General features: G+C 43.1%; 3 protein-coding genes and 1 pseudogene across 7 annotated transcripts; all 4 read left to right on the forward strand.

The window, feature by feature from the left end:
* The first annotated feature begins 2,028 nt into the window (after positions 1-2,028).
* LOC123790957 (butyrophilin subfamily 1 member A1-like) lies at positions 2,029-16,279 on the forward strand. The gene is made up of 11 exons (XM_045795567.2): positions 2,029-2,153; positions 2,676-2,807; positions 3,515-3,609; positions 4,982-5,329; positions 8,446-8,727; positions 8,839-9,039; positions 9,290-9,310; positions 9,402-9,428; positions 10,462-10,488; positions 13,980-14,006; positions 14,408-16,279. Exons 3-11 carry the CDS (start codon positions 3,525-3,527, stop codon positions 15,070-15,072), a joined length of 1,683 nt encoding a protein of 560 aa, XP_045651523.2. The 5' UTR covers positions 2,029-2,153; positions 2,676-2,807; positions 3,515-3,524; the 3' UTR covers positions 15,073-16,279.
* LOC123790956 (butyrophilin subfamily 1 member A1-like) lies at positions 2,119-109,875 on the forward strand. 5 transcript variants are annotated; one of them, XM_087857942.1, is made up of 11 exons: positions 2,119-2,153; positions 94,498-94,793; positions 95,343-95,437; positions 97,231-97,578; positions 99,488-99,769; positions 99,884-100,084; positions 100,331-100,351; positions 100,442-100,468; positions 102,029-102,055; positions 104,979-105,005; positions 105,416-109,875. In XM_087857942.1, the coding sequence occupies exons 2-11, from the start codon at positions 94,759-94,761 to the stop codon at positions 106,084-106,086; spliced, it is 1,734 nt and encodes a 577-aa protein (XP_087714068.1). In that variant the 5' UTR covers positions 2,119-2,153; positions 94,498-94,758; the 3' UTR covers positions 106,087-109,875. The 5 variants fall into 5 exon arrangements, with proteins under 5 accessions (XP_087714068.1, XP_045651520.2, XP_087714069.1 ...); XM_045795564.2 differs by lacking the exon at positions 2,119-2,153 and adding an exon at positions 93,910-94,227; XM_087857943.1 differs by lacking the exon at positions 2,119-2,153 and adding an exon at positions 93,910-94,227 and having other exon boundaries at positions 94,498-94,777.
* On the forward strand, positions 24,459-26,354 carry LOC123791061 (large ribosomal subunit protein eL22 pseudogene; annotated as a pseudogene).
* Positions 52,144-66,495, forward strand: LOC123791060 (butyrophilin-like protein 1). Its single transcript, XM_045795732.2, has 9 exons — positions 52,144-52,247; positions 54,019-54,366; positions 58,066-58,347; positions 58,462-58,662; positions 58,908-58,928; positions 59,019-59,045; positions 59,906-59,932; positions 63,106-63,132; positions 63,553-66,495. The coding sequence occupies exons 1-9, from the start codon at positions 52,163-52,165 to the stop codon at positions 64,221-64,223; spliced, it is 1,689 nt and encodes a 562-aa protein (XP_045651688.1). The 5' UTR covers positions 52,144-52,162; the 3' UTR covers positions 64,224-66,495.
* Positions 109,876-132,592: the final 22,717 nt, after the last annotated feature.

Below are 132,592 nucleotides of genomic sequence, written 5' to 3' on the forward strand. Positions count from 1 at the left end.
ATCGGTGGGTCCGTCAGTCCTTGCTTCATGAACATAATAGCGGATCTTTCAGAATAATCCAGAGTGAACACAGGCTGGGAGAGGCTTTGTTGGGTGTATGGTTGTGGAACTCAGAGACTGGTTTTCTCACTTGTGGAATGAAGACAATATGACAACAGCCTGACGGAAGTGTGGCCAGGGAGGGTGTAGCCCGAGCTGGTGTCTTAACACCCGTCACTTCACACGTGGACACCCGAGCCCTGGGCAGGCTCGAGGGAGCAAACGAAGGTGGTCGATCTGATGTTTCTATTCCAGTGATGTGTCCGGGATGCATGTGGGTTTGGGGTTTGAAGAAAGAAAGAGCCGAGAAGACGTGGAGTTGTATCCACGCAGGAGCTGACTTGTGTAGGTCAGAGTTAAGAGTCGTTGCGGTTCTCACTGGACTGAAGTGTCTTCCGAGTTCGGACAGGGCTGAGTAGCCGATGAGCTGCTGAGGTGACTGCTCCACCCACGAGCTCAAGCAGAGTTTCCTGAGTGTTACTTAGCGCTGGACACGTGCACAGGGCACACAGTGGCTCCCTCTGTGGACACCAAGGACATTCCACAGAAGATCGGACGTCAGGGCTGTGGAGGTGAGCAGGGTGCCAGTAAAACCCCAGCAAGCACGTGTATGGGGCCCATGTGGGGATGAGCAGGTTGGCGAAGGCCCCTCTGAGGAAGGTCACTTTAGGTGAGACTGGAATGGTGACCAGTTTGAGGGACGAGAGACAGAGCAGGAACACCCAGGCCTTGTGAGAGGGCCCGAGGCTGGGAAAGCTCCATGAACTGGAGGAACTCACTCAGGCCAGTGAGGGAGCAACAGGGAGCAATGGAATGAGGTCAGAGAGGAAGCCAGGGCCTGGGAGGCACAGAAAGAGGTTTAGCGGGGGGATCCCTGGGAGGGATGAGGAGAGCTGACATAAGCTGGCTTGGATGGAAAATGAACTTGAGGAGGCGAGGCTGCAGGTGGGCAGGGGACACGCATGGGGGACACTGTGCCTGGGAGAGGGGATAATGCGGCTGGCGTGGAGCTGGAAACTGGCCATGGATATGGATTAGAGAAAAGTCTTAAACTTCCTGGAGCATTGGAAGTAGATGGGTGGGAACGTGAGTGTGTAGTACAATGTCCCTCCAGTTTCTGGCGGACATACGGGGTGACCCAGGTGACCTTTACTGAGACGGGGAACTGCAGGAAGGGAGGGGCTGGAAAGGAAGGCCTAGTGCTCCGTGGTTTTCCTTTGGAGACCACAGAATCCACCTTTCCTGGTGCAGACTGCGGCCTGGCAGGGAGGGGGCTGAATGGTGTACCCAGGCCCTGTGTGAGAGTCAAGTACTAACAAGCCCCAGGGTGCTGACCATTCAGCTGGGGCAGGGCCAGAGTCCTGGAGCTGGTGCTGGAAGATCCTGTTGCCCAGTGTTCACCCCTCTGTTGCCAGGTTGTGGGAGCACCTGCGTGGTCTCCTGGTGAAGAAAGCAAAGCAGCTATACCGGGGGCTTCTCAAGGCCCTTACCGGGTAGGATTCAGAAGCCGACACAGCATAGTCTTGGTAGCGACAGCCAGCGCAGGTAGCCTCGTGCAGGAGGCTTTCATTAGTCTTGGCTGTGCCACACACACTCCCTGCTTCTGTCTGGAGGCTAGCCCACCTGGGGACTAGCAGGTGTTCAGGAAAGGATTGCTGAGTCTGCGTCTCTGTGGTTCCCCCTGCAGGGTGATCGGGGTATCTGCACCTGTCCTGTGTCTGTGGCTCTGGTCTCCCTGTTTCTTTCCTGATCACAAGGGTGCACCGTCCAGAGGGCAGGGCAGAGTCTTCTGGGACTTCTTGTTGTCAGCTTTCACTTTCAAATGGTGGAAGGAGTCAGAGCAGGTGGGTTCTTCTGTCTGGGAGTGCTTAGTGCCCCAGGTCCCTGTTTTGATAGAGACCCCTGCAGCCTGTGCCAGGCTCTGCTTCTCTACTCTCCTGGGAACCACCGCCTATCAGACAACAGGAGCCCGTGGTACCCTGCTGGATCTGGAAGCGGGGTGTGGGGCCCGAGCAGCGAACTACAGATGCAATCTCTGAGAGCAGATTTGGGGTCAGCTGAGATCTTGCACTCCTGAGTTAGAGATGCTTATGAAGTCCCAGGTTTTCAAGCAGGTGAGTGGGTTCTGAAAACATCTTTTGCCAAGAAAAAGAAAGCTGGGAGCGGCTGGCTGTGAGGAAAAGGCTGAGATCGTGGTGGGGCTTGGAGTGGTGGTGCCAGATAATAGTGAGGCTCTGAGAAGACCCAGGACAACTACAGTGAGGGCTGCACTTTATTAATTTACTTAAAGACATATCTGTGGCGTTCCAAGGACCAGGTACTGTTCTAATGACATGTACTGACTCTCCATACATAAATTCAAAGGATTCTTCTTCTTCTTCTTTTTTTTTAAAGATTTTATTTATTTATTTGACAGAGATAGAGACAGCGAGTGAGAGAGGGAACACAAGCAGGGGGAGTGAGAGAGGAAGAAGCAGGCTCCCAGCAGAAGAGCCTGATGTGGGGCTCAATCCCATAACGCCGGGATTACGCCCTGAGCCGAAGGCAGACGCTTAACCACTGTGCCACCCAGGTGCCCCTCAAAGGATTCTTCTTATACCTTGGGGTGAGATCCCGTTACTCTTCCCATTTTGCAGATGAGGAACTGAGGCAGAGCCGGTCAAGAATCTCGACTAAGAAAGTCACACAGCAAGTGGCTGAGAGTGGAGGAGACATTAGCAGTCAGCCCCACAATCTGTCCTTCCCAGGACCATCGGCTGCCCCCACCAGTAAGTAGTTTGAAGCCCTTCTTTCTGCCCAGGGCTCATTTTATCCTTTGTGCTGCCCCTGCTCTCCTGGAATCCTTTATCCTGAGGCAGAAACTCCTCAAAGACAGAGAAGATGGGGATTATTAAGCCATCATGGATAATTGGGCACACAGTGTGTGGAAGGCCAGGTCCTTGGTCCTGAGCAGCCAAGTGCTGGGGGAGAGGGGTCTGAAATTCAGGTGAACTCAACAAAGGACCCCAGGACAGGGTACATGTGCTGGGAGGCACGGGGTCCTTGGGGATAACACAGTCTGACTCTTATGCTGCTCAGTGATTCCCTGTCATAATTCTGGGGCAGCAGAGGAACAGCACAAGGGAGCTGGCATGTCCTTCATGGGGAGGGACCTGAGTCTGGGCCCTGTGTCCCTGGGCGTGTGGCCTGTGACTCATGCAGACATGGAGGAGGTCCCTGAGCTGAGGCGGGAAGGGTCTGGTGCTGTGCACAGAGCAGGCTGGAAAGTTTCCGAAGGGCTGGGAGGGCTTTCTTGGTATCAGGGTAGTGGCCCCACCTCCCCCATCAGCATAATGAGCAGTAGGAAAGGCTGTGCTCCTGCTGGGGACTGTGGCCAGCCCTGAGCCCTGCTGTCTGCTCTGGGGCCCAGAGCTGTGGGCTGGCCCTGCCTCCTCTCTGTAGGTGTTCACCTGCCTCCTGCCCTGTGTCTCCCCAGCTCTGAGAAAATGGAGGATTGCTGCAGGGGCTCTTTGCTCTCCCTTCTCCCCTCCCTGTTTCTCCTCCTCCAGCTGCCTGCTGGGGGGTCTGCAGGTGAGTGTGTCCCCTCCCCCTTCCTGTGTCTCTGTGGGGTGGGGGAGAGCCCCCGGGAACTAGGCTGGTGTCTCCATCAGGACGGATGGCTATTGGTGGAGGCCCTGGCTCTAGAGAGATTCTGGTGATCCCCTAAACCTAATTGTAGTTAAATTTTTAAGAAGAGTTCCTAAACTATAAAATAAGGACAAGGGGCCGTGACAGTTATTCTAATGAGGACTTCTTGTCTTATAAAATAAAAAATGTGAATTTCACTATGAAACGTGTAAAAATAAATTTCCCCTCATTTTTTATTTCCTGGCTGTATCGGTATCAAATATATTAATTCCACAAATATTTACAGGGTATTGAGTATGTGTTAGGTGGCACTCTGTGTACAAAGCAAGCAGAGTCTCTATCTTCACAGAGCTGACATTTGGTGGGAGATAGCAGGTACTAAATACCACAACCACATACAGTCTACGTCTGTTGAGGAGTGGAGAGCATGGGACAAGGAAGTAGAGCAGGGTGAGGAAGTGAGATATGCAGGAGGGCAAGTGGGCAGGCAGCAGTGCTCCATAAGGTGACCAAGGTAGGCAGTGAGATGGGAGCAAAGATGTGAAGGAGGTGGGTACCATCCTGTCTGGATCCCATGGAAAGAGTTTCCCCACAGTGGGGAGCAGCCAGACAAAGCTGATAGGTGTCTGGCTGTTCAAGGAGCAGAGAAGGCAAATGTTTGCTGAAGCAGAGTGAGCCAAGGGAGAGTTGCAGGAGGTGGGCGTCAGAGAACACCGGAAGGTCATCCCTACTGGGCTCGTGGGTCACTTGGTCAACTGCAGAAGCACTGAAGGGCTTTGATAGTGGAGGGACAGGGTTTTGCTCATAGGTTTAAAGGGTCACAGACATTGACTGGGGGGAGGATGTCACAGGGAGGACTAGTCATTGTTATCCCTCAGGTGATAACAGAGGGAGGAGGAGAAAGATTAGAGGTGTGGTTCTCAGAGTGTGGTCCCTGGAACATTAGTGACAGAATCCCCACCACCTCCTTAGAAATGCACATTCTTGGATGACCCCAGACCTACTGAACCAGAATCTTTGGGGTGGGGCCCAGCAATCTGTGCTTCACAGGCCTTCCTGGTGATGGTGATGCCTGTGGAAGATTAGAACCACTGAGGTAGAGAGTCCTTCATGGAAGGGCCTGGAGTTGGGAGCACAGGCTGCTGAGGGAGTCTCTGACATCATTGCTGGGTTTCAGAGTTGTTATATGACAAACATATCCCATTCAGAGTGGTCACAGCTGAGTCCCTCAGTCAGGGCCTCCCACCTGACAGTGTGTTCCCTGCCCCTGTCCAGCATCTCTCCAGCTTTCTCACTCCTATGTCTGTGTCCACAGAGGAGTTTGTGGTGATTGGCCCCTCAGACCCCATTGTGGCCATGCTGGGTGGGGACATCACGCTGCCATGTCGTGTATCCCCGGCCATGAATGTGGAGAACATGGAGCTGCGGTGGTTCCGCTCCAAGTTCTCGGAAGCGGTGTTCATCTATCAAAACCAGCAGGAGCAGAGAGAGGAGCAGTTGGCCCAGTACACAGGGCGGACCTCACTGGTGAAGGACTTCCTCATCCAGGGAGAGGCTGCCGTGCGCATCCACAATGTCCAGGCTTTCGACAACGGGCTGTATACCTGCTTCTTCAGAAAGGGAAGCTTCTATGAAGAGGCCAGTTTGGAACTGAGGGTGGCAGGTCGGTGGTTGATCTATATTTAGAGTCCTGCGTGGTGGAGTTGGGAGCAACCTCAGGGAACAGGAAGTCAGCCCCTTATTTATGGATGAGGGAGACGAGGGTCTTTCTCTCATTCATTTATTCAGTACAAACATATGGAGCCCCTAGTACATGCGAGCTACTGTTCTGGGCGGCTGGATACATCAGTGTGACAAATAAAGACCCCTGCCCTGCAGAGATTATATTCTAGAGACAATAAATAAAAAAATAGATAGGCCATAGACATGTTAGATGGTAGAGATTTAGCCACATAAATACCTAGGTGTCAGGGTTCCTAGCAGAGGAACACCCACGTGAAACACCCGAGGTGGGAGTGTGGCTGGTGAGTCTGGGCACACAGGGAGGCCACGTGGTTGGTGATGGAGGTGAGTGGGAGAGTGGTGAGAGGAGACTATCCGGAATAAAGAGGTGTTCCTGGTTCATGGCACAGAGAAGCGATTGATCAGGAAAAGTCCATGAGCAGGTATTTGAATGAAGCAGACAGTGCCTGAAAAGGTCTTCTGATTGCTGGATCTGTGTGGGGCATGGACCGCCTGGTGATTGTGGTTCTGAGCAGTTAACCAAATAGTCTTGGGGCTGGAGTGTCTCCCTGATGGGTACGGATGGTGGAATTGGGGAGGAAGCGGACATCTGTCTGGGGCAGTGGCGATGCCAGACCACCGAAGGCTTTGCGTGCTGTGTTATGGAGTTTGGATGCAGAGCTGAGGAAAAATTTTTTCAAGATTTTATTTATTTATTTGAGAGAGGGAGTTAGTGAGAGAGAGAGGGAAGGAGCAGGGGAAGGGCAGAAGCAGACTCCCTGCTGATCACCGAGCCAGAAGCAGGCCTTGATCCCAGTACTCCAGGATCGTGATGAGAGCCAAAGTCAGACGCTTAACCAACTGAGCCACCTAGGCGCCTCAGAACCTAGGAATTTTTAAACAGAGCAGTGGAGGGAGGTGTGTGTGTGTGTGTGTGTGTGTGTGTGTGTGTAGTTTGCTTTGGCAGCTGTAGTGGAAGCTACATGGAAGGTGAGCAAGACTGGAGGCCTGGATGTAGTTATGGGGTGGAGAGGACGGCCACCTGAATTCGTGTAGGGGCAGTGGGCTGGGAAAGGAGCACTCGGGCATCAGAGACGTTTGGAAAGTTCACCCAACCGAGTGGGTAGATTTAGGGACACAGAGAGTTTGGAACAGTGCAGAGAGGGAGCTGCTGAGACTGACGGGGTTGTTGTTGTTGTTTTGTCGTTTTGTTGTTTAGCAGTAGAAATATTGATATAATGCGTTAGCTGCTGATTCCTGTCACAATGCAGTGTAACAGAGACTTAGAAATCTCAGTGCCATAAAGCAACAAGCATGTATTTAATCTGGGCATGCAGGGAGCTCAGCTCATCTGGGCTGTATTTGGCTAATCTTAACAAGGCTTACTAGTACATCTTTGGTCATGTAGGGGAAATATAATTAAAGACCTAATCTCCCAACCCAAAAATCCTCCTCACAAAGATAGTAGGAAATCATGTGTATTATTAAATGTCACGCAGACAACCCATTCCATACAAGTTCTCAGGTTCAACAGTTATGAGCCCTCAAGTGCGTGGACTTGCCAGCACCATTTGTCCTAGACGGTGCACCCTATATTTACTTGGAAATTGGGGTGGCCATCTATGTTAGCTAATTGGCTATATCCCCAGGAGAATAAAATTCTCCTATATTAAAAATAAAAAAAAAATTCCAGTGTAGTTAACATAAGTGTTATATTCATTTCAGGTGTGCAATATAGTGATTGAACATTTCCAAATATTACTCAGTGAAATTTTCAATAGAAACTTTTAGGACCAGCGGAGGTGGTGTGATATATTCAAAGTGCTGAAAGAAAAAAAAAATCTGTAGCCAAGAATACTCAATCCAGCAAGGGGATCATTCAGAATAGAAGGAGAGATGAAGAGTTTCTCAGACAAAAGTTAAAGCAGTTTATTTTTACAAATTCTCCCATCTTTATGACGGGGTGGCTTCACACATGGATCCTGGTGCCCACTGAGGTTAGGCTCCTACCCTGGCACAGGAAGGGGGAGAGAGGGGTGCTGTCTTCCTTGGTGTGAACAGTTCAAAGGGAGGGTTCCCAGGTCCTTGAGAAAGACATCCCTGGGTCACAAAGCTGACAAAAGGCCAATCTGTGTTTTTCAAAGGACTCATATACATTTCAAAGAGAGGAGAAAGCACCCACGGTCACAAGTTTCCTAAAGTAAATGCTATAAGAAAAAGGATGGGAAGGGACTCTCTTTCCTTATGTCAACAGGGACAGTAAGCCTCCTATTTCTAATATAATTTGTCCTTATAGTGACCCTGGCTGGGTTTTCTCACACACGTGTTGTCCAGCTGGCTGTTGGCTGATGTTGGACATCTTCACCTGGAGAGGCTGTGCTAGCCTGAGTGTCCCTCCTGTGGCAGAGGGCAAGGCAGTGGCACAAGCAGTGTCCAGCCTCTGCTAGACTCACATTCCCTGAACTCTCAGTGGCCCAGTCAAGTCACAGAGTGTGAAGGCACTAACAGTATGTGTCAGAGCTGGGGGTAAAGAAGGCTGAAGGACTGGAAATACTTTCATCATCAGCCTATTGCAGATGGGGCCAAATATCAATCAGTTCAGGATTTGAGTTTGAAACATCTGTGAGGAATCCAGGTGGAACTAACCCCCAGGGATGTGGATATTAGGGAGGGAGCTAAGAACCCGACCAACAGGTTTATTAGTGGTAGAGGTGATTTATCAAGTGGCAGTGGGTGTGGACGTAGATAACCTGGAGAGTATGTGTGGTGAGAAGAGTGGAGAAGGATAGAACCTGGCACCAGATTCCTCTTTCTCTTACCCTGAGCGAAGGACTTCCCACCCTCATGGTTGGAGAAGAGGGCCCTGCCTGCTGCAGGTCCCCATGCTCCTTCCTTCTGTTCTTTGTGCCTGGGCCCCTTCTTTTAATCCTTGCAGGGACCACTCTCCAGGGAGAGCCTAGAATTCAATGCTGGCCTTGGAGTTGTGCACAGGAAGGCTGTGCTGGCATCCTGGGGTTCTGGGTGGCCTCCTTCTTCTCTCCAGCTTCTCTCTTGCAGGTGTGGGCTCTGGCCCTCAAGTGCACATCCAAGGGCCAGAGGAGGACGGGGTCCGAGTTGTGTGCATGGCCTCGGGATGGTTCCCGAAGCCCCAGGTGCAGTGGAGAGCTCTCAGTGGGGAAAAGTTCTTGACATTTTCTGAGACCCACGCCCAAGATCCTGAAGGGCTATTCAGTGTGGAGGCCGCTCTGGTGGTGAGGGACAGCTCTTCAGGGAATGTGACCTGCTCGGTCCTCAACCCCATCCTGGGCCAGAAGAAGGGGATGGCCATTTTCATCCCAGGTCAGCACTACTGCCCACTCCCAGCAGGGTGGGATGGTGTGGCCGGGGGTGTTGTTGTGCTTGGTTGGGCTGTCCTGTGCCATGCTCCTGATGGTGTGTTTCTTGGCACAGAACCCTTCTTCCCCCAGACTTCTCCTTGGAAGCCAGCTTTCCTGGTGATCCTGACTGTGCTGACACTCCTACTCCTTGGGGCTGCCTTTTACATCAAGAGAGAACATACTACAAAGTGCCGGGAGATGCAGGAATGGGAGAAACTGCACAGGGAAAAGGAGGAGGATCAGCAGACAAAGAAAGAGGCACTGAAGGGCAGAGGTAAGGCAGGACAGAGGCCAAGGCAGGCAAGAGTGGCAGCTGGTGCAGAGGACAAATTGACAGCAGGACCCTTGGCCTGAAGCAAGTAGCCGAAGAGGACCAGAGAGGACAGCTGGGGCTATGGAGAATTGGTGGGTCTGGAGTTAATTCTTCCTCTAGGACACAGAGAGGTCCTTTTCTGGGGTCACCAGGTGCAATCTTTGGTATTCTTAGGGATGGGAGTTCATACTTATTTTTCACTTTCTTTCAGATGAACTCCAAGCAGATCTTGGTAAGTAGTGTCCTTTTACAGAACTTTCTGTGTCCCCTTTGTAGGAGACATTCTGGTTCTTAGCTCACCTGTTTCCTGTGTTGCCTTTCAGACTGGAGGAAATCTGTTTACCTGGCTGGTGAGTGACTGTCCAGATGTCCTGAGTCTCCCGTGGCACCTAAGCCCAGGTGTCCCCTGTCCTTGTTTCAGGCAGAGACATGTGGACCCTTGCCTGGGGCAGAAGTGGAGGCTGGTGCGAGGCAGACCCTGCTCCCTGGTTTTTCCCCATCTGGGCTGTTGTTCCCATCCAGTGCTTAGAAACCTGGGGTGATGGGGATCCCTGGAGTCTATTTTGCATCTTGGATTTATTCTACTGCTGATGTACTCGCCACATTTCTGGCTTTTTAGCCTTCAATGCAGCTAGTTCTCAGCCATCCTGGATGCTCTGAGATTTTGTTAAAGAAGTCATAAATAAATGGGGTCATTAAGTTTAGCAGTGTGATCCCTCCACATAACACCATCCAGGGAGAGTCTTTTCTCTCATTCCTGGAGGTGCCAATCACAAAATGGTGGGCAGACGAGTGGGCAGACTGTGGGTGGGAATGTGGTGGCATGAGCTGTCAATGGTCCAAATTAGTGATGTGTTTTCTGAGAACGTTTGGCCACTTTTAAGCCAGAGCTCAACTAACATCCTTGTCCTTAATTCATCTCCCCTTTTGTATTATTTCCCAAATATCTCTTTCCTAGAAAACGTTGTAATAATAGTTTCTTACATTTATGGGATAATGTATATTTTATTCCCTAACATATTTTCATCCATTGTGTAATTTTTGACCTATTGCAGCAAAATTGAAAGCAGATAGAATAAAAAGTTTTTTTTTTTTAATTTTGAGGTTTTTAAGTCACAGGACAATAAATGACTTGGCAAAGGTCGCACAGCAGCAGCAAGCAGGAGTGGAACTCAGCCTGCAATGCAGACTTCCTGACCTGTGGTCCAAGGAATTTCCCATGACACCCTGCTGTCAGCATGTGACAGGAGGTCATCTCCTCTCTAGTCTCCCCCTCCTCTGTTGGTAGTGTCACCTGGAGCACAGAGGGGAGGCAAGGGACAGTAAATCAGGCTGAGCTGACTTGTTCTGGCTCATGTCTTACCAGGGTGTTTTCCCTTTCAGCCTGGAGGAAGGCACAGCTGTATGCTGGTAAGTGACTCAGTTTCCTGTGGCCTTACCTCTGCAGCCTCAACTCTGCCCCCTTCTCTGTCAGTGGACCCCACACCAGGATGGGGTTGGTGTCCCTGTAGTCCTTGTCATGTTTTCTGTCTCCTTCCAAGGACTGCAGGGAATATCTTTGGGAACACAGATCTGCCTCCATTCTGACCCATCCTCTACAGTAGGTCACTGTTAGGGTTAGCAACACCCTCTGAACACAGCTGTTCAGCTGATAGTTTTGTTGGTGCAGTGACAACAGGCTGGTCATTTATAAGGACAGGTGGAACATGGCAATGACTGTGTACGTTAGAAATTGCTGTCTCTATAAGATTTCAGAAATCATGGTTGCCTGCTTAGAACTCAGATCTTCCCAAGGGGAATGCTTTTGAATGCATTTTACCCTGCTATTCCTACCGTTTTTGGATGTAGTTTTGGTTTTCCTGTTTTTTTGCTGTTTCTCTGGAATGGTGGTCTTCATCTTGCTTCCTCGTGCTCTGATTCCTTGTCCAAGTTGGGTTTCTTCCTCTAAACCTCTGTGATTGCTATAGAAGTAGTTTCTTTAGGTCAGCTGTTCTGAATCTGAGATCCAGAGCTGCCACAATGTTTATGGACCCTTGGTGGTGGGTTTGTCAGATTCCTAAAATTATATACAAAATCCTATGTATGTATTTGTGTAACAGAGGCAAGAACTTAATTTTTTTTAAGGACAGTAACTTATAGTTGTTCACAACCATTGTCTCTCTTTTTAGGAGAATTCTGATTTACCTGATGGGTTGATAGTGGTTGGGTTTATTAGCGGCAATGTGTGAGGATTGCGATGGAGGAAACTCAGAGGGGTGAAAATTGTTTACCAGAGAAAAGTTGGGAGCAAATAAGGGAAGGAAAAAATGGTTGGGGAAGAGAGAAGGAGATGAGAAAGAAAGAGGTTCCATGATTCCTCTGGAAAGATTTTGGGTGCCTCAGAGTAGTGGAAGAGAGACCACAAATCACAGCCATGGTGGTTCAAGCGGGAGGTACATAGAGGATGTGCAAGTTATTTGGGTGCATGGAAAGTAATAAACTCCTTGATACCTGTTTGAGAGGTTTCTGAAAAGACTTACATCTATTTTAAGGTGTTTTTTTTAAAAGATTTTATTTATTTATTTGACAGAGATAGAGACAGCCAGTGAGAGAGGGAACACAAGCAGGGGGAGTGGGAGAGGAAGAAGCAGGCTTCCAGCGGAAGAGCCCGATGCGGGGCTCGATCCCAGAACTCCGGAATCACGCCCTGAGCCGAAGGCAGATGCTTAATGACTGAGCCACCCAGGCACCCCTATTTTAAGGTGTTTTGAAGTAATTTTCTAACTGAGTTTGCTTCTGATACTGAGACCATCACAACCTTCCAGTAGTAGTTGGGATGGGAATGTGATCCACGGGGATCCTAACTCAATGGAAGGTTATCCAGAGCGCCCTTTAGCACTGGGGTGGGTTAAGAATTTGGGCTCTTGAACCTGTGTAACATGTGTTTTTCTGTTCTGGCTGTTTCTATTTATGATCAGGGATATAGACTGTGAGAGCAGAGAAGGGGGCGCCAGGGGTGCAAGACCCTATGGGACCAGATGCGTGAGGAAAACTCCTTAGAGAGCCTCACTGATTTTTGGGATTTATTCATTAAAAATGAGGATCAAATAGTCTTCTTTTAGCTTCTCCTGTTCTCTGATAGATTGAAATGCTTGTGTTTTAATGTATGCCTTTTATACCTTCTTTTCATTTTCTAAGGACAGACACCCTTATAGTAGAATCAACATGTTCACATTGATAGGCTCATAGTGTGAGGTGAACAAATGTCTGATCTCATCTTATTCATGAAATAGGAGGAATAACTTATAATAACTTATAATAGGAGGAATAACTTATAATTAAAGACTTGCTGTGGAAATGAGGTGAAGAATGCACTTGAACCACTGGAGTGCATAGCATAGCTCTGGATACATTGTAGAGTCTCAGAATGCAATGCCAACTCCCTTTCTCCTCTTCCTTCTCCTCCTCCTGATTCCTCTTCTTCTTTGCTAATATGTGTCAGTTGTCGCATAGAAATCTATAGCTGGGTGTCAACTAATGTCTTGGTGAAGAAGGAGTAACGTTTCCTTTTCTCAAAATGTGACATGGGTCAGCCTATTTCATGTGATCTGTTTCTATAAGCAAATCAACAGAGCTGGACATACCATTTTATCTGAATAAACACGAGTAAGTGAGAATAGTAGTCACATGTTTTCACAAAATATTCAAGAAAATGTCCTGTTCTTATTTTTATAAGTGCTCTAATCTTGTTCTGGAGTCTCTATCTTATTGGAGGTAACAGCATTCTCAGTGCAGACTTTTCAGGGTTTTATGACATATGTAAGTTTTGCTTTGATCAGTTAACTTCCCTTCTTCTTCCTAAAAGGGAGTATGAAGGTCAGAGGAGTTTATGTCTTGTGTCACTGGGGGAAAGGTTCCCTGTGTTTTCCTCTTGTTCATTTCAGGACCTCACCCTGTAGAAGGTGGCTTGATATGGTCCTTAGGATAATTGGGTTTGGGGTTCCATCTAGGTGTTTGGGGGCATTGTTGTTCCCCATTCTGCCCAAATCCTCTCTCCAGTTCCTTAATCTTAATCACAACTGTAAAGTTCTCTCTGCCAAAACATATTCACATTTTTTGGGGCATAGGACATGGCCATATTTGGGGGCTGACCACATGGGGTGTTTCCTGGTGCTTTTGATCTCTCTGGGTGCTTATAGGGAGAAGCAGATGACTAGACCCAATAGTTCTGGGTTTCCCCTAACATATAGGGATATTTTCCCTCCCATTACCCCATGAAATGGGGAAGCAAATTCATTACTTTCCGTCCTCTCACCGAATATATGTCTTTCCTGTTTTGAACTTCTCTCTCTCCCCTTCCTTGAAACCTCTCCATTACCTCTTGACCGGGTAAGCTTTCTCTGGTGCCTTATCCTGAGTTCTCCTCACCAATGGCTGATAGTCATCCTCCAAGTGCAGCTCTGCCAGGTTGAATTGTCTCTACCATGGCTTCGAGTCATCCTACAAGTTCAGTTCAGTTGGTTCTTCATAAGTAAATGGAGGCTTCAGAAATTTTGATCTCTCCAATTCTTTCTCAAGAAAACCTAGCTTTCAGGATGGATGTGTGGCTAGATATTGAAGAAGCATAATTTGATAGTGAAATCAGTGCAAAGACCCTTCTTTTTAGGTCAGTATTCAGTCTCACAGTGATGTTAAGCTTTATGGCTTGGCTTTCCTAGGAAGGTTGTAGCAGAATGCCTCTCTCTCTCTCTCTGTGTGTGTGTGTGTGAAAAATAAGTTCATCAGGTGAATGTTTCCAAAACATTTTTCCCTATAACTCTTGCATCAGTATATTTCAGAGGATAGATACCAACACTGGTATGTACAGTCTCCTCAAATCTCTGATTTATTGTTCACATTTGTGAAATGTGGTTTTCTTGTAGATTGGCGGAAGGAGAAGTTCCAGGCCAGTGAGTTACTTCACTTCTTTCTGGGTGTTCCTACTGCTGCCCCCATGGCTGCTGACATCTCCTTCAACTTGCTGTGATGATACAGATGCTGGCCCCATCAATGGTGGAGGGGTGGGATGGGGCAGTGAAAGTCACATAGCTGGGATTGGTGGGTGTGACTGATATTGGATATAATTGGATATCCTTCCATCCTTGGAGTCCAGTCTGGCCTTCAAGTGCCCTATGACAGGTCTAACCCTCAGATCAGTCTTATGCTTGCTTCTTCTTGGAGGGCTGTGTACTTGAACCAGAAGGCCTTAGCCCTCCCTGCATGCAGCTAGGTGTCTGGGAGTGGGGTGGTGGTTGTGTGCCTTGTTATGGGGCAGGGAAAGGCCTTGCATCATTGGCAACTCTCTCTGCAGTGTCTGTCACTCTGGATCCAGAGTCTGCACATCCCAGGCTTGCTGTCTATGTTGAAAACACTAGTGTGACCTGGAAGGATATGACCGAGGGCATGGAAGAGGAAACCTGTAGTGTTTTGGGTCATGATGGCATCACATCAGGGTGCTGTTACTGGGAGGTAGAGATCAGGAATGGAGGCAAAAGCGATTGGGTTCTGGGGGTCTGTAGGGGAGATGTGGAGAGGAAGGGCTGGTATGTGGAGCTCCCAAAAAAGGGGTTCTGGGTTGTGGGGAAATATGATGATAAATTCTGTGCCCTTCTTGAGACTGAAGTATCCCTTGGGAAAGTTCCCCACAGGGTAGGGGTTTTCCTGGACCTCAAGGAAGGGGATGTCTCCTTTTACAACATGGCTGATGGCTCCCACATGTTCTCCTTCTCTCTAGCTTCCTCCTCTGGGACTCTGTTTCCATACTTCAGGTTGAAGCCAGGAGATGTGTCCCTGACCATCTGCTCTGTGTTAGGAGGACCTGTAGAGACCCCTGTGCCCCTTAACAATTCTCCTTCTTTGGAGGAGCTGGTGAGCCTCTCAGGGCAGGGATTCAGCTCAGGCTCTGGTGTTGATGCTGCTCTCCCAGGGGCTGAAGCTCCATTACTCCTCTGCAGCCCTGAGGCTCTGTCCCCATAGAGCCCCAACACTGTCCCAGACTCCTCATGGTGGCTCTTCCTGAAGCTGCAGACTCCCTGGGGCAATAGCCTCTGGGTTTAGTCCTGGGTGACCTGGTGTCTCGCCCTCCTCTTTTGGGAGCAGACTGCTGGGGTGTGTTTATGAGAATAGTCAGTTCATGCCTTATGCTCAGGTATTAGAAGATAAATGTTGACTGTTTGAGCTGATATGGGGTAAGCTGAATTTTGCTATTGGAGGTCATTTTTCTTTTGATCATGAAAATTATTTCATGGAGTCCTTGTATTTTTTGATATGAAACGTGATGAAGTCTGAATTACTCTGCAGAATTAAATGTTATTGTTTTTTTTATACAGTTTGAGTTGTGCAGATGAACCCAGGGGCTATGGGCGGGTCACAGCTCTATTTTGGGAAATGTGCACTCTGACCAGAGATGTTGGTCATCCTAAAATTTCTGAAGAAATGGATGGCTGATGGACTTTTAAGAGGAGTGGACAGTAATATTCTATTGTATATACTTCCTATTCTGGGATGGATGAAATATTCTTATCTTATAAAACCTTAGTAAATATCTGTTATTTGTGAAATACTAGTGCTGCGTTATTTCAGGGAATTAAGGACAAAGATCTGATTTCCCCTTGTGAGTCAACAGCAGTTGGAGAGAACAGATCTCCTACCAGAATAAAGATGTGAGTGAAGAAGAGTGTTTTCAGACCCCGGGTTAATTGCAGAAAGCTTTGATCATGAGCACAGTTCCAGGATCTATGTACTGCTTCTCAATACTTTCAAGTCCAATTGTAAAGGTGGATAGAAACTACAGGAAACAAAAGGAAGCCAGACTGTTGAGGACTCAGACCTTCAGGAATGAAGGTTTGTTCACTGCTGAAGTAAAGAACTCTGACCTGCTGTGATTCTGGGAGAAATGAAAAGACACAGAATTGGAAGTGGAAAAAGGAAGTCACAGATCTCAGTTCCTGCCTGTGACCAAACATAGGAAAAGGACTGTAGTAGCTTTGCATATTTTCTCTTTCTTGTCATGTAGATGTGTCCTTTGTATTAATTATCTATTTTCTCTCTCTCTTCTTCTTACCCATGGGATTTTATTCAGGTGCTAGTGGTGATATTTAAAATACTGTCTCTAAGAAACAGAATAGTCAAAAGGATTGTGACTGAACTTGAGGAATAAATAATATAACAGTGTCGAAGTCAATGCCTGGGACTGCTTACTTGTTCCATTTTGGGGAAAGAGTGAGAACTTCTTCACTTGAAAGTGTAGCCCTGTAGATGGGTAAAAATGTGAAGTTGTTGTGTTGGAATTTCCAGTGTGGGTAAAATGGTCTATATGGGAGTTGAGAAACTAAAGGTGTGAACTGTGTCCATTATCAATTTATTGCCTTTGGGTTCATATGTACCCTGTATTTTCCGTATTTGTTGATACTGGAGCTGGATCCCGTAAAGTTTTCACTTTTCCAAGTGGCACACTGTTAGCCTTTGTCAGTACAGTGCACCAGAGGGAACACAGCAAGACATAGTAGGGGGAAAAGCTTTCTTCTTCTTTTGGTGCTTTTTTCCTTGATCCTACAATGCTACTGCCAGCAGCCTGGAGAAGACCTAGCTTCTCTCACCTTTGGGTGAATTCGTATGGCATTGCAGCAGGCTCTGTTCTAGAGGGCTGCTTCCCAGGGATCTTGCCAGTTCTCTAGTGGGAGTTTTCCTGCCCAGCAGGCTTGGCCTGTGGCTGGTTGGAGAACTTTTTTCCCTTCCTGGGGACCCAGGTCCCACCTTCTCCAATAAACGTAATGTCAGTCTTGTTTTCTCAAATATCTTCCTTTTTTGAGGGCTCTACCTCAGCCCTAGAGGTAATGTCTGCTTCCTGTATCTCCTACTTTTGGTTTCTTTAGAACTTTCTTTTACCTCTTTCATAGTTAAACACATTTTGCTTAATAATTCTTTATATCACATTTCCCCTGTTAAAATGAATGATGTGGTTTCTGCCTCCTCACTGGGCAATGACTGAAAGGAACATCTAAACTGAACTATATTTTGGAGGAAGGCACTGCACTGTTCACAGTCTGTGGGAAAGGGTAGTGGAGGAATTTTAAAATGTATTAAAATGTTCACCCCAACAATAAAGTCATAAATATCCTTTTGGGATCTTTATATATATTTTAATACTCTATGTTAATATATTATCTGACATGTTCATCTCCCCCTTCCCTATGGCTTGTGGATTTATGACACTGGATTACTTTCAGATGGGCTATGAGCATATTTCCTTTGAAATGGAGAGGAAAGGAAGGTATGGGTATGATATGAATTATCCACACAAATAAGAGGAACCTTCTGAAACAAGTGGACCGCTGCCCATGTAATTCCAGAAAGAATGATTAAAACCATCACTATTGGGAGGAGTGAGGTCAGCTTCATGGCAGAATGAGTCCTTCTATTTGTCTCCTCCTTTCTGTTTACAACTAGTTGGACATCCAAAACCCAACAAAGGAGCCTCTGCACAGCACAGGGAGATGCCAAAGAGAGCCACCTATGTTCACATCTGAAGGGGTGTGGATGGGGTCTCACGGAGCCCAGAGCCCAGGCAGCAGCGGTAGGGCCTGTTACCCGAGCTTCTACAGTGGTGGTAATGCTCGCTCCTGACTCCTCTGGCAGAGAGAGTGGGGTGGAAAGGGGTGAGTGAAAGGCTACCTGGCCCTGTGGGCTGCAGCTGGTGGACCCCATAGTTTTTAAGCCACAGATCAGTGTTCTCTGAGGCAATGCATCTGTGACTTCTGGGGATGGAGGGCGGAAGGGAATGGCAAGGGAAGGAGACAGACAAGAAGAAACATTTTATGCACTGTCTGCCCTGAGATTTCAGCAAGAGAACACCCAGCACCACTGGGACTCCCGAACTTTAGGATCCTATTCTTGTGTGTGTGGCACACCCCAAGCCCAAGGGCTTAGTGCGTACTGCCCCTCCTTGGTTGCCAGCCTCTCACTTTTTTTTTTTTTTCCGGATCCTGGTCTAAACAGCCACCAAGACTGCGCTGGTAAGAGAAACAAAAACTTGTGCTATTCTGCCACCTGCTGGAATACAAAAGAAGGGCCTCTAACTGCCCACCTATGAACTGTTAGAATTAGTTAACAAATCTTTACCAACATGCAAAAGGTGTTGGCTACTTCAAATGATCTTGCTGAGGAAGATCTCATTATAGAGCATGGAAAATCATGACGACATGGTTTTGCTAAAAGAAAATGACCATTCTCCAACAACTAAACCTAAAGCTACAGAAGACTGTGATGTAATTAATAGAGAATTCAAAATAGCTGTCATGACAGAATTCAACAAGATACAAGAAAATCAGGCAATTCAGGAACTAAGAAATAGAATTAATGGATAGAAGGAATATTTTACCAAAGAGGCTGAAATTCTAAAAAAGAACCACAATGGAACCTCCAAGAAATCTGGAGCTGAAGAACTCAGTAAATGAGATGAGGAACACATTAGAAACATTGGAAATAGAGCAGATCAGGTGGAAGGGACAATACGTGATCTGAAGGATAGAATCTAGAAATGATTCAGGTGGAAGTGGAGAAAACTAAGATTTTTAAATTTTTTTATGGGACAAAGTAAAAAGTTATATTCTATTAATTAGAAGGAAGACGTCAATACTAATGTTAACTATTAACTTCAGTTAGCTGTTATTTCCTAAGAAACAAACACATATGTTATTCAGTAGTCTATTTTTTTTTAAAGACTTTTTTTAAAAGCTTATTTGTCAGAGAGAGAAATAGCACAAGCAGGGGCAGGCTGCAGGAAGAGGGAGAAGCAGGCTTCCTGCTGAGCAAGGATCCCAATATGGGACTGGATCCCAGGACTTGGGGATCATTAGTTGAGCTGAAGGCAGATGCTTAACCACCTGAGCCACCCAGTCATCCCTTCAGTACTGTATTTTAAAATAGAACGGGTTTCAAGTCTTGGAACTGGTCAAAATGGGAAAAATAAAAGATTGTAGCTTAAAATTTCTTTCCCCTTCAGCTTTAAATACATAAGCTTTTTTCCCCTCCTTTTTAAATTTTTATTTTCTTTTTATTTCTTTTTTTAAAATTTAAATTCAATTAATTAACATATAATGTATTTTTGGTTTCAGAGGTCAGTGATTCATCAGTCTTATATAATACTCAGTGCTCATTACATCAGTTGTCCTCTTTAATGTCCATCCGGCAGTTACCCCATCCCTTCACCCCCTCCCCTACAGCAACCCTCAGTTTTGTTTCCTATGATTAAGAGTTTCTTATGGTTTGTCTCCCTCTCTGGTTTTGTCTTGTTTTGTTTTTTCCTCTCTTCCCTGATGATCCTCTGCCTTGTTTCTTAAATTCCACACATCAGTGAGATCATATGATAATTGTCTTTCTCTGATTGACTTATTTCACTTAGCATAATACCTTCTAGTTCCACTCACATCACTGCAAACGGAAAGATTTCATTTTTTTGATGTCTGGTGAGGGGTTTATCGATTTTATTAATTCTTTCAAAGAACCAGCTCCTAGTTTGTTGATCTGTTCTATTGTTCTTTTGGTTTCTAGTTTATTGATTTCTGCTCTAATCTTTATTATTTCTCTTCTGTTGGGTTTAGGCTTTATTTGCTGTTCTTTCTCCAGCTCCTTTAGGTGTAAGTTTAGGTTGTGTATTTGAGAACTTTCTTGTTTCTTGAGAAAGGCTTGTATTGCTATATACTTCCCTCTTAGGACTGCCTTTGCTGCATCCCAAAGATTTTGAACAGTTGTGTTTTTATTCTCATTAGTTTTCATGAATTTTTAAAATTCTTCTTTAATTTCCTGGTTGACCTATTCATTCTTTAGTAGGATGCTCTTTATCCTCCAAGTATTTGAGTTCCTTCCAAATTTCCTCTTGTGATTGAGTTCCAGCTTCAAAGCACTGTGGTCCGAGAATATGCAGGGAATGATCCCAATATTTTGGTACCAGTTGAGACCTGATTTGTGACCCAGGATGTGATCTATTCTGGAGAATGTTCCATGTGTGCTCAAGAGGAATGTGTATTCTGTTGCTTTTGGATGAAAGGTTCTGAACATATCTGTGAAGCCCATCTGGTCCAGTGTGTGATTCAAACCCCTTGTTTCCTTGTTGATCTTCTGCTTAGATGATCTGTCCATTGCAGTAAGTAGAGTGTTAAAGTCCCCTACAATTATTGTACTGTTATTGATGTGTTTCTTTGATTTTGTTATCAATTGGCTTATATAATTGGCAGCTCCCATGTTAGGGTGTAAATATTTACAATTGTTAGATCTTCTTATTGGACAGACCCTTTAAGTATGATGCAGTGCCCTTCCTCATCTCTTATTATAGTCTTTGATTTAAAATCTAATTTGTCTGATATAAGGATTTCTGCCAGCTTTCTTTTGTTGTCCTTTAGCATGATAAATGGTTTTCCAGCTCCTCACTTTAAATCTGGAGGCATCTTTGGGTCTAAAATGAGTCTCTTATGACCGCATATTGATGGGTCTTGCTTTTTTACCCAATCTGATACTTTGTGTTTTTTTGATTGGGGCATTTAGTCCATTTACATTTAGAGTAACTATTGAAAGATAGGAATTTAGTGCCATTGTATTGCCTGTAAGGTGACTGTTACTGTATATTGTCTCTGTCCCTTTCTGGTCTGTGTTACTTTTGGGCTCTCTCTTTGCGTAGAGGATCCCTTTTAATATTTCTTGTAGGGTTGGTTTGGTGATCACAAATTCTTTTAGTTCCTGTGTGTCCTGGAAGGTTTTTTTTTTTTTATGTTCAGTTAGCCAGCATATAGTACATCATTTGTTTTTGATGTAGTGTTCAACAATTTATTAGTTGCATATATCACCCAGTGCTCATCACCACATGTGCCTTCCTTAATACCCATCATCTAGCTACCCTTTCCCTCTCCCCCTGCCTTTCCGTAACCCTCAGTTTGTTTCCCAGAGTCCAGAGTCTCTCATGGTTTGTCTCCCCCTCTGATTTCTTCCCATTCAGTTTTCCCTCCCTTTCCCTGTGGTCTTCTGCTCTATTCCTTATGTTCCACATATGAGTGAAACCATATAATAATTGTCTTTCTCTGCCTGACTTATTTCACTTAGCATAATCCCCTCCAGTTCCATACATGTCGATACAAATGGTGGGTATTAATCCTTTCTGATGACTGAATAATATTCCATTGTATATATGGACCACATCTTCTTTATCCATTCATCTGTTGAAGGGCATCTCAGCTCCTTCCACAGTTTGGCTATTGTGGACATTGCTGCTATGAACACTGGGGTGCATGTGTTCCTTCTTTTCACTACATCTGTATCTTTGGGGTAAATACCCAGTAGTGAAATTGCTGGGTCATAGGATAGCTCTATTTTTAATGTCTATCAAACTCAACACCCAAAAAACGAATCCATCCAGTCAATAAATGGGCAGAAGACACGAACAGACACTTCTCCAAAAAAGACATACAAATGGCTAACAGACACAGGAAAAAATATTCAATATCACTAGCCATCAGGGAAATACAAATCAAAACTACAATGAGATACCACCTTATATCAGCTAGAAAGGCAAAAATTAACAGGACAGGAAACAACAAGTGTTGGTGAAGATGTGGAGAAAGGAAAACCCTCCTACACTGATGGTGGGAATGCAAGCTGGTACAGTCACTCTGGAAAACAGTATAGAGGTTCCTCAAGACGTTAAAAATAGACCTGTCCTTCTGTTTTGAATGACATGCTAGCTGGATAAAGTATTCTTGGCTGCATATTCTTCTCATTCAGCACCCTGAGTATATCATGCCCATCCTTTCTGGCCTGCCGGGTCTCTGTGGATAGGTCTGCTGCCAATCTAATGTTTCTACCCTTGTAGGTTATGACCTATTGTCCCAAGCTGCTTTCAGGACTTTCTCTTTGTCTCTGAGATTTGCAAGTTTTGCTATTATATGTTCGGGTGTTGACCTATTTTTAATGAGTTTGAGGGGTGTTTCTCTGTGCCTCCTGGACTTTGATATCTGTTTCCTTCCCCACATTAGGGAAGTTCTCTGCTATAGTTGCTCCAATATACCTTCTGCCCCTCTTTCTCTTTCCTCTTCTTCTGGGATCCCAATTATTCAAATATTGTTTCACTTTATGGTATCACATCTTTTGTATTCTCCTCTCATGATCCAGTAGTTGTTTATCTCTCTTTTTTCTCAGCTTCTATATTTTCCATTGTTTTGTCTTCTATATCACTAATTCTTTCTTCTGCCTCATTTATCCCAGCAGTTAGAGCCTCCATGTTTGCTTGCATTTCGTTAATAGCCTTTTTGATTTTGACTTGGTTAGAAAAGACTTTAGTTCTTTTATTTCTCCAGAAAGGGATTCTCTAGTGTCTTTTATGCTTTTTTTCAAGCCCAGCTAGTATCTTTATAATCATTATTCTGAACTCTAGTTCCAACTTCTTACTTATATCCGTACTGATTAGGTCCCTGGCAGTCAGTACTGCCTCTTTTTCTCTTTTTTTGAGGTGAGTTTTTCTGTCTTGTCATTCTGTCCAGAGAAGAATAGATGAACGAGAGAACAAAATACTAAAATACTAAAATGGCAACAATGATCCCAGAGAAATACACACTAAACAAATCAGAAGAGACCCAAAACCAGAAAAGAAAAGAAAAAAAAAAAGAATATAAACAGACAGGTGAACAGAATAGAACAACACACTGGATTCTGTGTGTAGTTTGGTCTGTTTTTTTAGAAAACTAGATCCCAAAATTTTAAAGAAAGAGAAACGTATATGTATAAAAATAAAGTTAAATACAATGAAAGGATAGACTGTAACTGTAAAAGTGGAAATTAAAAGACAAGAAAAAACCAGAGGGAAAAAAAAAACAACAACCACAAAAAAGGAAGATATAAACAGAGAAGTGATCACAACAGAAGTACACTATCTCTTGAGTGTATTTTGCTCAGTTTTTTAGAAGAAACTACATCTCAAAATTGTAAGGAAAGAAAAACTTATATATACAAAAATAAAAGTAAATACAGAAAGGATAGAATGTAACTGTAAAGATGAAAATTTAAAAAGACTTTAACAAAATAAAAACAAACAAAAATCGACACACACACACACACACAAAAGGAAGAAGTAAAAGAAAAAAAGAAGAAAGAAAAACAACAACAACAAAAAAGAGAATATGATCAGACAGGTGAATAGAACAGAGCCATACACTAGATTTTGGGTGTATTTTGGTCTGTTAGAAGAAACGGCATCCCAAAATTATAAAAAAAAAAAAAGGGAGAAACTTACATATATAGAAAAATAAGATTAAATACAATGAATGGAGTGTAACTGTAAAAATGAAAATTAAAGATTTTAAAAATGAGTTGATAAAACAAGAAATCGGTTGCAAAAGGAAAGAAAAAATCAATAAAAATTAAAGGTGAAAAACTAAGGAATCATGGGGAAAAAAGCCATGAATTCTCTGTGCTGTCTTCCCCTAGAGCTGGAGTTTTGCAGTCCTCATCGAAAGGTAAGTTTGTCTTGGCTGGATGTTCTTGCTGAACTTGGTGGGGAGGGGCCTGTTGCATTGATTCTCAAGTGTTTTTGCCTCAGGTGGAATTGTACTGCCCTTCCCAGGGGCCAAGCTACGTAATCTGCTCCAGTTTGCTCCTTGTGGGTTTTGTTCCCTGAAGGCTTTTCTCAGAGTTTTAGGGAATGAGAATGAAAATGGAGGCCTCCTAATCTCTGCCTTGGGCTGAAAGCTCAGGTCCCCACTCCTCAGTGTGCCCTCAGAGAAAAGCAGACAACCACTCCTGTCTCCCTGGTCTCCAGCTGCACTCAGGGCTCACCAGGCCTGTGACTGAGCATTTCTATCTCAGGCACATGGCCCTTTTCGAGTCTCCAAACCTTGCAGACTCTTGTCTGCCACTCCTGTGCCACTCCTACCAGAGTAGGAAGGGTGGGGTCTGGCTGGTTCGGCCACTTGTTGGGCCCCTGCTCTGAGAGCAGCGGTTGGATCATCCCGTTGTTCGTAGTTTATGGCAACACCGAGCCGAGAGCCCACTCCTGGGCTCACTGGGCGCAGTCAGCTTCCCTGCTCGATGCCTGGGAGCTCTGCCTGGGACACCTGTCGGTCAATCTGAAGTGAGTGGTTTAGGTCCAAGAGGGTGCTCTTTGCTCCTTGAGAGTGACGGGAGGAGGTGCAGGAGCCGATGATGGGAGGGGTACCCAGGATGGTGTAGAAGCCGGTTGTACAAGCTGCACCCACGGTGTGCACAAACAGGAGGAGGGGAAGAGGGAGGAAGACGAGCTGGGGTGCTGCCAGCAAGGCTGGAGGTGAATAAGAGCTCAGGCAGAAGAGACCTTCCTTGCTGCCTCTGCTGCTACCTTGGCCCCCATGGAAAAGCTTGTGATGAAGGGGGACAAACAAACAAACAAAAGAGGCAAGTCCTGAAGTTTACCCTTGAAAGCACCCACCCGGTAGAAGATGGAATCGTGGCTGCTGTCAATCTTAAGTGGTTTCTTCAAGAGAGAATCAAACTGAATGGAAAAGCTGGGAGTCTGGGTGGAGGGGTTGTAACCATTGAAAGGAGCAAGAGCAAGTTTACTGTAACTTTTGAGGTGCCTTTTCCCGTTAAGATATTTGAAATATCTCACCAAAAAATAGTTGAAGAAGGACAATATGGTTTGCATGAAGTTGCTAAGTGCAAAGAGAGTTACTAATCGTATTACTTCCAGATTAACCAGGATGAGAAAGGAGAGGAAGAAGGAGAATTAAAATTAATTTATCTGGAATATTTTGTAAGAGTTCTTGAATAAAATGGTGGTTTTCCTTGTATCTCTGCAGTGTGGATTGACCAGAAAATTGGAAATCATAATAAAAGAACTTTACGTAGGCTGCCATTCTCTTCTTTGTAATTAGACTTATTTTTCCTGCTTGAAAACTTTAGATATTGTGGTAATAATACCAAAATAGAAGTAAGGTCCTCTCAAGGAATTGCCAGCGATTTGACCTTGAGCAGGCGCATAAGGGTGTGGAGCCGTGTGCACTTTAGTCACTCTTTTACTTTAAAAAGTGTGAGAGTTTTGATGAGGAAACAGAAGGCAAGCTGAGGACAAAGCAGAAACTGACGCCCTGCAAACCCCCCCCCCCATGGGATGTATGTGACCTTCCTCAGGCACTCCTGGCTGCCCTCAAGGACAAAGAAATAGTTAACCTATAGATACCACGATCCCTCAGTTTACAAATGTCTTCGCAGTCTACAAGAACAAAGCATCTCTGTCGGTAACCTAGCTTCCAGAAGGGAATATAGATACAATTGAATGTCCTTGTAGTCTGCAGCCTCCAGGAAGTTCCTGACTATCTTCATGTTAATGCCTCACCAGAGGCATTGACTTGACAATGGCAAGGCCTCGGGTATCTTGTGAATCTTCTTTAACATATGAAAGTATTTTCTCAACCTCCCTTTTTCCTTTCCTCCCCCAACCCCATGGTATATAATCAGCCACCCCTCACAACCCGGGGCAGCAGCTCTTTCTGCCCATGGGTCCTGTCCCCGTGCTTTAATAAACCACCAATTTTGCACCAAAGATGCCTCAAGAATTCTTTCTTGGTTGTCGGCTCCGGACTCCACCCCACTGAACCTCACCTGTCCCTTATCGGTTTCATCTGGTGCTTTTCTTAGAGATTCATTTATACAAAGATGGGGACTTCTAATTCACTGAAAGCAAAACCAGTGACTTCTTTGAGGTTCTCTTCTTGCAGTGTTGATAAAAATTCAGGGTTCTAGGGCATTTACTTCAATTTTTTATTACTATTTATTCGATGCACACAATTATTATGTACGCTAATCCTTTTTCTTCCTGTAGAAATAAAATGTCGTTTTGTCCTGCTGCATATTCTACTACCTTCCAGAAAACAGTTTGGAGAGCAGTCGTAGAAGTCCCAGGTGCTGGGCTGGCGGCTCAGGTGATGAGATAATTCACCCAAGCAGGACACAGGAGATAGAAGTTTACGGAATACACTGCAAGGGAGCAGCGGGCAGGACAGCTCTGTCTGCCAGGAGGCGGTGGTGGGGGCTACAGTTAAGTGGGGGAGTGAGGAGGTATGGGAACCTATGGAATTTTCCGTTTTTGGTACCTGTGCCCAGTCTTAGTAACCCATTGGTCAGTGAGGGCTTTTGGCTGTTTCAAGGTGGGTCCCCCGATGGGCCTGTTTGCACTCAGCCTGGTGGCCGATCTGGGACTTTCTTCCTTACTCAGGGTTCCAGGGCTCAAGCCTGCAGCCTGAAAGCGCCCTCTACACCAGGTTTTAAATTAAGTAAAAGTGCACAAAAATGAATTTGTAAATAATCACTGCTTCTGCAACTCTGCAACAAACTGTTGCTTTGGCCCCGAGCAGGGAGAGCTGGAGATGAGCAATAGGAGAGCTTCCAGCGTTGACGCGTGCGCATCTCCTGGGGATCGGAGACATTCATGGGGATGGGATGCGAAGGAGAAGCAATGGAGAGACACTTCATGCTGAGGAGATGGGAAAAAATTGTGGACATGCCCAGGGAATAGTAACTTCTGTGTCTTTTAGGCCATGGATGAATTTAATGTCAGGTCGTTCTACAAACTGACATTAAGCTGGACCAGACAGAAAGTGGTATTTTGTTGCCCAGTGTGCAGAGGCTAGAGATCTGGGAAAGATATTAAGTTGTAAAGATGTCATTGTTGCCAACCAAAAACCAAGAGTATTGAAAGTGACTTTGAAAAGACACCCTCATGCTTTATTACACCCCTCCAAAATCTAAACAGTTTTGCAGAAATGTCTGCATTGTATTAAAATTACAGAGTATATTAAGGAGCGCATGTGTTGTGATGAGCACTGGGTGTTATACACAACTATCGAATCGTTGAACACTACGCCAAAAACTTATGATGTACTATATGCTGGCGAACTGAACATAATAAACAAACAAACATAAAATAAAATGGAAGAGTATAAACTCATGTTTTTAGAGTTTGCCTACAGCTCATTTCCACACCTGAAATTCTTGGGCTCTGCTAGGTGCAGAGCTGGAAATTAAATGTTTGAGTCCTACCTTTGCTTCATTTTAATATTTAGTGCTCCTTAGATTGAATTTAAGGTGTTGAATCTTTGCAATTTCATTTGTGGTAAAGGCTCTGGTATTTTCTATTTTTGTGCAAATTTCTTTCTTTCTTTCTTTTTTTTTTTGCAACAAAATAGCCAAAGTTTATTCAGGACTTACAAAATGCCAGACGATGTTCTAAGATCATTATGTGTTTTAAATCATTTAATCTCTTAGGGCGGGAATAAATTCTTACTATTAGAATGGAAGAATTAATTAATCAGTTATTCAATTATTCATTCTATGGCAATAACAGTGATTCTAGAAATCATTATCTTTTTTAGAAGATACAAAGATCAAATGATCCCAAGAGCAGATGACTATTGTGCATTTATTATGTGCTTTACCACAAAACATCTCATTTAATTTCAAAAATAACTTAAAATGTGCAAATTTCTTGAAGCAGAATTGTTTGCATGTTTTTCTGCCTTCAGAGAAGGCGAGGTTTCTTTCTGGTTTAACTGAGGCATCAGCTTGTCTTCGGCACTGTCCGTTACCACGATTGTTAGTAAGTTTATGACCTGGATTTGCAAATTGTACTGTTTGTTGCATTGATGTTCGCCTGTAGTGATTCTTTGTAAAATATTAACCCTGGGCTGAAATTAGGATATAAGTTTTTTTCGAACTAGTCCCAGATTTTAAAACTTGTAATAAAATTGAAACTCATTGGGTTTTTCTACGTCTTTTTGAACTCTCATAATTGAGTTTTGGTCACATTTTATAGTAAAGTGGCTAACACATGGTTACAAAAAAAAAAAAAATGCCCAGACAGAAGAAAGAGGACTTCCATTCTGAAAGCTCATCAGCTCAGACAGATGAGCAGATGCATGTTTTTTTTTTTTTTGTTTTCCACCAACATAAAGTGAAATTAGGGAGTCCATTTTGGGCCAGAATAGACAGGGAATGTCCTTGAAACAAAAGGAGTTTCGGCACCTGCCTGGGAATATTCCTTAAAGACCCTGTCCCGTGGTAGACTAACCGGACAATTGGCTCCAATTATCATAACCAAGGAAATGAATGAGGGAGAAGTCCCCACATAGAATAAGAATAACCTGGGTTTATTAAGAGGAGGAACAATTGAGAGAGTGAGTGTCCCCTTCTTTAGGGATGGCCTGTGATTCCTCTGGAAAGCTGCATTTATTAGGAGGAGGAGGCCTATTTAGACAATCATCAACTAATATGTCGGGAGGGGGATTATTAGCCTTGTTAGTGGCCAAACATATTCTGCAGAGGTCAGGATCTGGATTTAGAGCCATGAAGGCCTGGACATAGGGTACCCCCATCCATTTGGCCCGTTGCCTACAGAAGAGATCAAAATGATAGATCGTATTGAAGCTTAGTGTCTCATTAATTGGCCATTTTAACTCATCTCCTAATGAGTACTGAGGCCATGAAGTGTTACAGAGAAGATCAGTCTTGTCTTTCTTAAATCTTGCAATCTGAATTGATTCCAGGGGGTGAAGAGGCATCCCAAGGGAGAGTCCTTGGGGGACTGAAGAAGATCCCATGTTCCTAGAAAAGCAGAGAAGGTCCATTAACAAGAAAATCCCCCATATTCCCTGGTGACGTCCCATGCAGGATATGTCTGAGGTTCCCAGTGTCAAAGTGACTGGAGGCGTCCATAGAACAAAGTAGCTGTGAACACTGCCAGACTTATAGGAGGGATGTAGGAGGGATGCTGGTGTTTCCCCCACCTCCTCATTGCATTCTAGACTACAAATTAATGCTGGCGAATGGACTGAAATACTGTGACATGCCATGAATAACCTGCTGTTTTTAACCCATGGGAAACAGTAGAAAAATTTTACGAGGAGAAATTACCCAACGTTGTGATTCAAGTAGTGATTAGAGGACAGTGATGAAAAATTGTAGAGACAGAAATCCATCATGGTGGGCACCTGGGTGGCTCAGCTGTTAAGCGTCTGCCTTTGGCTCAGGTCATGATCCCAAGGTCCAGGGATTGAGTCCCGCATCGGGCTCCCTGCTTGGCGGGAAGCCTGCTTTGCCCTCTCACTCTCCCCTTGCTTGTGTCCCCTCTCTCACTGTCTCTCTCTGTCAAATAAACAAATAAAATCTTAAGAAAAAAAAAAAAAGAAATCCATCATGGTCTAAGTGACATTCCAGCACATGTAGTCTTTACAGCCAACTTCCTTAGGAAGCAGACACCTGTTGGGTTTTAATTCAGTTTGGTTGACTCTCAGTAGAGGTCTTGTGGCCAGAAATGGCTAGAACAGGGATGTGGAAGAGACCACATTGGACCAATGAGGAGGAAACCTCACAGTAGAGTCTTAAGATGGGCTGCCATCCTAGTGACTTAGGTGGCTGTCCTGTGCCCAAGAAAGAGAGCTTTGTATAAGGATAGGAATAAAAAGAAGGCATCAAGTTTCTGGGTCTTATTACCATTTCAGCCAGGGGACTAGCTTCCAGTCAAAATATGGGCTTTCATTCCTCCCCTTAGAGCAGCCATGGGCTAGAGGATTGCAGCCTGAGCAATTGACATGAAAGTGTCCCGATAAGACTGTACTCCTTGCATAGCCCCTGAAATGAAAGTAAAGGAAGAGAAGTTTGCACTGAGGCTTGAAGTCCAGATAAGAAGAAAGTCCCCACGTTGGGCACCAAAATGATGTGGGACTGGTGAGCAAATGGTCAAGATATAATTTTTGAGAGTTTTCCATGTAAAAGGTGGTTTTATTATAGCACAGGGACAGGACCATGGGCAGAAAGAGCTGCACAGGGATCGTGAGCTGCGAGTGATCCTATACTTTATAGTTAGTGGAGGTTAGGGATAGTGTAAGTCTCAAAGGAATTTGGAAGCAAGGCTTCCAGGACCTTGAGGGCCAGCTGCTATTAAGATAAGTTTAATTACTACTGTCTAGTAATACATTAGTCCTGAGACCCTTCAGATGTATATCAGTGGACCGATGTTTGTAAGGTGATTGCTATCATATATTTTGGGTGGGGCTGTTTATTGTTATCACAGGGAGGTAACACTAACAAGAATAAAGCTATAGTGGTCAAACATGAAAGGAAGTCCTTGGGGGAGCTGTAGGAGTGTTATAATCTATAAGCCTGGAGGCTATGAGCCACAGCAAGTTCCAGGTTTTGTTCTGTCTTCTCTCATCAGGTAATCACCCAAAGATAATGAAAATACACATTTGATAAGGCATAAACACCGCCATGTTTATTGTATCATTATTTATAATAGCTAAGATTTGGAAGCAACCTACAAGTCCATTGACAGATGAATGGACAAGGGGGAGGTCGTATATATACACAATGGAATATTATGCATCCAGAAAAAAGGATAAGATCGTGCTATTTGCGACAACATGGATGGACCTAGAGGGTATTATGCTAAGTGAAAGAAATCAGACTGGGAAAGACAAACACTGCATGATTTTACTCATATGTGGAATCCAAACAAACCAAATGAATAAGCAAAAAACTAAAGCAGAATCAGACCTGTAAACACAGAGCACAAACCCATGGTTGCCAGAAGGAAGGTGGATTGGGGGTTGGGCCAAAATGGGTGAAGATAGTGGGAGATAGGCTCCCAGGTAGATAGATGGTAGGTACACCTGTGGAGAGCATAGAATATTTAACTTGCTGGATCAGTATGTTGTCACCTAAAAATAATGTAACATTGTCTATCAATTATAGTCAGATAAAAATGATTCATAAAAAAATTAAAATAAATTGAGCTTTACTTTATCACAGGTTTTTAAAAAGTGGGTGTATATTATTTTATTTATTTTTTAAAGATTTTTATTTATTTGACAGAGATAGAGACAGCCAGAGAGAGAGGGAACACAAGCAGGGGGAGTGGGAGAGGAAGAAGCAGGCTTCCAGTGGAGGAGCCTGATGTGGGGCTCGATCCCAGAACCCCAGGATCACGCCCTGAGCTGAAGGCAGATGCTTAACTACTGAGCCACCCAGGCGCCTCTAAAAGGTGGGTTTAATACTTTCCACCAACTGGCACATTACAAAATTCACAATTCTTTTTACCTTAGCCATTGTTTTACAGCATAAATGTTTGTCTGGAAGTGTTTCAAAAGCACTTAAAGCAACTAAAGATAAGAGGTATTATATGGGTATGAAAGTAGAAAGTACAATCTTAACACCCCACTATATAATTTATATTTTGAGCAAGAAAAAATCATTCATGCCAGTGAATAGTGTTTGTTGATAAACAGCTGGACCATGAGTTTGATGAGCTGGGGGAGGGCAGTGAAGTTCGCTGTTCGGTGTCCCTCCTGCAGTGTCTCCAGGTGTCCTTTCAGTGTCCTTCAGGAAAATCTTCCCTTTGCTTGGTCATTCCTCTCCCTCCCCTCCCATCATGGGATCCAAAGGTTGCCATTCGGGAGAGATAAGCTTTCTGGCCATATCACCCTGGGCCATTGCTGAGTCCAAGGTCCCCTTCCTGCTCCTCTTTCACCCTGAGTTGTGAGGAGCTGGGGGCTGGGCTGGGCTTGAGGACTGGGGTGTGCAGGGGTGTTGGGGCAGTGTCCCTGCAGCTCCAGCCCTCCCTCCTCTGGGAACTTCCTGGATGAAATATTACTAGATGGCAGGGCTCATGTCTTCCTTCATCTCTGCATGTGAGAATGAAGTGTCATAAATACAACTTGTGTAGCCCAGGTCCCGGCACTTAGTAGGTACCCATCAAATTTGTTTTTTTTCCTTCTGTTTTTGCATAAAATAACCCTAATATCTCTCAGGCCTTGAGGAGTTTCCCCATTGGGCAGGGAAAAGTGGTGGCAGTGGGGAGTGGAACTAGAAGCTAATATTGGTCCTTGTTCATTCATTATTTTTTAATTAAGATGGATTTTCCCAATATTCCTGACTCTAAGTGGATATTAGCAGAAATGGACCTTTGGGGACGACAGCATGGATGCACTCAGGTAGATCCAGAAGTCCTGGGTTTGTCCAGAGTTTTAATACATCCATCCAGACATCTGGGCAGAAACCAATCACTCCCATGCATCAATGGGTCAGTCCTTGTTCCATTAAAACAAACAGCAGATCAATCAGAAAAATCAACAGTGAACACAGGCTGAGAGAAGCTTTGCTGGGAGCAAGGCCAGGTCCTTGGTCTTGAGCAGCAAAGGGCTGGGGAACAGCAGGACAGTGTGCATTAGCTGAGAGCCACAGTGTCCTTGAGGAGGAAAAAGTCTGACTCTCATGCTTCTCAGTGATTCCCTGGTCATAATTCTGGGGCAGAAGAGGAACAGCACACGGGAGCTGGCATGTCCTTCATGGGGAGGGACTTGAGTCTGGGCCCTGTGTCCCTGGGCATCTGCGGTGTCCTGTGACTCTTGCCCCTGTGCTGAGGCAGGAAGGATCTGGTCCTGTGGGCAGAGCAGGCTGGGAAAGTTTCCGAAGGGCTGGGAGGGCTTTCTTGGTATCAGGGTTGTGGGGCCCCCACCCCCCCATCAGCCTAATGAACAGTAGGAAAGGCTGTGCTCCTGCTGGGGACTGTGGCCAGCCCTAAGCCCTGCTGTCTGCTCTGGGGCCCAGAGCTGTGGGCTGGCCCTGCCTCCTCTCTGTAGGTATTCACCTGCCTCCTGCCCTGTGTCTCCCCAGCTCTGAGGAAATGGAGGATTGCTGCAGGGGCTCTTTGCTCTCCCTTCTCCCCTCCCTGCTTCTCCTCCTCCAGCTGCCTGCTGGGGGGTCTGCAGGTGAGTGTGCCCCTCCCCCTTCCTGTGTCTCCCTTGGGTGGGTGAGAGCCACCAGGAGCTCTGTTGGTGTCTCCATCAGGATGGATGGCTATTGGTGGAGGCCCTCACCTAGAAAGGTTCTGGAGATCCTCTAACCACTAGTAGCATCTAAACTTTTAAGGAGAGTCCCAAAACAGTAAACAAGGGCAGAGGACCATGACAGTTGTCTAATGAGGAGTTTATGTCTTATAAAATTAAAAATGTGAATTTCACCATGAAAAGTGTGAAAATAAATTTGCCCCCATTTCTTGTTTCTTTGCTTTATTGGTATCTAAGCAGTTATTCTCTAATTCAATGCACCCACAGCTATTTACAGGGTATGGAGTATGTGTTAGGTGTTACTCTATGTAGAAAGCAGACAGAATCCCTATCTTCACAGAGCTTACATTCTGGCAGGAGACAGCAAATCACAATGCCATATAATCTGTCTGTTAGAGGAGTGGAGATCATGGGACAAGGAAGTAGAGCAGGTGGGGCAGTCGGGGGTGCAGGAGTTGCTGTGGACAAGCAGCAGTGCTCCACAAGGTGGCCAAATAGGCAGTGAGTTGGGAATGAAAATGTGGAGGAGGTGGGGAACCAGCCTGTGAAGATCCCCACAGAAAGAACATTTCCACAGGGGTGACCAGCCAGAGCAAAGCTGGTAGTGTGCTTGATCAAACACAGAGGAGACAATTATTGGCTGGAGCAGAGTGAGGAAGATGGAGAGAAGCAGGAGTTGAGTGTCAGAGAACTCTGGGAAGTCTTCCCCTTGGGATTTTGGGCTACGTGGGGAACTGGGGAGCCATTGCAGGACTTTGAGCCAAATAAGGACATGGTTCTGCTTACAGGTTAAAAGGGTCACACACATGGGGCTGGGGAGAGGATAGTCACAGGAGACTAGTCACTGTTATCCCCCAAGTGAGACAGATTGTGACTCAGCCAAATTTGAGTAGCACAGGAGGTGATAAGTTGCTCTTCAGAGGTCCAACAGGGCTAGTCCTACCGAAGAATTGTTTTGTGGCTTGTCCACCAGTCCTCAGAAGGCCAAGGGCTGTCAGGGGTTGTTGGTGGGGTGAACCTTCTTTTGTAACTGGTACTGATTTTGTGCCTGTGACCTACGGAATAGGGACAGATTTTACTGGAAGTAGCTGTGGGCTTTAGTTTTTTGTGCACATGGAATTCAGGAGAGGAGAAACATATGTACAGAAATAATAAACTTAGAAGCAGGTGTGGGGAAGTTCCCAGGTGTGGATCAATGAGCAGAGAGTTCCCACCTAGGACACAAGTATGCTCTTTGGTGAGTTTTCAGTCCTGTCCTAAGAGGAGGCAGGTTAGAGCTGTGGATCTCAGAGTGTGGTCCCTGGAACATCAGTATCAGCATCCCCACTACCTCCTTAGAAATGCACATTTTTGGACCCATCCCAGACCTATTGAACCAGGAGCTCTGGGGGTGGAGCCGAAAAGTCTGTGTTTCACAAGCCTTCCTGGTGATTGTGATGCCCATGGAAGGTTAGAACCACTGAGTTAGAGTCCTTCATGGAAGGGCCTGGAGCCAGGAGCACAGGCTGCTGAGGGAGTCTCTTTGACACCATTTCTGGGTGTCAAAGTTGTGGTAAGATGATCTTGCCCTGATTCAGAGTGGTTACCTCTGGGTCCTTCAGGTCAGGGCCTCCCACCTGACACTTACCTCCTCCTTCCTGGGCCTCCCACCTGACAGTGTGTTCCCTGCCCCTGCCCTTTCTCACTCCTACGTCTGTGTCAACAGAGGAATTCATCTCATCACTCGTGAAGACCTTCCTCACCTTGGGGGGAGGCCATCCTGCACATCCACAAGATCCAGGCTTTCGACAATGGGCTGTATACCTGCGTCTTCAGAAAAGGAAGCTTCTGTGAATCTGCCTGTTTGGAGGTGAAGGTGGCAGGTGGGTGGTTGACCTACATTAAATTCTGCAGTATTAGAGTTGGGAACAACCTCAGAGCCAAGGAAAGCCAAGCCCCTTATTTTTCAGATGAGGGAAAGGAGGTCTTTCACTTACACAGTTGTTCAATACCAATATATAGAACCCCTACTAAGTACCAGGTCCCCTTTTGAATACCTGGACACATCAGTGAAGCAAAGAAAGATCCCTTCACTGCATAGTTTATATTCTAGAGGCAATAAACAGACAGGTGGGGGATAGATGATGTTAGATGATAGTGAGTAAGCATTTAGACAAGTGGATATCTGAGGGTGAGAGTTCCAAGCAGAGGAACACCCATGTGAAACACTTGAGGAAGGAGTGTGGCTGGTGAGTCTGGGCACACAGGGAGTCCACATGGTTGGTAAGAGAGGTGAATGGAAGGGTGATGAGAAGTGACAATCCTGGAATAAAGAGATGTTCTTGGACCAGGTGCACAGAGAAGGGACTGATCATGAAAAGTTCATGAGGAGCACACACTTGAACAGGTACTTGAGTGAAGCACATAGTGTTCCAAATAGTCCTGCTGGTTGTTGGACTGGACCATGAGGGGCACAGAGAGCATGGTTACTGCGGTTATGACAGTTAACCAAATAGCCCAGAGGCTGGAATGTGTGTGCCCTGTGGGGCATAGGTATGGAATTTGGGGAGGAAGTTGACAGGGATTTTGTGGGGTGCAGTGGCAGATGTCAGTGTAGAGAAGTCTTTGTGTGCTGTGTAATGGGGTTAGGATGCAGACCTAAGGAAATTTTAAACAGAACCGTGCGGGGTTTAGGGTTTGCTTTAACAGCATGAGGGACGTGGTTGGAAGGAGAAGAGACGGGAGGCATGGGTGTAGTTACACAGAGGAAAGTTTGCTATCTGACTTCACGTAGGGGCAGTTGGGTGGAAGAGGAGGCATCTGGCTTCAGAGAGATTTGGAAAGTAGACTCAACTGAGTCTGTAGATTTGGGAACAGAGTTTAGAGGTGGAAGAGGGGACTACAGAGAGTCTCAGGGTTTCTCTTTGGCCATTTGTTTAACAGTAGTAGAAATATTGATAATTATGTGTTATTTGCCAGTTGTTGTCATATTGCTGTGTAATACACAACTACAGAAATCTTAGTGGCATATAGCCATTTATTTAATTTAGGTATTTAGGGAGTTCAGCTCATCTAGGCTGTATTTCACTTTTTTTTTTTTTTTGCTGGTGGGATTGGAGTGTAAATTTTTTAAAATTTATTTTTAATTTTTTTATTATGATATGTTAGTCACCATACAGAACATCGTTAGTTTTTGATGTAGTGTTCCATGATTCATTGTTTGAGTAGAACACCCAGTGCTCCATGCGATAGGTGCCCTCCTTAATACCCATCACCGGGCTCACCCATCCCCCACACCCGCCCCTCTAAAACCTTCAATTTGTTTCCCGGAGTCCATAGACTCTCATGGTTCATCTCCCACTCTGATTACCCCCCCCCTTAATTTTTGATTTCCTCCCTGTAATGTCCTCCATGCTATTCCTTATGTTCCACATATGATAACTGTCTTTCCCTGTTTGACTTATTTCACTTAGCATAAGCCCCTCCAGTTCCATCCATGTTGATGCAAATGTTAGGTAATCATTCTTTCTGACGGCTGAGTAATATATCATTGTATATATAGACCACATCTTCTTTATCCATTCGTCTGTTGAAGGGCATCTCGGCTCCTTCCACAGTTTAGCTATTGTGGACAATGCTGCCATGAATGTATTTCGCTAATCTGGCCTGGGCGTACTCCTACATCTTTGGTCATTTTGGGGAAATATCATTAAATGCAAAATCTCCCAAATCAGAAATCTTCTCCACAAAGATAATAGGGAAAAATAATTTTTATTATTTATTAGCATTAACTACAATGTGATGTGCATCACAGAGATTCTATCAAGAGATGCAAAAACAAATAAATCTCACCCTTTTTCATAGCCATGCAGACACAACTCATTACATACATGTTCTCAGGATAGACAGTTACAAACTCTCAAGCAGGCAGACTTGACAGCACCATTTGTCACAAATAGTTCACCCTATGTTTACTTGGCAATCAGGGTGACCATTATGTTAGCTAATTGGTTTTACCTGGAAGAAAACCAAATTCTCCCATCTTTATGACAGGAGGTGATTTTACACTTGGATCCTGGTGCCCACTGACATTAGGCTCCTACCCTGGCACAGGGAGGGGTGCTGTCTTTCTTGGTGTTAACAGTTCAAAGAGAGGGTTTCCAGGTCCTTGAGAAAGACATTCCTGGGTCACAAAGCTGGCAAAAGGCCAATCTAGTTTTTACGTTTCAGAAAGGGCAGAAAGCACCCACAATCACAAGTTTCCTCACGTAAATGCTGTAAGAAAAGGAAGGAAAGGAACTCTCTTCCCTTATTTTCAATAGAGAAATGAATTCTTACCTTGAATTTTTATTTGTTCTTACAGTGGATCTTGGCTGGATTTGCTCACATGGGTTTTGTTCAGCTGCCTGTTGGTTGATGTTGGACAGCTTCAGCTGGAAAGGCTGCGCTAACCTGGGCATATCCCTTATGGTTTTTGGTGCTATTATAAATGGAATCCATTCTCTAATTTCTCTTTCTACAGTTACGTTGTGTGTATAGAAAAGCAACTGATTTCTGCGCATTGATTTTGTATCCAGCCACGTTACTGAATTGCTGTATGATTTCTAGTAATTTGGGGATGGAGTCTCTTGGGTTTTCCACATAAAGTATCATGTCATCTGCAAAGGGAGAGAGTTTGACTTCTTCTTTGCCAATTAGAATACCTTTTATTTCTTTCCGTTGTCTGATCGCTGATGCTAAGACTTCCAGTACTGTGTTGAACAATAGCGGCGAGAGTGGGCATCCTTGTCATGATCCTGATCTTAAGAGAAAGGCTCTCACAGTTTTTCCCCATTAAGAATGATATTCACTGTGGGCTTTTCACATATGGTTTTTATGAAATTGAGGAATGTTCCCTCTATCCCTACACTGTAGATAGTTTGAATCAACAAACTGAGGGCTTTAGAAGGGAGGGGGGTAGGGGATTGGGATAGGCCGGTGATGGGTATTAAGGAGGGCACGTATTGCATGGTGCACTGGGTGTTATATGCAAGTAACGAATCATGGAACTTTACATAAAAAACTAGGGACGTACTGTATGGTTACAACATAACATAATAAAAAATTATTATAAAAAAATTAAAAAAATAAAATGGTTAATTTTATAGTATGTGAATTCTACCTCAATAAATAAACCCACCAACCTCAAAAAAAAAAAAAAAAAAAAGGAAAGGATGCTGTATTTTGTTGAATGCTTTTTCTGCATCATTTGAGAGGAACATATGGTTCTGGTCTTTTCTTTTATTAATGTGCTGTGTCACACTGATTGATTTGCAAATGTTGAGCCACCCTTGCATCCCAGGAATATATCCCACCTGGTCATGATGGATAATTCTTGTAATGTACTGTTGGATCTTATTGGCTAGGATCTTGGTGAGTATTTTGGCATCCATATTCATCAGGGATATCGGTCTGTAATTCTCCTTTTTTGATAAGTCTTTGCCTGATTTTGGGGTCAGGGTAATTCTGGCCTCATGGCAGGAGTTTGGAAGTTTTCCTTCTGTTTCTATTTTTTATTTTTCATTTTTCTTTCTTTCTTTTTTTTATTATAATAATATTTTTTAAATATATTATGTTAGTCACCATACAGTACATCCCAGGTTTTTGATATAAAGTTCCATGATTCATTACTTGCGTATAACACCCAGTGCACCATGCAATATGTGCTCTCCTTAATACCCATCACCAGTCTATCCCATTCCCCTACCCCCCTCCCCTCTGAAGCCCTCAGTTTGTTGCCCAGAGTCTACAGCCATACCACCCTGAACGCGCCCGATCTCGTCTGATCTCGGAAGCTAAGCAGGGTCGGGCCTGGTTAGTACTTGGATGGGAGTTTTGAATGTTCTTGACCACTAATTGCAATCCATAACATCCAAGATCCAAGATCTACAAAGAATTTCTCAAACTCAATACACAAGAAACAAATAAACAAATCATAAAATGGGCAGAAGATATGAACAGACACTTTTTCAATGAAGACATACAAATGGCTAACAGACACATGAAAAAATGTTCAAAATCATTAGCCATCAGGGAAATTCAAATCAAAACCATACTAAGATACCACCTTACGCCAGTTAGAATGGCAAAAATTGACAAGGCAAGAAACAACAATTGCTGGAGAGGATGTGGAGAAAGGGGATCCCTCCTACATTGTTGGTGGGAATGCAAGTTGGTACAGCCACTCTGGAAAACAGTGTGGAGGTCCCTTGAAAAGTTAAAAATTGAGCTACCCTATGATCCAGTAATTGCACTACTGGGTATTTACCCCAAAGATACAGATGTAGTGAAGAGAAGGGCCATATGCACCCCAATGTTTATAGCAGCATTGTCCACAAGAGCTAAATCGTGGAAGGAGCTGAGATGCCCTTCAACAGATGACTGGATTAAGAGTTGTGGTCCATATATACAATGGAATATTACTCAGCTATCAAAAAGAATGATTTCTCAACATTTGCAGCAACATGGACGGCACTGGAGGAGATAATGCTAAGTGAAATAAGTCAAGCAGAGAAAGACAATTATCATATGGTTTCACTCATCTATGGAACATAAGAACTAGGAAGATCGGTAGGAGAAGAAAGGGATAAAGAAAGGGGGAGGGGTAATCAGAAGGGGGAATGAAGCATGAGAGACTATGGACTCTGGGAAACAAACTGAGGGCTTCAGAGGGGAGGGGAGTAGGGGAGTGGGGTAGGATGGTGATGGGTATTAAGGAGGGCACGTATTGCATGGTGCACTGGGTGTTATACGCAAATAATGAATCATGGATCACTATATCAAAAACTAAGGATGTTGTATGGTGACTAACATAACATAATAAAAAATGATTATAAAAAAGTAGGAGTCTCTTATGGTTTGTCACCCTCTCTGATATTGTCTTATTTTATTTTTCCTTCTCCTCCCCTATATTCATCTGTTTTGATTCTTAAATTACACATATGAGTGAAATCATAAGGTATATGTCTTTCTCTGAGTTATTTCACTTAGCATAATACCCTCTAGATTCCTCCATGTCATTGCAAATGGCAAGATTTCATTTCTTTTGATGGCTGAGTAATATTCTATTCTATATCTATACCACCTCTTCTTTATCCATTTATCCGTTGATGGACATCTGGGCTCTTTCCATAGTTTGGCTATTGTGGACATTGCTGCTATAAACATTGGGGTGCATGTGTCCCTTCGAATCACTATGTTTGTATACTTTGGATAAATAGCTAGTAGTACAACTTCTGGGCCATGCGGTAGCTATATTTTTAACTTTTTTTCCACACTGTTTTCCAGAGTCGCTGTACTAATTTGCATTGCCACCAACAGTGTAGGAGGATTCCCCTTTCTCTGCATCCTCACCAACATCTGTTGTTTCCTAAGTTGTTAATTGTAGCCATTTGGCTGGTGTGAGGTGGTATCTCGTGATTTTGATTTGTATTTCCCTGATGTCGAATGACGTTGAGCATTTTTTCATGTGTCTGTTGGCCCTTTGCATGTATTCTTTGGAGAAATGTCTGTTCATGTATTCTGCCCATTTCTGGACTGGATTTTTTGTTTTTGGGGTGTTGAGCTTGATAAGTTCTTAAAGGATTTTGGTTACTAGCCCTTTATCTGATAAGACATTTGCAAATATCTTCTCCCATTCTGTAGGCTGTATTTTAGTTTTCTCAACTGTTTCCTTTGCTGTGCAAAAGCTTTTTGTCTTGATGAAGTCCCAATAGTTTATTTTTGCTTTGTTTCCCTTGCCTTTGAAGATGTGTCTAGCAAGTCATTGCTGTGGTTGAGGTTAAAGAGGATCTTGCCTCTAGGATTTTTATGAAATACTGTCTTACATTTAGCACTGTTATCCATTTTGAGTTTATTTTTGTGTATGGTGTAAGAAAATGGTCCAGTTTCATTGTTCCACATGTGGTGGTCCAATTTTCCTAGCACCACTTATTGAAGAGAGTATCCCTTTTCCATTGGATATTCCTTCCTGCTTTGTTGAAGATTAGTTGACCATAGAGTTGAGGATCAATTTCTAGATTCTCTATTCTGTTCCATTGGTCTATGTGTCTGTTTTTGTGTCAGTACCGCACTGTCTTGATGATTACAACTTTGTAACACAGCTTGAAGTATGGAATTGTGATGGATGTCACCAGCTCTGGTTTTCTTTTTCAGCATTCCTTTGGCTATTCGGGTTCTTTTCTGGTTTCATAAAAGTTTTAGTGTTATTTATTGCAGTCCTGTGAAAAATGTTGATGGTATTTTTTTTTAAAGATTTTATTTATTTATTTGACAGAGATAGAGACAGCCAGCGAGAGAGGGAACACAAGCAGGGGGAGTGGGAGAGGAAGAAGCAGGCCCATAGCAGAGAAGCCTGGTGTGGGGCTCGATCCCATAACACCGGGATCACGCCCTGAGCCGAAGGCAGACGCTTAACCGCTGTGCCACCCAGGCGCCCCTTGTTGATGGTATTTTTGATAGGGATTGCATTGAATATGTAGATTGCTTTGGGTATAGCATAGACATATTAACAATATTTGTTCTCCCAATCCATGGACATGCAATGTTTTTCCATTTTTTTGTTTCATTCTCAATTTCTTTCATAAGAGTTCTATCATTTTCAGAGTACAGATTCTTTACCACTTTGGTTAGGTTAATTCCTAGGTAACATGGTTTTTGGTGTGATTGTAGATGGGATGATTCCTTGATTTCTCTTTCTTATTTCTCATTGTTAGTGTATAGAAATGCAACTGACTTCTGTGCATTGATTTTATATCCTGCCACATTGCTGAATTGCTGTACGAGTTGTATCAATTTTGGGGTGGAGCCCTTTGGGTTTTCCACATAGTGTATCATGTCATCTGCAAAGAATGAGAGTTTGACTTCTACTTTGCTGATTTGGATTCCTTTTATTTCTTTTTCTTGTCAGATTGCTGATGCTAGGACGTCCAGTACTATTTTGAACAACAGTAGTGAGAGTGGACATCTGTGTCATATTCCTGACCTTAAGGGGGAAGTTCTCAGTTTTTCACTATGAGAATATTTGCTGTCGGTTTTTCACAGATGGCTTTTAAGATATTGAGGTATGTTCCCTCTATCCCTACACTGTGGAGAGTTTTAATCACGAAATGTTGCTGTATTTTGTCAAATGCTTTTTCTGCATCAATTGAGAGGATCATATGGTTCTTGTCCTTTCTTTTATTAATGTGGTGTATGACATTGATTGATTTGCAGATGTTGGACAACCTTGTACCCCAGGAATAAAGCCTACCAGGTCGTGATGAATAATTCTTTTAATGTACTGTTGGATCCTATTGGCTAGTATCTTGGTGAAAATTTTTGTATCATGTTCATCAGGGATATTGGTCTGTAATTCTCCTTTTTGGTGGGGTCTTTGTCTGCTTTGGGGATCAAGGTAATTCTGGCCTCATAGAATGATTTTGGAAAATTTCTTTCCATTTCTATTTTTTAAAAACAGTTTCAGTTAATATTTTTTTCAAGTCTACACATCATCTTGACCATCGTTACTCTGAACTCCATTTCTGATAATTTGGTTGTATCCATGTCCATCAGTTCTGTGGCAGAGGCCACAGACTCATTACGTTTTCTTTGCTGGGGGAGATTTCTCCTTCTCGTCATTCTGATGAGGAGAGGTTGCGGGGTTGCCTAGAGCCCAAATTACTGACCAGGACCCAGGCAGTGTGCACTCATTTTATAGGGACCTTAGGGGTGTGGACTTCTTGATTTTTCAGCCTGCCTTCTGGGGGAGGGGCCTGCTGCACTGATACTCAGGCAACCCTGTTTGGGTAGAATTGCCCAGTCCCCTGCGAGGGGGGATGGGGACTGGCACAATGTGAACTGGTATTTCCAGGCTTTTGTTCTCTGGTGGCTTTCCCTGGCAGTTTTCTGTGGCTTTTCTGAGAGTCAGAGCAGCAGTGGCCGAATCCTAGCCTCTGTCTCAGAACAGAGAGATCACAGTCTGCTCTCCACTAAGCTGTCTTGGCCTCCTTAACTCTGTTTCTGTTGGTGCTGCTAAAAACCCTGCAGCGTCCCTGGTTGTGTGCCCCACAGCCGGTGTCCCAGCCCTCATTTCCAGGGTCCGCAGGTCTCTGTCCTTTGTGTTTCTTTTTTTTTTTTCCTTTGTGTTTCTAACACCACCAGCCGCCCCCAGTTCCCGCGTGCGCTCCCGAGCTCCCTGTTTCAGTCTAGTTTGAGTGTGCGCTCTGGAGCTCTGGTTGTCAGTCTGGATGCATGCCTGCTCTGAGCTCCCTCCCGGTTTCAGTCTAGTTCCAGTGAGCATACCAGAGCTCCGGTTTTCAGTCTGGTCACACGCACGTTCCCAGGCTCACAGTCTCGGTCTCAGTCTGTTCCCTCACTGGTGCCAGTGGGAGAGTCCGCTGCTCCCGAGTGCAGGTGGCTACCGCTTCCCGGCGCCCGAGCGGGGAGGCTCCCTCCCCCTTCCATGTATCTTCCGAGATCTGTGCGGGGATTCACGGCTCCCCACTTCCTACCTCAATACTCAGCGCTGGAGATGTTCATTTGTAGAGATCCAGATGTATCTTCCTGCGTCTCAGGTTGATTCCGTGGGTTTTCCGGATGGTCTGGTACCTATCCAGCTCGGCTCAGGGGAACAGCTGAAAAAGGGGACTCCTACTCCTCCGCCATCTTAACTCCGAGATTTTCTTCCTCCAACACGATAAATTTCATCCACAAAATGAAGGAAAACTTTGTATGATCATGTCAATTGATGTAGGAAAAAACTCATTTGACAAAATTCAACATCCATTTATTCTGTTATTTTTTAAAAGATTTTATTTATTTATTTGACAGAGAGTGAGAGAGTACAAGCAGGGAGCGTGGGAGAGGGAGAAGCAGATTCCCCACTGAGAAGGGAGCCCAATGCGGGGCTTGGTCCCAGGCATCTGGGATCATGACCTGAGCCAAAGGCGGACACTTAACCAACTGAGCTACCCAGGTGCCCCTCAAAATCCATTTATGATAAAAGCCCTCAACAAAGTGGGTTTAGAGGGATTGTACCTCAATGAAACAAAGACCATCTATGAGAAACCCACGAATGACATCTTTATGGAGAAAAACTGAGAGGTTTTCCTCCCAGATCAGGAATAAGACAAAGATGATCACTCTCTCCACTTTCATTCAACAGAATACTGAAAGTCCTGTTACAGCAATTACAAAAGAACAAGAAATTAGATGCATCCATATTGGTAATGAAGAAGTTAAACTGCCACTATTTGCAATTGACATGGTAGTATGCATAGAAAACTCTAACAACTCCACCAAAAAAACTACTAGAAATAATAAATGAATTCAGTAAAGTTTCAGGATACAAAATTAATGCCCACAATTCAGTAGTGTTTCTGTTACACTAATAACAAGTAGCAGAAAGAGAAATTAAGAAAACAATCCCATTTACAATTGCACCAAAAATACTAAAATACCTAGGAATAAACTTAACCAAAGGGGTGAAAGACCTGTACTCTGAAAACTACAATATACTGATGAAAGGAATCTAATATGACAGAAACCAATGGAAAGATATGCCATGCTTATGGATTAAAAGCATTAATATTGTTAAAATGTCTATACCTATTGCCCAAAGCAGTCTACAGATTCAAGGAAATCCCTATAAAAATACCACTAGCATTTTTCTCAAAACTAGAACAAATAATACTAAAATTTTTATGGAACACAGAAGACCCTGAATAGCCAAAGCATTCTTGAAAAAGAAGAACAAAGCTGGAGGTATCACAATTTCAGATCTCAAGATATACTACAAAGTTGTAGTAATGAAAACAAAACAGTGCTTTCAAAAACATAGACACATAGGCTAATGGAAGAGAATAGAAAGCACAGAAATAAACTCACAAATCTGTGGTAAGTGAATCTATGAAAAACAGGCAAGAACATACAATGGGGAAAAGACAGTCTCGTCTAAAAAAGATGCTGGGAAAAGTGGGCAGCTACATATAAATGAATGAAACTGGATTACTTTTGTAGCATTGTACACAAGAATAAAATCAAAGTGGATTAAAGACCTAAATGTGAGACCTGAAACCATAAAACTCCTAGAAGAATATATAGTGGGGAGCCTGGGTGGCATATATTGTTAAGCATCTCCCTTTGGCTCAGGTCATGATCTCAGGTTCCTGGGATCAAGCCCTGCATCAGGCTCTCTGCCCAGGGGGAGTCTGCTTCTTCCTCTCCCTCAGCCCTTCCTCCTCCACTTGTGCTTTCTCTCTCTCTCAAGTAAATAAATAAAATCCTTTAAAAAAAGAAAACAGAGAGAATAATTTCTCTGACATCAGCCATAGAAACACTTTTCTAGATATGTCTCCTCAGATAAGGGATAGGGTAAGAAATACAAACTATTGGGAATACATGAAAATAAAATGCTTTTGCATAGCAAAGGAAACCATCAACAAAACAAAAGGTAACCTAGTGAATGGGAGAAGATATTTGGAAATGATATATCCCATAATGTGTTAATATCCATGATATATAGAGAACCTATACAAGCCAACCCCCCAAACCCCTGTCAATCCAATTAACCAATGGGCAGAGAACCAAAATAGATATTTACCAAAGAAGGCATAAAGATCACCAGTAGTCACATGAAAAGATGCTCAACATCACTCATCATCAGGGAAATACAAATCAAAACCACAATGAGATATCACCTCATACCTGTTAGAATGGCAAAAACCAACATGACTGGAAATAAGAAGTGTTGGTGATGATGAGGAGAAAAAGGAACCATTGTACAATGGTGGTGGGAATGTCAATTAGTACAACCAGTGTGGAAAACAGTATGGAGGTTTCTCAAAAAATTAATAGAAAGACCATGTGATCCAACAATATCACTATGAATATTGATGTGGGGCCAGTGAGAAAACAGCCAAGGCATAATTCTTGAGATATTTTTGGTGCAGAAAGATGCTTTTATTTTAGCACAGGGACAGGACCCATGGGCAGGAAGAGCTGCACGAGTATTGTGAGGTGCAACTGATATATATTTTTTACTTAGTGGGGATTAGGATTAGTGTTAAGTCTCTAAGAAATTTGGAAACAAGTCTTCCAGGACCTTGAGAGGCTAGATGCTGTTAAGATAAAGTTATTTACGGGGCGCCTGGGTGGCACAGTGGTTAAGCATCTGCCTTCGGCTCAGGGCGTGATCCCAGCGTTATGGGATCAAGCCCCACATCAGGCTCCTCCACTATGAGCCTGCTTCTTCCTCTCCTGCTCCCCCTGCTTATGTTCCCTCTCTCGCTGGCTGTCTCTATCTCTGTCAAATAAATAAAATCTTAAAAAAAAAGATAAAGTTATTTACTACTGTCTAGTAAAACATTAGTCCTGAGACCCTTCAGATATGTATCAGTGGGCCATCTGTTCGAAGGATGATTGCTAACGTCTATCTTGGGGGTGTTTATGGTTATCACAGGGAAGTAACACTAAGAAGAACAAAGCTATAATGGTAAAACATGAAAGGAAGTCCTTGAGGGAGCTGTAGGAGTGTTACAATCTCTAATCCTGGAGACCAGGAGCCACAGCAAAGTCCAGCCTTTGTTCTGTTTTCTCTCATCAGGTATTTACCCAAAGGAAATGATAACACTAATTCAAAGAGACACATGCATCCCTATGTTTACTGCAGCATTATTATTTTTTTAAAGATTTTATTTATTTATTCGACAGGATAGAGACAGCCAGAGAGAGAGGGAACACAAGCAGGGGGAGTGGGAGAGAAAGAAGCAGGCTCATAGTGGAGGAGCCTGATGTGGGGCTCGATCCCAGACCGCTGGGATCATGCCCTGAGCCGAAGGCAGACGCTTAACCGCTGTGCCACCCAGGCGCCCCCTACTGCAGCGTTATTTACAATAACCAAGATGTGGAAGCAACGTAGGAGTCCACTGATAGATGAATGGATAAGGAGGAGTAGGTATATACACAATGGAATATTATGTATGCAGCCAGGAAAAAGGATGAGATCTTGCTGTTTGTGACAACATGGATGGACCTAGAGGGTATTATGCTAAGTGAAAGAAGTCAGACTGGTGAAGACAAATATCATATGATTTTACTCATATGTGGAATCTAAAACACCAAACAAATGAATAAACAACAAACAAAAAGCGGAATCAGACCTATAAACACAGAGCAAACCCATGGTTGCCAGAAGGGAAGTGGGGTGGGAGGTGGGCCAAAATGGATGAAGAGAGTGGCAGATAGAATCCCAGTTAGATGGTAGGTATACTCATGGTGAGCATAGCATAATGTTTAACTTGTGAAATCACTATGTTGCACACCTGAAACTAATGTATCATTGTCAACTATACTCAAAAAAAAATCATAAAAATTTAAAATAAATTAAGCTTTATTTTATTACATCTTTTGAATAAGTGGGTTTAATCCTTTCCACCAACTGGCACATTATAAAATCACAATTCATTTTATGTTAGCCCGTGTTTTATGGTTTAGGTATTTCTCTGGAACTGCTTCAAAAGCACTTGAAGCAACTAAACATCAGAGAGGGGGACAAAGCATAAGAGATAAAGGGAACCAAACGGAGGGTTGCTGGAGGGGAGGAGAATTGGGGGGAAGAGGTAACAGGGTGATGGGCATTAGGGTAGCACTTGACATAATGAGCACTGGGTGTTATATGCAATTGATGAATCACTATACTCCACCTCTGAAATTAATAATATGCTATATGTCAATAATTGAATTAAAATAAATAAAGAGGTATTATATGGCTGTTAAAGTACCGAGTATATTAACTCGATTAGTATCAGAATAATTTATATTTTGAGCAAGAAAAGTCATTCATGGCCAGGGAACAGTGTTTGTAGATAAAGCAGCGGGGCCATGAGCCTAATGAGCTGGGGGAGGGCAGTGAAGTTCTTCCTGCAGTGTCTCCAGGTGTCCTTTCAGTGTCCTTCGGGGAAAATCTTCCCCGTGCTTTGTCATTCCTTCCCCCCCCCCCTTCTCAACATGGGATCCAAGAGCTGTTATTCAGGGGAGATAAGCTTTCTGGCCATATCACCCTGGGCCATTTCTGAGTCCAAGGTCCCCTTCCTGCTCCTCTTTCACTCTGAGTTATGTGGAGCTGGGGGCTGGGCTGGGCTTGAGGACTGGGGTGTGCAGGGGTGTTGGGGGCAGTGTCCCTGCAGCTCCAGCCCTCCCTCCTCTAGGAAGTTCCTGGATGAAAGATTACTGGATGGCAGGGCTCATGTCTTCCTTCATCTCTGTTTGCCTGAGTGAGAATCGTGCTTCATGAATACAACTTGTGCAGCTCAGTTCCTGGCATTTAGGAGGTACTCAATAAAATTTGACTTTCTTCCCTGTGTCTTTTTTTTTAATAGGAGAATTTTTTAATAATAATTTTTATTATGTTAGTCACCATAGTGAATCAAGTTCCATGATTCATTACTTGCATATAACACCCAGTGCACCATGCAATACGTGTCCTCCTTAATACCTATCACCGGCCTTAATAAGAGAATTTTTAAAAAAAATTTTTTCAGATTTATTTGACACACAGAGAGAGAACAAGTAGGCAGAGAGGCAGGCAGAGGGAGTGGGAGAGGGAGAAGCAGGCGCCCCACTGAGCAGGGAGCCTGATGTCAGACTGGATCCCAGAACCCTGGGATCACGACCTGAGCTGAAGGCAGTTGCTTAACCAACTGAGCCACCCAGGTGCCCATTCCCAGTGTCTTTTAATAATATTCTCCTAATGTCTCTCAGACCTTGAGGAGTCTCCCTGTTGGGCAGGATGTGGTGGGGGCACTGGGGGATGGACCTGGAAGCAAATATTGGTTCTTGTTCATTCTATATTTTTCAATTAAGAAGGATTTCCCCAATATTCCTGAGTCTAAGTGGATATTAGCAGAATGGATGTTTGGGGATGACAACATGGGATGTGTTCAGATATATCCAGATGTCTTGGGTTTGCCCATATTTGTAATATCTCAGACAAGACATCTGAGCAGAAACCAATCACTCCCAGGCATCAATGGGTCAGTCAGTCCTTGCTTCATGAAAACAAACACAGTGGATCATTCAGAACAACTGAGAGTGAGCACAGGCCGGGAGAGGTTTTGCTGGCTGTGTGGTGTTGGAACTCTGAGAGATTTGGTTTCCTCCCTGTAGAATGAAGACAGTAATAACAGGAAGCTGGCAGAAGTGTGGCCACGAAGTGTTAGCCCAAGCTAGTGTCTTAATACCAGTCAATTAACACATGAACACCTGAGCACTGGGTGGGCTTGAGAGAGCAAACATGGGTAGGGTGGTTAAATCTGAGTTTCTTTCCTGGTGGTGCTTCAGTGTTGCATATATGTTTGGGGTAGGAAGAAAAAAAGAGCAGAGAAGATGGTGGAGTTGTATCCACCCAGGGGCTGACTTGTTTAGGTCAGAGTTAAGAGTCTTCCTGTTTCTTAGTGGAGTGAAGTGTTTTCCAAATTTGGACAGCAGCTGCTGAAGTGACTGCTCCACCCATGAGCTCAAGCAGAGTTTCCTGAGTGTTTACTGTGTGCTGGACACGTGCACAGGGCACACAGTGGCTCCCTTTGGGATGCCACAGACATTCCACAGAAGATCGCACGTCAGGGCTGTGGAGGTGAGCAGGGTGCCACTAAAACCCCAGCAAGCACGTGTATGGGGCCCATGTGGGGATGAGCAGGTTGGTGAAGGCCCCTCTGAGGAAGGTCACTTTAGGTGAGACTGGAATGGTGACCAGTTTGAGGGAGGAGAGAGAGAGTGGCTTGTGAGAAGACCCAAGGCTGGGAAGGCTCTGTGAACTGGAGTAACTCTCCCAGGCTAGTGAGCGACCCACTGGGTAAGTGATGGATAACATCAGAGACAAAGATAGAGCCTGAGAGCTCTAGATGAGAGGTTTAACAGGGACATCCCTGAAGGCATGAAGCAGAGCTGACATGAGCTACCTTGAGAGGATCACGACCTTGGAGGGAAAATGAACTTGAGGAGGTGAGGCTGGAGGTGGCAAGGGACACTCATGGGGAAGTATTGTAGCTGGGTGCTGGCAGTGAATATGGGTTTGAGAAACTCTTGAACTTCCTAGCACATTGGAAGTAGACTAAGAATATAGAGTGTCAGGAATGTGCTTCCAGTTTCTGGCAGACATACTGGGTGAACCAGGTGCCCAGGTGCCCTTTACTGAGATGGGGAACTGCAGGAAGGTAGGGGCTGGAGAGGAAGCCCTAGTGCTCCATGGTTTTCCTTCAGAATCTGCCTTTCCTGGTACAGACTGCAGCCTGGCAGGGAGGGGTCAATGGTGCACCCCGGCCATGTGTGATAGTAAGGTATAAGAAGCCACACAGCACTGTGCATTTCCTTCTGCAGGGACAGGCTCCTGGAGCTGGTCCTGAAAGACCCTGATGCCCAGTATTAGCCTGTCTGTTGCCAGGTTGTGGGATGATGTATTTGGTCTCCCAGTAAAGCAAAGCAAAGCAAAGCAGCTACACTGGTGACTCCATGGAGGCTCTTGCACCTGAGATACACCCACAGACATGGTATCATCTTAGTAGTGAACAGTTAGGCGACCAGGAGAGTGGCAGGTGTTCAAGATAGGATTGCTGAGTCTGTGTCTCTGTGGTCCCCCTGCAGCGTGATTGGGGTACCTGCACCTGCCCTGTGTCTCTGGCTCTGGTCTCCCCGTTTCCTTCCTGATCACGAGGGTGCACCGTCCAGAGGGCACGGCAGAGTCTGCTGGGATTTCTTGTCAGCTTTCACTTTCAAATGGTGGAAGGAGTCAGAGCAGGGTGGGTTCTTCTGTCTGGGAGTGCTTAGTGCCCCAGGTCCCTTTTTCGGGAGAGACCCCTGCAGCCTGTGCCAGGCTCTGTTTCTCCACTCTCCTGGGAACCACCTGCCTTTCAGAGAAGAGGAGCCTGTGGCACTAGTGTTGGATCTGGAAGCGGGGTTTCCGAGCAGCCAACTGCAGGTGCAATTTCTGAGAGCAGATTTGGGGTCAGCAGAGATCTCACACTACTAAGGTAGAGATGCTCCAAAAATTCCAGGTTTTTAAGCAGGTGAGTGGGTTCTGAAGACATCTGTGGCAAGAAGAGTAAAGCTGGGAGCGGCTGGCTGTGAGGAGAAGGCTGAGTTGGTGGGGCTGAGGATAGTGGTGCTGGATAATAATGAGGCTCTGAGAAGACCCAGGACAACTACAGTGGGGGCTGCACTTTACTCACTTATTTAATGACATTTCTGTGGCATTTCTAGGAACAGGTACTGTTCTAATGACATGTACTGACTCTCCATACATGAATTCAAAGGTTTTTTCTTATACCCTGGGGTATACCTTATACTGTTACTCTCCCCATTTTGCAGATGAGGAGCTGAGGCAGAGCCGGTCAAGAACCTTGACTAAGAAAGTAACACAGCAAATGGCTGAGAGTAGAGGAGACATTAGCAGTCAGCCCCATTATCTGTCCTTCCCAGGACCATCGGCTGGCCCCCCCGCAGTAAGTGGTGTGAAGACCTTCTTTCTGCCTAGAGCTCATTTTATCCTCTCTGCTGCCCCTGCTCTCCTGGAATCCTTTATCCTGAGGCAGAAACTCCTCAAAGATAGAGAAGATGGGGATTATTAAGCCATCATGGATAATTGGGCACAAAGTGTGTGAAAGGCCAGGTCCTTGGTCCAGAGCAGCAAAGTACTGGGGGGGGGGAGGGGCCTGAAATTCAGGTGAACTCAACAAAGGACCCCAGGACAGGGTGCATGTGCTGGGAGGCACGGGTTCCTTGGAGAGGGCGCAGTCTGACTCTCATGCTGCTCAGTGATTCCCTGGTCATAATTCGGCGGGAGCAGAGGAACAGCATAAGGGAGCTGGCATGTCCTTCATGGGGAGGGATCTGAGTCTGGGCCCTGTGTCCCTGGGCGTGTGGCCTGTGACTCATGCAGACATGGACGAGGTCCCTGTGCTGAGGCAGGAAGGGTCTGGTTGTGTGAGCAGAGCAGGTTGGGAAAGTTTCCAAAGGGCTGGGAGGGCTTTCTTGGCATCAGGGTTGTGCCCCGCCCCCCCATCAGCCTAATGAGCAGTAGGAAAGGCTGTGCTCCTGCTGGGGACTGTGGCCAGCCCTGAGCCCTGCTGTCTGCTCTGGGGCCCAGAGCTGTGGGCTGGTCCTGCCTCCTCTCTGTAGGTATTCAGCTGCCTCCTGCCCTGTGTCTCCCCAGCTCTGAGGAAATGGAGGATTGCTGCAGGGGCTCTTTGCTCTCCCTTCTCCCCTCCCTGCTTCTCCTCCTCCAGCTGCCTGCTGGGGGGTCTGCAGGTGAGTGTGCCCCTCCCCCTCCCGGTGTCTCTGTGGGGTGGGTGAGAGCCCCTGGGAGCTCTGCTGGTGTCTCCAGCAGGACGTATGGCTACTGGGGGAGACCCTGGCTCTAGAGGGATTCTGGTGATCCCCCAACTGCTAGTTGTAATTAAAGATTTATGAAGAATCCCAGAACTGTAAATAAGGGCAGGGGATCATGACCGTTGTCTAATGAGGACTTCATGTCTTATAAATTAATATTGTGAATTTCACTATGAAAAGTGTGAAAACGAATTTCCCCTCATTTCTTGTTTCCTGACTCTATTGGTATCTAACCACTTATTCTGTGATTAATTCACTACACCCACATACTGACAGGGTGTCCAGTGTGTGTTAGGTGCTACTCTATGTACAAAATGACAGCGTATCTGTCTTCACAGAGCTCCTTCTGGCAGGAGACAGAGAGTACTAAATACCACAACCCCATACAATCTACGTCTGTTAGAGGAGTGCAGAGCATGGGACAAGGAAGTAGAGCAGGGTGTGGAAGTGAGATGTGCAGGAGGGCAGGCAGCAGTGCTCCATAAGGTGGCCAGGGTAGGCAGTGAGATGCAAATGAAACTTGGTGGAGGTGGTGTGTCATCGTGTGAGGATGCCCCTGGATTGAGGGTTTCTGTCATGTGGAACAGCCAGGGCAAAACTGGCAGTGTGCCTGTGTGTTCAAGGAGCAAGGAGGTAAGTGTTGCCTGGAGCTGAGTGAGGGAGAGGGAGGAAAGCAAGTGTTGGTGGTCAGAGAGCAGTGGGGGGCTCATCCCTATAGAGCCTGTGGGCCATGTGGGGAACTGTGGAGCCACTGCTGGGTTTTGAGCAGAGGAGGGACATGGTATTGCTTACAGGTTGAAGAGTCACATACGTGGGTTGGAGATGGCATAGTCACAGGGAGCCTAGTCACTGTCATCCTGCAGGTGAGACATATAGTGACTCAGCTAAAGTTGAGTAGCACAGGAGGTGAGAAGGGGTCTTTCTGCAGAAGTGTCCTATAGCAACATGTCCATCAGTTCTCAGAAGACCGAAGCCTATGAGGGGTGGTAGCAGTGAAGTGAACCTTCCGTTGTCAGAAGTAGTGATTTGGGTCTTGTGAGAGGGGGCAGGTTTTAACAGAAATAACTGTGGACTCTAGATGTAGTGCACATGTAATTCAGCAGAGTACTAAAATATGGGGACAAATATTTAACTTAGGAGCATGTGTGGGTAAGTTCGTAAGTGTGGCTGAAGGAGCAGAGAGGTTCCACCTAGGCCACAGGGGCTTTTGGGTCATTTTTCAGTCCTGTCCTAAGAGGAGGCAGGTTGGAACTGTGGATCTCAGAGTGTGGTCCCTGTACTATTATAACAGAATCCCTGCTACCTCTTTAGAAATGCACATTCCTGGACCCACCCCAGACCAACTGAACCAGGAGCTCTGGGGGTGGAGCCCAGCAGTCTGTGTTTCACAGGCCTTCCTGGTGTTTGTGATGCCTGTGGAAGGTTAGAACCACTGAGTTAGAGTCCTTCATGGAAGGGCCTGGAGCCAGGAGCACAGGCTGCCGAGGGAATCTCTTTGACGTCATTGCTGGGTCTCAAAGTTCTTAAAAAGCAAACTTTCCCTGATTTAGAGTGGTCACAGCTGAGTATCTCAGATCAGGGCCTCTCATCTGACACTTATTGTCACCGACCTGGGCCTCCACCTGACAGTGTGTTCCCTGCCCTGTCCTTCATCTCTCCAGCTTTCTCACTGCTATGTCTGTGTCCACAGAGGACTTTGTGGTGATTGGCTCCTCGGAACCCATTGTGGCCATGCTGGGTGGGGACATCATGCTACCGTGTCGTGTATTCCCGGCCATGAATGTGGAGAACATGGAGCTGCGGTGGTTCCGCTCCAAGTTCTCGGAAGCGGTGTTCATCTATCAAAACCAGCAGGAGCAGAGAGAGGAGCAGTTGGCCCAGTACACAGGGCGGACCTCACTGGTGAAGGAATTCCTCACCTGGGGTGAGGCCATCCTGCACATCCAAAAGGTCCAGGCCTTCGACAATGGGGTATATAACTGCTTCTTCAGAAAGGGAAGCTTCTATGAATCTGCCAGTTTGGAACTGAAGGTGGCAGGTAGGTTGTTGATCTATATTTCGGGTGCTGTAGCATTGGAGTTGGATACAAACTCAAGGCCAAGAAAATCAACCCCTCATTTTACATATGAAGGAATGGAGGGTCTTCACTTATTCATTAATTCAGTGTAACTATATAAAATCCCTATGAAGTGTTGGCTCTCCTTCTGGGCACCTGGAGGCATCACTGAACCAAACAAAGTTCCCTGCCCTGCAGAGTTTATTTTCTAAAAGCAATAAAAATGTAAACAGATGGGTTATAGAGGATGTTAGATGGTGGTGAGTGGGCATTTAGAGAAGTTGATATCTGGGGGTGAGAGTTTCAAGCAGAAGAGCACCTATGTGAAACACCCAAGTTAGGAGTGTGGCAGGTGTGTTTGGGCACACAGGGAGGCCTCATGGTTGGTGAGAGAGGTGAATAGTAGGGTGGTGAGAGATGAGAATCCTGGAATAAAGAGGTGTTCCTGGACCAGGTGCACAGCGACGAGATTGATTAGGAAGAGTCCATGAGGAGCACACACTTGAGCAGTTATTTGGGATCACCAGACTCTTCCAAAGGGCCTTTCCGGCTTGTGGTCTGGTCTATGAAGGGTACAGAGAGCATGGTGATTGTGGTTATGAACAGTTATCCAAATAGTCCTGAGGCTGAAGTGTGTGTACCCAGAGGGATGCAGGAGTGGAGATAGGGGAGAAATGGACAGCTGTTTTGTGGGGGAGAGAAAGATGCGAGAGTATAGAAGGATTTTGTGCTGTGTAACTTAGTTTGGATGTAGAGGTGAGGAAATTTTAAACAGAAGAGTGTAGGGTGGGGGGTTTGCTTTGCCAGCATGAGGGAGGACGGATGGAAGGAGAGGAGACTGATGGCATGAATGTAGTTACACAGAGGAAGGTTGGCTGACTTCATGTGGGGGCTGACGGGTGGGAGACGTTTGGCTTCAGAGAGGTTTGGAAGCTAGACACAAATGAGTCAGTAGATTTTGGGGACAGTGTGAAGGGGGAAGAAGGAACTCTGGTGAGTCCCATGGTTTCTCTTTGCCATTTGTTTAATAGTAGTAGAAATATTGATAATTACATGTTATTTCCCAGTTGTCATGATGCTGTGTAACACACAGTACAGAAATCTCAGTGGCATATAGCTGTTTATTTAATTTGGGCATTAAGTGAATTTAGCTAATCTACGCTGTATTTGGCAACTCTTCTTTTTTCTTCTTTTTTCCAGTTTTTTTTTTAATTTAAATTCGTTTAGCCAACATCATTAGTTGCAGATGTAGAGTTCAATAATTCATTAGTTGCATATAACACCCAGTGCTCATGTATTTAGCCACTCTTTTTAAAAAAGTTATATTATGTTAGTCACCATACAGTACATCATTAGTTTTGATGCAGTGTTCAGTGATTCATTACTTGCATGTAACACCCAGTGCTCATCACAACACATGCCCTCCTTATTACCCATCACCGGGCTAACCCTTCCCCCCAACCCCCTCCCCTTGAAACCCTCAGATTGTTTCCCAGAATCCATAGTTTCTCATGGTTCATCTCCCCCTTTGATGTCCCCCCTTCAGTTTTCCCTTCCTTCCCGTAACGTCCTCCATGCTATTCCTTATGTTCCACATATGAGTGAAACTGTATGATAACCGTCTTTCCCTGCTTGACTTATTTCACTTAGCATAAGCCCCTCCAGTTCCATCCATGTCGATGCAAATGGTGGGTATTCATCCTTTCTGATGGCTGAGTAATATTCCATTGTATATATGGACCACATCTTCTTTATCCATTCATCTGTTGAAGGGCATCTTGACTCCTTCCACAGTTTGGCTATTGTGGACATTGTTGCTATGAACATTGGGGTGTATGTGCCCCTTATTTTCACCACATCTGTACCTTTGGGTAAATACCCAGTAATGCAATTGCTGGGTTATAGGGTAGCTTTTTTTTTTTTTTTAACCTTTTGAGGAACCTCCACAGTGTTTTCCAAAGTTGCCGTACCAACTTGCATTCCCACAACAGTGTAAGAGGGTTCCCCTTTCTCCACATCCTCTTCAACATTGTTGAGTTCTGCCTTGTTAATTTTAGCCATTCTAACTGGTGTAGGTGGTATTTCATTGCGGTTTTGATTTGAATTTCCCTGATGGTTAATGATGTTGAACATTTTTTCATGTGTCTGTTAGCCATTTGTAGCAGTATTTGGCTACTCTTAACTGGGTTTGCTCATACATCTTTGGTCATGTTGGGGAAATATAATTAAAAGGAAAATTCTGAGAAATCTTCTTCATGAAGATAATAGGAAAGAAAACCCTTTAATATAGAATTAGATTTATCAAAATATGATGTGTATCATAGACAATCTTTGAAGAGATGCAAAGACAAAGAAAATCACCCTTTTCCATAGCTATGCAGGCACAACTCATTATACCCATGTTCTCAGGATAGATGCTTACTAGTTGTCAAGTAAGTGGACATGACAGCACCATCTGTCACAAACAGATCACTCTAGATTTACGTGGTAATAGGGTAACCATCTATGTTAGCTGGTTGGCTTCATCCAGAAGAAAAACAAATTCTCCCATCTGTATAACAGGAAGTGGTTTTAATGTGGATCCTGGTGCCCACTGAGGTTAGGCTCCTACCCTGGCACAGGAAGGGGGAGAGAGGGGTGTTGTCTTTCTTTGTGTAAACACTTCAAAGAGAGGGTTCCCAGGTCCTTGAGAAAGACATTCCTGGATCACAAAGCTGGCAAAAAGCCAATCTGTGTTTTTCAATGGACTTATATATATTTCAAGAGGGGAGAAAGCACCCACAGGCACAAGTTTCCTCAAATAAATGCTGAAAAAAAAGTTAGGCCTCTCTTCCCTATTTTCAACAGGGACAATTAAGCCTCTTATCCTTAATTTTTATTTGTCTTGACAGTGGACCTTGGCTGGGTTTGCTCACATAGTGTTGTTTAGCTGGCTGTTGACTGGTCTAGGACAGTTTCAGCTGGAAAGGCAGTGCTAGTCTGAGCATGTCCCTCCCATGGCAGAGGGCAAGGCAATGGCACAAGCAGCTTCCAACCTCTGCTAGAGTCACATTCCCTGAACTCTCAGTGGCCCAGTCAAGTCACGGCATGGAGCCCAGAAGCAGAGTGTGAAGGCCCTAAATATATGTGGCAGAAGGCCAGCTGGATATAGGGAAGGCTGAAGGATTGGGATATTTTCATCATCAGACTATCACGGATGGGGCCCAGTATGAACCAGTTCAGGGTTTGAGTTTGAAGCATCTGTGAGGAATCCCGGCAGAGCTAACCCCAGGGATGTGAATACTGGGGAGGGAGCTCAGGAGGTAGGTAGGGTTGTTGAAGGTGGAAGTGATGTACCAAGTGGCAGTGGGTGTGCAAGCAGATGCCCTGGAGAGTGTGTGAGGTGAGAAGAGCAGAGAATGATGGAGTCTGAGATCAAATTCCTCCTTCTGTCACTCTGGGCAGTGGACTTCCCACCCTCATGGTTGGGGAGAAGGGTCCTGCCCTCTGTGCCTGCCGCAGGTCCCCATGCTCCTTCTCTCTATTTTCTGTGGCAGGACCCCTGCTTTGCTCCCTGCAGTGTTCACTCCCCAGTGGGGCCTCCAGAAAGCAATGCTGCCCTTGGAGTTGTGCATGGTCAGGCTCTGCTTGCATTGTGGTCTCTGGGTAGTCTTCCTGTGCTCTCCAGCTTCTCTCTTGCAGGTGTGGGCTCTGTCCCTCAAGTGCACATCCAAGGGCTAGAGGAGGACGGGGTCCGAGTGGTGTGTAAGGCGTCAGGGTGGTTTCCAAAGCCCGAGGTGCGGTGGAAAGCTCTCAGTGGGGAAAAGTTCTTGACATTTTCTGAGACCCATTTCCAAGATCCTGAAGGGCTGTTCAGTGTGGAGGCCACTCTAGTTGTGAGGGACAGCTCTTCAGGGAATGTGACCTGCTCGCTCCTCAACCCAATCCTGAGCCAGGAGAAGGCGATGGCCATTATCATCCCAGGTCGGTGCTGTTTCCCTCTCCCAGTAGGGCCATAGGGAGGGGCTGGGAGTCCCTGGGTGTGCTGGGTGGGCTGTCCTGGGCCTTTCCTCTGACTATGTGTTTGGCTGGACACAGAGGATTTCTTTCCCCGGACTTCTCCCTGGATGTCAGCTTTCATGGTGATCCTGACCTTGCTGATGCTCTCACTCCTTGGGACTGCCTACTATACCAAGAGAGAACATACTGCAAAGTGCCGGGAGGTGCAGGAATGGAAGAAACTCCACAGGGAAAAGGAGGAGGACCAGCAGGCAAAGGAGGAGGCACTGAAGACCAGAGGTAAGGCAGGACAGTGGCCAAGGCCTGTGAGTGTGGCAGCTGGTGCAGAGGAAAAGTGGATAGAGGGCCCTTGTCCAGAAGAGGGTGCTGAGGAGGTTCAGAGAGGACAGTTGGAGCTGTGGAGCCTTGATGGAACTGGACCTATAACTTCTGGGATACTGAGATGTGGATTTGTGGGTTTGCCAGGTGCAATGTTTGCTATTCTTAGGGATGGGACTTCATGTTTATTTTTCACTCTCTTTCAGATGAACTCCAAGAAGATCTTGGTAAGTTCTGCTTTTCCTCCAGAACTTTCTGTGTCCCCTTTGTAGGAGATTCTGTTTCTTAGCTCACCTGTTTCCTGTGTTGCCTTTCAGCCTGGAGGAAATCTGTTTACCTGGCTGGTGAGTGACTGTCCAGATGTTCTTGGGTCTCTTGTTCCACCTAAGTCAAGGTATCTCCTCTCCTTGTTTCAGGCAGGTACTGAGGACCCTTTCCTGGGGCAGAAGTGGAAACTGGTGGGAGGCAGAACCCTGTTCCATGAGCTTTCCCTAATCTGGGCCACTGTTTCTCAGCCAGTGCTTGGGTACCTGGGGGTGATGGTGGTCCCTGGAGCCTGTCATGCATCTTGGGTTTATTCCAGTGCTGACCTATCCAGCATATTGCTAGGTTTTCAGCCTTCAGTGCAACTAGTTCTGAGACAGCATCTAGAATCCAAAAGCCAGCTACTCTGAGATTTCAGTAAAGGAAGTGTATAAATTAATGGGGTCATTAATGTTAGGAGTGTGATTTCAGCTGTATAGTACCACCTAGGGAGAGTGTGTTCTCCCCAGTTCCTGGAAGTTGTGACCACAAAGTGATGGGTAGAGGACTGGACAAACTATGTGAGAATATGATGGAATGAGCTGCCAATCCCCCAAATAATGATGTTTTATATGAGGAAGATTGGCCTCTTTTACCTAGAGTTCATCTCACATCTTCCTGAAATCATCTCTTCTTTTGGGTTAATTCTCAAATACCTCTGTCTTCAAAATCACTTGATGTAGTAATGATTTTTTTACAATTTTGGAATTAGGTATATTTCATCTCTATAATCTTTTCATACAATGTATGTCAGTACATGGCAGGAGGTCATTTCCTCTTCAGCCTCTCCGCACTCTGCAGCTAGTGTCACCTGTGGCCCAGAGGGCAGGCAAGGGCCAGTACGTCAATGCTGAGCAGGCTTGTTCTGACTGAGATCTCACCAGGGTGTGTTCCCTTTCAGTCTGGAGGAAGGCACAGCTATATGCAGGTAAGTGATTCAGTTTCCTGTTATCTTACCTCCCCAGCCTCAGCTGTCCCCTTCTATGTCACGGACCCCACACCAGATGGGGTTGGTATCCATGCTCCCCTTGTCACTTCTGTCTTCTTCCTCTGAAGACTGCAAGGACTGTCCTTGGGAACACAGATCTGCCTCCATTCTGACCCATCCTCTACAGCGGGTCACTGTTAGGGTTACCAACACCCTCTGAACACACTTTGCTCAATTCATACTTTTAATTGGTCGTTGACAATGGAGAGGTCATTTATAAGGAGAGTCTGGAACAGGGTAGTGACGCTATAAATCAGAAATGGTTGTTTGTAGAGGATTTCAGAAATCAAGCTTGCCTGTGTAGGACTCAGGTCTTCCTAAGTGGATTGTTGGTTCTGAGTACATTTTACCCTGAAATTCCTACTTTTTTTGGCTCCAGTTTTGATTTTCCTGTTTCTTTTTCTTTTTTTATTATGCTATGTTAGTCACCATACAGTACTTCATTAGTTTTTGATGTAGTGTTCCATGATTCAATGTTTGTGTATAACACCCAGGTGCTCATCTTTTAAGCCTTTCATGAGCATGAAATATTTTTCCATCATTTTGTGTCTTCTTCAATGTCTTTCAAGAGTGATTTGTAGTTTCTGGAATATAGATCCTTTACGTCTCTGGTTAAGTTAATTCCAAGATAACATATGATTTTTGGTGCTATTGTAAATGGAATGGATACCCTAATTTCTCTTTCCTCACTCTCATTGTTCGTGTATAGGAATGCAACTGATTTCTGAGCATTGATTTTGTATCCCGCCACATTACTGAATTGCTCTATAACTTCTAGTAGTTTGGGGGTGGATTCTTTTGGGTTTTCCATATAGAGTATCATGTCATTTGCAAAGAGAGACAGTTTGACTTCTTTGCCGATTTGGATACCTTTTATCCCTTTTTGTTGTCTGATTGCTTTTGCAAGGACTTCTAGTACTATGTTGAATAATAATGGCGAGAGTGGGCATCCTTGTCGTGTTCCTGATCTTAAGGGAAAGGCTTCCAGCTTTTCCCCATTGAGAATGATATTTGCGGTAGGCTTTTCATAGATAGTTTTTATGAGATTGAGGAATGTACCCTCTATCCCTACCCTCTGAAGTGTTTTAATCAGGAAATGATGCTGTATTTTGTCAAATGTTTTTTCTGCATCAATTGCTAGGATCATATGGTTCTTGACTCTTTTCTTGTTGATATGATCTATCACACTGATAGATTTGTGGATGTTGAACCACCCTTGCATCCCAGGGATGAATCCCCAGGGATGGATAATCCTTTTAATGTACTGTTGGGTCCTATTAGCTAGGATCTTGTTGAGAATTTTGGTGTCCATATTCATTAGGAAAATCAGTCTATAATTCTTCTTTTTGATGGGGTCTTTGCCTTGTTTGGGGATCAAGGTAATACTGGCCTCATAGAATGAGGTTGGTAGTTTTCCTTCTGTTTCTATTTTTTGAAATAGCTTTAGGAGAATAGGTATTATTTCTTCTTTGAATGTTTGGTAGAACTCCCTGGAGAATCCGTCAGGCCCTGGACTCTTTCTTTGGGGGAGGTTTTTGATCACTGCTTCAATTTCTTCATAATTAATCGGTCTGTTTAAATAATCAATTTCTTCCTGTTTCAGTCTTGGTAGTTTGTAGGTTTCCAGGAAGGCATCCATTTCTTCCAGGTTGTTTAATTTATTGGCATAAAGCTGTTGATAAACATTTCTGTTGATCCTTCCTACTTCCTTGGTGTTGATGGTGATCTCTCCCCTTTCATTCATAATTTTATTAATTTGGGTCCTGTCTCTAAACTTTTGAATAAGTCTGGCCAGTGGCTTATCAATCTTATTTATTCTTTCAAAGAACCAGTTTCTAGTTTTGTTGACCTGCTCTACTGTGCTCCTGGTTTCTAATTCATTGATCTCTGCTCTAATCTTGATCAACTGCCTTCTCGTGCATGGGTTAGGCCTGTTTTTCTGTTCCAGCTCCAGCTTCTTGAGGTGAGAATATAAAAACTGCATTTTAGATTTTTCTATTCTTTTGAGTGAGGCTTGGATGCCAATGTATTTTCTCCTTAGGACTGCCTTTGCAGTGTCCCATAGGTTTTGGACGAATGTGTTTTCATTTTCGTTGGTCTCCAAAAATTGTTTAAGCTCCATCTTAATTCCCTGGTTTACCCAATCATTCTTGAGCTGGATGGTTCTTAGTTTCAAAGTGTTTGAGTTTCTTTCAAAATTTTCTTTGTGATTATTTCCAGTTTCAAAGCATTGTGGTCTGAGAATATGCAGGGAATAATCTCAGTGTTCCTCCTTCCACAGTTTGGCTATTCTTTTTTGAATTAAAAAAAAAAGATTTTAGTTTTGGACTAAAGGCTCAGTTGGTTGAGTGGCTGCCTTTGGCTGAGGTCATGATCCCTGGGTTCTGGGATTGAGCCACATGTTGGGCTCCCTGCTTAGTGGGGAGTCTGCTTCTCCCTCTCCTCCCTGCTCTTGCTCTCTCTCATTATCTCTGTTTCTCTCTAAAATAAGTAAAATCTTAAAAAAATTTAACATATTTTATTTATTTATTTAGAGAGCCATTGGAGTGGGTGGAGGGGCAAGAGGAGAGAGAGAATGTCAAGCAGACTCCATGCTGAGTGTGGAGCCTGATGGGGGGGCTGGATCCAAGTACCCTGAGATTTTGACCTGAGACAAAATCAAGAGCCGGATGCTTAACTGACTGAGCCACGCAGTTGCCACTAAAGTTCATGTGTTTTGAAGTATGCCTTGTGTACTTGTATTTTGATCTCCCCCATTCTTTTTAAGAAAACCTTGTTTTCATGATGGATATGTGGCTGGAGATTGAGAAAGTTTAATTTAAAAGTGAAATCAGGACATAGATTTTTCTTTTCAGGTTGTCATCCGGCCTCTCAGTGATGTTAAGCTTTATGGGTTGGCTTTCATGGGAAGGCTGTGGCATGATGGCTGTGTGTGTGTGTGTGTGTGTGTGTGTGTGTGTGTGTGTGTGAAAAAGAAATAAATGGATCAGTTGAACATTTCCAAAAGATATTTCCCTTAACTCTTGCATCAGTGTATTTCAGAAGACTAGGTATAGACACCAATGTGTCAGACTTCTCAAAGCCTTAATATGAAACATGTGGTTCTTTTGTAGATTGGCGGAAGGAGAAGTTCCAGCCCTGTGAGTTACTTTGAATTTGTTCTGGGTGCTTGTACTGCTGCTCCCATGGCTGCTGACAACTCCTCAGCTTGCTGTGGTGACACAGATCCTGGCCCCAACAATGGTGGTGGGTTTAGATGGGGTGGTGAAAGTCACATAGGTGGGATGGGTGGGTGTGGATAATATCAGATGCTAAAGAGATACCCTTCAGTGTTGGAGTCCAGCCTGGTCCTCAAGTGCCCTGTGATATATCAAACCCCCAGATCAGTCTTTTGGTTACTTCTCCTGGTTGGAGGGGTGTGTACATGAGTCACAAGACTCTCATCTCAGGAGGCTTAGCCCTGCCCACATGCATCTAGGTGTCTGGGAATGGGGGTGGTTGATGTGTGCCTTATTATGGGAAAAGGGGAGAACTTGCATGATTGGCAACTTTCTCTGCAGTGTCTGTCACTCTGGATCCGGAGTCTGCACATCCAAACCTTGCTGTTTCTGATGAAAAGTCTAGTGTGACCTGGAAGGATACAACTAAGGACCCAGGAAAACACTGTAGTATCTTAGGTCGAGAGGGCATCACATCAGGGCGCTGTTACTGGGTGGTGGAGATCAGGAATGGAGACAGAAGTGAGTGGTCTCTGGGTGTCTGTAGAGGAGATGTGGAGAGGACATACTGGTACCAAGAGTGCCCAGAAAGGGGGTTCTGGGCTGTGGGAGGATATTTGCAAAACTATTGTGCATATTCCAACTTTGTGATTCCGCTATTCTGTCGGCAAGTTCCCCACAGGGTGGGGGTTTTCCTAGACCTCAAGGAAGGGGATGTCTCCTTCTATAACATGATTGATGGCTCCCATATGTTCTCCTTCCCTCTAGCTTCCTCCTCTGGAACTTTGTTTCCATACTTCATGTTGAGGTCAGGAGATGTGTCCTTGACCATCTGCTCTATGATGGATGGACCTACAGAGACCCCTGTGCCCCTTAACAATCCTCCTTCTCCTTTGGAGGAGACTGTGAGCCTCTCAGGGCAGGGGTTCAGCTCAAGCTGTGGTGTTGATGTTGCTCCCCCAGGAGCGGAATCTCCATTACTCCCCTGCAGCCCTGAGGCTCTGTCCCCATAGAGCCCCAACACTGTCCCAGACTCCTCATGGTGGCTCTTCCTGGAGCTGCCAACTCGCTGGGGCAAAAGCCTCTGCGGTTAGCCCTGGATGACATGGTGTCTTGCCTTCCTGCTCTGGATGCAGACTTCTTGGGGTATGGTTATGAGGATAGTCAGTTCATGCCTTATGCTCAGGTGGAAGATGATAAAAGTTGACTGTTGTTTATGTTGGTTTGAAGTAGGCTGAATTTTACTATTGGGAGTCATGTTTCTTTTGGTCACAAAAATTATTTCATGGAGACTTTATATTGTTTGGATATGAAAGGAGATGAGGGCTGAATGACTCTACAGAATTATATGGTGTTTGTTTTATCTAGCTTGAGTTGTGCAGATGAACCCAGAGGCTACAGGTGGGTCATCAGCTCTGTTTTGGGAGAGCTACACTTTGTTTTAATTTTTTTAATAACAATTTTTTGTTATGTTATGTTAGTCACCATATAGTACATCCTTAGTTTTTGATGTAGAAATCTACACTTTGACCAGGGGCATTGACCATCCAGAAATTTCTGGAGAAATGGATGGCTGATGGACTTTAAGAAGAGATGAGTCTAATATTCCATTGTATAAACTTCCTATTCTGCAGCAGATGAAACACACTTATCATATCTTTGTAAATTTCTGTTACTTTGAAAAAGTAGTGCTGTGTTACATCAAGGAATTAAGGATGAGGATCTGGGTTCCCCTTTTGTGTCAACACCAGTTGGAAAGAACAGAACTGCCACTAGAACAAAGATGTGAATGGTGAAGAGAGTTTTCAGATGCCAGGTGAATTGAAGAAAGCATTGATCATTAGCACGGTTCCAGGATCTATGTACTGCCTCTCAGTAATTCCAAGTCTAATGACAAAGGTATCAACCACAGCAACCTAAAAGACACCAGACTATTTAGGACTCAGACCTTCAGGCATGAAGGTGTATTCACTCCACAGGTAGAGAAGTCAGACCTGCTGTGCTTCTGGGAGAGATGAGAAGACACAGAATCAGAAGTAGAAGAAAGAAGTCACAGATATCAGTTCCTGCCTGTGACCAATAAGAAAAAAAGGACTGTGGTAGCTTTGCATATTTTTCTTTCTTGTCATATAGATGTATTTATTTGTATTTATGATCTGTTTTCTTCCTCTCTCTTCTTCTTACCCTTTTGATTTTATTCAAGGTGTTGATGGTTATGTTTAAAATAGAGCCTCTATAGGAAACTTTCACAATTCTAGAGGAGAACACAGGGAGCAATGTCTTTGACCTTGGCCATAGCTACTCGGTACTAGACACATCTCCAAGACAAGGGGAACAAAAGCAAAAGTGAACTATTGGGACTTCACCCAGATAGGGTGAAGGAAACAATCAACAAAACTAAAAAGCAGGGTACAGAATGGGAGAAGCTATTTGCAAATGATATTCTTGCTAAAGGGTTTTATCCAAAATCTATAAAGAACATATTATGCTCAACAACCACAAATCAAATAATACAGTTAAGAAATGGGTAGAAGGCACAAATAGACATTTTTCCAAAAAGACATCCATATGGCTAACAGACACATGAAGAGATCTCAAAATCACTCCCATCGGGTAAATACAAATCAAAACCACAATGAGATACCACCTCACACAATACAGAATGGCTAAAATTAATGGCACAGGAGACAATAAGTGTTGGCAAGGATGTGCAGGAAGGGGAATCCTCTTGTGCTGTTGATGGGAATGCAAACTGATGTAGCCACTCTGGAGAAAAGTATGGTAGTTCCAAAAAAGCTAAAAATGGATCCACCACATAATCCAGCAATTACACTACCAGGTATTTACCCAAAGCATACAGAAATATTCATTTGAAGGAGTATATGCACCCTGATGTTTATAGCAGCATTATCAACAATAGCCAAATTATGGGAAGAGCCTAAATGCTCATGGACTGTTAAATGAATAAAAAAAAAAGTGGCATACACACACACACACACACACACACACACACACACACACACACACACAATGAAGTACTATTCACCATCCAAAAGAATGAAACCTTGCCTTTCGCAATGATGTGGATTGAGTGAGAGTTAATATGCTAATCAAAAGATCGTGGTCAGAGAAAGACAAATTCCATATGATGTCACTCACATGTGGAATTTAGGAAACAGAATGTATGAACATTCGGGAGGAGTAAAATAGGGAAAGAAATGATAAACTCTTTTTTTTGTTAAAGATTTTATCTATTTATTTGAGAGAAAGAGAGAGAGAGAGAGACAGAGAACATGAGCGGGGTGGGGAGGGGCAGCAGGAGAGGGGAAAAGAGATCCCCTGATGAGCAAGAAGCAGGCAGACAGGAGGCTTGATCCCAGGACCCCAGGATCATGACCTGAGTCGAAGGCTGAAAGTTAATTGACTGAGCCACCGAGGCACTGTACCCCGCCATGAGAAATTTAACTACAAAGAACAAGCTGAGGTTTTTTTTTTTTTTTTTTACAGATTTTATTTGACAGAGAGAGAGGCAGTGAGAGAGGTAACACAAGCAGGGGGAGTGGGAGAGGGAGAAGCAGGCTTCCCTCTGAGCAGGGAGCCTGATGTGGGGCTCAATCCCAGGACCCTGGGATCATGACCTGAACTGAAGGCAGACACTTAACTACTGAGCCACCCAGGTGCCCCCAAGCTGAGGGTTGATGGAGGGAGGTGGGTGGCAGATGGGATAGATTGGTCGTGGTTATTAAGGAGGGCACTTGTGATGAACACTGGGCATTATACTTAAATGATAAACCACTGAACTCTACTCCTGAAACCAATTTGAACTGTATGTAAACTAAATAGAATTTAAGTTGGAGAAGAAATTCATGAATAAGGTAAATAAATGTATCTTATAAAAGTTTTGTTAACATGGATTTCAATATTCCTGAAGCAAAACTTGTTTCTACTTTAAAAACTTTAGGATTGCTTGAGTGTATTGTGGGAAGGAATGGAGAAAATCTCTGGGCATTGCTAGGTCCTATTCTTCATGAAACTAATTATTGAATAAAGGGAACAGCTCAAAAAAATACAGTCTCTATGTAACAGAATAGTCAAGGGGATTGTGACTAAACTTGAGGAATAAATAATATAACAGTGTTAGATTCAATGGCTGGGACTGCCTGTGTGTTTCATTTTGGGCAAAGAGTGAGAACTTCATGTGTAAGTGTAGCTTTGTAGATGGGTGAAAATGTGGGCATGTGTTGTTATATGAAATTTTGAATGTGGATAAAATGATGTATAAGGAGGCTGAGTAACTAAAGGTGTGGGCTGTGCCCATTATCAGTTTATTGCCTTTGGGTTCATATCTACTCTGTATTTACCTGACTTACTGATCCTGAAGCAGGATCCCAGAATAGTTTCTTTCTTGCTATTCAGAAGAATGTGAACCATTGTCAGTACAGTGCACCAGAAGGACACAGCAAGAAATTGCAGAGGAAAAATCTCTTCTTGTTCTCGTGCTTTTTTTCTCGATGCTATGATACTACTGCCAGTGGCCTAGAGAAGACCTAGCTTCTCTCACCTTTGGGTGAATGAGTATGGCATTGGAACAAGCTGTATAGTAGAGGGGGCTGCTTCCTGGGGAATCTTGCCAGTTCACTAGTGGGAGTTTTCCTGCCAAACAGGTTTGACCTGTGCATGATGGAAAACTTTCCCTTCCTGGGGACCCTGGTCCCACCTTCTCCAATAAACAGAATCTCTGTCTTACCTCTTCCAAATGTCTTCCTTCTTTAGGTGCTCTACCTCAGCCCTAGATGTAGTGTCTGCTTCCTGTATCTCCTGTTTCCTGTTTCTTCAGAGTTTTCTTTTACCTTTCTCATAGTTAAACACCTTTTACTAGTTAATAACTCATGTCACATTTTCCCTGTTAAAATGACTGATGTGATTTCTGCCTCCTGACTGGACACTGAATGATAAGAACATCTACACTGAACTGTATTTTGGAGGAAGGCACTGCATTGTTCACAGTATGTGGGAAAGGGTAGTGGAGGAATCTTCAAACTTAAAAATACTCACTGCCGGGGCACCGCCCACAGCGCCACAGCCACAGCACCGTTGATTCGTGGATTAGGGAGAAGGAGGAGGCACAGACAGGTTAGCTTGTGAAAAACAGCGTGGGTGCAGGGGACGACCACCACGAGTGATCGCCTGAACAGCTGCAACCTCGCGTATTTATTGACAACAATCACAATCACAATCAATCAAGGGAGTGATCTGTATTACATTCTAGTGAATAGTAGTGCATCACGGGGAAGGTCACGGGATAGTAGTGCATCACCATCACGGGGAAGGTCACAGAATAGTGGTACATCACAGGGAAGGTCAGGAGATCAGATGATGTAACGTTTAGCAAGTGGGGCTTATTCTTAAGCATGTTTCTAGGGACCCTGCGGGCTATTGTCAAGAGCAATCAGGTTTCAGCAGTGTTCCGCCCTGAAACAGTTGGGCGTTCCCAACTGTTGGGCAAGCCAGGCGTTCCCGGCCGGTGGGCAGGCCGGGCGTTCCCAGCCACTAAGCGAGCCGAGCGTTCCCTGCCGCTTGGCTCTGACCTTTACACTGAAGCCCGCAAGGTCACAAACATGTTTTCCTATTATATCCTTAACGTAAGTTTTTGGCCAGGGGCTGCTGCAACTCACTCCAACAAGAAAGTCATAAATATACTCTTCGGAACTTTTGTATATATTTTAAGTACTCTATATGTTAATATATTATCAGACATGTTTTCTCCCCCTTGTGGCTTTCTGACACCAGATTACTTTTGGATGGGCTATGGGCATATTTCCTTTGAAATGGAGAAGAAAGGAAGGTATGGATGTGATATGAATTATCCAAACACACAAGAGGAATCTTTTGAAACAGTGGACAAGCTGTCCATGTAATTTCTGAAAGAATAATTAAAATCATCACTCCTGTGAGGAGTGAGGTCAGTATCATGGCAGCATGAGTCCTTCCATTTGTCTCTCTCTTTTGATTTACAATTGGTAGGACATCCAAAACACAACATAGGTGCACCAGCAAAGCATATCAAGATACCAAAGTGATCCACCCATGTTTACATCTGAAGGTGTGTGGATTGGGCCTCCTGGGGACCAGAGACCATGTAGCAGTGGTGGGGTCTGTTACCCTGGCTTCTGTAGTGGTGGCAACGTCTGTGACCTCTCTGGCAGAGAGGGTGGGGGGTGGAAAGTGGTGAGTGAAGAGCTAAGTGGCTCTGTGGGTTCCATCTGGAGGACTCCAGAGCTGTTAACCTGCAGATCAGGTCCTCTGAGGCAAGCATCTGTGACTGGGTGGGGGTGGTGTGGGGAAGGAAGAGTCGATGGAAGGAGGCAGACGAGATGAAACACTTATGCCCTGTCTGCTGTGGGAATTCAGCAAGAGAACAGTTAGCCCCATCGGGACTCCTGAACTTGAGAAACCCCTTCCTGTACTGCAGGGCACACCCAAATCCAAAGGGATTAGTACATCGTGCCTGTACTTGGTTGCCAGCTCCTTTTTTTTTTTTTTGAGCCTTGTCTTAAATAGCCACCAGTACAGCTCTGGCAAGAGAAATGAAAAAATGTGCTATTCTGCTACCTGCTGTAATACAAAAAAAGGGCCTCTAACTGCCCACCTGTGAACTGTTAAAGTTAACATATCTTTACCTACATGCAAAGAGTGTTTACAACGTCAAATGATCTGACAGAGGAAAATCTCATTAAAGAGCATGAAAAATCATGGTGACATGGTTTTGGTAAAAGAAAATGATGATTCTCCAGCAACCAAATCTAAATATACAGAAAATTATGGTTTAAGTAATAGAGAATTCAAAATAGCTGTCATGACAGAATTCAACAAAATACAAGAAAATCAGGCAATTCAGTGAACTCAGAAATCAAATTAATGGACAGAAGGAGTACTTTACCAAAGAGACTGAAATTCTAACAAACAAACAAATAAAAAAACACACACAAAAACCAGACAGGAATTCTGGAGCTGAGGAACTTATGAAATAGAGCAGATCAGGTGGAAGAGAGAATACATGATCTGACTGCTGGAATTGAGAAATGATTCAGGTGGAAGTGGAGAGAAGTAAGATTTTTTTTAAGTGAAGAAACCCTGGGGCACCTGGCTGTTTCAGTCGGTGGAGCATCCGACTCTTGATCTCTGGATCGTGAGTTCAAGCCCCACCTTAGGTGTAGAGTTTACTTTAAAAAATGCTTAAAAAATGTGAAGAACCCTGTGAGAGCTACCAGTCCTCATTAGGAGAGCCCACATAAGAATGGGTATACCAGAAGGAGAAGAAAAGGTGAAGGGGACAGAGTCATTTTTTAAAAAAGATTTTATTTATTTATTTGACAGAGAGAGACAGCCAGCGAGAGAGGGAACACAAGCAGGGGGAGTGGGAGAGGAAGAATCAGGCTTCCAGTGGAGGAGCCTGATGTGGGGCTCAATCCCAGAATGCCGGGATCATGCCCTGAGCCAAAGGCAGACGCTTAACGACTGAGCCACCCACGTGCCCCGGGACAGAGTCATTTTTAATAAAATATTAGCTGAAAACTTCCCAATCCTGGGGAAAGAATTGGACATAGAAGTCTGTGAAGTTAATAGATCACCTTATTATCTTAATACAAAAAAACCTTCTCCAAGACACATTACAAAGAAACTGTCAAAGTTAATGATAAAGAAAGAAACTTAAATGCAGCCAGGAGAAAATGAAAGCAACCTACAAATGAGACCCCATGAGAAAGACTATCAGCAGATTTCTCAGCAGAAACTCTGTAGGCCAGGAGAGAGTGGAATGACATAGTCATAGCATTGAAAAATAAAAATTGCCAGTCAAGACTACTGTATCCAGCAGTTACCTTTCAGATATAAGGAGAAATAAGGGTTTTCCCAGAGAAACAAAAGCTGAATGATTTCCCCAGCACTAATTCTGTCTTACAAGACAAGTGAAAGGAGCTTTTATACCGAAATGAGAAGATGAAGGTACAGAAAACTCTGAGTAAGCTGATGGACAGAGTCAGAAACTGTAACTCTATTTTAGAATAGGGTGTTAAGCACTTCATTATATCATATGGTTAAGGTTATTAAAAATAACTCTAGCTACTACAATTGGTAACAAACCCACACCAAGAAAAGAGATAGTTTGTGACAGCAAAAATATAAAAAGGGAGGAGAAAAATGATAGCAGCTGTAGGCAAATGACGATAAGTTGCCAAGATAGAAAAGCACCATTTAATCTCTGAGGCCATTTATATAAACCTCATGGTAACTGAAAACAAACACCTGGAGCAGAGACAACAATAAAAAAGGGGAAACTGAGTAAATCATCATGGAAAACCACCAACTTACAAAGGTAGACAGAAACACAAGGAAAAAGAAATAATAGGGATACAAAGCAACCAGAAAAGAAAAGACAAAATGGCAATAGTAAGTCCTTAGGTATCAAAAAATCACCTAAATGTAAATAGGTTGAGTTTACCAATCAAAAGACACAGAGTTCCTCCATAAAATAAAAACCTAGACCCAAGTATATGATGCCTTCAGAAGGCTCATTTTAGCTGTAAGGACAAATGTGGTTCGAAGTGAAGGAGTGGATGATGATATCCCAAGCAAACAATAATGAAAAGAAAGCAGGCATAGCCATATAATATCAGACAAGATAGACATCAAGCCAAAAATAAAGACAAAATACAAAGAAGATTACTGTATACTAATTACCAGGTCAATTCACTAAGATCTAACAACCATAAATACATATGCTCCAAATACCTGAGTATTGAAATTCATTAAACAAATACAAATCTTAAGGGAGAAATAGATAACAATCCAGTAACACAAGGAGTTCTCAATACTACACTGTGAACAATGGGTGGCTCGTCCAGACACAAAATCAGCAAGGAAACATTGGAATGAAACCATACTTTAGAAGAATGACAGACATTTACAGAACATTCAGCAGAGGAATACATATTCTTCTCACATGTACATGGAACATTCTCCTGGATAGATCCTATGATGGAACACAGAAATCTTAGCAAATTTAAGAATATTGAAACCATATCAACCAACTTCTCTGACAAGCATGGTTGAAACAGAAGGGGGAATGAACCATGAGAGACTATGGACTCTGGGTAACAAACTGACGGCTTCAGAGGGGAGGGAGGTGGGGGATTGGGATACGCCAGTGATGGGTATTAAGGAGGGCACGTATTGCATGGAGCACTGGGTGTTATACGCAAATAATGAATCATGGAACACTACATCCAAAACTAAGGATGTACTGTATGGTGATTAACATAACATAATAAAAAATTACTATAAAAAATTAAAAAAAAAGAAAATGGAAATGAACAAGAGGAAAGTGAGTAGATCTAAAAACATGTGGAAAATAAATGACACAATTCTTTTTTTAATGTCGTTTATTTACTTATTATCTAAATCCAATTAGCCAACATATAGTAACCAATCACTTACAGATGGGCAGAGTCCAATAATTCAATAGTTGTGTATAACACCTGGTGTTCATCGCATCAAATGCCCTCCTTAATGCCCATTACCCAATTACCCCGTATCCCCACCCACCTCCCCTCCAGCAACCCACAGTTTGTTTCCTATAGTAAAGAGCCTCTCATGGTTTTTCTCCCTCTCTGATGACATCCCATTCTTATTCCCTCCTTTCTCCTCTCTGCTGCTTATTTTCCACATATGAGTGAAACCACATGGTAATTGTCTTTCTCCGTTTGACTTATTCCACTGAGCTTAATCCTTCCCCCCCCCAGTTCCATTCATGTGGCTATAAATGGTAAGTATTCATCCATGAACCACATCTTCTTTATCCATTCATCTGTTGAAGGACATCTGGGCTCCTTCCACAGTTTGGCTATTGTGAACATTGCTGCTATGAACACTGGGGTGAAGTTGCCCCATCTGTGTCCTTGGGGGTAAATACCCAGCAGTGCAAATACCCAGTAGGGTAGCTCTATTTTTAACGTCTTCAGGAACCTCCATACTGTTTTCCAGAGTGGCTGCAGCAGCTTGCATTCCCACCAACAGTGTAAGAGGGGCTCTCTTTCTCTATAACCTCACCAACATTTGTTGTTCTCTGTGTTGTTAATTTTAGCCATTCTGACTGCTGTAAGGTGGTAGCTCACTGTGGTTTTGGTTTGTATTTACCTGATGGCAAGTGACGTGGACCATTTTTTCATGTGTCTGTTGGCCATTTCTATGTCTTCTTAGGAGAAGTATCTGTTCGTGTCTTCTGCCCATTTCTTGACTGGATTATATGTTTCTTTCTTTTTTTAATAATTTTTTTATTATATTATAAGAGAAACAAAAGAAAAAATGAACTTGTGGGACTTCATCAAGATAAAAAGCTTCTGCACAGCCAAGGAAACAGTCAAAAAAAATGAAGAGGCAGCCCACGGAATGGGAGAAGATATTTGCAAATGACACTACCGATAAAAGACTGGTATCCAAGATCTACAAAGAACTTCTCAAACTCAACACACAAGAAACAAATAAAAATGGGCAGAAGATATGAACAGACACTTTTCCAATGAAGACATACAAATGGCTAAGAGACACATGAAAAAATGTTCAAAAGCATTAGCCATCAGGGAAATTCAAATCAAAACCACACTAAGATACCACCTCACGCCAGTTAGAATGGCAAAACTTGACAAGGCAGGAAACAACAAATGTTGGAGAGGATGTGGAGAAAGGGGATCCCTTCTACATTGTTGGTGGGAATGCAAGTTGGTACAGCCACTCTGGAAAACAGTGTGGAGGTCCCTTGAAAAGTTAAAAATTGAGCTACCCTGTGATCCAGCAATTGCACTACTGGGTATTTACCCCAAAGATACAGATGTAGTGAAGAGAAGGGCCATATGCTCCCCGATGTTCATAGCAGCATTGTCCACAATAGCTAAATCATGGAAGGAGCTGAGATGGCCTTCAACAGATGACTGGATTAAGAAGATGTGGTCTATATATACAATGGAATATTACTCAGCTATCAAAAGAATGATTTCTCAACGTTTGCTGCAACATGGACGGCACTGGAGGAGATAATGCTAAGTGAAATAAGTCAAGCTGAGAAAGACAATTATCATATGGTTTCACTCATCTATGGAACATAAGAACTAGGAAGATCGGTAGGAGAAGAAAGGGATAAAGAAAGGGGGGGTAATCAGAAGGGGGAATGAAACATGAGAGACTATGGACTATGAGAAACAAACTGAGGACTTCAGAGGGGAGGGGGATGGGGGAATGGGATAGGCTGGTGATGGGTAGTAAGGAGGGCACGTATTGCATGGTGCACTGGGTGTTATACGCAACTAATGAATCATCGAGCCTTACATCGGAAACCGGGGATGTACTGTATGGTGACTAACATAATATAATAAAAAATCATTAAAAAAAAAAAAAGAATGTCTTTTCCTTGTTGTAAGGCCTTTATCTTATATAGCTCAGGGCTTGGGTGGGAGTGATGCCTCCTTACTTCCCCTGGAATCTCAGACTTTGGAAGCAGAGTGGATTGCCTACTCAGAGGGTCCTGGGGCAGGGGACTCCTGTCACATGCACTGTTCAGCTGATATCTGGGTGGGGCTTAGAAGGCTCCAACTCTTGGGAGTGATAGGGTCTTAAGGAATTCTTAGAGGCTCCGTTGGTTGGATATTTCAGTTATGGGATGACTATCTCTATTGGGAGGGTCTGTGCTCACCAGAGGGGCAGATGTGTGGGCTAAGAAGATGGTGCTCATTCCCACTGTGGCCTTAGACTTCTCACAGCAGGCTGACAGGGCAAAAATCAGACCAGCAGCCAGTGTCAGGATATGCAGAAGAGTAAGGAAAAATTTGAAAGGCCAAAAAATACTACCATTGCGTGTGTATGTGTGTGTGTGTTCTGTCATATGCCAGTTTTTTTCTGGATAGCTAATAAGTAGAAAAGAGTTCTTTAAACTTTACCCTGCAGTGGATGATAACCCACCAAACCCTTCATCTTAACAGTGTCAAAATAAATGAAGCTTTTTGCAAGCCAGAACGAGTAGCATGATATATGCAAGTGCTGAAAGGAAAAAACTTACCTGGCAAGACTATCATTCAGATTTGAAAGAGAGATAAATATCTTCCTAGAGAAACAAAAGATAAAGGAGTTTATCACCACCAAACAAGCCTTACAGTAAATGTTAATTTAACTTATTAAAATAGAAAATGAATGGCCATAAATTGCATCAGTAAATTAGGAATAAAAAGTAAAACACAAAAAATATGTAAAATATCATAGCATGTACATAAAACATGGAGGAGAGATAAAAAAGGAAGACAAGTTTTTTAAAGAATGTGCTTTGACTCAGTGACTTTTCAATTAATCTAGACTGCTGTATTCTCGGGATATTATATAAGAACTTCATGGTAACCACAAATCTAAAACCTGTAAAAGATATACAAAATTGAAGAAGAGAGTGTCAAACATAACACTACAAACACACATCAATCACAAAGAAAGAGAGGGAGATAAGGAGACAAGAACAGAGAAGAAATACAAAACAACCAGAAAACAAATAACAAAATGGCAGTAAGTATATACCTATCAATAATTATGGTAAATGTAAATGGCCTAAGTGTTCCAATCAAATGACATAAGGAGGAGAATGGATAAATGAGCAAGACATATGTATTTGGTACCTACAAGAGATCATCTCAGATATAGAGACACATACAGTCTAAAAGGTAAGGGATGAAAAACATATACCATGCATTTGGAAGCAAAAAAATAACAAACCAAACCAGACAAAACAAAGAACCCAGAGCAATACTTATCTCAGACAAAATAGAGTTTGAAACAAAGATTATAACAAGAGAGAAAGAGAGACATTACATTACGCAAACAGATTAATCCAACAAGAGGACATAACAATTCTAAATATCTACTCACCCAACACTGAAGCACCTAAATTAATAAAGCAAATATTATCAGACATAAGGAGACAAAGTGATGTAACACAACAATAGTAGGGGACTTTAAACCCCACATACATCAATGGGTAGATCATCAAGGAGGAAAATCAATAAGGAAACGGTGTCTTTGAATGACAAAAGACCATGTGGACATAACAGACATATAAAGAACATTCCATCTGAAAACAACAGATTACACATTCTTTTCAAGTGTATGTGGAACACTGTCTAAAATATATCACAGGTTAGGGCACAAAACAAGCCTCAATAAGTTTAGAAACATTGAATGCATACCATGCAAAGTTTTTGACCCCACTGGTATGTAACAGGAAATCAACCACAAGAAAAAGACTGGAAAACACACAAACACATAGAGGCCAAACAACATGTTACTAAATAACTAGAGAGTCAACAAAGCAATCAAAGAAGAAATAAAAACATACATGGTCACTAATGAAAATGACAACACAATCGTAAAAAAATCTTCAAAACACAGGGAAAGCAGTTCCAAGGGGGAAATGTTGAGAGATATAGGCCTACATCAAGACCCAAGAAAAAGCTCTAATAAACCATCTAACATGATCTGTAAAGAAATGAGAAAAGAAGTACACATAAAGCTCAAGGTGGCCAGAAAGAAGGAAATAATAAAGATCAAAGCAGAAATAAATGGCATAGAGAATAAAAGTCAATAGAAAAAAAATCAATGAAACCAAGAGCTGGTTTTCTGAAAAGATACAGAATTGACAATTTGTTAGTTGGACTACTCAAGAAAAAAAAAAGAGAAAGAACACAAATAAATAAACTCAGAAATGAGAGAGGAGAAGGAACAACTGACAGCACAGAATGCAAAGGATTATGAGAATACTATCACAAGCTATATATCAACAAACAGGACAACCTAGAAGAAACGGATAAATTCCTAGGAATCCTGGGAATTCCAAAACAGAATCAGGAAGAAATAGAGACTATGGTGAGGGCTTTGGAGGGGAGGGGGGTGGGGAATCAGGATAGGCTGGTGATGGGTATTGGGGAGGGCACGTATTGCATGGTGCACTGGGTGTTATATGCAAGTAATGAATCATGGAACTGTACACCAAAAACTTAGGATGTACCGTATGGTGACTAACATAACATAATAAAAAATTTTTACAAAAAAAAAGAAGAAAGAAAATCTAAGCCAACCCATTCCAATTAAAATTGAAATAGTAATAAAAAAACTACTAAAAAACAAAAGTTCAGGACCAGATGTCTTCTCAGGTGAATTGTACCAAACATTTAGAGTTTTTACCTATTCTCCTCAAACTATTCTCCAAAACAAAAGAGGAAGGAGGCTCTAAATATGTTTTATGAGGGCAGAATTAATGTGATATTGAAACCAGGGAAAGACACAATAAAAAGAACAACCCAGGCCAATATCTCACATGAACATAGATGCAAACCATATTTAATAGTACATTATTTGGATCATTGACCATTATCAAGTGGAATTTATTTTAGGGATGCAAGGATGTTTCAATATTTGCAAATAATTCAATGTGATAAATCTCATTAGAAAAAAAGAAGGAAAATATGTGATCATCTCAATAGATGCAGAAGAAAACTCATTTAATAAAACTCAACATCTATTTATTTTAAAAACCCTCAATGAAGTGGATTTAGAGAGAATATATCCCAGGAAAACAAAGGCCATCCATGAGAAACCTATAGCTAACATCTTTTTTTTTATAATAATTTTTTTTATTATATTATGTTAGTCACCATACAGTACATCCCTGGTTTTTGATGTAAAGTTCGATGATCCATCAGTTGTGTACAACACCCAGTGCACCATGCAACACGTGCCCTCCTTACTACCCATCACCAGCCCATCCCATTCCCCCACCCCCCTCCCCTCTGAAGACCTCAGTTTGCTTCTCAGAGTCCATAGCTAACATCTTGCTCAATGGAGAAAAATTCAGAGCTCTTGCTCTAAGATCAGGAATAAGACAAGGATGTCCACTCTCTCCAATTTCATTCAACAGAATATTGAAAGTCTTGGTTACAGCAATCAGACAAGAAAAATAAATGAAAGACATCCATATTGTTAATGAAGTAAAACTGCCATTTTTGAAGATGACATGAGAGTATACACAGAAAACCATAACAACTCCACTAAAAATCTCCTAGAAGTTAAATGAATTCAGTAAAGTTGAAGGATACAAAATTAATACTCATAAATCAGTAGTGTTTCTATACACTAATAACACAGGAGCAGAAGGAGAAAGTAAGAAAACAATTCTATTTACAATTGCTCCAAAAGGACAAAAATACTTAAGAATAAACTTAACCAAAGAGGTGAAAGACCTGTACTCTGAAAACTATAACACTACATAAAAAACTAATGATGTGCTGTATGGTGACTAACATAACATAAAAAAAACCTATAACATATTGATGAAAGAAACCAATGATGACAGAAACCAATGGAAAGATATGCCATGCTCATGGATCAGAAGCATTAATATTGTTAAAATGTCCATACCTACTGCCCAAACTAGTCTACAGATTCAAGATAATCCCTATAAAAATACCAGTAGCATTTTTCTCAAAACTAGAACAAAAATACTAAAAATTAATGGAACAACAAAAGACCCTGAATAGCAAAAGCAATGTGGAAAAAGGAGAATAAACCTGGAGGCATCACAATTTCAGATCTCAAGATATACTACAACGTTGTAGTAATGAAAACAGTACAATAGACAAAAAAAATAGACACATAACTTAATTGAGGAGAATAGAAAGCACAGAGATAAACTCATAATCCTGTGACCAGTGAATCTATGACAAAGGACACAAGAACACACAACAGTGAAAAGACAGTCTCTTGAAGAAAAAAAAAGATGCTGGGAAGGGTGGGAAGCAACATACAAAAGAATGACTCAAGATCACTTTGTAGCACTGTACACAAGAATAAAATCAAAGTGGATTAAAGGCCCAAATGTGAGACCTGAAACCATGAACGTTCTAGAAGAAAACATAGGGAATAATTTCTTTTACACCAGCCATAGAAACATTTTTCCAGGTAAGTCTCCTCAGACAAGGGATAGGGTAAGAAATACAAACTATTGGGAATACATGAAAATAAAATGCTTTTGCATAGCAAAGGTAACCATCAACAAAACAAAAGGTAACCTAGTGAATGGGAGAAGATATCTGGAAATGATATATCCCATAAGGTGTTAATATCCATGATATATAGAGAACCTATAAAAGTTAACCACCCAAACCCCCAGTCAAACTGATTAACCAATGGGCAGAGAACCAAAATAGATATTTACCAAAGAAGGCATAAAGATCACCAGTAGTCACATGAAAAGATGCTCAACATCACTCATCATCAGGGAAATACAAATCAAAACCACAATGAGATATCACCTCATACCTGTTTGAATGGCAAAAACCAACATGACAGGAAATAAGAAGTGTTGGTGATGATGAGGAGAAAAAGGAACCATTGTACACTGGTGGTGGGAATGTCAATTAGTAAAGCCAGTGTGGAAAACAGTATGGAGGTTTCTCAAAAAATTAAAAGACCGTGTGATCCAATAATATCACTATGAATATTGATGTGGGGCCAGTGAGAAAACAGTCAAGGCATAATTCTTGAGATGTTTTTGGTGCAGAAAGATGCTTTTATTTTAGCACAGGGACAGGACCCATGGGCAGGAAGAGCTGCACGGGTATTGTGAGGTGCAACTGATATATATTTTTTACTTAGTGGGGATTAGGATTAGTGTTAAGAAATTTGGAAACAAGGCTTCCAGGACCTTGAGAGGATAGATGCTGTTAAGATAGTTATTTACTACTGTCTAGTAAAACATTAGTCCTGAGACCCTTCGGATATTTATCAGTGGGCCATCTGTTTGAAGGATGATTGTTAACGTCTATCTTGGGGGGTGTTTATGGTTATCACAGGGAAGTAACACTAAGAAGAACAAAGCTATAATGGTAAAACATGAAAGGAAGTCCTTGAGGGAGCTGTAGGAGTGTTACCATCTGTAATCCTGGAGACCAGGAGCCACAGCAAAGTCCAGCCTTTGTTCTGTTTTCTCTCATCAGGTATTTACCCAAAGGAAATGATAACACTAATTCGAAGAGACATATGCATCCCTATGTTTACTGCGGCGTTATTTACAATAGCCAAGATGTGGAAGCAACGTAGGAGTCCACTGATAGATGAATGGATAAGGAGGAGTAGGTATATACACAATGGAATATTATGTATGCAGCCAGGAAAAAGGATGGGATCCTGCTGTTTGTGACAACATGGATGGACCTAGAGGGTATTATGCTAAGTGAAAGAAGTCAGACTGGTGAAGACAAATATATGATTTTACTCATGTGTGGAATCTAAAACACCAAACAAATGAATAAACAACAAACAAAAAGCAGAATCAGACCTATAAACACAGAGCAAACCCATGGTTGCGAGAAGGGAGGTGGGGTGGGAGGTGGGCCAAAATGGGTGAAGAGAGTGGGAGATAGGCTCCCAGTTAGACGGTAGGTACACTCATGGTGAGCGTAGCATAATGTTTAACTTGTGAAATCACTATGTTGTACACCTGAAATAAATGTGTCTTTGTCAACTACACTGAAATAAGGAAAAATCATAAAAAATTAAAATAAATTAAGCTTTACTTTATTTCATGTTTTTAATAAGTGGGTTTAATCCTCTCTACCAACTGGCACATTATAAAATCACACTCCATTTTACCTTAGCCCTGGTTTTATGGCTTTCATATTTCTCTGGAACTGTTTCAAATTCACTTGAAGCAACTAAAGATAAGAAGTACTATACGGCTATTAAAGTAGAAGTATAATATTAACCCTACTACAGTTAGGAGGATTTATATTTGAGCAAGAAAAGTCATTTGTGTCCAGTGAACGGTGTTTGTCGATAAAGCAGCCTGGAAGGGAGCCTGCTGAGCTGAGAGAGGGCAGTGAAATTTGCTGTTTGGCTGTCCTTCCTGCAGTGTCTTCAGGTGTCCTCCCAGTGTCCTTTGGGATAATCTTCCCTGTGCTTTGTCATTTGTTCCCCTCCCCTCCCAATATGGGATCCAAGGGCTGGCATCCAGGGAAGATACGCTTTCTGGCCATATCATCCTGGGCCATTTCTGAGTCCAAGGTCCCCTTCCTGCTCCTCTTTCACTGTGAGTTGTGTGGAGCTGGGGGCTGGGCTGGGGTTGAGGACTGGAGTGTGTTGGGGTATGGGAGGCAGTATCCCTGCAGCTCCAGTCCTCCCTCCTCTGGGATGTTCCTGGATGAAATGTTACTAGATGGCAGGGCTCACATCTTTCTTCTCTGTTTGAATGTGTGAGAACGAAGTTTCATAAATACAACTTGTGTAGTCCAGTTCCTGGCACTTAACAGGTACTCAATAAAATTTGAGTTTCTTCCCTGTGTCTTTTAATAAAATTACCCTAATATCTATCAAGCTTTGAGGAGACTCCCTGTGGGGCAGGGATTGGCAGGGAGAATGGGGAGTGGACCTGGAAGCCAATATTGGTTGTTGTTCTTTCATTCTTTTTCTTTTTTTTTATTATGTTCAATTAGCCAACATATAATACATCATTACTTTTTTTTTTAATGATTTTTTATTATATTATGTTAGTCACCATACAGTACATCCCCGGTTTCCGATGTAAGGCTCGATGATTCATTAGTTGCGTATAACACCCAGTGCACCATGCAATACATGCCCTCCTTACTACCCATCACCAGCCTATCCCATTCCCCCATCCCCCTCCCCTCTGAAGTCCTCAGTTTGTTTCTCATAGTCCATAGTCTCTCATGTTTCATTCCCCCTTCTGATTACCCCCCCTTTCTTTATCCCTTTCTTCCCCTACCGATTATCCTAGTTCTTATGTTCCATAGATGAGAGAAATCATATGATAGTTGTCTTTCTCTGCTTGACTTATTTCACTTAGCATTATCTCCTCCAGTACTGTTCATGTTGTAGCAAATGTTGAGAACTTGTTCTTTCTGATAGCTGAGTAATATTCCATTGTATACATGGACCACAACTTCTTAATCCAGTCATCTGTTGAAGGGCATCTCGGCTCCTTCCACAATTTAGCTATTGTGGACATTGCTGCTATGAACATTGGGGTGCATATGGCCCTTCTCTTCACTACGTCTGTATCTTTGGGGTAAACACCCAGTAGTGCAATGGCTGGATCATAGGGTAGCTCAATTTTTAACTTTTTAAGAGACCTCCACACTGTTTTCCAGAGTGGCTGTACCAACTTGCATTCCCACCAACAATGTAGGAGGGATCCCCTTTCTCCACATCCTCTCCAACAATTGTTGTTTCTTGCCTTGTCTATTTTTGCCATTCTAACTGGCGTAAGGTGGTATCTCAGTGTGGTTTTGATTTGAATTTCCCTGATGGCTAACGCTTTTGAACATTTTTTCATGTGTCTGGTTAGCCATTTGTATGTCTTCATTGGAAAAGTGTCTGTTCATATCTTCTGCCCATTTTTTGATTTGTTTATTTGTTTCTCGTGTATTGAGTTTGAGAAGTTCTTTGTAGATCTTCGATACCAGTCCTTTATCTGTAGTGTCATTTGCAAATATCTTCTCCCATTCCGTGGGCTGCCTCTTAGTTTTTCTGACTGTTTCCTTGGATGTGCAGAAACTTTTAATCTTGATGAAGTCCCATAAATTCATTTTATCTTTTGTTTCTCTTGCCTTTGGGGATGTGTCATGAAAAAGGTTGCTTTGGCCAATGTCGTAGAGGTTGTTGCCTATGTTCTCCTCTAGAATTTTGATGGATTCCTGTCTCACATCGAGGTCTTTCATCCATTTGGAGTTTATTTTTGTGTATGGTGTGAGATAGTGGTCAAGTTTCATTCTCTTGCATGTAGCTGTCCAATTTTCCCAGCACCATTTATTGAAGAGACTGTCTTTTTCCCACCGGATGTTTTTTCCTGCTTTATCAAATATTAGTTGCCCAAAGAGCCGAGGGTCCATTTCTGGGCTCTCTATTCTGTTCCATTGGTCTATGTGTCTGTTTTTGTGCCAGTATACATCATTACTTTTTGATGTAGTGTTCAATGATTCCTTAGTTGTGTATAACAGTGCTTATCAACACATGTGCCCTCCTTAACATCCATCATCAGGTTACCCCATCCCACCACCCCCTCCATCTGTAACCCTCAGATTGTTTCCCAGAATCCAGTGTCTCTCATGGTTTTTCTTCCTCTCTGATTTCTTCCCATTCAGTTTCCCTCCCTTCCCCTGTGGTCCTCCACACTACTTATGTTTCACAAATGAGTGAAACCATATGATAATTGCCTTTCTCTTGTTGACTTATTTCACTTAGCATAATCCCTTCCAGTTCTATCCATGTCGACACAAATGATGGGTATTCATCTTTTCTGATGGCTGAATAATATTCCATTGTATATATGGACCACATCTTCTTTATCTGCTCATCTGTTGAAGGGCATCTCAGCTCCTTCCACAGTTTGGCTATTGTGGATATTGCTGCTGTGAACATTGGGGTGCATGTGTCCCTTCTTTTCACTACCCCTGTATTTTTGGAGTAAATACCCAGTAATGCAATTGCTGGGGCATAGAGTAGCTCTATTTTTAACATCTTGAAGAACCTCCATAGTTTTTTTCAGAGTGGCTGTACCAGCTTGCATTCTCATCAACAGTGTAAGAGAGTTCCCCTTTTTCCACATCCTCACCAACACTTGTTGCTTCCTGTCTTCTTAATTTTGGCCATTTTAACTGGCGTATGGTGGTATTTCATTGTAGTTTTCCTTTGTATTTCCCTGATGGCTAGTGATGTTGAACATTTTTTTATGTGTCTGTTAGCCATTTGTGTGTCTCCTTTGGAGAAGTGTCTGTTCATGTCTTCTGCCCATTTCTTGACTGGATTATTTGCTTTTTGGGTGTTGAGTTTACGAAGTTCTCTACAGATCTTGGATACCACCCCCTTTTTTTAAAAAATGTATTTTTTATTATATTATGTTAGTCACCATACAGTACATCCCTGGTTTTTGATGTAAAGTTAGATGATTCATTAGTTGCATATAACACCCAGTGCACCATGCAATATGTGCCCTCCTTACTACCCATCACCAGCCTATCCCATTCCCCCACCTCCATCCCCTCTGAAGCCCTCAGTTTGTTTCTCAGAGTCCATAGTCTCTTATGCTTCATTCCCCCTTCTGATTACCCCCCTTTCTTTATCCCTTTCTTCTCCTACCAATCTTCCTAGTTCTTATGTTCAAATAGATGAGAGATACCATATGATAATTGTCTTTCTCGGCTTGACTTATTTCACTTAGCATTATCTCCTCCAGTGTCGTCCATGTTGCAGCAAATGTTGAGAAATCGTTCTTTTTGATAGCTGAGTAATATTCCATTGTATATATAGACAACATCTTCTTAATTCAGTCATCTGTTGAAGGGCATCTCAGCTCCTTCCATGATTTAGCTATTGTGGACAATGCTGCTATGAACATTGGGGTGCATATGGCCCTTCTCTTCACTACGTCTGTATATTGGGGTAAATACCCAGTAGTGCAATTGCTGGATCACAGGGTAGCTCAATTTTTAACTTTTCAAGGGACCTCCACACTGTTTTCCAGCGTGGCTGTACCAACTTGCATTCCCACCAACAACATAGGAGGGATCCCCTTTCTCCGCATACTCTCCAACAATTGTTGTTTCTTGCCTTGTCAATTTTTGCCATTCTAACTGGCGTAAGGTGGTATCTCAGTGTGGTTTTGATTTGAATTTCCCTGATGGCTAATGCTTTTGAACATTTTTTCATGTGCCTGTTAGCCATTTGTATGTCTTCATTGGAAAAGTGTCTATTCATATCTTCTGCCCGTTTTATGATTTGTTTATTTGTTTCTCGCATATTGAGTTTGAGAAATTCTTTGTAGATCTTGGATACCAGTCTTTTATCTGTAGTGTCATTTGCAAATATCTTCTCCCATTCCGTGGGCTGCCTCTTAGTTTTTTTGACTGTTTCCTTGGCTGTGCAGAAGCTTTTTATCTTCATGAAGTCCCACAAATTCATTTTCTCTTTTGTTTCTCTTGCCTTTGGAGATGTGTCATGAAAAAGGTTGCTTTGGCCGATGTTGTAGAAGTTGCTGCCTATGCTCTCCTTTAGGATTTTGATGGATTCCTGTCTCACATTGAGGTCTTTCATCCATTTGGAGTTTATCTTTGTGTATGATGTGAGAGAGTGGTCAAGTTTCATTCTTTTGCATGTAGCTGTCCACTTTTCCCAGCACCATTTATTGAAGAGACTGTCTTTTTTCCACTGGATGTTTTTTCCTGCTTTATCAAAGATTAGTTGCCCAAAGAGCCAAGGGTCCATTTCTGGGTTCTCTATTTTGTTCCATTGGTCTATGTGTCTGTTTTTGTGCCAGTACCATGCTGTCTTTCTGATCACAGCTTTGTGGTACAGCTTGAAATCTGGCAATGTGATGCCCCCAGCTTTGTTTTTCCTTTTCAGCACTTCCTTGGTGATTCGTGGCCTTTTCTGGTTCCACACAAATTTAATGGCTGTTTGTTCCAGTTCTTTGAAAAATGTCGTTGGTATTTTGATTGGGATAGCATTGAAAGTGTAGATTGCTCTGGGTAGCACAGACATTTTAGCTATGTTAATTCTTCTGATCCATGAGCATGGAATATTTTTCCATCTTTTTGTGTCTTCTTCAATGTCTTTCAAGAGTGATTTGTAGTGTCTAGAATATAGGTCCTTTACGTCTCTGGTTAAGTTAATTCCGAGATAACGTATGATTTTTGGTGCTATTGTAAATGGAATGGATTCCCTAATTTCTCTTTCCTCAGTCTCATTGTTCGTGTATAGGAACTGATTTCTGAGCATTGATTTTGTATCCTGCCACATTACTGAATTGCTCTATAACTTCTAGTAGTTTGGGGGTGGAGTCTTTTGGGTTTTCCATATAGAGTATCATGTCATCTGCGAAGAGAGACAGTTTGACTTCTTCTTTGCCGATTTGGATACCTTTTATTCTTTTTTGTTGTCTGATTGCTGTTGCAAGGACTTCTAGTACTATGTTGAATAATAACGGCGAGAGTGGACATCCTTGCTGTGTTCCTGATCTTAAGGGAAAGGCTTCCAGCTTTTCCCCATTGAGAATGATATTTGCAGTAGGCTTTTCATAGACGGTTTTTATGAGATTGAGGAATGTACCCTCTGTCCCTACACTCTGAAGGGTTTTAATCAGGAAAGAATGCTGTATTTTGTCAAATGCTTTTTCTGCATCTATTGAGAGAATCATATGATTTTTGGCTTTTTTCTTCCGGATAAAATCTATGACACTGATAGATTTGTGGATGTTGAACCACCCTTGCACCCCAGGGATGAATCCCACTTAGTCATGATGGATAATCCTTTTAATGTATTGCTGGATTCTATTAGCAAGGATCTTGTTGAGAATTTTGGTGTCCATATTCATTAGGAAAATCAGTCTATAATTCTCCTTTTTGATTGGGTCTTTGCCTGGTTTGGGGATCAAGGTAATATTGGCCTCATAGAATGAGTTTGGTAGCTTTCCTTCTGTTTCTATTTTTTGAAATTGTTTTAGGAGAATAGGTATTATTTCTTCTTTGAATGTTTGGTAGAATTCCCCGGGAAAACCATCCAGTCCTGGTGTTTTCTTTTTTGGAAGGTTTTTTTTTTTTTTTTAATCACTGTTTCAATCTCTTCAGAATTAATTGGCCTATTTAAAATATCAATTTCTTCCTGTTTCAGTCTTGGTAGTTTATAGGTTTCCAGGAAGGCCTCCATCCTCCAGATTGCTTAATTTATTGGCATAAAGCTGTTGATAAATGTTTCTATAATCCTTCCAATTTCTTTGGTGTTGGTTGTGACCTCTCCCTTTTCATTCATAATTCTATTAATTTGGGTCCTTTCTCTATTCTTTTGGATAAGACTTGCCAGTGGTTTGTCTATTTTATTTATTCTTTCAACGAACCAGCTTCTAGGTCTGTTGATCTGCTCCACTGTGCTCCTGGTTTCTAATTCTTTGATCTCTGCTCTAATCTTCATCAACTGCTTTCTCATGCGTGGATTAGGCCTGTTCCAACTTCTTCAGGTGAGAATATAAAAACTGCATTTTAGATTTTTCTATTCTTTTGAGTGAGGCTTTGATGGCTATGTATTTACCCATTAAGACTGCCTTTGCAGTGTCCCATAGGTTTTGGACTGTTGTGTTTTCATTTTCCTTGGTCTCCATAAATTTTTTAAATTGATTTTTGATTTCCTGGTTTATCAAATCATTCTTGAGCAGGATGGTTCTTAGTTTCCAAGTGTTTGAGTTTCTTCCAAATTTTTCCTTGTGGTTGAGTTCCAATTTCAAAGTGTTGTGGTCTGAGAATATGCAGGCTATAATTTCAGTCTTTTGGTATTGGTTGAGACCTGTTTTGTGACCCAGAGCATGGTCTATTCTTGAGAATGTTCCATGGGCATTAGAATAGAATGAGTATTCTTTTGTTCTGGGATGTAGTGTTCTATATATATCTATGAGGTCCAACTCATCTAGTATGGCATTCAAAACTCTTGTTTCTTTGTTGATTTTCTGCTTGGGTGGTCTGTTTATTGCTGATAGTGGAGTGTTGAGGTCTCCTACTATTAAGGTATTATTATCTATATGTCTCATTATTCTGGTTAAGAGTTGGCTTGTGTATCTTGCTGCTCCCCTGTTGGGGGCATAGATATTTATAATTTTCATATCCACTTGCTGGATACATCCTTTAAGAATAATATAGTGCCCTTTTGTATCTCTAACTATAGTCTTTAGTTTAAAATCCAATCTGTCTGATATGAGAATTGCTACCCCAGCTTTTTTCGAGGTCCATTGGCATGAAAGATGGTATTCCATCCCTTTACTTTCAGTCTGTATGTATCTTTAGGTTCAAAATGAGTCTCTTGTAGACAGCAAATGGATGGATCATGTCTTTTTATCCAATCTGCAGCCCTGTGGCATTTATGGGAGCATTTAGGCCATTTACATTGAGAGTGATTATTGAGAGATATGATTTTAATGATGCCATGTTGCCTGTAAAGTCTTTGTTTCTATAGATTGTGACTCTCTGTTCTGTATCACTCTTGGAGCCTTTTTACTTTTATAGAACCCCCCCTTAATATCTACTGTAGGGCTGGTTTCGTGGTTATGAAACTGGTCAATGACTGGCGATTCTGGAAGGTCTTCATCTCTCCATCAATTCTGAATGACAGCCTTGCTGGATAAAGGATCCTTGGCTGCATGTTTTTCTCTGAAAGAGCTTTAAAATGCCCCCAACTCTTTCTCTCATTCCAGGTCTATGTAGACAGGTCTGATGTAATCCTGATACTTTTGCCTTGGTATGTGAGAAATTTCTTTGCCCTGGCCGCTTTCAAAACTGTATCCTTGGATCTAATATTTGCGAATTGCACTATGATGTGATGTGGCGTAGGTTTGTCTTAGTCGAGCTTGGGAGGGGTCCTCTCTGCCTCTTGGACATGAATGCTTGTTTCCTTTGCTAGATTAGGGAAGTTTTTGGCTGCAATTTGTTCAAATATCTCTTCTATACCTCTGTTTTTCTCCACCCCCTCAGGGATGCCGATGATTCTGACATTGGAACGTTTCATTGAGTCAGTAATCTCACGTAACCTACATTCTTGAGATTGGATTTTTTTGAGCCAAGTTTCTGTTTTAGCTTTCTCTTCTACCATCCCATCCTCCATTCGCTGATACGTTCTTCTGCCTCATTCACCCTGGCCGTTAGAGCATCTACTTTTAACTGCATTTGATTCATAGAATTTTTAATTTCTGCCAGATTTGCTCTCATTTCCGCCCTTAGAGATTCTATATTCTCATTAATATTTTTGTTAATATTTTTTTCAAGTCTACACATCATCTTGACCATTGTTACTCTGAACTCCATTTCTGATAATTTGGTTATATCCATGTCCATTATTTCTGTGGCAGAGGCCACAGACTCATTGTCTTTTTTTTGCTGGGGGGTAGTTCTCCTTCTCGTCATTCTGATGAGGAGAGATTGTGGGGTTGCCCAGAGCCCAAATTATTGACCAGGACCCAGGCAGTGTGCACTTGTTTTATAGGGACCTTAGGGATGTGGGCTTCTTGATTTTTCAGCCTGCCTTCTGGGGGAGGGGCCTGCTGTGCTGATACTGAGGCAACCCTGTTTGGGTAGAGTCTCCATGTCCCCTGCAAGGGGGGATGGGGATAGGCACACTGAGAGCCAGTATTTCTAGGCTTTTGTTCTCTGGCAGCTTTCCCTGGCGGTTTGCTGTGCCTCTTCTGAGAGTCAAAGCAGCAGTAGCCGAATCCCAGCCTCTGTCTCAGAACAGAGGGATTGCAGACTGCTCTCCACTGGTCTCTTCTGGCCACTTTAACTCTGTTTCTGTTGGTGCTGCTAAACCCTACGGTGTCCCGTGATGTGCGCCCCACACCCGGCGTCCCAGCCTTCACTTCCAGGGCCGGCATGTCTCTGTCCTTTGCGTTTCTAACACCGCCAGCTGCCAGCCGCCCCCCGCGTGCTCCAGAGCTCTGTTTCAGTGTGGTTCGTGCACCCCAGAGCTCCGGTTTTCAGACTGGTCACGCAACCCCAGCTCACGGTCTCAGTCCGCTCTCTTGCGGGTGCTGGTCTGCGAGTCTGCCTGCTCCCCAGTGCAGGTGGCTACCACTTCCCGGCACCCGAATGTGGCGGTTCCCTCTCCCTTCCGTTTATCTTCCGATATCTGTTTGCGGATTCATGGCTCCCCGCTTCCTACCTCAATACTCAGTGCTGGAGATGTTCATTTGTAGAGATCCAGATGTATCTTCCTGCATCTCAGGCTGATTCTGTGGGTTTTCCAGATGGTCTGGTACCTATCCAGCTCAACTCAGGGGACCAGCTGAAAAGGGGACCCCTACACCTCCACCATCTTAACTCCCCATCCCTGCAAATATCTTCTATTCTGTGGGTTGCCTTTTAGTTTTGTTGACAGTTTCCTTTGCTGTGCCGAAGCTTTTTATCTTGATGAAGTCCCAAGTGTTCATTTTTGCTACAGACATGTCTTGAAAGAATTTGCTGTGACCAATGTTGAAGAGGTTACTGCCCATGTATTCCTCTAGGATTTTAATGGATTCCTGTCTCACATTGAGGTCTTCCATCCATTTTGAGTTTATCTTTGTGTATGGTGTGAGAGAATGGTCCAGCTTCATTCTTCTTCATGTGGCTGTCCAATTTTCCCAGCACCATTTATTGAAGACACTGTCTTTTTTCCATTGGATATTTTTTCCTGATTTGTCAAAGATTAGTTGATCATAAAGTTGAGGGTCTATTTCTGGGGTCTCTATTCTGTTCCATTGATCTATGTGTCTGTTTTTGTGCCAATACCATGCTGTCCTGAAGATCACAGCTTTGTATTATAGCTTGACGTCAGGAATTGTGCTGCCCCCAGCTTTTCTTTTCCTTTTCAACTATCTCCTGGTGATTCAGCGTCTTTTCTGGTTCCATACAAATTTTAGGAATGTTTGTTACAGGTTTGTGAAAAATCTCGATGATTTTGATGAGGATGACGTTGATAGTGTAGCTTTCTCTGGGCAGCACAGATATTTTCACAATGTTTATTTTCCCAATCCATGAGCATGGAATATTTTTCCATCTTTTTGTGTCTTCCTCAATTTCTTTCTTAAATGTTCTGTAGCTTTTAGAGTATAGATCCTTTATCTCTTTGTTTAGGGTCATTCCCAGGTATCTTATGGTTTTTGGTGCACTTGTTAATGGAATTGATTCCTTAATTTCTCTTTCTTCAGTCACATTGTTAGCGCATAGAAATGCAACTGATTTCTGTGCATTGATTTTATATTCTATCACGTTGCTGAATTGCTGTAAAAATTCTAATAATTTGGGGGTGGAGTCTTTTGGGTTTTCTACAAAAAGTATCATGTCATCTCTGAAGAGAGTTTGACTTTTTCTTTGCCAATTTGAATGCCTTTTATTTCTTTTTGTTGTCTGATTGCTGAGGCTAGGACTTCTAGTACTATGTTGAACAAATGTGGTGAGAGTGGGTATCCCTGTTGTGTTTGTGACCCTAAGGGAAAAGCTCTCATTTTTTTCCCCATTCAGATTATCTGTTGTGGGGTTTTCATAGATGGCTTTGATGATATTGAGGTGTGTTCCCTCTATCCCTATATTTTGAAGACTTCTAATCAGGAAAAAATGCTGTGTTTTGTCAAATGCTTTTTCTGCATGTATTGAGAGGATCATATGGTTCTTGTCTGTTCTTTTGTTAATGTGATCTATCTTGATTGATTTGTGAATGTTGAACCACCCTTGCATCCAGGAATAAATCCCATCTGGTCATGGTGAATGATCCTTTTAGTGTACTGTTGGATCCTATTGGCTAGGATCTTGGTGAGTATTTGGCATCCATGTTCATCAGGGATATTGGTTTGTCATTCTCCTTTTGATGGCATCTTTGTGTGGTTTTGGAATCAGGGTCATGCTGGCCTCATATAACGAATTTGGAAGTTTTCTTTCTGTTTCTATTTTTTGGAAAAGTTTCAGTAGAATAGATCATTATTTTTATTTTTTTATAATAATTTTTTATTATGTTATGTTAGTCACCATACAGTACATCCCTAGTTTTTGATGTAAAGTTCCATGATTCATTACTTGCGTATAACACCCAGTGCACCATGCAATACGTGGCCGGTGATAGGTAGATCATTATTTTTAATTAAGATGCATTTTCTCCATACTCCTGAGTCTAAGTGGATATTGGCAGAATGGACCTTTGGGGATGACAGCATGGGATGTGTTCAGATATATCCAGATGTCTTGGGTTTGCCCATATTTGTAATATCTCAGACAAGACATCTGAGCAGAAACCAATCACTCCCAGGCATCAATGGGTCAGTCAGTCCTTGCTTCATGAAAACAAACACAGTGGATCATTCAGAACAACTGAGAGTGAACACAGGCCGGGAGAGGTTTTGCTGGCTGTGTGGTTATGGAACTCTGAGAGATTTGGTTTCCTCCCTGTAGAATGAAGACAGTAATAACAGGAAGCTGGCAGAAGTGTGGCCACGAAGTGTTAGCCCAAGCTAGTGTCTTAATACCAGTCAATTAACACATGAACACCTGAGCACTGGGCAGGCTTGAGGGAGCAAACATGGGTAGGGTGGTTAAATCTGAGTTTCTATCCTGGTGGTGCTTAAATACTGCATATATGTTTGGGGTAGGAAGAAAAAAAAGAGCAGAGAAGATGGTGGAGTTGTTGTGTCCATCCAGGGGCTGACTTGTTTAGGTCAGAGTTAGGATTCTTCCTGTTTCTCAGTGGACTGAAGTGTCTTCTGAATTTGGACAGGGCTGAGTAGCCGATGTGCTGCTGAAGTAACTGCTCTGCCCATGAGCTCAAGCAGAGTTTCCTGAGTGTTACTGTGCGCTGGACAATGGAGAGGCACACAGTGGCTTCCTTTGTGGATGTCACGGACATTCCACAGAAGATCTCATGTCAGGGCTGTGAAGGTGAGCAGGGTGCCAGTAAAACCCCAGCAAGCACGTGTATGGGGCCCATGTGGGGATGAGCAGGTTGGCGAAGGCCCCTCTGAGGAAGGTCACTTTAGGTGAGATAACTTTGAGGGATGAGATTGAGAGAGAGAGAGAGAGAGAGAGAGAGAGGGGAACATTAAGTGGCTTATGAGAAGGCCTGAGGCTGGGAAAACTCCATGAACTGGAGGAACTTGCACAGGCCAATGAGGGAGGAAATGGGAAAGTGATGCAAGGTCAGAGAGGAAGCTGGGGTCTGGGAGTCATAGACAAGAGGTTTAGCAGGAGGATTCCCTGAAGGGATGAGGTGACCTGACATAAGCTGATTTGAGAAATCATTTACTTGGAGAGAAAATGAACTTGAGGAGTTGAGGCTAGAGGTGCCAGGGGACACTCATGGGGAAGCAGAAATACCCAGCTTGGATCAGGGAAGAAATAGGAGTATATTTTAGGTAGATGATGGCAGTGAATATGGATTTGAGAAACTCTTGAGTTTTCTAGTACAATGAAAGTAGACTAGGTGAGAAAGTAGAGTGTCAGAAATGTCCTACAACTTTCTAGCACACATAAATGCCTGAGCCCAGGTATCTTTTACTGAGCTGGGGAACTACAGGAACAGAGGCACTGGGGAAGAAGCCCTAGTGCTCCATGGTTTTCCTTTAGAGACCATAGACTCCTCCTTTCCTGGTACAGACTGCAGCCTGGCAGGGAGGGGTCAATGGTGCACCCCGGCCATGTGTGATAGTAAGGTATAAGAAGCCACACAGCACTGTGCATTTCCTTCTGCAGGGATAGGCTCCTGGAGCTGGTCCTGAAAGACCCCGATGCCCAGTATTAGCCTGTCTGTTGCCAGGTTGTGGGATGATGTATTTGGTCTCCTGGTGAAGAAAAGCAAAGCAGCTACACTGGTGACTCCACGGAGGCTCTTGCACCTGAGATGCACCAACACCCACATGGTATCATCTTAGTAGTGAACAGTTAGGCAACCAGGAGAGTGGCAGGTGTTCAGGAAAGGATTGCTGAGTCTGTGTCTCTGTGGGTCCCCCTGCAGGGTGATCGGGGTACCTGCACCTGCCCTGTGTCTGTGGCTCTGGTCTCCCCATTTCCTTCCTGATCACGAGGGTGCACCGTCCAGAGGGCAGGGCAGAGTCTGCTTGGATTTCTTGTTGTCAGCTTTCACTTTCAAATGGTGGAAGGGGGCAGAGCAGGGTGGATTCTTCTGTCTGGGAGTCCTTAGTGCCCCCTGGCCCCTGCAGCCTGTCAGGCTGGTTTTCTCTACTCTCCTGGGAATACCTGCCTCTCCGACAAGAGGAACCTGTGGCAGTAGTGTTGGATCTGGAAGCGGGGTTTGGGCCTCCGAGCAGGAGACTACAGATGCAATCTCTGAGAGCAGATCTGGGGGCAGCTGAGATCTCATGCTACTGAGGTAGAGATGCTTATGAAGTCCCAGGTTTTCAAGCAGGTAAGTGGGTTCTGAAGACATCTATGGCCAAGAAGAGGAAAGCTGGGAGCAGATGGCTGTGAGGAGGAGGCTGAAATTGTAGTGAGGCTGGGGGGTGGTGGTGCTGGATAATAACGAGGCTCTGAGAAGACCCAACACAACTACAGTGAGGGCTGCGACATTTCTGTGGCATTACTAGGACTAGTAACAGTTCTAATTACATGTACTGACTGTCCATACATAAATTCCTAGGATTCTCCTCATATCTTTGTTACTATCCCCATTTTGCAGATGAGGAAATGAGGCAGAGCCGGTCAAGAATCTCAACTAAGAAAGTCACACAGCAAGTGCCTGAGAGTGGAGGAGTCATTAGCAGTCAGCCCCAGAATCTGTCCTTCCCAGGACCATTGGCTGGCCCCCATATATAAGTGGTTCGAAGCCCTTCTTTCTGCCCAGAGCTCATTTTATCCTCTCTGCTGCCCCTGCTCTCCTGGAATCCTTTATCCTGAGGAAGAACTCAAAGACAGAGAAGATGGGGATTATTAAGCCATCATGGATAATTGGGCACAGAGTGTGTGGAAAGCAAGGTCCTTCGTCCTGAGCAGCCAAGTGCTGGGTGGGGGGGAGGGGCCTGAAATTCAGGTGAACTCAACAAAGGACCCCAGGACAGGGTGAATGTGCTGGGAGCTACAGTGTCCTTGGGGAGAACACAGTCTGACTCTCATGCTGCTCAGTGATTCCCTGGTCATAATTCTGGGGCAGCAGAGGAACAGCACAAGGGAGCTGGCATGTCCTTCATGGGGAGGGACCTGAGTCTGGGCCTGGTGTCCCTGGGCGTGTGGCCTGTGACTCATGCAGACATGGACGAGGTCCCTGTGCTGAGGCGGGAAGGGTCTGGTCCTGTGCACAGAGCAGGTTGGGAAAGTTTCCAAAGGGCTGGGAGGGCTTTCTTGGCATCAGGGTTGTGCCCCCGCCCCCCCCCCCATCAGCATAATGAGCAGTAGGAAAGGCTGTGCTCCTGCTGGGGACTGTGGCCAGCCCTGAGCCCTGCTGTCTGCTCTGGGGCCCAGAGCTCTGGGCTGGCCCTGCCTCCTCTCTGTAGGTGTTCACCTGCCTCCTGCCCTGTGTCTCCCCAGCTCTGAGGAAATGGAGGATTGCTGCAGGGGCTCTTTGCTCTCCCTTCTCCCCTCCCTGCTTCTCCTCCTCCAGCTGCCTGCTGGGGGGTCTGCAGGTGAGTGTGTCCCCTCCCCCTTCCTGTGTCTCTGTGGGGTGGATGTGAGCCCCCAGGAACTCTGCTGGTGTCTCCATCAGGATGGATGGCTACTGGTGGAGACCCTGGCTCTAGAGAGAGTCTGGTGATCCCCCAAGTGCTAGTTGTAATTAAAGATTTATGAAGAATCCCAGAACTGTAAAATAAGGGCAGGGGACCACGACCGTTGTCTAATGAGGACTTCATGTCTTATAAATTAATATTGTGAATTTCACTATGAAAAGTGTGAAAATGAATTTCCCCTCATTTCTTGTTTCCTGACTCTATTGGTATCTAACCACTTATTCTGTGATTAATTCACTACACCCACATACTGACAGGGTGTCCAGTGTGTGTTAGGTGCTACTCTATGTACAAAATGTCAGAGTATCTGTCTTCACAGAGCTCCTTCTGGCAGGAGACAGCGAATACTAAATACCACAACCCCATACAATCTACGTCTGTTAGAGGAGTGCAGAGCATGGGACAAGGAAGTAGAGCAGGGTGTGGAAGTGAGATGTGCAGGAGGGCAGGCAGCAGTGCTCCATAAGGTGGCCAGGGTAGGCAGTGAGATGCAAATGAACTTGGTGGAGGTGGTGTGTCATCGTGTGAGGATGCCCCTGGATTGAGGGTTTCTGTCATGTGGAACAGCCAGGGCAAAACTGGCAGTGTGCCTGTGTGTTCAAGGAGCAAGGAGGTAAGTGTTGCCTGGAGCTGAGTGAGGGAGAGGGAGGAAAGCAAGTGTTGGTGGTCAGAGAGCAGTGGGGGGCTCATCCCTATAGAGCCTGTGGGCCATGTGGGGAACTGTGGAGCCACTGCTGGGTTTTGAGCAGAGGAGGGACATGGTATTGCTTACAGGTTGAAGAGTCACATACATGGGCTGGAGATGGCATAGTCACAGGGAGCCTAGTCACTGTCATCCTGCAGGTGAGACATATAGTGACTCAGCCAAAGTTGAGTAGCACAGGAGGTGAGAAGTCACTCTTCTGAGGTCCAGCAGGGGTCTTTCTGCAGAAGTGTCCTATAGCAACATGTCCATCAGTTCTCAGACGACCGAAGCCTATGAGGGGTGGTGGCAGTGAAGTGAACCTTCCGTTGTCAGAAGTAGTGATTTGGGTCTTGTGAGAGGGGGCAGGTTTTAACAGAAATAACTGTGGACTCTAGATGTAGTGCACATGTAATTCAGCAGAGTACTAAAATATGGGGACAAATATTTAACTTAGGAGCATGTGTGGGTAAGTTCGTAAGTGTGGCCGAAGGAGCAGAGAGGTTCCACCTAGGCCACAGGGGCTTTGGGTCATTTTTCAGTCCTGTCCTAAGAGGAGGCAGGTTGGAGCTGTGGATCTCAGAATGTGGTCCCTGTACTATTAGTAACAGAATCCCTGCTACCTCTTTAGAAAGGCACATTCCTGGACCCACCCCAGACCAACTGAACCAGGAGCTCTGGGGGTGGAGCCCAGCAGTCTGTGTTTCACAGGCCTTCCTGGTGTTTGTGATGCCTGTGGAAGGTTAGAACCACTGAGTTAGAGTCCTTCATGGAAGAGCCTGGAGCCAGGAGCACAGGCTGCTGAGGGAGTCTCTGTGACAACATTGCTGTGTCTCAAATTTGTTAAAAGCAAACTTGCCCTGATTCAGAGTGATCACAGCTAAGTACCTCAGATCAGGGCCTCTCATCTGACGCTTATCCCCACCTACCTGGTCCTCCACCTGACAGTGTGTTCCCTTCCCCATCCTGCATCTCTCCAGCTTTCTCACTGCTATGTCTGTGTTCACAGAGGAGTTCATGGTGATTGGCCCCTCGGACCCCATTGTGGCAGTGCTGCGTGGGGACGTCACACTACCGTGTAGTGTGTCCCCAGCCATGAATGTGGAGAACATGGAGCTGCGGTGGTTCCGCTCCAAGTTCTCAGAAGCAGTGTTCATCTATCAAAACCAGCAGGAGCAGAGAGAGGAGCAGTTGGCCCAGTACACAGGGCGGACCTCACTGGTGAAGGAATTCCTCACCTGGGGGGAGGCTGCTGTGCGCATCCACAATGTCCAGGCTTTTGACAACGGGATGTATACCTGCTTCTTCAGAAAGGGAAGCTTCTATGAATCTGCCAGTTTGGAACTGAAGGTAGCAGGTGGGTTGTCGATCTATATTTAGGGTTCTGTAGCATTGGAGCTGGAAACAAACTTGAGGCCAAGAAAATCAGCCCCTCATTTTACAGATGAAGGAAAGGAGGGTCTTCACTTATTCATTAATTCAGAGTGACTATATAAAATCCCTATAAAGTGTCAACCCCCCTTCTGGGCACCTGGAGTCATCACTGAACCAAACAAAGTTCCCTGTTCTGCAGACTTTATTTTCTAAAAGCAATAAAAATGTAAACGGAAGGGTTATAGAGGAGGATGTTAGATGGTGATTAGTAGGACTTTACCAAATGGATATCTGGGGTTGAGAGTTCCAATCAGAGAAACACCCATGTGAAAGAGCTGAGGTAGGAGTGTGGGTGATGTTTTGGGACACACAGGGAGGCCACGTGGTTGGTGAGACAAGTGGGTGGTAGCAAGCGGGTAATCTTAGAATGAAGAGGTGTTCCTGATTCAGTTGCACAGAGAAGAGATTGATCAGGAAAGTTCATGAGGAACACACACTTGAACAGGTACTCGGGATCACCAGACTCTCCCAAAGGGCTTTTCTGGTTTGCGGTCTGGATTATATGGGGCAAGGAGGGAATGCTGATTGTGGTTATGAGCAGTTATCCAAATAGTCCTGGGGCTGGCATGCTGATGGGCGTAGGTGAGGGAAGTGGGGAGTAATGGACAGGAGTTTTGTTGGGGTTGGAGGCAGATGTCAGAGTATAGAAGGCTTTGTGCTGCATAATGAGTTTTAGATGTAGAGGTGAGGAAATTTTAAACAGAACAGTCTAAGGTTGGGGGGTTTTCTTTGATAGCATGAGGCAGGATGGATGAGAGGAGAGTAAGACTGGAGGCATGGATATAGTAACACAGTGGAACGTTGTCTGTCTGACTTCATGTAGGGGCAGTGGGTGAGAGACATTTGGCTTCAGAGAGGTTTGGAAATTAGAATCAAGTGAGTCAGCAGATTTGGGGACTTACATACGTTTCAATGAGGGGAGAAAGCACCCACAGTCACAAGTTTCCTCAAATAAATGCTGAAAAAAAAGTTAGGCCTCTCTTCCCTATTTTCAACAGGGACAATTAAGCCTCTTACCCTTAATTTTTATTTGTCTTGACAGTGGACCTTGGCTGGGTTTGCTCACATAGTGTTGTTTAGCTGGCTGTTGACTGGTCTAGGACAGTTTCAGCTGGAAAGGCAGTGCTAGTCTGAGCATGTCCCTCCCATGGCAGAGGGCAAGGCAATGGCACAAGCAGCTTCCAACCTCTGCTAGAGTCACATTCCCTGAACTCTCAGTGGCCCAGTCAAGTCACGGCATGGAGCCCAGAAGCAGAGTGTGAAGGCCCTAAATATATGTGGCAGAAGGCCAGCTGGATATAGGGAAGGCTGAAGGATTGGGATATTTTCATCATCAGACTATCACGGATGGGGCCCAGTATGAACCAGTTCAGGGTTTGAGTTTGAAGCATCTGTGAGGAATCCCGGCAGAGCTAACCCCAGGGATGTGAATACTGGGGAGGGAGCTCAGGAGGTAGGTAGGGTTGTTGAAGGTGGAAGTGATGTACCAAGTGGCAGTGGGTGTGCAAGCAGATGCCCTGGAGAGTGTGTGAGGTGAGAAGAGCAGAGAATGATGAAGTCTGAGATCAAATTCCTCCTTCTGTCACTCTGGGCAGTGGACTACCCACCCTCATGGTTGGGGAGAAGGGTCCTGCCCTCTGTGCCTGCCGCAGGTCCCCATGCTCCTTCTCTCTATTTTCTGTGGCAGGACCCCTGCTTTGCTCCCTGCAGTGTTCACTCCCCAGTGGGGCCTCCAGAAAGCAATGCTGCCCTTGGAGTTGTGCATGGTCAGGCTCTGCTTGCATTGTGGTCTCTGGGTAGTCTTCCTGTGCTCTCCAGCTTCTCTCTTGCAGGTGTGGGCTCTGTCCCTCAAGTGCACATCCAAGGGCCAGAGGAGGATGGGGTCCGAGTGGTGTGCATGGCCTCGGGGTGGTTTCCGAAGCCCGAGGTGCGGTGGAAAGCTCTCAGTGGGGAAAAGTTCTTGACATTTTCTGAGACCCATGCCCAAGATCCTGAAGGGCTGTTCAGTGTGGAGGCCACTCTAGTTGTGAGGGGCAGCTCTTCAGGGAATGTGACCTGCTCGCTCCTCAACCCAATCCTGAGCCAGGAGAAGGCGATGGCCATTATCATCCCAGGTCGGTGCTGTTTCCCTCTCCCAGTAGGGCCATAGGGAGGGGCTGGGAGTCCCTGGGTGTGCTGGGTGGGCTGTCCTGGGCCATTCCCCTGACTGTGTGTTTGGCCGGACACAGAGGACTTCTTTCCCCGAACTTCTCCCTGGATGTCAGCTTTCATGGTGATCCTGACCTTGCTGATGCTCTTACTCCTTGGGACTGCCTACTATACCAAGAGAGAACATACTGCAAAGTGCCGGGAGGTGCAGGAATGGATGAAACTCCACAGGGAAAAGGAGGAGGACCAGCAGGCAAAGGTGGAGGCACTGAAGACCAGAGGTAAGGCAGGACAGTGGCCAAGGCCTGTGAGTGTGGCAGCTGGTGCAGAGGAAAAGTAGACAGAGGGCCCTTGCCCTGGAGAGGGTGGCTGAGGAGGTCCAGAGAGGACAGCTGGAGCTGTGGAGTCTTGATGGAACTGGACCTATAACTTCTAGGATACTGAGATGTGCATTTGTGGGTTTGCCAGGTGCAATGTTTGCTATTCTTAGGGATGGGACTTCATGTTTATTTTTCACTCTCTTTCAGATGAACTCCAAGAAGATCTCGGTAAGTTCTGCTTTTCCTCCAGAACTTTCTGTGTCCCCTTTGTAGGAGATTCTGGTTCTTAGCTCACCTGTTTCCTGTGTTGCCTTTCAGCCTGGAGGAAATCTGTTTACCTGGCTGGTGAGTGACTGTCCAGATGTTCTTGGGTCTCTTGTTCCACCTAAGTCAAGGTATCTCCTCTCCTTGTTTCAGTCAGGAACTGAGGACCCTTTCCTGGGGCAGAAGTGGAAGCTGGTGGGAGGCAGAACCCTGTTCCATGAGCTTTCCCTAATCTGGGCCACTGTTTCTCAGCCAATGCTTGGGTACCTGGGGGTGATGGTGGTCCCTGGAGCCTGTCATGCATCTTGGGTTTATTCCAATGCTGACCTACCCACCATATTGCTAGGTTTTCAGCCTTCAGTGCAACTAGTTCTCAGTCAGAACCTGGAATCCAAAAGCCAGCTGCTCTGTGATTTCAGTAAAGTAACTATATAAAATAATAGGGTCATTAAGGTTAGGAATGTAACATCAGCTACATAATACTAATCAGGGAGAGTGTGTTTTCTCTAGTTCCTGGAAGTTGTGATCACAAAGTGACGGATAGAGGACTGGACAGACTATGTGTGAGAATGTGGTGGAATGAGCTGTCAATGCCCCCAAATAGCAATTGTGTTATCTGAGAAGGATTGGCCACTATTTATTTATTTATTTATTTATTTATTTATTTATTTATTTAAAGATTTTATTTATTTATTTGACAGAGAGAGACAGCCAGTGAGAGAGGAAACACAAGCAGGGGGAGTGGGAGAGGAAGAAGCAGGCTCCTAGCGGAGAAGCCTAATGTGGGGCTTGATCCCAGCTTTCTGGGATCACGCCCGGAGCCAAAGGCAGACGCTTAACGACTGCGCCACCTAGGCACCCCAGGATTGGCCACTTTTAACCCTAGAGTTCATCTCACATCTCTGCCTGAAATCACCTGTCCTTTTGGGTTATTTCTCAAATACCTCTGTGTTCAAATTCACTGGATGTAGTAATGGTTTTTTACAGTTATGAAATAATGTATATTTTATCCCTATAATCTTTTCATACAATGTATAATTTTCTTATATAGATTATTTTATTTTATTTTACACTCTTTTTAAGAGAGATTGAGAGGGAGAGAGAGAGAGAGTGTGTGTGATCAGCCAGTTGGGGAGATGATGGGGGGCATAGGGTGAGAAGGAGAGAGAGAATCCTGCTTTAAGCAGGCTTCACAGTGCAGAACCCGATACGGAGCTTGTCTCATGACACTGAGATCATGATATGAGCCATTATCAAGAGTTGGAAGCTTAATTGACTGAGCTACCCTGATGCCTCACATTGTATAATTTTTGACAAATTGTAGCAAAATTGACCACAGAGAGAATAAGAATTTTTGAGTTTTTTTTGAGGCCTGGGACAGCTACTTGGCTTGGCAAAGGTGACACAGCAGCAGAAGACAGGGGTGGAACTCAGTCTGCAATGCAGACTTTCTGACCTGTGGTCCAGGTAATTTCCCACAACACTCTGCTGTCAGCCATGGCAGGAGGTCTTCTCCTCTCCAGCCTTTCCCTACTCTGCAGCTACTGTCACCTGTAGCCCAGAGGACAGGCAAGGGCCAGTAGATCAATGCTGAGCAGGCTTGTTCTGACTGAGGTCTCACCAGGGTGTGTTCCCTTTCAGTCTGGAGGAAGGCACAGCTATATGCAGGTAAGTGACTCAGTTTCCTGTTATCTTACCTCCCCAGCCTCAGCTGCCCCCTTCTATGTCACAGACCCCACACCAGGATGGGGTTGGTGTCCATGCTCCCCTTGTCACTTCTGTCTTCTTCTGAAGACTGCAAGGACTGTCCTTGGGAACACAGATCTGCCTCCATTCTGACCCATCCTCTACAGCAGGTCACTGTTAGGGTTACCAACACCCTCTGAACACACTTCGCTCAATTCATACTTTTAATTGGTCGTTGACAACGGAGAGGTCATTTATAAGGAGAGTCTTGAACAAGGTAGTGATGCTATAAATCAGAAATGGTTGTTTGTAGAGGATTTCAGAAATCAAGCTTGCTTGTGTAGGACTCAGGTCTTCCTAAGTGGATTGTTGGTTCTGAGTACATTTTACCCTGAAATTCCTACGTTTTTTTTTGGCTCTGGTTAAATTTTCCCGTTTCTTGCTATACTTCTGGCATGCTGGTTTTCATTTTTTTCCCCTCATGCTCTGACTCCCTGTCCAAATTGGGTCTCTTCCTTTAAGGCTCCTTAGTTGCTGAGGAAATAAATACTTTAGAGCAGGTGTTCTGGACCTGAGATCCAGGGCCACCAGGATATTTATGGATTCCTGGAGGTGGGGTGTGTGAGCCACCTAGCAATTATATACAATATCTTTTATATATGTTTGTGTAACTAGAGCATAACATATATATAATCATATTATATTATTTAATATGTATTATATATTAAATGACATTATGATATATGATATGTATGTATTTTTTACTTTTTATTTATTTTTATTTTTTAATTTTTTATTATGTTATATGTTAATCACCATATGTTAATCATCATTAGTTTTTGATGTAGTGTTCCATGATTCATTGTTTGCGTATAACACCCAATGCTCCATGCAATACGTGCCCTCCTTAATACACATCACTGGCCTATCCCAATCCCCCACCCCCTTCCCCTCTGAAACCCTGTTTGTTTCCCAGAGTCCATAGTCTCTTGTGTATGTATTTTTTAAAAAAAAGATTACTAATAATTGTTCACAACTATTATCCTTTCTTTTAGAAAAATATTGCACTTACCTGATGGGCTTGAACTTGGTCAGGTTTATTAGAGGCAATGTGTGAAGATTTCAAAAGGAGAAATGTAGGGGAGTTAAAATTCTTTACCAGGGAAAAGTGAGATTCAAATCAGGAAAGAAAAAAATTTGTTGGGAGAAGAGGAGGAGATGAGAAGAAAAGTAGAGAGCCTCAGATTCCTTTAGAGAGATTTTGGATGGCTAAGACTGACAGAATAGAGAACACAAATCACAGCCGTGGTGGTTTGAATGGGACGCACACAGAGGGTGTGCAAGTTATTTGTGTGTATGAAAAGTAATAAACCCCTGACACCTGTCTGAGAGATTTCTGAGAAGACTTATATTTGTTTTAGGCTGTTTGGAAATAATCATCGAACTAAGTTTGCCTCTGATAATGAGATCATCTTGATCTTCTAGCGGCATTGGGACAGGAGTGTGGTCTGGGGGATCCTAAAGCAATGAAAAGCTATCCAGAGGATCCTTTAGCACTGGGATGGGTTAAAAATCTGAGCCACTTCAACCTGTATAATATGTGCTTTTACTGTTTGGCTGTTTCTTTTTTCTTTTTATTATTATTATTATTATTATTTTTAGTGTTCAATGATTCATTTCTGTTTATGATCAGGGATAGACTGTGAGAGCAGAGAAGGGGAAGTCAGAGGTGATGGAGGCCAAGGGTCCAGATGTGTGAGGCTCCTTAGAGAGCCTCAGTGATTCTTGGGATTTGTTTGAAAGAATGATGATCAAATAGTCATTCTTTAGCATTTCCCTCTTCTCTGCTGAATTTATGTGCATGTGTTTTGATTTTTTAAATTTTACAAAGGTATTTTATATTAATTAATTATTTATTTATTTATTTTTATTTATTTATTTAAAGAGCATGTTGGAGTGGGTGGAGGGGCAGAGGGAGAGAGAGAATCTCAAGTAGAATCTATGCCCAGTGTGGATCCTGATGGGGGTGCTGGATCCAACCACATGAGATTATACCTAAGCCAAAATCAGGAACCAAATGCTTAAATGACTGAGCCACACAGGAGCCACTGAAGTGCGTGTATTTTAAAGTATGCCTTGCATATTTGTATTTTGATCTCCCCCATTCTTTTCAAGAAAACCTTGTTTTCATGATGGATATGTGTCTGGGGATTGAGAAAGTATAATTTAAAAGTGAAATTGGATAGGTCAGTGATGGGTATTAAGGAGGGCACATACTGCACGGTGCCCTGGGTGTTATATGCAAATAATGAATCATGGAACACTACATCAAAAACTAAGGATATACTGTGTGGTGACTAACATAACATAATAAAAATTATTATTAAAAAATAAATAATAAATAAAAGTGAAATCAGGCATAGATTCTTTTTTCAGGTTGTTATCCAGCCTCTCAGTGGTGTTAAGCTTTTTTTTTTTTTTAAAGATTTTATTTATTTATTTGACAGAGATAGAGACAGCCAGTGAGAGAGGGAACACAAGCAGGGGGAGTGGGAGAGGAAGAAGCAGGCTCCCAGCGGAAGAGCCTGACGTGGGGCTCGATCCCAGAACTCCGGGATCACGCCCTGAGCCAAAGGCAGACGCTTAACGACTGAGCCACCCAGGTGCCCTGGTATTAAGCTTTTTGGCTTGGCTTTCATGGGAAGGCTGTAGCATGATGGCTGTGTGTGTGTATGTGTGTGTGTGAAAGAGAGAGAGAGAGAGAGAGAGAAATGCATCAGCTGAACATTTCCAAAAGATATTTCCCTGTAACTCCTGCATCAGTGTATTTCAGAAGACTAGGCATAGACACCAATGTGTTCAGACTTCTCAAAGCCTTAACATGAAACATGTGGTTCTCTTGTAGATTGGCGGAAGGAGAAATTCCAGCCCTGTGAGTTACTTTGAGTTCTTTCTGATGATTCTACTGCTGCCCTCATGGCTGCTGACATCTCCTCAGCTTGCTGTGATGATACAGATGTTGGCCCCGTCAATTGTGGTGGGGTCAGATGGGGCAGTGAAAGTCACAAAGGTGGGATTGGTGGGTGTGGATGATATCAGATGCTAAAGAGATACCCTTCAGTGATGGAGTCCAGTCTGGTTCTCAAGTGCCCTGTGACATGTCTAACTCCCAGATCAGTCTTTTGGTTACTTCTCCTGGTTGGAGGGGTGTGTACATGAGTCACAAGACTCTTATCTCAGGAGGCTTAGCCCTGCCCACATGCATCTAGGTGTCTGGGGGGTGATGTGTGCCTTCTTATGGGGTAGGGGGAGACCTCAAATGATTGGTAATTCTCTCTGCAGTGTCTGTCACTCTGGATCCAAAGTCTGCACATCCCAGCCTTGCTGTCTCTGATGAAAAGACTAGTGTGACCTTGAAGGATACAGCTGAGGACCCAACAATACTCTTTAGCATCCTAGGTCGGGAGAGCATCACATCAGGGCATTGTTACTGGGTGGTGGAGATCAGGAATGGAGACAAAAGTGAATGGTCTCTAGGGGTCTGTAGGGGAGATGTGGACAGGAAATCCTTGCACTTAGAGAGCCCAGAAAAGGGGATCTGGGCTGTGGGAAGATATTTGGAAAATTATTATGCCTGTTCTATCTTTCGGATTCTACTATCCTGTAGACAAGTTCCCCACAGGGTGGGGGTTTTCCTGGACCTCAAGGAAGGGGATGTCTCCTTCTACAACATGACTGATGATTCCCACATGTTCTCCTTCCCTCTAGCTTCCTCCTCTGGAACTTTGTTTCCATACTTCATGTTGAGGTCAGGAGATGTGTCCTTGACCATCTGCTCTGTGATGGGTGGGCCTGCAGAGATCCTTGTGCCCCTTAACAATCCTCCTTCTTCATCGGAGGAGCCTGTAAGCCTCTCAGGGGTAGGGCTCAAGTCAGTCTCTGATGTTGATGGTGCTCTCCCGGGGGCCGAATCTCCATTACTCCCCTGCAGCCCTGAAGCTATGTCCCCATAGAACCCCACCACTGTCCCAGACTCCTCATGGTGGCTCTTACTGGAACTGCAGAGTCCCTGGGGCAAAAGCCTGTGGTGTTAACCCTGGATGACATGGTATCTTGCCCTCCTGCTCTGGATGCAGACTTCTTGGGGTGTGGTTATGAGAATAGTCAGTTCATGCCTTGTGCTCAGGTAAGAGAAGTTAAGGGTTGACTGTTGTTTGTGCTGATTTAGAACAGGCTGAATTTTACTATTGGAAGTCATGTTTCTTTTGGTCAGAGAAATTATTTCATGAAGTCTTTATATTGTTTGGGTATGAAAGGAAATGAGGGCTGAATGACTCTGCAGAATTATATGGTGTTTGTTTTATCTAGCTTGAGTTGTGCAGATGAACCCAGAGGCTACAGGTGGGTCATCAGCTCTGTTTTGGGAAATCTACACTCTGACCAGGGACATTGGTCATCCAAAAATTTCTGGAGAAATGGATGGCTGATGGACTTTAAGAAGAGATGAGTCTAATATTCCATTGTATAAACTTCTTATTCTGCAGGAGATGAAACACACTTATCATATCTTTATAAATTTCTGTTACTTTGAAAAAGTAGTGCTGTGTTACATCAAGGAATTAAGGATGAGGATCTGGGTTCCCCTTTTGTGTCAACACCAGTTGGAAAGAACAGAACTGCCACTAGAACAAAGATGTGAATGGTGAAGAGAGTTTTCGGATGCCAGGTGAATTGAAGAAAGCATTGATCATGAACACGGTTCCAGGATCTATGTACTGCCTCTCAGTAATTCCAAGTCCAATGACAAAGGTATCAACCACAGCAACCTAAAAGACACCAGACCATTTAGGACTCAGACCTTCAGGCATGAAGGTGTATTCACTCCACAGGTAGAGAAGTCAGACCTGCTGTGCTTCTGGGAGAGATGAGAAGACACAGAATCAGAAGTAGAAGAAAGAAGTCACAGATATCAGTTCCTGCCTGTGACCAATAAGAAAAAAAGGACTGTGGTAGCTTTGCATATTTTTCTTTCTTGTCATATAGATGTGTTTATTTGTATTTATGATCTGTTTTCTTCCTCTCTCTTCTTCTTACCCTTTTGATTTTATTCAAGGTGTTGATGGTTATGTTTAAAATAGAGCCTCTATAGGAAACCTTCAAAATTCTAGAGGAGAACACAGGGAGCAATGTCTTTGACCTTGGCCATAGCTACTTGGTACTAGACACATCTCCAAGACAAGGGGAACAAAAGCAAAAATGAACTATTGAGACTTCACCCAGATAGGGTGAAGGAAACAATCAACAAAACTAAAAAGCAGGGTACAGAATGGGAGAAGCTATTTGCAAATGATATTCTTGTTAAAGGGTTTTACCCAAAATCTATGAGGAACATATTAAGCTCAACAACCACAAACCAAATAATCCTGTTAAGGAATGAATAGAAGACATGAACAGACATTTTTCCAAAAACACATCCAGATGGCTAACAGACACATAAAAAGGGAAATACAAATCAAAATCACAAAACCACAATGAGATACCACTTCACACAGTCAGAATGGCTAAAATCAATTGCACAGGAGACAATAGGTGCTGGCTAGGATGTGCAGGAAGGGGAATCCTCTTGTGCTGTTGGTGGGAATGCAAACTGGTGCAGGCACTCTGGAGAAAAGTATGGTAGTTCTAAAAAAGCTGAAAATAGATCTACCACATGATCTAGCAATTGCACTACTCAGTATTTACCCAAAGCATAGAGAAATACACATTTAATGGAGTACATGAACCCCAATGTTCATAGCAGCAATGTCCACGTTAATCAAATTATGGAAAGAGCCCAAATGCCCAATGAGTGTTAGATAATAAAGAAGATGTGGTATATATATATATATATACAATGGAATACTATTCAGTCATCAAATCCTGCCTTTTGCAATGACATGGATGGAGCTGGAGTGTATTATGCTAATCAAAAGAAGGCAGTCAGAGAAAGGCAAATTCCATATGGAATTCCTTAATTCCACATATAAGGAATTGTGGAATTTAAGAAACAAAACAGATGAAAATTTGGGAGGGGTAAAAGAGAGAGGGAAACAAACCATGACAGACTCTTTTTTGTTGTTGTTGTTAAAGATTTTATCTATTTATTTGAGAGAGAGAGCGTGTGAGCGTGAGTGGGGGTGGGGGGCAGTGGGAGTGGGAGAAGCAGACTCCCTGATGAGCAGGAAGCCTGATGACTTGGGGCTCAATCCCAGGACCCCAGATCATGACCTGAGCTAAAGGCTGTAAATTAACTGACTGAGTCAACCAGGCACCCCCCATGAGAGACTCTTAACTACATAGAACAATGGAAGGGTTGATGGAGGGAGGTGGGTAGGGGATGGGATAGATTGGTGATGGTTATTAAGGAGGGCACTTGTTGTGATGAGTACTGGGCATTATACATAATGATAAACCACTGAACTCTACTCCTGAAACCAATTTGAACTATATGTCAACTAAATAGAATTTAAGTTAAGAAAATATAGTCTCTAGATAACAGAATAGTCAAGGGGATTGTGACTAAACTTGAGGAATGAACAATATAACAATTCTTGACTCAATGACTGGGACTGCCTCTGTGTTTCATTTTGGGGAAAGAGTGAGAACTTCTTCACATGTAAGTGTAGCTTTGTAGATGAGTGAAAATATGGAGGTGTGTTGTTAAATGAAACCTCCAGTGTGGGTAAATTGGTGTATATGGAAGCTGAGTAACTAAAGTTGTGGTCTCTGTGCATTATCAGTTTATTGCCTTTGGGTTCATATCTACCCTGTATTTAACCTACTTACTGATCTTGGAGCAGGATCCCAGGATAGTTTCTTTCTTGCGATTTGGAACAATGTTAGCCTTTGTCAGTCTGTGTATCAGAATGATACAGCAAGAAATAGCAGAGGAAAAATCTCTTCTTGTTCTGGTGCTTTTTCTCTCAATGCTATGATACTACTGCCAGTGGCCTGGAGAAGACCTAGCTTCTCTCACCTTTGGGTGAATGAATATGGCATTGCAGCAGGCTCTGTTGTAGAGGACTGTTTCCTGAGGAATCTTGCCATTCACTAGTAGGAGTTTTCCTGCCAAACAGACTTGACCTGTGGCTTGATGGAAAACTTTTCTTTCCTGGAGACCCCAGTCCTACCATCTCCAATAAACAGAATCTCTGTATTACCTCTTCCAAATGTCTTCCTTCTTTGGGTACTCTACGTCAGTCCTAAGGTAGTGTCTGCTTCCTGTATCTCCTGTTTCTTTAGAGTTTTCTTTTACCTCTCTCATAGTTAAACACCTTTTACTAGTTAATAATTCTTTATATCAAATTTTCCCTGTCAAAATGACTGATGTGATTTCTGTCTCCTGACTGGACACTGAATGATAAGAACATCTACACTGAACTATATTTTGGAGGAAGGCACTGCACTGCTCACAGTATGTGGGAAAGGGTAGTGGAGGAATCTTCAAACTTAAAAATACTCACTCCAATGATAAAGTCATACATGTAATCTTTGGAACTTTTGTATATATTTTAAGTACTCTATATGTTAACATATTATCTGACATGTTTTCTCCCCCTTCTGTATACCTTGTGGCCTTATGACACTGGATTACTTTTGGATGGGCTATGGGCATATTTCCTTTGAAATGGAGAGGAAAGAAAGGTATGGATGTGATATGAATTATCCAAACACACAAGAGGAATCTTTTGAAATAAGTGGAGAAACTGTCCATGTAATTTCTGAAAGAATAATTAAAATCATCACTCCTGTGAGGATTGAGGTCAGTATCATGGCAGCATGAGTCCTTCCATTTGTCTCTCCCCTTTTATTTACAATTTGTAGGACATCCAAAACCCAACATAGGTGCATCACCAAAGCATATCAAGATGCTAAAATGATCCACCCATGTTTATATCTGAAGGTGTATGGATTGGGCCTCCTGGAGACCAGAGCCCATGTAGCAGTGGTGGGGCCTATTACCCTGGCTTCTATAGTGGTGGCAACATCTGTGACCTCTCTGACAGAGAGGGTTGGGGGTGGAAAGGGTTGAGTGAAGAGCTACATGGCCCTGTGGGTTCCATTTGGAGGACCCCAGAGCTGTTAACCTGCAGAGCAGGTCCTCTGAGGCAAAGCATCTGTGACAGGGTGGGGGTGGTGTGGGCAAGGAAGAGTCAATGGAAGGAGGCAGACGAGATGAAACATTTTATGCCCTGTCTGCTGTGGGAATTCAGCAAGAGAATACCCAGCTCCATTGGGACTCCTGAACTTGAGGATTTCCCTTCCTGTACTGCAGGGCACACCCAAAGCCAAAGGATTAGTACATTGTGCCTGTACTTGGTTGTCAGCTTCCCACTTTTTTTTTTTTAAGCCTGGTCTTAAATAGCCACCAAAACAGCTCTGGCAAGAGAAACCAAAAACTTGTGCTGTTCTGCTACCTGCTATAATACAAAAGAAGGGCCTCTAGTTGCCCACCTGTGAACTGTTAAAGTTAACATATCTTTACCTACATGCAAAAAGTGTTTACTACTTCAAATGATCTGACAGAGGAAAATCTCATTAAAGAGAGTGAAAAATCATGGTGACATGGTTTTGCATAAAGAAAATGATAATTCTCCAGCAACCAAACCTAAATATACAGAAAATTATGGTCTAAGTAATAGAGAATTCAAAATAGCTGTCATGACAGAATTCAACAAAATACAAGAAAATCAGGCAATTCCGTGAATTCAGAAATAAAATTAATGGATAGAAGGAGTACTTTACCAAAGAGACTTAAATTAAAAAACCATCAGGAATTCTGGCTCTGAAGAACTCAGTAAATGACATGAAGAATTCATTAGAAAGCATTGGAAATATAGCAGATCAGGAGGAGAAAATATGGCAGAGGAGTAGGGGACTCTTTTTCAATGGGTCCCCTGAATTGAGCTGGATATCTACCAGACCATTCTGAACACCCAGGAAATCAGCCTGAGATGTCAGAAGATATATATGGATCTCTACAAGCAGAACATCTCTGGTGGTATGGATCTCTACAAGCAGAACATCTTGAGGTATGAAGCGGGGAGCTGTGAATATGTGGGCAGGTATTAGAATATAAATGGAAGGGGGAAGGAGCCTCTGTGCTCTTGGGCCAGCAAGGCAAAAGCCTCCCCCTCTGGGGAGTGGGCACAGACTTATAGACCATTAGCAGTGGGGAGAGGACTTTAGGGCAACCCCCCAGACTCAATCCTGGAGCTACAGGGGCACCCATGCAAACAGGGGGCAGCTTGCAGTTTTAGAAGCACATAGGGAAGAGACATGCCTGGCCCTGGGAGCGAGGGTTGGGGGTGCTGATGTGGGGTGCACAACCCAGGATGCTGTGGTTTTTAGCAGCACAGACAGAAACAGAGGCAGTGTGGCCTATCTCAGTGAAGAGCAGACTGCGATCCCTCTGTTCTGAGACAGAGGATTGGATATGGTCACTTCTGCTCTGACTCTTGGAAGAGATGTGGAAATCTGCAAGGGAAAGCTGCCAGAAAACAAAAGCCCCCCAAAACCAGTTCACTGAGTCCCCCCCCCCCAAAGGTGGCAGGGAAACTCTGCCCAAACAGTTTGCCTGAGTAACAGCGTGACACGCCCCTCCCCCAGAAGATAGACTGGAAGAAGAAAAGGCCCACAACCTTAAGGTGCCTATGAAACAGGTGCATCTTGCTTGGGTCCTGGTCAATAATTTGGACTCTGTACATCCCTCAACCACCCCTCAACAAAATAACTAAGAGGAGGAACCCCCAACAAAGGAAAGATTCAGAGACTGTGGCCTCTGCCATAGAACTATTGGTTATGGATATAACCAAGATGTCAAAAATAGATTTCAGAGTTATAATAATTAAGGTGATATCTACGCTTAAGAAAAATAGTAATTACAATATAGAATCTTAAGGGCAGAAATGAGATCTAATCAGGCTGACTAAAGATGCTATGAATGAAATGCAGTCTAAACTGGATACTCTGACTGCCAGGGTAAATGAAGCAGAAGAACAAATTAGTGAACTAGAAGATAAGATGATAGAAAAAAAGGAAACCAAGGCAACATGGGAAAAACAGATTAAAATCAAACTGAGAGAGATTAATGACTTAATGAAACATTCCAATATCAGATTACTGGGATCCCTGAGGGGGTGGAGAGAGAGGTCTAGAAGATTAATTTGAGCAAATCATAGCTGAGAACTTCCCTAATCTGGGGAGGGAAACAAGCATTCATGCCAAGAGGCAGAGAGGACCCCTCCCAAGATCAAGGAGAACAGACCAATACCATGTCATTCAACAGTACAATTCGCAAATCATAGATCCAAGAAAACAATCTTGAAAGCAGTGAGGGGTAAGAGATTTCTTGTGTACAGAGGGAGGAACATCAGAATAATGTCAGAACTGTCCACAAAGACCTGGCCCGCCAGAAAGGGTTGGCAAAACATATTTAGAGTACTAAATGAGAAGAACATGCAGCCAAGGATACTCTATCCAACAAGGCTGTCATTCAGAATGGACGGAGGGACAAGGAGCTTCTAAGACCAGAAGAAACTGAAAGAAGACGTGATCACCAGGAGAGCCCTGCAAGAAATATTAAGGGGGGGTTCTATAAAAGGGGAAAGACCCCAAGAGTGATATAGAATACAAATTTACAGAGACAATCTATAAAAACAAGGACTTTACAGACAACATGATGACAATAAAATCATATTTATCAATAATCACTCTCAACATGAATGACATAAGTGCTTCCATGAAATGGCACAGGGTTGAAGATTGGATAAAAAGACAGGACCCATCCATATGCTGTCTACAAGAGGCTCACTTTGAACCTAAAGATACATACAAACTGTAAGTGAAGGGATGGAGAGTGATTTTTCATGCCAATGGACCTCAAAAGAAAGCTGGGGTAGCAATTCTCATAGCAGACAAATTAGATTTTAAGCTAAAGACTGTAGTTAGAGATACAGAAGGACACTATATCATTCTTTTTTTTTTTTAAATATTTTATTTATTTATTTATTTGACAGAGAGAGAGAGACAGTCAGCGAGAGAGGGAACACAAGCAGGGGGAGTGGGAGAGGAAGAAGCAGGCCCATAGCAGAGGAGCCTGATGTGGGGCTCGATCCCTTAACGCCGGGATCACGCCCTGAGCCGAAGGCAGACGCCCAACGACTGCGCCACCCAGGCGCCCCCAGAAGGACACTATATTATTCTTAAAGGGTATATCCAACAAGTGGATATGACAATTATAAATATCTATGCCCCCAACAGGGGAGCAGCCAACTACATAAGCCAGCTGTTAACCAAAATAAAGAGACGTATTGATAATAATACATTAAAAGTAGGAGACCTCAACACTCCACTCTCAGCAATACACAGATCATCTAAGCAGAAAATCAACAAAGAAACAAGAGCTTTGAATGACACACTGAACCAGATGGACCTCATAGATATATTCAGAACATTCCACCCTAAAACAACAGAATACTCATTGTTCTAGAATGCACATGGAACTTTCTCCAGAATAGACCACATACGAGGTCACAAATCAGGACCCAACTGATACTAAAAGATTGAGATTATTCCCTGCATATTCTCAGACCACAGTGGTTTGAAATTGGAACTCTATAACAAGAAAAAATTTGGAAGAAATTCAAACACTTGGAAACTAAGGACCATCCTGCTTAAGAATGTTTGGGCCAACCAAGAAATCAAAGAAGAACTGAGAATATGCAGGGAATAATCTCAGTCTTTTGGTATCGGTTGAGGCCTGTTTTGTGACACAGTATATGGTCTATTCTGGAGAAAGTTCCATATGCATTCGAAAAGAATGAGTATTCACTTGTTCTGGGGTGTAGTGTTCTGTATATATCTATGAGGTCCATCTGGTCCAGTATGTCATTCAAAGCTCTTGTTTCTTTGTTGATTTTCTGCTTAGGTGATCTGTCTATTGCTGAGAGTGGAGTCTTGAGGTCCCCCACTAATAACATATTATTTTCTATATGTACCTTTATTCTGGTTAAGAGTTGGCTTGTGTATCTTGCTGCTCCCCTGTTGGGGGCATAGATTTTTAAAATTGTCATATCCAGTTGTTGGATACATCCTTTAAGAATAATATAGTGTCCTTCTGTATCACTAACTACAGTCTTAGTTTAAAATCTAATCTGTCTGCTATGAGAATTGCAACCCCAGCTTTCTTTTGAGGTCCATTGGCAGGAAAAATGGTTCTCCATCCCTTCACTTTCAGTCTGGATGTATCTTTAGGTTCAGAATGAGTCTCTTGTAGATAGCATATGGGTGGGTCCTGTCTTTTTATCCAAGCTGCAACCCTGTGGCATTTATGGGAGCATTTAAGCCATTCACATTGAGAGTGATTATTGAGAGATATGATTTTAATGATGTCATGTTGCCTGTGAAGTATTTGTTTCTATAGATTGCAGATTTCTGTTCTGTATCACTCTTGGGATCTTTTTACTTTTATAGAAGCCCCCTTAATATTTCTTGTAGGGCTGGCTTGGTGGTCACATATTCTTTCAGTTTCTGCTGGTCTTGGAAGGTCCTTATCTCTCCATCAATTCTGAATAATAGCCTTGCTGGATAAAGAATCCTTGGATGCATGTTTTTCTCAGTTAGAGCTCTGAATATACCTTCCCAACCTTTCCTGGCTTGCCAGGTTTCTATAGACAGGTCTGACGTTATTCTAATGTTCCTCCCTCTGTACGTGAGGATTCTCTTCCCCTGGCTGCTTTCAAGATTGTATCCTTGGATCTAATATTTGCGAATGACACTATGATGTGATGTCGTGTAGGTCTGTGGTCATTGACCTTGGGAGGGGTCGTCTCTGCCTCTTGGACATGAATGCTTGTTTCCTTTGCCAGATTAGGGAAGTTCTCAGCTACAATTTGTTCAAATATCTCTTCTAGACCTCTCTCTTTCTCCACCCCCTCGGGGATGCTGATGATTCTGACATTGGAACGTTTCATTTAGTCAGTAATCTCCTGTAATCTACATTCTTGAGATTGGATTTTTTTGAGCTAAATTTCCATTTTTTCCTTCTTTTCTACCATCCCATCTTCCAATTCACTAATTCGTCCTTCTGCCTCATTTACCCTGGCCATCAGAGCATCTAGTTTAGACTGCATCTGATTCATAGCATTTTTAATTTCTGCCAGATTCGCTCTCATTTCCACCCTTAGAGATTCTATATTCTCATTAATATTTTCATTAAGCCTACACATCATGTTGACCATTGTGTCACTGAACTCCATTTCTGACAATTTGGTTATAGCCATATCCATTAATTCTGTGGCAGAGGCCACAGACTCTGTATCTTTTCTTTGTTTGGGGGGATTTCTCCTTCTTGTGATTCTGATGAGGTGAGGTTGTGGGGAAGTACCAGGACCCTCAGACCACAATGCTTTGAAACTGGAACTCAATCACAAGGAAAAATTTGGAAGAAACTCAAACACTTGGAAACTAAGAACCATCCTGCTCAAGAATGATTAGGTAAACCAGGGAATTAAAAAGGAGATTAAGCAATTTTTAGAGAACAATGAGAATGAAAACACATCGGTCTAAAACCTGTGGGATACTGCAAAGACAGTCCTAAGTGGAATATACATAGCCATCCAAGCCTCATTCAAAAGAATAGAAAAATCTAAAATGAATTTTATATATTCTCACCTCAAGAAGCTGGAGCTGGAACAGAAAAACAGGCCTAACCCATGTAAGAGAAGGCAGGTGATCAAGATTAGAGCAGAGATCAATGAATTGGTAACCAAGAGCACAGTAGAGCAGATCAACAAAATTAGAAGCTGGTTCTTTGAAAGAATAAATAAGATCGATAAGCCACTGGCCAGACTTATTCAAAAGAATAGAGAAAGGACCCAAATTAATAAAGTTATGAATGAAAGGGGAGAGATCACAACGAACACCAAGGAAGTAGGAAGGATCATTACAAACTTTTATCAACACCTTTATGCCAATAAATTAAACAACCTGGGAGAAATGGATGCCTTCTTGGAAACCTATAAACTACCAAGACTGAAACAGGAAGAAATTGATTATGTTACGTTAGTCACCATACAGTACATCCTTAGTTTTGGATGTAGTGTTCCATGATTCATTATTTGCGTATAACTCCCAGTGCTCCATGTAATATGTGCCCTCCTTAATACCCATCACTGACCTATCCCAATCCCCCACCCCCTCCCCTCTGAAGCCTTCAGTTTGTTTCCCAGAGTCCATAGTCTCTTGTGGTTCATTCCCCCCTTCTGTTTACCCCCCCCCCCCCATCATGACCAGGTAGGATTTATCCCTGGGATGCAAGGTGGTTCAACATTTGCAGGTTAGTCAGTGTGATAGAACACAGTAATAACAGAAGAGACAAAATCTGCATAGTCCTCTCAATTCATGCAGAAAAAGCATTTGAAAAAATACAGCATCATTTCCTGATTAAAACCCTTCAGAGTGAAGGGATAGAGGGAACATTCCTCAATTTCATAAAAACCAACTATGAGAAGTCCACAGCCAGTATCATTCTGAATGGCGAAAAGCTGAGAGCCCTTCCTTTAAGATCAGGAACACAATAAGGATGCCCACTCTCACCACTATTGTTACACATAGTACTGGAAGTCCTAGCAACAGCAATCAGACAAAAAGAAAAAAAGGCATTCAAATTGGCAAAGAAGAAGTCAAACTCTTTCTTTTTGCAATTGACATGATACTTTATGTGGAAAACCCAAAAGACTCCCCCGCAAGTTACTCGAACTCATACAGAAATTCAGTATTGTCGCAGAATATAAAATCAATGCTCAGAAATCAGTTGCTTTCCTATACACTAACAATGTAACTGTAGAAAGAGAAATTAGGGAATCAATTCCATTTACAATGGCTCCAAAAACCATAAGATATCGTGGAATGAACCTAACCAAGAGGCAAAGGATCTATACTCTAGACTACAGAACACTTATGAGGGAAATTGAGGAAGACAAAAAAGAGATAGAAAAACATTCCATGCTCATGATTTGAAGAATAAACACTGTTATAATGTCTATGCTACCCACAGAAATCTATTCTTCCAACGCCATCCCAATCAAAATACCAATGGCATTTTTCAAAGTGCTGGAAAAAACAATTGTAAATTTTTAAAAATTTTTTAAAATTTATTATGTTATGTTAGTCACCATACAGTACACCCTTAGTTTGGATATAGTGCTCCATGATTCATCGTTTGCGTATAACACGCAGTGTTCCATGCAATATGTGCTCTCCTTAATACCCATCACCGGCCTATCCCAATCCCCCACCCCCCTCCCGTCTAAAGCCCTCAGTTTGTTTCCCAGAGTCCATAGTCTCTTGTGGTTCTTTCCCCCTTCTGTTTACCCCCCTTCATTCTTCCCTTCCTTCTCCTACCAATCTCCATGCTATTTCTTATGTTCCATAAATGAGTGAAACCATATGATAATTGTCTTTCTCTGCTTGACTTATTTCACTTAGCATAATCTCCACCAGTCCCGTCCATGTTGCTGCAAATGTTGGGTAATCGTCCTTTCTGATGGCTAATAGTCCATTGTATATATGAACCACATCTTTATCCATTCGTCTGTTGAAGGGCATCTCAGCTCCTTCCACAGTTTGACTATTGTGGACAATGCTGCTATGGACATTGGGGTGCATATGGCCCTTCTCTTCGCTACATCTGTATCTTTGGGGCAGATACTCAGTAGTGCAATGGCTGGATCATAGGGTAGCTCAATTTTTAACTTTTTAAGGGACCTCCACACTGTTTTCCAAAGTGGCTGTACCAACTTGCATTCCCACCAACAGTGTAAGAGGGATCCCTTTTCTCCACATCCTCTCCAACATTTTTTTTTCTTGTCTTGTCAATTTTTGCCATTCCAACTAGTGTAAGGTGGTATCTCAATGTGGTTTTGATTTGAATTTCCCTAATGGCTAGTGATGTTGAACATTTTTTCATGTGTCTGTTAGCCATTTGTATGTCTTCATTGGAAAAGTGTCTGTTCATATCTTCTGCCCATTTTTTGATTTATTTGTTTCTCATGTATTGAGTTTGAGAAGTTCTTTGTAGATGTTGGATACCAGTCTTTTTTTTTAATGTTTTTTTTATTATATTATGTTAGTCATCATACAGTACATCCCTGATTTCTGATGTAAAGTTCGATGATTCATTAGTTGCGTATAACACCCAGTGCACCATGCAATACATGCCCTCCTTACTACCCATTACCAGTCTATCCCAATCCCCCATCCCCCTCCCCTCTGAAGCCCTCAGTTTGGTTCTCATAGTCCATAGTCTCTCATGCTTCATTCCCCCTTCTGATTACCCCCCCATTGTTTATCCCTTTCTTCCCCTACCGATTATCCTAGTTCTTATAGGATGATGAGAGAAATCATATAATTGTCTTTCTCTACTTGACTTATTTCACTTAGCATTATCTCCTCCAGTGCCATCCATGTTGCAGCAAATGTCGAGAACTCGTTCTTTCTGATAGCTGAGTAATATTCCATTGTATATATGGACCACAACTTCTTAATCCAGTCATCTGTTGAAGGGCATCTCGGTTCCTTCCATGATTTAGCTATTGTGGAGAATGCTGCTATGAACATTGGGGTGCATATGGCCCTTCTCTTCACCACGTCTGTATCTTTGGGGTAAATACCCAGTAGTGCCATGGCTGGGTCATAGGGCAGCTCAATTTTTAACTTTTTAACGGACTTCCACACTGTTTTCCAGAGTGGCTGTACCAACTTGCATTCCCACCAACAATGTAGGAGGGATCCCCTTTCTCCACATCCTCTCCAACAAATGTTGTTTCCTGCCTTGTCAATTTTTGCCATTCTAACTGGCATAAGGTGGTATCTTAGTGCGGTTTTGATTTGAATTTCCCTGGTGGCTAATGATTTTGAACATTTTTTCATGGAACACTATATTATTCTTAAAGGATGTATCCAACAAGTGGATCTGACAATGCTAAATATCTACGCCCCCTACAGGGGAGCAGCAAGATACAAGAGCCAACTCTCAAGCAGAGTAAAGAGACATATAGATAAACATATTTAAAAAAATACGTTAATAGTAGAGGACCTCCACACTCTGCTTTTAGCAATAGACAGAACACCTAAGCAGAAAATCAACAAAGAAACAAGAGCTTTGAATGCCATAATAGACCAGATGGACCTCATGGATATATATAGAACACTACACCGCAGAACAAAAGAATACTCATTCTTTTTGAATGCACATGGAATGTTCCCCAGAATAGACCATATGCTCAGTCACAAAACAGGTCTCAACAGATACCAATATACTGAAATTATTCCCTGCATATTCTCAGACCACAATGCTTGAAATTGGAACACAATCACAAGGAAAAATTTGGAGGAAACTCAAACACTTGGAAACTAAGAACCATCCTGCTCAAGAATGATTGGATAAACCAGGAAATAAAAAATCAATTTAAACAATTTATGGAGACCACCAAGAATGAAAACACAACGGTCCAAAACCTACGGGACACTGCAAAAGCGGTCCTAAGGGGAAAATACATAGCCATCCAAGCCTCACTCAAAAGAATAGAAAAATCTAAAATGCAGTTTTTATATTCTCACCTCAAGAAGCTGGAGCTGGAACAGAAGAACAGGCCTAACCCATGCATGAGAAAGCAGTTGATCAAGATTAGAGCAGAGATCAATGAATTAGAAACCAGGAGCACAGTAGAGCAGATCAACAGAACTAGAAGCTGGTTCTTTGAAAGAATAAATAAGATGGATAAGCCACTGGCAAGACTTATTCAAAAGAATAGGGAAAGGACCCAAATTAATAAAATTATGAATGAAAAGGGAGTGGTCACAACCAACACCAATGAAATAGGAAGGATCATTAGAAACTTTTATCAGCAGCTTTATGCCAGTAATTAAACAACCTGGAAGAAATGGATGCCTTCCTGGAAACCTATAAACTACCAAGACTGAAACAGGAAGAAATTGATTTTTTAAACAGGCCAATTAATTATGAAGAGATTGAAGCAGTGATCAAAAACCTCCCAAAAAATAAGACTCCAGGGCCTGATGGATTCCCCTGGGAATTCTACCAAACATTCAAAGAAGAAATAATACCTGTTCTCCTGAAGCTGTTTCAAAAAATAGAAACAGAAGGAAAACTACCAAACTCATTCTATGAGGCCAGTATTACCTTGATCCCCAAACCAGGCAAAGACCACATGAAAAAGGAGAATTACAGACCGATATCCCTGATGAATATGGACAACAAAATTCTCAACAAGATCCTAGCTAATAGGATCCAACAGTACATTAAAAGGATTATCCATCATGACCAAGTGGGATTCATCCCTGGAATGCAAGGGTGGTTCAACATTCGCAAATCGATCAGTGTGATACATCATATCAAAAAGAGTCAAGAACAATATGATCCTCTCAATAGATGCAGAAAAAGCATTTGACAAAATACAGCATCCTTTCCTGATTAAAACACTCAGAGTGTAGGGATATAGGGTACATTCCTCAATCTCATAAAAACCACCTATGAAAAGCCTACAGCAAATATCTTTCTCAATGGGGAGAACCTGAAAGCCTTTCCCTTAAGATCAGGGATCAAGGATGCCCAGTCTTGCCATTATTATTCAACATAGAACTAGAAGTCCTTGCAACAGCAATCAGACAACAAAAGGAAGAAATTGTATCCAAATTGGCAAAGAAGAAGTCAAACTGTCTCTCTTCGCAGATGACATGATACTCTATATGGAAAACCCAAAAGTATCCACCCCCAAACTACTAGAAGTTATAGAAGAATTCAGTAATGTGGCGGGATACAAAATCAATGCTCAGAAATCAGTTGCATTCTTATACACGAACAATGAGACTGAGGAAAGAGAAATTAGGGAATCCATCCCATTTACAATAGCACCAAAAACCATACATTATCTCGGAATTAACCAGTTTCTATATTCTAGAAACTACAAGTCACTCTTGAAAGACATTGAAGAAGATACAAAAAGGTGGAAAAATATTCCATGCTCATGGATCGGAAGAATTAACATAGTTCAAATGTCTATGCTACTCAGAGCAATCTACACTTTCAATGCCATCCCGATCAAAATACCAATGACAGTTTTCAAAGAACTGGAACAAACAGCCCTTAAATTTTTGTGGAACCAGAAAAGGCCCCGAATCGCCAACGAATTGTTGAAAAGGAAAAACAAAGCTGGGGGCATCACAATGCCGGATTTCAAGTTGTACTACAAAGCTGTGATCACAAAGACAGCATGGTAGTGGCACAAAACCAGACACATAGACCAATGGAACACATTAGAGAACCCAGAAATGGACCCTTGGCTCCTTGGGCAGCTAATCTTTTTTTTTTTTTTAAGATTTTATTTATTTAATCGACAGAGACAAAGACAGCCAGCGAGAGAGGGAACACAAGCAGGGGGAGTGGGAGAGGAAGAAGCAGGCTCATAGCAGAGGAGCCTGATGTGGGGCTCGATCCCAGAACGCCAGGATCACGCCCTGAGCTGAAGGCAGACGCTTAACCGAAGGCAGACGCTTAACCGCAGTGCCACCCAGGCGCCCCTGGGCAGCTAATCTTTGACAAAGCAGGAAAAAAATCTGGTGGAAAAAAGACAATCTCTTCAATAAATGGTGCTGGGAAAATTGGACAGCTACATGGAAAAGAATGCAACTTGACCACTCTTACACCATACACAAAGATAAACTCCAAATGGATGAAAGACCTTGATGTGAGACAGGAATCCATCAAAATCCTAGAGGAGAACATAGGCAGCAACCTCTTTAACATCGGCCACAGCAACTTTTTTCATGACATATCTCCAAAGGCAAGAGAAACAAAAGATAAAATGAACTTGTGGGACTTCATCAAGATAAAAATCTTCTGCATGGCGAAGGAAACAGTCAAAAAAACAAAGAGGCAGCCCACAGAATGGGAGAATATATTTGCAAATGACTCAACAGATCAAAGAATGGTATCTAAGATCTACAAAGAACTTCTCAAACTCAATACACAAGAAACAATAATCAAATCAAAAAATGGGCAGATTTGAACAGACACTTTTCCGATGGAGACTTACAAATGGCTAACAGACACATGAAAAAATGTTCAAAATCATTAACCATCAGGGAAATTCAAATCAAAACTACATTGAGATACCACCTTACGCCAGTTAGAATGGCAAAAATTGACAAGGCGGGAAACAACAAATGTTGGAGAGGATGTGGAGAAAGGGGATCCCTCTTACATTGTTGGTGGGAATGCAAGTTGGTACAGCCACTTTGGAAAACAGTGTGGAGGTCCCTTCAAAAGTTAAAAATTGAGCTACCCTATGGTCCAGGAATTGCACTACTGGGTATTTACCCCAAAGATATAGACATAGTGAAGAGAAGGGCCATATGCACCCCAATGTTCATAGCAGCATTGTCCACAAGAGCTAAATCGTGGAAGGAGCTGAGATGCCCTTCAACAGATGAATGGATTTAGAAGATGTGGTCCATATATACAACAGAATATTACTTAGCCATTAAAAAGAACGATTTCTCAACATTTGCTGCAACATAGACGGGACTGGAGGAGATAATGCTAAGCGAAATAAGTCAAGCAGAGACAAACAAATATCATATGGTTTCACTCATCTATGGAACATAAGAAGTAGGAAGATCGGTAGGAGAAGAAAGGGATAAAGAAAGGGGGGGTAAACAGAAGAGGGAATAAACCATGAGAGACTATGGACTCTGGGAAACAAACTGAGGGCTTCAGAGGGGAGGGGGTGGGGGAATGGGATAGGCCGGTGATGGGTATTAGGGAGGGCACGTATTGCATGGTGCACTGGGTGTTACATGCAAGTAATGAATCATGGAACTTTACATCGAAAACTAGGAATGTACTGTATGGTGACTAACATAATATAATAAAAAAAATATTTAAAAAAAGAAAGGTAAAACTTCTTAGTGTTAAAGGAGATGGATTTTACTAAGAACTATACAACTTTCTGTTGAATTTCCCATAGCCACCTTGGTTAAATGTATATACTAATTCTATAATGATCTGTAATCCTGTTTAGTCATAAGTTTTATAATTTCCTGAGTTTTTTTTCTTTTTTTAAGATTTTATTTATTTCTTTGACAGAGAGAGAGAGAGCCCAAGGAAGCAGAGGGAGAGGGAGAAGTAGAGTACCTGATGAGCAGAGAGCCTGCTGTGGAGCTAGGTCGAAGGCCCTAGGGTCATGACCTGAGCCAAAGGTAGACGCTTAACCATGTGAGCCATACAGGTGCCCCCAAATTTTCTGAGGGTTTTATCAAACTTCCCAAAGACTTGAATTGTAAATGAAGTCTTTTTGATTAATTAGATTTGTTTATTTGGTATGAAGTTACTTGGAAAGCATTGTTAAGCAAATAATTATAAGCTTTGGCTTATGTTGTATAGGTAAATGCTATAATTGTTCTAGAAATTGTTCTGAAGTTTTAATATGTTCTGGTATAAGGTCGTCACTTGACATTCTGAGTATTAAAGCATTGTGTGTCATAACAATAACCAAATTTCCTGAGTGGCTATATTATAATGAACACTCATACCAGATCTTAAAGCATGTCCATTTTTTTAAATTTTAAATTTTAATTTTTTTTGATGTAAAGTTCGATGGTTCATTAGTTGCGTATAATACCCAGTGTACCATGCAATACATGCCCTCCTTACTACCCATCACCAGCCTATCCCATTCCCCCACCCTCTTCCCCTCTGAAGCCCTCAGTTTTAACAATTTAAGCATGTCCAGTTTTAAGGTTTTCCTTTTATAGTTATCATTCTGATGCTCTTGCAGAGCATATTTTGTTCTCAAGGAGATTACCGAAGAGGACTTCTTAACAAACATATGATGTTCTGTGGTGCCTGGGGGGCTCAGTCAGTTAAGCATCTGCCTTTCAGCTCAGGTCATGATCCCAGGGTCCTAGGATTGAGCCCTGAGTCACATTGCATTGGGCTCCCTGTTCAGTGGGGAGTCTGCTTATTCTTCTCCCTCTGCTGTTCCCTCTGCTTGTGTTCTCTCTCTTTCAAATAAATAAATAAAATCTTCTTAAAAAATATGGTGTTTGTGGGCTAGCCTGTGATGGGTATTAAGGAAGGCACATATTGCATGGAGCACTGGGTGTTATACACAAATAATGAATCATGGAACACTACATCAAAAACTAATGATGACTAACATAATAAAAATTTAAAAAAATATATGGTGCTTGGTATCTTTAAAATAATAAAACTAAAATGGGTAAGAATTTCCAGAAGGAAAAAGCTGTATTCAAACTGAACAAGAATTAGTAATGTCACCACTTAGACCCCAAGACCTGGCCTTTACTACTCACCTGCTCATACTCAGTAACCTTTTCTTACATTTTTCCCTAAGCTCTTCTTTCCAGTTTTCCCATCAACTCCAATGAGAGTTGAAACCACCCGCAGGTAATGGTGACTTTCCTGACAAGACTGCCCTGACAATACCTCTCATGGGCTCAGATTACCCAGACTCTGACTCACCTTATGCAGATGGACCATGGAGTGACCTCTGGAATGACCTACAATTACCTTTACCTCTTTACAATACTAAATATCCACCCAAGGAGGAGCCTCAGCCCCATTTACATAACATACAATGTATGTACTGGCAAGTTTCCTTAAAAAGCATGTGTGACCTTATTTCTGACTATACATAGGATGACAAGGCTTCCCTATCTAAATATTCATCCTAACCCTAAACAAAAGGAACCCATTCACCCTCTCTGAGGGAGTCATGGCTTTGGAAGCCATTTCCTGTGATCTTATTTTCTACAAATAAAAGTTTTCTTTGTGAGACAAGTCAACCTGGTACAGTTTTTGACTCATCAAGGAGTAAACTCATATCGGTTCAATTACAGTGACATGGGACTAAATGAATTGAGAAAGTTGATTATATTTCTTGTGACTCTTGTTTGAAATATTGTTGGTTCTCTAATGTTTGTTCAACCAGAGTAAGGAAACTTTCTCTTTTTTAATTAATATTTTATTTATTTATTAGAGAGAGAGAGAGAGAGAGAGCAAGCATGTGAGTAGAGTGGAGGGGCAGAGGGAGAGGGTGAAGCAGACTCCCCACTGAGCAGGAAGCCCAACATGGGATGCAATCCAGGACCCCAGGATCATGACCTGAGCTGAAGGCAGAAGCTTAACCAACTGGGCCACCCAGGAGCCCCAGGAAATTTTCTCTTAAGATATCCATGATTATACAGAAATATGATAAAATATTCCTTTGTGAACAAATGAGGCATTTAAGTTATCTCTAGACCTAAACCCCCCAGAATTCAGAAACTCAGTGAATATTCTTTGTTTCATGGCAGTTACAGTCATTTGCGTAAGTTCAATAAGAATCTGTTTTCCCTGTAACAGGACACCATTGGAAACACTGATCATTTTACCAAGGCTTTGATTGGAATGTCATATTTGAGAGAGAAGTGCATAGATTCAGATATGACCAGACAGTTTAAGGAACTGAGGTTGACTTTATGAATCCAATAGAGCCCCTTGGAAATGTTGGCCTGATAACTTGCTTACAGAGTTCCTGGTAGCCTTACTGGGTGAGTAAAGAATGTCACTTCCTGGCAGGCGCAGTAACCTCAGGATATTTTGGGGACCTCAAGAAGAGGAATTCTCCCAAATCCACAGGTATTGGGTGTGTTTGGCTTGCCTTTTGGCCTTGAAAAGCAATTAAAAGTTCAATCTAGAGATTCCTTATAAAAAGTTCCAGCAAGGCAGATTTTAAAAGATATGCATGACTAGTAACTATTCTTGCTTAGCTAATGTAAATAATTAAGCCAAGTTTATGTTAAAATTGGACTTGTTTGTCGAATCAATTAGTATTGATTTGGCTACCTTTGATAAAGATGAGGGTGATTATAGAGAGAAAATATGTTTCAATATTGCAACTCTGTAGATACCAGATTTTAATACTATTTATTATAAAGTAAACTAGACCCTGAATTCTTCTGGTTTCCTCAAATATCTGGCTATGGCTCTCCAAACTAAGGTTTCCAATCTTCCTTCATTCTCTTAACGTCATTAAAAACGAAAACTGCCCTTTTTCCTAAATGCCTGAAAGCTGATCCTGAGGTCAGCTTCAGAGAAATTGCCACAAAACTCATGTACAGACAATCCTCTGTGCCTGTTGCTCTATGGGCCGTTCAAAAGGATCAGCAGAGACATTTGAGTTACAAACCAGGAAACCCATTTGATTCCTGCTGCCTGTTCCCACTCCATCTGAGGATGCTTCAAGGCTGACATCTGAAGAATCTTCTCACTGGCAGCACTCAAGGCTCAGACACTGGGGTTGTAATTTGCTCCAACCATTAACCTGTATTTTTCTTTTGTTTCCATATTAATTACCTGGTTGCTTGTTAAACAAAACAGAATCTACATGATGGCTAGCAGCACCTGCTACACAATTAAAGCCTTAAATGACGCTCAAAATGTCATTACATTATTAAACACTGAAATTACACAAATGTGCAAAGCAGTTCTACAACATCAAATGGTCTTAGATATTTTGACAGCTGCACAGGCTGGTACATGTGCCATTATAAAACAGAATGTAGTCTATATATTCCAAATTATCACATGTATCACAAATGTAACAGGATTGCTGAAAGATATGAATACTCAAATTGACCTTTTTTTTTGTTGTTGTTCTCATGGAACTTTTTTTTTAATAATAATTTTTTATTATGTCATGTTAGTCACCATACAGTATATCCTTAGTTTTTTTTTTTTTTAATTTTATTTATTTATTTTTTTTTAAAGACTTTATTTATTTATTTGACAGAGATAGAGACAGCCAGCGAGAGAGGGAACACAAGCAGGGGGAGTGGGAGAGGAAGAAGCAGGCTCATAGCGAGGAGCCTGATGTGGGGCTCGATCCCAGAACGCCAGGATCACGCCCTGAGCCGAAGGCAGATGCTTAACCGCTGTGCCACCCAGGCGCCCCATCCTTAGTTTTTTTTTTTTAAGATTTTCTTTCTTTCTTTCTTTCTTTATTTATTTGACAGAGAGACAGCCAGAGAGAGAGGGAACACAAGCAGGGGGAGTGGGAGAGGAAGAAGCATGCTCCCAGAGAAGGAGCCTGATGCGGGGCTCGATCCCATAACGCCGGGATCACGCCCTGAGCCTAAGGCAGACGCTTAACTGCTGTGCCGCCCAGGTGCCCATATCCTTAGTTTTTGATGTAATGTTCCATGATTCATTATTTGCGTATAACACCCAGTCCACTATGCAATATGTGCCCTCCTTAATACCCATCACCAGCCTATCCCAATCCCCCACCCCCTCCTCTCTGAAGCCCTCAAATTGACCCTTTACATGATTCCTCCCTCTCCTTTAATGATTGGTTGAACTCCTGGAATGGAGGAGGATTTTGGTCAACTGTCACAGGTCTTTTTATTGTGCTTCTTTTTTTTTTTTTCATAATAATGTTAACCTTATTTTGTTTTCTTTTCTGGTGTCTCTGCCTGGTGTTAAGATTCTTTCGCTGCCATAACTTCAAGCTGATAGATGATCCTTTATTCTCAAAGAGATTCATATATGTTGTCTACTTTGGATTCATTCGGCTGCCTCTGCCTTTCATAACTCTGATATATAAATGCCCTGACTGACCAATACTGACCCATAGGTAGGGACAGCTCTATGCCCTTATTCAGCGGGAAGAAGTTACAGAAGATAAAACCTTCCACCTTCAGCAACCTTAAAGATTTAAGGGTCAAATTGTTCAAGGGAGAAAATGATGAGAAGAACAAAGGCAAGAGAAATGTAGATAAAGTTATATTTCCTTACAACTTGCAGTCCATTGATAAATACCTGAGACAAGTAGAATGCCGCATTCCTCAAGGAATTCATGGCTGCCTTAATGTTGATGTTTTGCTAGACTAAAAGCAACCTTATTTTGACAACAGCCAGACCTCTAGGATCCTATAAGTCTTCTTGAACATACAGAAAATCCTTTAGCAACTTCCCTTATCTCTACCCCCCAATTTAAAAATTGTAATCAGTCTCACTTCACCATGACAGAGTAGCTTTTTCTGTGCATGGGTCCTCTCCCCATGCTATAATAAAAGCACCTTTTTGCACCAAAAACATCTCAGGAAATCTTTTTCAACAGTTCTCTTGGTGGCCGCATAACAAGTTTGACTTAGGATATCTCCTCTTCTCATTCCTTTCCTTTGCTGATTTCAGAAATGGCTTCAATTGCCAGCTCCATAGATCACTGAAATTTATATCTTCAGCTCAGACTTCTCTGAGAGTCTTACTTCTTGATCCAATTGTCACGTTGATATTTCCTCTTGCATACAGCAAAGGCAGGCACATCAAACTTAATATGTACAAAATGGAACTTTCTCTCAAATCTATCCATTTCTATCTCCACTACCACCACCAGGATACCTTCATCTCTCACATGGATGGTCATAGTAACATCTGACTTGGGTCTTCTTATGTTACCTTGGCCCTTCTTCAAACTGTCATCCTCTTGCAGCAAGAGTGATTTTTTTGTTGTTCAAAAATCAAGTCTCATTAGAAACCTTTCTGTAGTTTCTCAATTAATCAAAGATGAGAGACAAAATTTAACAAGCCCTAAAAGGCTCTACATGGTGTGGCTTCTGGTCTGCTTCTTTAGCTTTAACTTTCTTCCCTGTTGCTCTGGGTGTACAAGGCTTCTATCAGTCTCTGTTACTGAGCCTGTTTGCTCAATTCAAGATGCCTTTGTACTGCTATTCTTTCAATGTGGAATACTCTTCTCCTTCCTCTTTTTCTAATGATTCTTAATCCTCTTTTAGCTCTCAATTCAGGCAATACTTAAGATTAAATATTCCCTAACCCGACTCACTAGGTAAAAATCTTACTATTACAGGTCATTTTCACAATTGTGCTTGTTATGTTTAGTGGCTAAAATTATTTTAGTTCTTTTAGACAGTTATTTTCACTGCCTTTTGGAGCCCAGGCCCAGATAAGGGCTCCTAGATAAGATAGGAAGACTCAGCACTTCTGGTGAGCAGAAGAGGAGGTGGGGGATGGTGCTGGGCTCTGTAAGGCCTCCACTAGCCATCCCAGCCAGCAGAACCAGCCCTGGATTTCCCATTGCCTTCATGTGCAACCCCATCCCCAAGCCCCAGCCTTTCACCAGCTTCACTTCACCCTCCTCTCTCTCTACTACACCCCCTCATATTGCCAATTGTCACTGGCCTGACCCCCCGAAGTCAGGAGACTTCTAGTAGAAGATTCTGCCTGGCAATCAGACCACTTGTTAAGATTTTATTTACTTATTTTAGAGGGAGAGAGAGAGAGAGCATGAGCAGGGAGGAGGAGAGGGGGATGGAGAGGGAGAAAGAATCTGAAGCAGACTTCACACAGTGCAGAGCCCCACCTGGGTCTGGATCCTAGAGATCTGGCAGATTATGTCCTGAGCCAAAGCCAGAAAGAAGACACTTAACTGACTGAGCCACTCATGTGCCCTTCATCTGAACTTTTAGAAAGTAAACTAGAAGCCTCTGCCTGTCAATCTGACCTTTTAGAAACTAACTAACAAACTGCTAGAACAGAAAAAAAATTGAGGATGACTCCTGCATAGGTCTGAATCAGAAAGTGTTAGAAGTGCTGGACAGTTACTTCAATCCCCCCCTCTATTTTTATCTCAAGCCCTCATAAAAAGAACTATCTTTCCCCTGTTCCCAGAGATAAGGCTTTGGAAATTATTCCCAGAGATCACTTATTTATAAAATTAAAAATGACTCTGAGCAGCAAATATACCTTGTATTTGCTTTGTCTATAAGTTACCGTCGCCTGTCCTTGTGACCTGTGCTTAGCTTCCCCTCCATCCCTCATGCCTGACCACTATCCTATCTGCACTTCCCATCCTAAATTTAAAAAATGCCTGGTATAAGTGCAATTTCATGTGTTTATTATTGGATTAATATCTTTCCACTAGAATAAGTTCCATGAGGGCATGAGCCATATTTAATAGCATTTAATTGTACCCAGGGTTGTGCCTTGTATGTAATAAGTGATTGGTCAATGAATCAATCCAAATGGAGGGGTCAAATATGCATTTCAAAATACAGCCTTGGAGGAAACAACAAATGTTAGAGAGGATGTGGAGAAAGGGGATCCCTCAAACACGGTGGGAATGCAAGTTTGTACAGACACTTTGGAAAACAGTGTGGAGGTCCCTTCAAAAGTTAAAAATTGAGCTACCCTATGATCCAGCCATTGCACTACTGGGTATTTACCCCAAAGATACAGACTTAGTGAAGAGAAGGGCCATATGCATCCCAATGTTCATAGCAGCATTGCCCACAATAGCTAAATCGTGGAAGGAGCCGAGATGCCCAATGGAATATTACTCAGCTATCAGAAAGAACGAGTTCTCAACATTTGCTGCAACATGGATGGCACTGGAGGAGATAATGCTAAGTGAAATAAGTCAAGCAGAGAAAGATAATTATCATATGATTTCTCTCATCTATGGAACATAAGGACTAGGAAAATCGGTAGGGGAAGAAAGGGATAAAGAAAGGGGGGTAATCAGAAGGGGTAATGAAGCATGAGAGACTATGGACTATGAGAAACAAACTGAGGGCTTCAGAGGGGAGGGGGGTGGGGGAATGGGATAGACTGGTGATGGGTAGTAAGGAGCGCACGTATTGCATGTTGCACTGGGTGTTATACGCAACTAATGAATCATCAAACTTTACATCAGAATCCAGGGGTGTACTGTATGGTGACTAACATAATATAATAAAAAAAATTAAAAAAAAAGAAGATGTGGTCCATATATACAATGAAATATTACTCAGCCATCAGAAAGAACGATTACCCAACATTTGCAGCAGCATGGACGGGACTGGAGGAGATTATGCTAAGTGAAATAAGTCAAGCAGAGAAAGACAATTATCATATGGTTTCACTCATTTATGGAACATAAGAAATAGCAGGGAGATTGGTAGGAAAAGGAAGGGAAGAATGAAGGGGGGTAAACAGAAGGGGGAATGAACCATGAGAGACTGCGGACTCTGGGAAACAAACTGAGGGCTTCAGAGGGGAGGGGGAGTGGGGGATTGGGATAGGCCAGTGATGGGTATTAAGGAGGGCACATATTGCATGGTGCACTGGGTGTTATATGCAAATAATGAATCATGGAACATTGCATCGAAAACTGGGGATGTACTGTATGGTGACTATTATAACAAAATAAAAATTATTTAAAAAAAGTGTGTCAAAAAAACAAAAAAACAAACAAACAAAAAAACCCCAACAGAATACAGCCTTGGATCTCACAGAATTTTTAAAAAAGAAGTCTACTTCTAATAGTCTAATAGCATTAAATTGTCATGGCTATTGTAAAAGTCTCTCAATTTAATATAGTATCATAATTATTTCAGAAATAGTGTGAAGACATTTATTACACCCCAACAGTATCTCTTTAATGAACATATAAAAGAAGCAGTGTTTCAGGGTAAATTAAAACATATTTATTTTGGTTAAAAATGTCATACATTTATTTTGAAAAATATGGTAAGTGTAAAAAATAAAAGAAAAATAGTTAAAAATCACCAGTAATCTCATCATAAAAGAGGATCATTGTTAAAGAAGATGTGGTGTATATATACAATGGAATAAAGTCAGCCATCAAAAAGTGAATCTTGCCATTTATAATGATGTGGACGGAACTAGAAAGTATTACACTAAGCAAAGTAAGTCAATCAGAGAAAGACAATTATCATATGTCTCACCGATGTGTGGAATTTAAGAAACAAAACAGGATGGTAGGGGAAGAGAGAAAAAAATAAAACAAGATGAAACCAGAGAGGGAGAGCTTTTATCTGTTGCCTATGAAATAAATGGAATGAAAACTCAAGTCCCCCCAGAACTCGTTTCTTATTCCAACCTTATTTTTTTCTAATACCCTTAGCATTTGTCAAATTTCAATCATTTAGATCCCACCATTTGTCATAATTTTTTTACAATATCTAAATAGAACCTACACTATTTTATACTTATTTTTTAAATTGACTCACCTGCTTAATCTCATCTTAATCTCTAATTTCAAAAAATCATGGGCTTGTTAGGCTGGATATACTTTAATTCACATAAAAGTAAATATTAACTATTACTATTAAAATGTTTACTTGGGGGTCACCTGAAATCATCTTTTACATCATCTTTTACATCATCTTTTACATCTTTTACATCATTCCCCTTTGTGTCCTTATCCTTGGGGAGCTTTGCTGTACACAGATTTACTGCTCTACTCTCTGCCTTTAGAATAGACTTCCTACGTTCTAAATTTTTTTCTCTCTCACTTCCTCTTCCAGTACATTCAATTTAATAAACACTGAGGATGGAGATCATGGTAAGACACAGATCTTCCTTCAAGGAGT

Source organism: Ursus americanus, chromosome 32 (genome assembly GCF_024610735.1).
Source record: "Ursus americanus isolate L20-20 chromosome 32, mUrsAme1.1.p, whole genome shotgun sequence".
In the NCBI taxonomy this organism is placed as follows: Eukaryota; Metazoa; Chordata; class Mammalia; order Carnivora; family Ursidae; genus Ursus; species Ursus americanus.

Excerpts from the sequence above, each read along its gene's own strand:
- LOC123790957 (XM_045795567.2), top strand. The coding sequence starts at position 3,525 with ATGGAGGATTGCTGCAGGGGCTCTTTGCTCTCCCTTCTCCCCTCCCTG. Across the intron at positions 3,610-4,981 it reads GCCTGCTGGGGGGTCTGCAG|AGGAGTTTGTGGTGATTGGC; the intron begins GTGAGTGTGTCC and ends CTGTGTCCACAG. Across the intron at positions 9,311-9,401 it reads TGAACTCCAAGCAGATCTTG|ACTGGAGGAAATCTGTTTAC; the intron begins GTAAGTAGTGTC and ends GTTGCCTTTCAG.
- LOC123791060 (XM_045795732.2), top strand. The coding sequence starts at position 52,163 with ATGGAGGATTGCTGCAGGGGCTCTTTGCTCTCCCTTCTCCCCTCCCTG. Across the intron at positions 58,663-58,907 it reads GGAGGCACTGAAGACCAGAG|ATGAACTCCAAGAAGATCTT; the intron begins GTAAGGCAGGAC and ends ACTCTCTTTCAG. Across the intron at positions 59,046-59,905 it reads GAAATCTGTTTACCTGGCTG|TCTGGAGGAAGGCACAGCTA; the intron begins GTGAGTGACTGT and ends GTTCCCTTTCAG.
- LOC123790956 (XM_087857942.1), top strand. The coding sequence starts at position 94,759 with ATGGATAATTGGGCACAGAGTGTGTGGAAAGCAAG. Across the intron at positions 102,056-104,978 it reads GAAGGCACAGCTATATGCAG|ATTGGCGGAAGGAGAAATTC; the intron begins GTAAGTGACTCA and ends GTTCTCTTGTAG. Across the intron at positions 105,006-105,415 it reads GAAGGAGAAATTCCAGCCCT|TGTCTGTCACTCTGGATCCA; the intron begins GTGAGTTACTTT and ends TTCTCTCTGCAG.